General features: G+C 33.2%; 14 protein-coding genes, 3 non-coding genes and 1 pseudogene across 30 annotated transcripts; 13 read left to right on the top strand and 5 right to left on the bottom strand.

The window, feature by feature from the left end:
- The first annotated feature begins 2,267 nt into the window (after window positions 1-2,267).
- Window positions 2,268-6,304, top strand: LOC107913781 (uncharacterized). Of its 4 annotated transcripts, none has more exons than XM_041102832.1 (4): window positions 3,324-4,565; window positions 4,663-4,749; window positions 4,881-5,381; window positions 5,491-6,304. In XM_041102832.1, the coding sequence occupies exons 2-4, from the start codon at window positions 4,740-4,742 to the stop codon at window positions 6,081-6,083; spliced, it is 1,104 nt and encodes a 367-aa protein (XP_040958766.1). In that variant the 5' UTR covers window positions 3,324-4,565; window positions 4,663-4,739; the 3' UTR covers window positions 6,084-6,304. The 4 variants fall into 4 exon arrangements, with proteins under 4 accessions (XP_016697900.1, XP_016697901.1, XP_040958766.1 ...); XM_041102833.1 differs by having other exon boundaries at window positions 3,324-4,576; XM_016842411.2 differs by lacking the exons at window positions 3,324-4,565; window positions 4,663-4,749 and adding an exon at window positions 2,268-2,634.
- Window positions 6,305-8,425: 2,121 nt separating this feature from the next.
- On the top strand, window positions 8,426-12,836 carry LOC107913804 (la-related protein 6A-like; annotated as a pseudogene).
- A 1,785-nt stretch (window positions 12,837-14,621) lies between these two features.
- Window positions 14,622-18,004, top strand: LOC107914875 (phospho-N-acetylmuramoyl-pentapeptide-transferase homolog). Of its 3 annotated transcripts, XM_041102830.1 has the most exons (8): window positions 14,622-14,694; window positions 14,821-15,050; window positions 15,120-15,313; window positions 15,634-16,084; window positions 16,199-16,263; window positions 16,656-16,849; window positions 17,213-17,421; window positions 17,639-18,004. In XM_041102830.1, exons 2-8 carry the CDS (start codon window positions 14,823-14,825, stop codon window positions 17,819-17,821), a joined length of 1,524 nt encoding a protein of 507 aa, XP_040958764.1. In that variant the 5' UTR covers window positions 14,622-14,694; window positions 14,821-14,822; the 3' UTR covers window positions 17,822-18,004. The 3 variants fall into 3 exon arrangements, with proteins under 3 accessions (XP_040958764.1, XP_016699412.1, XP_040958765.1); XM_016843923.2 differs by having other exon boundaries at window positions 14,654-15,050; XM_041102831.1 differs by lacking the exon at window positions 14,622-14,694 and having other exon boundaries at window positions 14,739-15,050; window positions 17,234-17,421.
- A 697-nt stretch (window positions 18,005-18,701) lies between these two features.
- LOC107913780 (60S ribosomal protein L18a-2) lies at window positions 18,702-20,580 on the top strand. Of its 2 annotated transcripts, none has more exons than XM_016842410.2 (4): window positions 18,702-18,852; window positions 19,173-19,288; window positions 19,388-19,451; window positions 20,069-20,580. In XM_016842410.2, exons 1-4 carry the CDS (start codon window positions 18,838-18,840, stop codon window positions 20,408-20,410), a joined length of 537 nt encoding a protein of 178 aa, XP_016697899.1. In that variant the 5' UTR covers window positions 18,702-18,837; the 3' UTR covers window positions 20,411-20,580. The 2 variants fall into 2 exon arrangements, with proteins under 2 accessions (XP_016697899.1, XP_040958763.1); XM_041102829.1 differs by lacking the exon at window positions 18,702-18,852 and adding an exon at window positions 18,864-18,943.
- A 2,204-nt stretch (window positions 20,581-22,784) lies between these two features.
- On the top strand, window positions 22,785-24,698 carry LOC107913779 (60S ribosomal protein L18a). Its single transcript, XM_016842409.2, has 4 exons — window positions 22,785-22,926; window positions 23,200-23,315; window positions 23,425-23,488; window positions 24,120-24,698. The coding sequence occupies exons 1-4, from the start codon at window positions 22,912-22,914 to the stop codon at window positions 24,459-24,461; spliced, it is 537 nt and encodes a 178-aa protein (XP_016697898.1). The 5' UTR covers window positions 22,785-22,911; the 3' UTR covers window positions 24,462-24,698.
- A 2,499-nt stretch (window positions 24,699-27,197) lies between these two features.
- On the top strand, window positions 27,198-29,251 carry LOC107913778 (cytochrome b561 domain-containing protein At4g18260). 2 transcript variants are annotated; one of them, XM_016842408.2, is made up of 4 exons: window positions 27,198-27,637; window positions 27,745-27,906; window positions 28,295-28,443; window positions 28,526-29,251. In XM_016842408.2, exons 1-4 carry the CDS (start codon window positions 27,494-27,496, stop codon window positions 28,890-28,892), a joined length of 822 nt encoding a protein of 273 aa, XP_016697897.1. In that variant the 5' UTR covers window positions 27,198-27,493; the 3' UTR covers window positions 28,893-29,251. The 2 variants fall into 2 exon arrangements, with proteins under 2 accessions (XP_016697897.1, XP_016697896.1); XM_016842407.2 differs by having other exon boundaries at window positions 27,742-27,906.
- Window positions 29,252-30,035: 784 nt separating this feature from the next.
- Window positions 30,036-32,430, top strand: LOC107913777 (urease accessory protein G). The gene is made up of 7 exons (XM_016842406.2): window positions 30,036-30,363; window positions 30,457-30,645; window positions 31,066-31,126; window positions 31,302-31,503; window positions 31,584-31,705; window positions 31,783-31,887; window positions 32,066-32,430. The coding sequence occupies exons 1-7, from the start codon at window positions 30,284-30,286 to the stop codon at window positions 32,147-32,149; spliced, it is 843 nt and encodes a 280-aa protein (XP_016697895.1). The 5' UTR covers window positions 30,036-30,283; the 3' UTR covers window positions 32,150-32,430.
- A 296-nt stretch (window positions 32,431-32,726) lies between these two features.
- On the bottom strand, window positions 32,727-32,799 carry TRNAR-ACG (transfer RNA arginine (anticodon ACG)). The gene has a single exon. It is a non-coding gene; the product is annotated as a tRNA-Arg (tRNA).
- Window positions 32,800-34,036: 1,237 nt separating this feature from the next.
- On the bottom strand, window positions 34,037-38,838 carry LOC107913776 (DNA replication licensing factor MCM3). The gene is made up of 16 exons (XM_016842405.2): window positions 38,603-38,838; window positions 38,422-38,519; window positions 38,122-38,330; window positions 37,738-37,868; window positions 37,418-37,656; window positions 37,092-37,328; window positions 36,832-36,986; window positions 36,538-36,746; window positions 36,283-36,448; window positions 36,006-36,208; window positions 35,709-35,768; window positions 35,542-35,631; window positions 35,176-35,312; window positions 34,902-34,976; window positions 34,631-34,772; window positions 34,037-34,423 (listed from the first exon to the last, which is right to left on the bottom strand). Exons 1-16 carry the CDS (start codon window positions 38,666-38,668, stop codon window positions 34,364-34,366), a joined length of 2,277 nt encoding a protein of 758 aa, XP_016697894.1. The 5' UTR covers window positions 38,669-38,838; the 3' UTR covers window positions 34,037-34,363.
- Window positions 38,839-40,826: 1,988 nt separating this feature from the next.
- Window positions 40,827-40,899, top strand: TRNAK-UUU (transfer RNA lysine (anticodon UUU)). The gene has a single exon. It is a non-coding gene; the product is annotated as a tRNA-Lys (tRNA).
- A 256-nt stretch (window positions 40,900-41,155) lies between these two features.
- TRNAR-ACG (transfer RNA arginine (anticodon ACG)) lies at window positions 41,156-41,228 on the top strand. Its single transcript has one exon. It is a non-coding gene; the product is annotated as a tRNA-Arg (tRNA).
- A 3,234-nt stretch (window positions 41,229-44,462) lies between these two features.
- On the top strand, window positions 44,463-46,765 carry LOC107913775 (high mobility group B protein 14). Its single transcript, XM_016842403.2, has 6 exons — window positions 44,463-44,897; window positions 45,029-45,208; window positions 45,605-45,662; window positions 45,760-45,804; window positions 46,352-46,432; window positions 46,532-46,765. Exons 1-6 carry the CDS (start codon window positions 44,809-44,811, stop codon window positions 46,580-46,582), a joined length of 504 nt encoding a protein of 167 aa, XP_016697892.1. The 5' UTR covers window positions 44,463-44,808; the 3' UTR covers window positions 46,583-46,765.
- A 20,189-nt stretch (window positions 46,766-66,954) lies between these two features.
- Window positions 66,955-74,039, top strand: LOC107913774 (tobamovirus multiplication protein 1). Its single transcript, XM_016842402.2, has 13 exons — window positions 66,955-67,366; window positions 68,764-68,814; window positions 69,735-69,768; window positions 69,871-69,957; window positions 70,050-70,101; window positions 70,503-70,680; window positions 70,809-70,904; window positions 71,146-71,206; window positions 71,728-71,792; window positions 71,976-72,050; window positions 72,132-72,207; window positions 72,564-72,730; window positions 73,588-74,039. The coding sequence occupies exons 1-13, from the start codon at window positions 67,259-67,261 to the stop codon at window positions 73,609-73,611; spliced, it is 1,074 nt and encodes a 357-aa protein (XP_016697891.1). The 5' UTR covers window positions 66,955-67,258; the 3' UTR covers window positions 73,612-74,039.
- Window positions 74,040-75,291: 1,252 nt separating this feature from the next.
- On the bottom strand, window positions 75,292-78,437 carry LOC107913773 (transcription factor bHLH144). Of its 2 annotated transcripts, XM_016842401.2 has the most exons (5): window positions 78,167-78,338; window positions 77,584-77,700; window positions 77,207-77,410; window positions 76,181-76,651; window positions 75,292-76,051 (listed from the first exon to the last, which is right to left on the bottom strand). In XM_016842401.2, exons 4-5 carry the CDS (start codon window positions 76,346-76,348, stop codon window positions 75,617-75,619), a joined length of 603 nt encoding a protein of 200 aa, XP_016697890.1. In that variant the 5' UTR covers window positions 76,349-76,651; window positions 77,207-77,410; window positions 77,584-77,700; window positions 78,167-78,338; the 3' UTR covers window positions 75,292-75,616. The 2 variants fall into 2 exon arrangements, with proteins under 2 accessions (XP_016697890.1, XP_016697889.1); XM_016842400.2 differs by having other exon boundaries at window positions 75,292-76,651; window positions 78,167-78,437.
- A 5,260-nt stretch (window positions 78,438-83,697) lies between these two features.
- On the bottom strand, window positions 83,698-88,195 carry LOC107913772 (UDP-N-acetylglucosamine transferase subunit ALG14 homolog). Of its 6 annotated transcripts, none has more exons than XR_005919552.1 (7): window positions 87,706-88,190; window positions 87,473-87,612; window positions 86,754-86,894; window positions 86,579-86,638; window positions 86,227-86,426; window positions 84,849-84,956; window positions 83,698-84,678 (listed from the first exon to the last, which is right to left on the bottom strand). XR_005919552.1 is itself a non-coding variant. In XM_041102828.1 (6 exons), the coding sequence occupies exons 1-5, from the start codon at window positions 87,884-87,886 to the stop codon at window positions 86,250-86,252; spliced, it is 699 nt and encodes a 232-aa protein (XP_040958762.1). In that variant the 5' UTR covers window positions 87,887-88,190; the 3' UTR covers window positions 83,698-84,956; window positions 86,227-86,249. The 6 variants fall into 6 exon arrangements, 2 of the variants coding, with proteins under 2 accessions (XP_040958762.1, XP_016697887.1); XR_005919553.1 differs by having other exon boundaries at window positions 83,698-84,675; XR_005919555.1 differs by having other exon boundaries at window positions 84,849-86,426; window positions 87,706-88,195.
- A 1,843-nt stretch (window positions 88,196-90,038) lies between these two features.
- On the top strand, window positions 90,039-102,887 carry LOC107913770 (probable starch synthase 4, chloroplastic/amyloplastic). Its single transcript, XM_016842394.2, has 16 exons — window positions 90,039-90,447; window positions 90,759-91,056; window positions 91,527-91,599; window positions 91,714-92,785; window positions 92,858-92,909; window positions 94,369-94,491; window positions 94,571-94,646; window positions 94,724-94,908; window positions 94,990-95,184; window positions 95,268-95,339; window positions 95,433-95,642; window positions 95,843-95,968; window positions 96,177-96,326; window positions 101,347-101,408; window positions 101,516-101,591; window positions 101,696-102,887. Exons 1-16 carry the CDS (start codon window positions 90,278-90,280, stop codon window positions 101,873-101,875), a joined length of 3,120 nt encoding a protein of 1,039 aa, XP_016697883.2. The 5' UTR covers window positions 90,039-90,277; the 3' UTR covers window positions 101,876-102,887.
- LOC107913771 (chlorophyll a-b binding protein of LHCII type 1-like) lies at window positions 102,314-103,248 on the bottom strand. Its single transcript, NM_001327090.2, has one exon. It carries the CDS (start codon window positions 103,215-103,217, stop codon window positions 102,423-102,425), a length of 795 nt encoding a protein of 264 aa, NP_001314019.2. The 5' UTR covers window positions 103,218-103,248; the 3' UTR covers window positions 102,314-102,422.
- A 4,800-nt stretch (window positions 103,249-108,048) lies between these two features.
- Window positions 108,049-108,889, top strand: LOC107915857 (major pollen allergen Ole e 10). Its single transcript, XM_016845057.2, has 4 exons — window positions 108,049-108,186; window positions 108,266-108,294; window positions 108,363-108,615; window positions 108,706-108,889. The coding sequence occupies exons 1-4, from the start codon at window positions 108,123-108,125 to the stop codon at window positions 108,729-108,731; spliced, it is 372 nt and encodes a 123-aa protein (XP_016700546.1). The 5' UTR covers window positions 108,049-108,122; the 3' UTR covers window positions 108,732-108,889.
- The last annotated feature ends 16,657 nt before the right edge of the window (window positions 108,890-125,546 follow it).

Here is a 125,546-nt window from a genome sequence, read left to right as displayed (position 1 = left end):
TAATTTTTCTCAACGGACAATTTAAATTCAATTACAACTAAACTCAATGATATAAAAAACGTTTATTAAAATTAGTTTTATGATAAATAGTAAAATTTGAATGGAACTCAACAGCTACAGATGTTGAGCTCCCTTGAACACATTTATTAAAGTTGAATTTAGGAAATAGTTAAAAGTTGGTTGAGTTCTTTTACTTGACTGGTATGGGCATTGTTATCAATGCAGGAAGACGTGGGTTCGAGTGCGCTAAAACGAATTATCCTCCTATTTATGAGTTGAGAATGAGCTATGAATAATTTTAAGTATTGTGTAAAAAAACAGATATGATAGTTTTCTTAAATAATCGTTTATGTTTTTTGTGAAGTAATAAATGATATTATATAAAAATATTTGTCTTGAAAAAGATATTAAAAGATATAAACACCGCCATAATAATATTTTTCTAGAGTCGGTTTTTCAATATTTTTCTAGTTGAGTAGCGTGTGGCGCGAAATTTAGTTTTATAATTGTACTAATTCTTAATATCATATGTGTAGCACTATGTGATTATTTTTTAATTTATTAATTACATGTTAAGTAAAATTATTCTAATTATTTAACTTAATTAAAATATAAAAGCATTTTGATAATTAAAATATTACAACAATAATACTGAAAATAATACCGAAATTCTAACATATTTAGAGATTTTTAGCATGCATTGGTAAGTCTCATTTTATATTATTTAATTTAAAAGTAAATATATTTTTGTATATAATCACATATGTTTGTATTTATTTATGATTTAAGTCAAATTTTGTTTAAATTTAGGCGATATTTAAATGAAACCCTTCTAATAATTATGACTCTGTAATTTAAATTTAGTTCCAATATAATTTTTTTTGCAGGTGAAAATTTGAATAATTTTAATTCAAAGTGAAAGTCTAACTTAATGTGGATACACATTATGATAAAATATTTTTTAATATTCAAAATCTATTAATAAAATGGTATCCAAATGTCAATGTAACAATATAACTAATTATTGGAACTTTGACAATTTTTGGTTCAGTCCTTACATGACTTGTTGGAACATCATTTAGGACAACAATTTAGGATAGTTAAAGTACAATGAATTTTGTTGGCATTTTTCACTTGGATAATTTTAGTTGACTTTTATTAACAAATGAACTCTGATTTTTACTTGAATTCGAACTTTTAGATATTATTTAAAGAGTAAATCTTGTTGTAAGTGAAATTATTCGGAGTGAGTGATTATAATATTAAAAGTAGAATTTTATTTTAGTTTATTTATATTTTTTTATATTTATAAATACAGATTTCGGTAAAGCAACGTGGACATTATTTTCTTATTATTTATTTTAAAATAATTATTAAAATTTATGCCAACATTAGATGGGCTAAAATTGAAAGCCAATGAAATGAAGTCCAAAACTTGTGCAAGCGGATACAATATTACTACTGTTGTGGATATTTATCAAATTGTCCCCCCAATGGTGATTGGTTTGAACACTGTCAACATACGGCCATACGACAGTGGACCGACACGCCGAAAGACCACGCTTCTCAAAACACGGAATTAATCTCTACTATTTACTATTAGTGGCAAAAAAACACACATTATTATTAGTGGTGGGCAAGTGGGAAAATCTATTTGAATCCAAAGCATAACGTTTTTTTTACTGGATTACAGAAAAGAAAAAGAAAACGTTTTTTTAAAATATAAGATAATAAAAAAGCACGATTTTTCAAATTGAAAATATTTTATTTATAATTAATTTTAATTTTATAAAATAAAATATTTTTTATATCATTTTATATCATTTATCAATTATTTAATATTATTTCGATATTTTTATCCATGTCATTCACACATCATTTTTGTAACTTTTTTAACTTGAATCCTAAACAATAAAATTTGGACCCTAGACCCTAAATTATAGACTCAAGATTCAAGGACTGTAATTTAATATTTTAAGTTTAGGGTTTAAAATTTACTATTTAAATTTTAAGGTCTTGAATTTAAGGTCTAAAATTTAAGTTAAAATATTAAAATAATATGTTAATCACGTAGGAAAAAAAATACTAAAACGTGATTAAAGATATACAATCTTTCACGATTGATAAGTTATCATTGGACAAATAATTATTTTAGATATATTTGTGAAAAAAAGTTAAAAATTTACATGAAAAACTATAACTAATTTTATCCCCAAAAAAGTACAAATAAAAGCAACAGATTTAGTATTAACAGCTAAAAAAATCTTATAAAAATCAAACCCTAAAACAACGTGCATCTTTGTCTTTTATTCTCCGAATAGAAAAGGATGGAGAAAATGAAATACCTTTTTTTTTTCCCTGTCAAATTAATCATGCCCAAAAGTAAATAAAATACAACTCTGCTTATCTCGATAAGCTAAATTGTAAAAGACCATATAGCACTTCAATTTTTGGATAAAAAGACCACTGCCCTCATCGTCACCATTACAGAGAGCGTGAGTGAGTGAGAGACACTGCAAGCCTTTACTTTACCAAACACCATGGATGCTGCTGAGAGCTGGTCGAGAACCAAATGGGTCTTCCATTTTATGCTTATATTCGCACATTTCTCTCTTCTATCACTAGCTGAAGATGGTATGTACTATCTCTTCACCTTATTCTTTTTGAAATACCCCTTTAGAGTTCTAATTGCATTACTGGGTTTTTTTTTCCCCTTATGTTCGAGATCTGTTAATGCTTTAGCTACAGTTGCTTTTGTAAATCTGTTCAAATGAGTTTAAGCTGTTAAATTATTTGCCATTTCTTTAAAGAACAGTTAATAAACGCAGGGATTTTTAATGCCCCCATATATTTCAGTGACGACGCCTTTCCATTCAGTATTTCCTGCAATTCCCAGACTTTTTCTTTAACATTAAACTCGATAACCCCATTGGTTTTCTTTCATAAAACACACCGCCATTTTTGCTTGAATTTGTTTACCACTGAGCTTAGGTTATATGCTTAAATACAGTCAGTACTGAGATTTTTCGGTGCTTCGAAAGTCTTGGCAGTGGGGGCTTAAATAGGGGACGTTGATCCTTTTTGTTTCTTTTATCTTTTCTAAATTCAAAGAGTTTAATCATACAGTTTAATGACTGTTCATAATTTGAAAATAGGCTTTAAATAGAGTCATCCATTCTTTGGATTGCCTGTCCCACCATAATTGAGTGTTTCTTGCGGATCCGTTCTCACTTTTTAAGTATGCAAGCTACAAGCCCTGTTATTTGCTCTAAATATTTCATCGATTAGTTAGTATACGCAATAATTCGATGCATTAGTTGAATTCATTTTTAGGTCATTGTCACCTACACTATTTGACTTTTATTTTATAATTGGAATTTTGATGTAAAAATTTTAAAATTATTCGATTTTAATCGATTAAATTTGTTTATCATTCACAATTTAGCCCTAATGATCCACAAGTATGTTTGATTACCCCTAGGTGTAACTATAAAATTAAATGCTTTAAACTTTGGAGTGTGAAATGTTGACAAACTAGGTGAAGTGCCATTAAAAAAAATAAAGAACATGAAAAACAGACCAATGAAAGTTGGGTTTTTTTTGGATGAAAAATAAATATTAAAAGTTCACTCTTTGTTTAGACTGGATTAGACTCCATAGTCAATTCTATAATTAGGGTTTAATTTGATTATAAAACACAAAAAAAAGGTAAGGGAGGTAGAATAATAATATCTATATATATTTGATATAATGTTTATTATTATTTTTAGTGACTCTTCAATTTTTAAATAGTAAGATAATGGTCTTTAGCACGCTTAAATTCACGTCAATAATGTTGATGCTAGTCGAGCTCAGACTTAATTAGTTAAAATAATAATAGTTTTAAGTTGTGTTTTAAATTTAATTTTTATAATTATAAAAGTAAATTTAGAGATCGGTGTGGCTCGTTCTTATATTTAATCAAATTTTAATGTGAATTATGCAATTAGGGAAAAATATATTGAAAAAGAAAGGTATAAAAATTCTGAGAAATGGGTCCTTCATGTTTTTCCTTTTCCCCTCATTCTAAGGTGAGTGAAATGACGAAAGAGGGATATATTCCCGCCAAATAACACCCCTCTCTCCTCCCTAATTTTAACAAACGACAAGGGTTATTTTCGCGAATCCACGTCTTTTTAGGAATCATCCCCAATAGTAGCTCAGTTTTGTCCCATAAAAGTTTCACACACTTGGTAATAAGCACCAAAAATAATGAAAAAAATAAACAAAGCACGCATTTCAATTCTCCCCCCTTTTCTTTTGTTTAGTCAAATTAGGGAGTAGAAAAAAAAATGGGGGTGGAGTAGGACCCACACGGTTTTAACAAGGTTCAAGCTGGGTGGGACCAGTCTCACTGCCTTAGTGTGTGCTTTCACATCAAACACCGTAACTTATTTGTCCCTATGTGATTTAATAAGGAATTTAGGATTGATCATCCTCTGTTCATTCGTTTTGGATGAAGTTTCCTAATTGGATCTATTACGGCATGAAACCTCGTTCACATTGAGGCTAGTAACTTAGATAAGGTCATCCACAAGTAATTGTTTTCTTCCTTGTAGCTTTTGGTTGCCATCAAATTTATGTAAATATAATTATGTGGGCATAATTTTCAATCTTTTTCAGTTTGCTAGCAGATAATGGCAATACTAGATATGGGAAATTTTCTTGACAGTGAAACATAGGCTCTTGATGTCAACCATATGCGCACGTGTACGGATAGACAAGCTTCCTTTTGGGATATTTCATTTTGTGTATTAAATACGAATTTACGGAACATTAATTGAAAAAATGGTAAATTTTTATGTGATTTCCTGATGTTAAATGGTAATTTACTTTTGTAGGTCTGGTGGCCAATGGGGATTTCGAGACGCCACCGTCCGGCGGCTTCCCAAGCGAGGCAATATCCGATGGAGCCCCCGAGATCCCCAGCTGGAGCACGAACGGTACGGTGAAGCTTGTGTCCGCCGGTGAAAAAGTGAGCGGCGGGATGCTACTCATCGTACCCCGAGGCAGGCACGCCGTCAGATTGGGCAACGACGCGGAGATCAGTCAGGAAGTGACGGTTGAGAAAGGATCGGCGTACGCGGTTACGTTCAGTGCGGCACGCACTTGCGCGCAGATGGAGTCACTGAACGTGTCCGTACCACCTGCATCGCAAACGGTGGACCTGCAGACATTGTACAACGTGCAAGGGTGGGACCCTTACACGATTTCTTTTGAGGCGGAGGAGGATAAAGCCCGGTTGATTTTTAGGAATCCGGGCATGGAAGATGACCCGGAATGTGGACCCATCATCGATGACATAGCCATCAAGAAACTTATCACCCCTGATAAACCCAAAGGTAAGAATTTATTTTTTAATTTATATATTTTATTAATTTATTTAATTAAATCAAATAAATCGATGGGTCCGATGGGATCGATTGAACTGAAGTTGGAATGTTTTTACAGACAATGCAGTAGTTAACAGTGGCTTCGAGTTCGGTCCATGGATGTTCCAAAACGTATCTCTTGGTGTCCTCCTCCCAACCAACCTCGACGAAGAGACATCGCCATTACCTGGATGGATGGTCGAATCGAACCGAGCGGTTCGATACATTGATTCCAATCACTATGCAGTCCCAGAAGGCAAACGTGCCGTGGAGTTAGTCTCGGGCAAGGAAGGCATCATTTCACAAATGGTCGAAACCACACCAAACAAGCTATACAGCTTGACCTTTTCATTGGGCCACGCTAGGGACAAATGCAAGGAACCACTAGCTGTCATGGCCTTTGCTGGAGACCAAGCACAAAATTTTCACTACACTCCGGACTCCAACTCTACCTTCCAAGTCGCTAGTGTCAACTTCACGGCCAAAGCGGAGAGAACACGAATCGCATTCTACAGCGTGTATTACAATACCCGAACCGACGACATGAGCTCATTATGCGGTCCGGTGGTGGATGATGTTCGTGTTTGGTTTTCGGGGTCCAGTAGAACTAAGGTTCAAACATTGTTAGGGATTGGACTTGCCTTTTCGGCTTACCTTTTGGTTTTGGTTTAGAGTTTGATAACTTAGGTAAAAAGGGTATAGTTATGCATTTTGGCTTAAATTTCAAGGCATTGTATTGTATTGTAATTGCCAGCAAAGGCAAAGTATGTATCGCCAAGTTTCTAATGTATCCTACCTTGTATTTGGAGCTTTGCTTTGAGCAAAGGAAATGGCCTAAGTTGAATATTTCATATTTTCTTAGCATTAAAGTAAAGATAGCCCAAGATTTCCTAGATTCCGATGCTATTCCGCTAGAAACATAAAAAGTAGTAGCATAGTTCATGATCCTCCTAAGAGGTAAAGTGTTGATATTTAGGGTAATTTCCATTATTGGCCACTAAACTAAGAGTAAGTTTTTATTTTGATCACTTAATTAAAAAAATTATAATTTTGATACTGAACTATTTAAAATTTTTCATTTAATTCACTGATCGTTAAAATCTATGCTATATGATTTTTTAAGCTCTTTTCCCCTTTCTCTATAGTTCAATTTTTTTCATAAAAGGTTACAAATCTACGAACCAAAATTCAAACAATTTTTTCTTTGATCTTTGACACTGACTACCAGATCGAATTGGATCTAAGGTATATTTTTCTACTCGTTGATGGGTACTGATTTACAGTACCAATTGTCAAATCGTCACTTGAAATTTGTTGGTGAAACTTTTTTTTTATAAAAAACGAAAAATTTTAATCCAGTAATTTAAATAAAAATATTTGAATAATTCATTATCTTAAATAAAAACTTTATTGTAATTTTTTTAAGATAACTTTACAAAATAGATTTGGTTGAGATTTGAGAATCTTCTTTGTGCTTGAAAGCTAGTGAGGGATTATGACATCTCAATTTTCTTAACGATTCCATGTCAATCAAGTGAATGTCACAACACACAAGTGCCGGATCTTACCTTTGATATCGGTAGACAAATTTTAAGCATAAAATATTATTTTGCTTTTAAATTATGCCCACTCTTTCTAAAAAATTCTAATTTATAATGACTGATGAAGCTAAAAATTTATATTTGTAGGTCAAAATTAAATTATAGAATTATAAAAAAAGTTAAAATATAATTTTGTTTTTATTATTTTAAAATTTTAAAGTTCATCCTTGAAAGATTAAAATATATTTTTACCATTAAATTAACTTATAATTTTAAAAACTTTAAAAAACTAAAATAAATATTTACCATTTTTGAGAGATATGGTAATATCTGTATTTATAAAGGTATTTAAAATACATTCGATTAATCAATTTAATCCAATAATATTAAATGTAAAGTTGACAGGTATAATCTATTAAATGTATGACATGACATTTACAATTAATTAAACTATGAATTGTCGCGATACATGTGTTTTGAATTAAATATATTTATATAAATTCTCTAAAATTCTAAAATAAAATCAAAATAAATATTCATTAGAAATTTTAAATATAGGATATGGTGTTAGTTAAAGATTTGATTTCAAGGTAAGTCCTTTATCAATCCACTATTGGCTTAGTTAAAACTCAGAAAAAATTTAAGTTAGTACAAATGATAAAAATAATATATAAGAGTGACACAAATGTATATTTTAAATTTTGTACTATTAAAGTATGGATTGTTTTAGGTTAAAATGTATTATAGGTTTCTGTTTACAAATTTGAAATTTGAAATTTAATATTTATAATTTTATTTTTAAAAATTTAGTCTATTTATTTTTTTCACTTTTATAATTCAAGTATAATTGTTAACACGGTTAACAATTAAACCTAAATTTATAAATATAAAAAATAGAGAGACAAAATTTTTAAAAATAAAAATATAGACTAAATTCTATATTTGTGAAGAGTACAAGTCCTACGACACATTTTAACTAGTTTTTTATTTGTCAAAAAAAATTATGGCATAATGACTTTACAAGAAAAAGTCATTTTAACTCCCTATTTAAATTTTCAGCTCTTTTAACTCTTAAACTTCGTTGTTTGTCAAATCACCTCTAAAATTAATGCCATGTGGATGCCACGTTAGCAAATTATTAGTTATCTTTAAATGTAAAAATATAAAAAATATTTTTCAATACTTTTAATTTTTTTTAAATTAATTCAATGCTAAATGATATACACATAAACTTTCATGTGAATATTACGTTAACAAAATTAACAAAAGTTAATTTTTCTATCAATTTTGAGTGATTTAACAAATATTACAAGTTCAAAAATTAAAAGAGACGAATAATTAAATAAATAACTAAAATAAATTTTTTTATAAAGTTTCGGAGTAAAATAAATATTTTGCCAAAACTTATTATTCAATAGTTATGATCCAATATTCATCCGAAATGACAAAAGCAGAATAGCACAAAGTTCATCCGAAATGACAGAAAACCCCTGTTGGCTTAAATGGAAAGTTCGGTTTCACTATAAAAGGGTCCCGCAGAGATCAAACAAAGATTTTCCAGAGAGTGGAGGAGAAAGGAAATAAAGAGAAAGGGCGGGGGTTTTTTGAATTAGTTGCCTCCGTTTAATAATTAACTTTTTCCTTGCCTCCCTACTCTCTCTCCAAGATGGACAGCCACGTGGAGCCTACCATCGCCACCGCTGGTCCTACCGCGCTCTCTCCGCCGCGCGATTCTCTTGATCTCATTCCCGTCGGATCCGTCGAGGCAGAGGAGGAGATTGAGACTTTATCTCCTCCGTCCGAGGAGGATCACGACCACGCTAACGGTCAAAATCGGGATCAAAAGCAGAATCAGGAGAACTCGTCGGCGACTGCTGTCCTTACTGATGATCTCAAAAATAAGATCATTAAGCAGGCAAGGGCACGAATTCCTCCTCACTCGCGTTCTTGAAATGATGATCCTACAATTTTTCATTCCCGTTTAATCTTTTATGTTTTCATTTGTGTTGTTGTTTACATGAAGTCTTTAATTCTCTATTCATATGTCTGCATTTGTCCGTATTTCGTAGGTGGAATATTATTTCAGCGATGAAAATTTGCCGACGGATAAGTACATGATGAGTCTGATTAAGAAGAACAAAGAAGGTTTTGGTAAGTGACTAATATTCGCTGCCAAGCATTAAGAATACAGCGTGATTATACCATATGCACAATGCGTTGAAGGCTGATTTCACGTTTGGATAATGATATTATGTTTCTACTTGTAGCCATGATTAGTTTTGCTGTGTGGAAATGACCAGTGATCACTCTGATCACCAACAAGTTAATGTGCAATATCGTAAAAGGGATTAAGCAGATTCCCAATATGCATGGATTTCAATTTTTGGTTGCCTTCACTGTATGGGAAGTTTAAGAATGTGGAGTTGAATTTGGTTTTGAAGTAACTTATGGATAATGATGTATAAAAATTTGTTTGTGGTGATGAAATTGAGAAATAGCAAGTACGTATGTCAAACCCATGAATTTTGCGGTTTTGAGTGAAACCATGAGAAAGTTATCTTTTGAATTTTCCTTAAGCAGTGAAAAGAGTAGTTGATCATAGAATTCCCCTACAAGTGAGATGGGAAGGGCTTGGTAACTGTGTCCAAACTTCTCTCCTTAATAACTGAATGGGCAACGTACTGCTTATATATTATGTATCCTTGTAAGCAGCTTCAACAGTTAACGGTTGCCAAGATTGATCACATAAACCTACTAATTTGAGCTTATATATTTTCTATTCCTCCTGTGTTTTTAGTTCTGGTAATCAGGTTAGCAACACTTTAATTCGTCAATTTGGAACAAAATGGATATACACGTGTCCCTTTTTCGCATGCCTTCATGTCACTTTACCTGGAAAGTGACAGATGCATCCACTTTCAATTCTACTGTCTGTGCATATTCATCTATGTTTGTTTCGTGGACAATTCCAGTGATCAGTTGAAAACCGTTGAAGGTGGAGATAGAGTAGCCTCTTTAGTTTTCTAGCATTGTTGTATGACTAAGTTATTATTTACTTTATTGTTGTTGCAAGGTGAAGCCTTCCTTATGTCAGATTGAAATACCTATTCTTATTATCATGGTATCTTGTTATTTACATGCATATGTTTTATTTTTCTGTTCATTGCAGTTGCTATATCAGTAATTGCGTCTTTTAGGAGAATGAAAAGACTCAGCAGAAGTTATCCATCAATAGTCGCTGTGCTTAAAGAGTCTTCCCTACTTGTATGTTTCTAGACTCTCACTCCTTGTAAAGATAGCCATTTTTCTTATGCAATAACTGCAATATGGCCCTGACTTGCTGATGTAATACGGATTCAAAGGCTACAATTTCAATTCAAGAAGATTTAGAATTTTTTTTCAATTTCAATTTAAAAAGATTCAGAATTTGTTCTTTCTCTCAGCCATTAATTTTTAATTTCATTGAAATGTCCTAGGTTGTTAGTTCTGATGGGAAGATGGTGAAGCGTCGCAATTCTCTTCCATCTATTGAGGTCAGGGACCCTAAGGTATTTCTTTTATGGGAACTTAATGGTTTCATTCTCATATTTGTATCTTTAATTGACATCTAATTTGTGGACCCTAGTTATTCACTGTTTTGGTAGAAAATCTTCCAGAGGATCATTCAGTGGAGAACATTAGGAGGATATTTGGTGAAGTCGGAAAGTACGATTTTTCCCTTATAAAGGAAATGTGCTCATTCCTTCTTGCCGTTAAGTATGATGTTTGTGCTTCCTTGTTTAAATGATTGTAGATTTCCTTTTGAATTTTCAGCATCAAGAATATATCCCTCCGCGATCCACATGCTGTGGAAGAGTCAAAGAAGAGTGTTAGGGTAGATCTTTTGGTCAGCAGCAAGGTATGGAATTGGTTTCTAACTAGTCGGATTATTTTTTGTCTAACTAGTCAATCTTTTGTCCTTTACCCTTCTTTTTCTCTTCTCAATCCTTGTTCTAATAACCTAACCAGTTGTTGCATTTAGATCAGACATGCTTTCTTGAAAATATCATACAAAGTTTTGAACTGAATAATTACTGAAGAGCATTTTTGTGTTATTTGTGGTTTGTAATGAATTGGTTGGCATATTAGCATGCATTGTTATTGTGGTATTTAATTAAGTTTGTACGTAAAATTTATGATGTTTGGTGTCTGTGACCATCTTTGAGTTTGGCATAGATTTGTAAGCATGACAGGTTTTCTTTATAAGAGCTATCTAGAACAGGTTTCTTCCTATATTGTCGTTTAGTTTGAAAACCCCTTGGTTTTGTAACATCCAGTGTCAATGCAATTATGACCCTTTTTGAAATGGATTAGAGAGAAAGATTCCTGATTCTAGTTACAGTTCGTTCTGAAATAGATCCAGTGTTGTTTTGCTAGTTTTCCAAACTTTCAGGTTGGCTATTTTACTTGCTCACTGTTTGTAGCTATACTTTCTTTACATGTATATAGCCTTATTTATGATCTGCTTAATTTCCTGGTTTTGGGTGTAGTTACATGCCCTAGTGGAGTATGAGACAGTGGAGGCTGCTGAAAAAGCTGTAAGTGTCGACAAAGTATTTTAATCAACTGTATTTTTCCTTTTGGGATATTGTAATCATGATTAATTGATTTTGAGCTCCTCTGGTTATGGGACCAGGTGGCTACCTTGAATGATGAACGTGACTGGAGAAATGGCATGCATGTTAAGCTTCTTAAGTGAATAATGGTAATATTCCTGTTTCTTTTACATCTCAAACTTTGGGAATAAATTGGTATTAATGTTCTTCACCTTGTTATAGGGCAAACATGCTCAGCGAAGGCCAGCTTGGAGAGGACCTGACCCTGCTGAAAAGAACAGCAATGCTCGAGCATCTGATCAAACGGGAGATGATGAGAATAACGCCTCAAATCAGCATCATGAAGGTTTACCAGATGATGAGGTAGGCTCTAAATTCCACTAAAAAATGGCAACACTTCCTCTATAAGTGCAAGAATATGTGGTGAATTAGAAGGGCAGGCATACAACACTGTTTATTTTATTTTGGAAGAAACGGATGAAATAAATTAAATGGATGTTGAATGGCTTGTTTCTTTTTATTTTTCTTGAATTTGGCATAGTGGAGTTTCCATATTTTACTCTGCAGACTTAGTTAGAACTAGGCATGCATTGGGAACCATTCTCGTAGGTAAGTAAAAGATTGTAGATAAGTAAAAGATTGTCTGGGTTTTTAAATATTTATATTGTCTGGGTTTTTAAATATTTATTTGCTTTCTAATCTTAGGATGGCGAGAATTTGTCCAAGGAGAAAAATGGGCATCGACCTAGAAACAGAGGACGAGCAAGGAAACCGAGAACTCGGGGTACAAATGGACTTGGTATCAGAATATCCCACAGTTCTAAGCTCTTTGTTTTCCCTTCATTCCCATATGATAATAATTTGCTTGATAATATATTATGTTATACAGGCCATGGAACGACATCCTCATCTCATGCCATTGAACCATCAAAGCCACCCCCAGGCCCTAGAATGCCTGATGGAACGAGGGGATTCACAATGGGACGCGGACGACCACTGGTTTCTAGGCAAGGCTAGTGAGCTGTGATTTTGCGTCTGGTATAATCTTGCCTAACGTGTTGGTTATTGTGATTGTGGAATTGTACAGATGTGGAAAGCTGGAAGCGGGTTTTCTATTATATTGTTTCGAAGGCTAAGTTTTGAAACCCAAATATGGATTATTTACTTAGTGATGCTGTTAGCTTATATTTAAGAACTGGCATCGTGATAAAATTACCACCTACATGGTTCTTGTTTTTGGATTATGTTCATATCAATTAAATTTTTAGCGAAAATAATTTGGTTCTTTATCATTGGATGCACAATATAATTGATTGTTCACTTCCAAGCAGTGAGGATCAATTTTCTTGTTCATATATTAATAAAATATTAAAAATATATTTTATATAAATATTTATACATTTTTATAACTCAATTTGAATTGAAACGTATCTTATATTATTTAAATCAAACTTGGTTTGAGTCCGACTGTTTGTGATGAAAACTTTTCATGCCCAAATTCGGCTCACCAATGACAGGTTTACTTTCATCCAGGAGTTGTGGGAACTAGGAAAGGGTTTTATTGATCTTTCGTCCTGGCATGCCATGTATGCCTTGATTTTGTTACATTATTTTGGGGTTTGTTCAATAGCAGACGGTTTTGTACTAATAACTCTTAAAACTATGGGAAATGTTTTATCATAGTGAAGGATGATATATATATATATAGATTGAGATGGTGGTATAAATTAATTAGGTTTTAATTTAATTGAAAAATGATAAATTTTTTATAAGGTAATAAATAGGGATAAATATTAAAATTATACATGAATTTTGCTTCAATGTGCAATTTAATATATGAACTTTAATTTGGTATAATTATACACATAAAATTAACTAAATAGATTTGTCTAGTTATGGTTCAATTTTTATTTGTTTTTACTTTGATTTTATGCTTGTAATTATACTCTATTTATAATTGTAATTTTTTTTTTAAAAAAATACATAGATTTCAACTAGATCTTATTATGGGTCGGGTCATCTGTTCAAGTCTGAATACCCGTTCGAAAAATTGAAGGATTTGGGCAAAAATATAAATCTAAAAAATGGGCTTGGTTAAAAAATAAGACTCGTTTTCTAAACAGGTCAAGCATCAGATAGAATTTTTTACTTGAGCTTGGCCCGAATCACATGTGTATATTTTTTTGTATTTTCAATTTGTTAAGAAATATTTATTTTAATATTTTTAGTGTATTTAATATCTTATACTTTTTAAATTAATTTTTATATATAAAATAATCTAAAAAAATAAAATTATCAGACTTAAATTTAATATTTTTAATATGGATTAAGCTTTAGTAAAATTTTAAATAATTTTTTAAGTCTGGCATGATGTTGTTAGGATTTCATATGGTCCTTTATGCCCTTGGCCTGTAAATGGACCTTTATGAGCCTCTAAAATATCTTTTAGGTTATGCCCAATGCCCCTGTTGGTCTTATACATGTGACCCGCTATTAGGAAAAGAATTGAATAGCTAAATGATGGTGTGCAATATCAGTCAACCATAGACCCCCAGTCACTGGATCTAATCCTCCACGAAAAGTAAGAAATTCCGCATATTTTGACCACTTCAAGGTAAAAAATGGGGTTGCTCCCTCGGTAAAACTGGGATAAAGTTGAGCCAAAAGATCACGATTCAAGATAAATTCATGGGGAAGCGGGATCTCTTTAGGGTCTACTCCAGCATTTAGAAATTGGTTTATCGGTAAAGATACATGTACTTGATGCCCCGCCCAAGAAAGGGACCCAAGCCCCAGTAACCCTGCTAAATGGTGATTCAACATAGATTCTACATATTGGAACCAAGCTAATTTTGGGGCCACTTTGTGATAATGGAACCAACCGGCAAAAAGCATTAAGGCCGCAAAGACCAATGCACCGATTGCGATACAATAGAGTTGTAATTCACTAGTTATTCCAGGCCTAAAAAAATGAAAATAGAATTATGTATCAATCGGGACCAACCTAGTATCAGGGTGGATTATAATATTGGGGCCCAAACGTAAGCAACCCATAGATAATCAAATGTCCATAGATTCAAATGTCCCCACGCGAAGGGCGCGTCACGCTTTGAAACCCACAGTCTCCACGTTACCGGTGTTTACGAGGTATTTTTCCTTTTTAAACATGATCAGTTATTTTCTGTTGGTCTTTTTTTTTTTTTTTTGCATCCACCATTTTTCAGTTAATTCTGTCGAATGGCCTCTAATCTCTCCTTCAAATGAAAACTTCAGTCATGCGATCTCATTCATCATCTTTAACTCTACACCATTTCTCTTATTCGGGACTCACTCCACCCCCAAAACGACGCACCTCCCTCCCCGTTTCATCTCCTCGGTTCTGCGTTCCCGTTACGTCGAGTTTCTACTCTCCTCTCAAGTTACAGATCAAGCGATCCAAAAATGTACAGGACCGAAGGCGGCGATCCGGAAACGATGTTGTTAGAGTCAACGCCACCGATGATGTAAGCAATGACACTTTTTTCAATTGGTTTCTGAAATGATTTTTATTATTATTTTGGTTATTGTTTTAGGACTCCGTGGGAATTTCTTCGTTTGATGACTGGACCATTGAAGAGGATTCGGTGGCAGCTTATGTGCATTCGTCAGATAGCGATGGGGATTTGGTATTAAATTCTTTGTCTGATGAGGATTTGCCACTCGAAGAAGCTCTAGCCAAGGCTTCCCGTCGGATTGCTTTGCGTGGAAAAGGCCTAAAAAGACACAAGCAAGCTCCTTTTTTTTTATGAGTTTTCTGATACATAAACGGTCTAATTTTCCCCCCAGTTCCTTGTATTCTTCTGACTTTTGAATTTTAGTCCTACTGCTTTTAATTTCATGAATTTACTCCTTCTACTTCCCTGGTTTAAAAATTAAAGTGTTATTGAATTGATTATGTGTTAATAGTGTTATGATTTGGACTTTAATTTTAAAACAGGACTAAATTTCAAAAGTTTGAAGACTGCAGGGACTGAAAACATAATTAAACTTACATGAATTTATACCCTTTTCAAGGCTTTTGTTGACGGATTGCTAAATTAATTGCAGGATATACCCTGGGATGATAATGAACTTGGCTCTTATAATCTTCCTGACAATGGTTCTTTTACTTGTGGATTGGTGTGGATGGAAAATTGTTAGGCTACCTTTAGCGCCATTCTACTTGACTTCCCCGTTTTTGATATCTTTGATCTTAGCTTTGTGTGCTGGTTATGTTGGTATCCCATTGCTTAGAATTTTTAAGTTTTACCAAATAGTTAAGAAAATAGGGCCAGAAAAATATTTGACAAAGAAGAGGACCCCAACGATGGGTGGACTTTTTTTTATACCGGTTGGTATAGCTGTTGCGAGATTTGCAACTGGTTTTTCTTCTGCTGAAGTTGGTGCTACTGCAGCAGCAACCTTGGCATTTGCTACAATTGGACTTCTTGATGACGCCTTAGGTTCCACCAAGCAAAAGAGCAATGGTATAGATCCATTGTTAAGGCTACTTTTGGAGGTAGCTACATTTTTCCTTTGCCTCTTTCTTTAATCATATAAGTTCCATCCTTGTCACTTTAGGCGTTGGTTTTAACCTTTTTTGGCTCTGATCTTGAACTGCTTGTCATTACAGGCAGCTGTTGGGATTTGGTTTTCATTTTGGTTGGATTCTACACGTTTATCGTCACCCTATGGCATGTATATCTTCTTGTACCTAATTTGAATCAGATTTATCTGATGGTAACTCACATATCTAATCTTGTGCCAGAAAATTTATGACAAAATAACAAGTTTCCTTAACTTTTCTTTTGGGAAAAAAGAAAGAAAATAATTTGGTTAAACTTAGTGAAGGAGAGTTATCATACAAGAGCTGTTAGGGGGAATTGTAGCAGTTATATGAATATAAGAAAAGAGGTCTTTAATGGATGATTGCTCGAGTAAATAAACTACCATTTGGTCTTTCACATTTCTTCTCCCATTGCTTCAGTTTATGTGTTAGACTGTTGGTTGAAGACTATATTTCATGTTGTGTTTAATGCTCAAATGATGCATTTGGTTTTCTCTTAAACCATTTTTAACTTTTATTGCAGGAAAATGCTGGTTCCTCTACCTGCACCGTTGGGCCTGCTGTGCTTGGGAAAATTTTACCTATTGTTGACTCCACTTTGTTTTGTTTCCATGGGAAAGGGGGTTAACATAACAGATGGTCTTGATGGTCTTGCTGCTGGGACTGCTTCATTAGCTTTTATTGGAATGTCAATTGCGGTGCTTCCAATATGCCCAGGTTAGTATAGATTCCTTTGAACAAGCAAATATCGTTAGTTTGAGATGTCGCATGCATTTATCGTCTTTCACAGCTTATTCATTGGCTATTGCTGCAATAACATTTTTAAAGACACATGATTCCACTTTTGAGTTGCATCATCCAGATGACGTGCAAAACAATATTTTAAAGCCTACTCCTTGATTTGTTGAAGTTTTCTGACTTCTTCCATTGTTTTTCATCTTATCATATTTATTAATATTTTATTATTGCATCCAGCTTAGTGAAACACTAAAATATGATTGTAAATTTTAAGCTTCTCTTATGCTCTTTACAAGTATTTACCTTCTTCAAAACGAAATGTTATTTCTCCATCCCCATCAGAACTTAGTGTATTTGGGACAGCCATGGCTGGGGCCTGCATTGGTTTTCTTTTCCACAACCAGTACAAAGCAGGTGTAATTATGGGTGATACTGGATCATCGGCCCTCGGTGGCGCATTAGCTGCAATGGCCGCTTGTACTGGAATGTTCTTTCCCTTATTCATTGCATCTGGTTTGTTTGTTTTGGAAGCATCATCAGTTGTTATGCAGGTATGCTATTCAAGTTAAATGTCTGGATCTTGTGCTATTTTCCATTGCCTCTAATTATTAGTGCATGAATCAGTATTTGTTCTAAACATGTACTATGTAGTTGCTCTGAGTTACCCTCATTGATTGTGTTATCGGTTCAACTTTCCGACATTGCATAATACATCATTGCTGCAACTATGGATGAATGTCGATGATAATCGACTCTGTATTTTGTCAGGTGGTATACTTTAAAGCAACTAAACAGTATCATGGAAGCGGGAGTCGGTTGTTTAAAATGGCACCTTTGCATCATCATCTAGAACTATGTGGACTCCAAGAGCCAATGATTGTTGCTGGTGCATATGCTGTTTCCTCTGTGTTGGCTTTATGTGCTGCTTACATAGGCCTTAAATCTGCATAATATCTTTACATCATTTTCACCCCATCTTCAAATTTTGTTCCCCTTAGTTATATTAGTCATAAAAAGGTGTTCTTTTCTTCCTCTCAATATTTCTGAATCTTTTATTCAAAATTTCCAATTTTATGTTAACCCTAAATACAAAAGGCTAAATCAGTCCCTTATAAAGAGGTTTGAATTAGAAAAGGGAATAAATCTACCCATTGTTTCTATTTTATAATAAGTAACAGTGGATATCTGGATTTTTTTTAAGTCATAAATTAACTAAAATAAGATGTTATGTTTAACCGACCACAACATGTTGCTTTACCATAAATGCCCTTTTCTATAAAAGTAACACTTTTCTTCTTAATTTTTCGATACTTAATAGTCATATTAGATCTCAATTAAATTTGAAACCGAATAGAGTTGAATATTTAAATAGAACTAAAATTCTCCCAACATTATTTTTTTTCATCCATGTGGTTAAAATCTCCTTTTTTTATACAATCTTAGAACTACCTATAATCTCGTCCCAATCCTTAAATATAAGAATAATGCATTTCAGCGCACTCGAACCCTCGTCTTCCTGCACTAGTAATAATAACGATACCAATCGAACTAAGATTCAATCAATAAAATAAAATAATTTTAAATATCTCAGCTTTACCATTTCAACCAAAATATATTTAATTATCATATTAATTTTTAAAGTTTTATTACATATATTTATTTTAGTCAAGTCTACCATAATCTAATTTTATTTAAGAGATGACTCAAAATATTGTATTAATTTTGGGCCGAATAAGAATAATTCAAGATTCATATTGGGCTTATACTAATATAAGATCTTTAATTTATAGCCATTTGGGTTGATGTTTAGAAATTTGTTAAACCCATTTAATAACAGGAACTCGTCTAAAAACACTATGCCCAATCCAATTTCTAAAAGCTAAGTAGTATATAAACGTTTTTGATAATGACAAAACCCTAATTGAGAGAGGGCCGTGACTTCTTCAGATACTATCTTTCCCTCAAAAATGGTTACTTTCAGGGTAAGTGGGCAACGCCTTCTCTTTTCTCAGATCAACGCCGCTACTCCCTCTATTTCCCTCTTTTAGCTTCACAAATTTGATAGCGATTTTAGTATGTGATGTTATGCTTGGTTTCGATCCGTTCGAAATTTTCTTTATTGCATTTTGGCTAGAAAGTTGTTAGTAAATATGGGATTAAAAACACTTGTTTTTTACTGGTTTAATGGGTTTGTCTCAGCCATTAAAGGGAGGAGTGTTGCTTTAAGCTGTATTTGAATTAATATGAGAAATGAGAGAAAAAAAGAAGAAAAGTTTGATTTTGGTTTTGGTTTTGGTTGCAGTTTCACCAGTACCAAGTTGTTGGAAGGGCTCACCCAACAGAGAGCGATGAGCATCCCAAGATCTATAGGATGATGCTCTGGGCCACCAATGAGGTTCGGGCCAAATCCAAGTTCTGGTTAGTGATTATTTTCATGGATTTTTTGGTTTACTTTATTTCCCATTTGCTTTATGTTGACGGGTTTCTGATTTTTGTGTCTCCTTTGATGTTCATTAGGTACTTCTTGAGGAAGCTGAAGAAGGTTAAGAAGAGCAATGGTCAAGTCCTTGCCATCAATGAGGTATATTCTCAGTGTTATTCCTTTGATAATCCACTCTGTATCAAGTGATTTATTGTGGGATAATGTGTGGAAATTTGAATAAGAAACGCATCCTTTGCATTATTTTTTATAGCTAGTGTGTGGGATTGCCAATGTTTAGCTCATTACTCTTCAATTTACACTGGAGATTGTGTTCTTAAGCTCTTTAAATTTGTTTTGAGAGCAGCAGGGAGCATAGATATCCAAGAAATATCTGATTTTAAGGCTTTCTTACTGACTTCGTTTTAGAAAATTGTACTTTGTAGCTTATTCATCTTTGTTTTGCTGATTGTGATTGCATTAAATGATTTATTTGGTCACATAACTTTTTGGGGTTTCATATGTAAGACTGAATTCGAAAAGCAATTCCTGGAATTAAAATTGGATGATTTAGGTTTTCTTTTTTTATCCCTATCTCTTTTCTTTTCTTGCTGACCAGAATTCATTTACTGGCCATGTGGTGGAATCCTTATCCAGGAAAAAATTGCTGTAGTTAGTGATTGTATATTGATCATCTGTGCACCCAAGGCAACACAATTTCTGATGCATTCTTTGATATTTTTTCTAATGCCTGGTATCTAAATCAAATTTCTCTGCAGATATTTGAGAAGAACCCTACCAAGATCAAGAATTATGGTATATGGCTCCGCTACCAAAGCCGTACCGGTTATCATAACATGTACAAGGAATACCGTGACACTACTCTAAACGGAGCTGTTGAACAAATGTACACTGAGATGGCTTCTCGCCACAGAGTCCGGTTCCCATGTATCCAGATTATCAAGACTGCAACTATCCCAGCCAAGCTATGCAAGAGAGATAGCACCAAGCAGTTCCACAACTCCAAAATCAAGTTCCCATTGGTGTTCAAGAAGGTAAGGCCGCCTACCAGGAAGCTGAAGACCACTTACAAGGCATCAAAGCCTAACTTGTTTATGTAAGTTCTCTCATTGCAATGAAAAGAGAGTTGATGTGGTTTATAGTTCTAAAATTTTTGGTAGTGAACGTCTGTCAGTTTGTTGATTGGATATTGTTTTTCATTTGAGAAGCCTAGGCCACATCTGACTGGTTGAAGTTGAATTTTCTTTAATTTACTATCACATTTTGTTTACTTCGATGAGCTGGTTTGCAATGTTTGAACTTTATTGGCCAGGGTTTTTGTTTCTCGAAGGCAATTAGGATGCTTTAGTAAAAGAAATTGCTGGCTTTATTTCGCAAGTTTTCTAATAAATTTGATGGTGAATCATTTTTTGGGGACTTGAATTTGGTAAGTTAGGCAATTGTTCTTACATTTGGGTTTGAACCTAAGCAATTATTTTTGTTTTAAGGCTTGAATTTTTGTTTTGTCCAAGTTAAATCCCAAAACATGGGAATGGTTCCTATATAAAGGTTTAAAATTCTTTTGTCCAACTTTATAAGAGTAAGTATAAGAACTTGGCAACTTGTACATGCTTGATATTAATTGGTACTTGATTAACTTTGTTAATTTTTTAAAATTTTAACCTATCATCTTGTGCCATGTGTTTAAAAATTTAATTTAATTTAATTTTTTATACTTGTGAAATTAATTTTTTTTCATTTGAACTTTTAATTTTCATTTCAATAAATTCATTTTATATTTTTAGGTTTCTAAGAGGCGGCTTCAATTTTTTTTCCTGTTCATTTTTCTTTTTTCTCTCAACTCTCTGTTCTTTTCCTTCATTGACCGTTGTTGTGAGCCACTGTGCGTTGCTCCTCTCCGCTATCGTTCTCGACAAAAAAGACCGTCAGCGGGCTCCTTTCCCTTTCCCCTTTTCTAGCTTAGTGACTGACTTTCCCTAAAATCACATGCAATCTTATAATATTAAATCCAATTTTTTTTTAAAGATTTCTTCTATACATAATTTCTTTATTATATGTTAATCTGGATATTCTGCGTTATCAACTTTAGTTTTTGGTTGAAAATTGGAGAAGATATAATAGAAAAGAACATTGATTTTTTACATACACGTGGCTTATTCTAGTTGGTTGTTTTAGTAGATCTGATGAGATAATTTTTATATAAAAGTTTTACCTAATTGGCCCACTTTAGCTTATTTAATGAACATATAAATTACTTAAGTTAATATTAAATATTTGAAAATAATTATAAAATCTAATAAATATAGAAATTACATAATTTAAAACAGTGCGTTTTCTAAAAATGTTGTAATTGTTTTTTTGAATTATGTTAAAATCAAAATTTCAAATAGAAAAAATAATAAAACAAATATTTAAGTTAAATCAAATGAATAAATTATCTAATTATTATTTTTATTTAATTAATTATTCATCAAAATTTTAAAAATTAAGATTATTAATTAAATATTTAAGATAGTATAAATATATAATAATAATTATTTTAAATAAAGAAAAATCTAATGAATAGATGAATTATGTAATTTAAAAATACTTCTTTTGAAATGTGTTTTGTAGTAGCTGCAACATTTTGAAGGATCGAAAATATGAAAGCAAATTTGATTCAAGTCTGGTCAACCAATCTTTATGCTAGATTCAAGGAATAACACAGTTTTTTTGAGTTTACAAGGCCAGAAGAGTTAATGATATTGAAGTGTCACTAGCGTTGTTTATTGAAGTGAATGATGATAGAATTTTTGGCATCCGCTGGGCCCGACTTAAAAGGGAGTATAAAATTTTGTCCAAGATTCAAATAAAAATTCTAAAATTTGAGTTAGGTCTAGCATGCTCATATTAATTTTTTTATATTATTATTTTGATATAAAAATAAATTTTAAGAAATATAGATCAAATACACTAAAAATATTAAAATAAATGTTTCTCAATAAATTAGAAATAAATTAAAAAAATACTTATACCTAATAATATTAAATAGATTTAACTTAGCAAATAAATACATTTAAAAAATAATAAAATTAACAATAAAATAATAATTATTTAATATCTAAACATTAACAGCACCAAAACAGTTACAAAACAGCAATAAAAAGCAGTAGTTTTTTTTTTTACAAAATCGGGCTGGGTTGGGCCCGGAGAAAAAAACTTACTTGAGACCCAATCTATTTAGAAAATAGTTCTCATCTTTTCACTAAAATTTATTTTTCATGCTTATATTTTTTCTAAATTCTTTTACTTTTTGGATAGACCTTCCTGCTAAACCGGATGTCCACCTAATACTAAGAAAGCTGATGAAAAGTCAGATGCTGAGACTCGTGAAACTGTTGAAAAATTGTATTCATTTTGGGCCGAAAAAATCAAGATTCATATTGGGTCAATACTAATCATAATTTGGGTCGAGATTAAGAAATATGTTAAACCCAATCTAAATACAGTATACCCGACCCAATTTCGAAAAGATAGTTGTATATATACGTTTTGATATGACAAACCCTAACTGCGAGAGGGCCGCGACTCCTTCAGATACTTACTATCTTTCCCTCAAAAAATGGTTACTTTCAGGGTAAGTGGGCAACGCCGCTACTCCCTCTGTTTCCCTCATTTAGCTTCATAAATTTTATGGTGATTTTATTATGTTAAGTTATGCTTGGTTTCGGTCCATTCGAAATTTTCTTTATTTCATGTTGGCTAGAAAGTTGTCAGTAAATATGCTGGTTTATGGATCTTTTAAGTAATTAAAGGGAGGAGTGTTGCTTTAAGCTGTATTTGAATTAATATGAGAAATGGGGGAGTGGTAGACAGAAAAGTTTGATTATGGTTTTGGTAATGGTTGCAGTTTCATCAGTACCAAGTTGTTGGAAGGGCTCACCCAACAGAGAGCGATGAGCATCCCAAGATCTATAGGATGAAGCTCTGGGCCACCAATGAGGTTCGGGCAAAATCCAAGTTCTGGTTAGTTATTTTTTTCATGCCCTTCTATATCTTTTTTGGTTAACTTTAAATTCCCATTTGCTTGTTGTTGATGGGTTATGATTTTTGTGTCTCCTTTGATATTCATTAGGTACTTCTTGAGGAAGCTGAAGAAGGTTAAGAAGAGCAATGGTCAAGTCCTTGCCATCAATGAGGTTTATACTCAGTGTTTTCCGTTTGATAATTCACTCTGTACGAAGTGATTTATTGTGGGATGATGTGTGGAAATTTGAATAAGAAAAGCATCCTTTCCATTCAATTTTTATAGCTAGGGTTATGTTGATTAATGTCTGAAACTATTGTGTTAATTGCCAATGTTTTGCTTGTGTCTGTCCAATATACACTGGAACTCATGCTCATAAGCGAGCAGGGAACTTAGGTAGCTAAGAAATATCTGATTTTAGGCTTTCCAGCCAACTTTATTAACACTTTAAGAAGTTCATGCATATTGATCATTTAGCTTATTCATTCTTTGCTTTGCTGATTGTGATTGCAATGAATGATTTGTTTGGTCAAATTACTTTTTGATACTTTGTATGTAAGACGTTGAATTTGAAAAGTTTCTTGAAATTGAATGATTTAGGCTTTTTTTAATCCCCTAGCTCTTTCCTTGCTTGTTGACCAGAATTCATTTACTCTCTATATTGTGGAATCTTTATCAGAAAAAGGAAAAGCCGTAGTTAGTGCGGTGCATCTTGGTTTCCAATGCACCGAAGGGAACATGATTCGGGATACAACTTTGTTTTTCTTTTCAATGCCCTATATCTAACTGAAATCTCTCTGCAGATTTTTGAGAAGAACCCTACCAAGATTAAGAATTACGGTATCTGGCTCCGGTACCAAAGCCGAACTGGTTACCACAACATGTACAAAGAGTACCGTGACACTACTTTGAACGGAGCTGTTGAACAGATGTACACTGAGATGGCTTCTCGCCACAGAGTCCGTTTCCCTTGCATCCAGATTATCAAAACTGCAACGATCCCAGCCAAGCTATGCAAGAGAGATAGCACCAAGCAGTTCCACAACTCCAAAATCAAGTTCCCATTGGTGTTCAAGAAGGTAAGGCCACCTACCAGGAAGCTGAAGACAACCTACAAGGCATCAAAGCCTAACTTGTTTATGTAAGTTCTCTCATTTGATGAAATGAAAGAGAGTTAAAAGTGGTTGTAGTTCTACAATTTTTGTTAGTGAACATCTACAAGTTTGTTGATTGGATATTGATTTCATTTGAGAAGCCTAGGCCACATCAGAGAGGTTGAAGTTGAATTTTCTTTATTTTAATATCTCATTTTGTTTACTTGGAACTGGTTTGTTATGTTATTGTCATTGTCTTTAATATTAAGTATCATCCAATGTTTTGAACTCTTTTCGCCGTGGTTTTTGTTTTTCAAAGCCAACTAGGATGCTTTAGTAAAAGAAATTACTGGCTTTATTTCACAAGTTTTGTAGTAAATTTGAGGGTTAATCCTTTTTTAGGCCTATCTTAGTTTGGCAATTTTTCTTGTATTATGGCTTGAACTAGGCAATTGGTTTGTATTAGGACTTAATTTTTTTTTTAACTTATTTTAAGGAAATATTTGAGACTAACTTGAACAAAAAGTGTTTTTGGTCCAACATTTTTTCAAGGAAATGAGGGGTTATTGATTGAGGTGTTTATTAGTTGGATCGGATTTAGGGTTGATATTAATATTTTTTATGCTTGCTCATGCTTAGTTAGCTTGGCTTGAAATGGACTTAAAAATTTGCTCAAATTTGCATATATTTGTAAATAGTTAATTTGTATTTTTTAAAATTAAAACTAAAATCTATTTATTTTTATTTTTAATTTCATATTTAATAATTATATATATTTTTATTGAAATTTTGTATATAGGTTTTTTAACATTTTTTAATGTTTACATTATTTTAGTATAAATCATTACAAGCTTAAAAAATGAGTTGGATTTGGGTCTTGAATATTCAAACTCGAGCTTAGCTTATATTTTAAATGGTTTTTTTATTAAATTCCTTTTTTGGGTTTGATATTTTTGTTCAAATTTTCTCAAAATTTTGTGGGCTTTTTTACTTTAGTAGATGGCCCAATTCATGAATAAGTTTACGAGATTAATATAAAAAAGTCAATCGCCAATTTAGAAACAATTGTCAAGTTTAAAAATAAATTTGGACAAAAAAGTCCGAACCCTAATGTTGGAGTAATCATCAAGTTTAAAAATTAATTTGGACAAAAAAATTTAGACTCTTAACATGAGAGTAGAAGTGGTCATGTGTCGGGTTTGGGCTTAGTTCGAAAAATAGGCTTAAAAATTTACCTAAATTCGGTCCGGATAAAAATATCAAAACTCGAACTTGGCCTGGTCTGACTGTATTAAATTTTTTATATATTAATATTTTTTTATAAAAAATTAAAAAGCATAAGACAAAACAACAAAAATAGTGAAAACAATAGTAAAAAGCAGTGGGAATCCTTTTTGTAAATTCGGGTCAGGTTTGGGTAAAAAAATTTTACTCGAGGTTCTATATGATTTTTAAACGAGTTTTAATTTTTATCTAAACTTATTTGTCGGATTTATATTTTTACTTAAATTTTTTTTATTTTTCGAATGAGTCCTCATGACGGGTTAAACTAACCCATGATCAGCCACTTGTGAAATTCAACTCTCAAAGAATGTAGTAAGCAAAGAACGTTGGTTATGAGTCTTAGCCTTTATGGTTGTTCATGTATTAAATTGTAGAATTCGAATAGATGAGTCGAAATATATATAACTTTTCCCTTTTGAATCAAACCGATCAATTTGCAACTAATTTTAATTAATAGCTAATGACAATGCATCACCGACAAAAAAAAAACATAATCATATAAGCCAACAACGGCCACTGAAACCTTTCCAACCGATAATCATAGTTGGTAAAAAAAATGTAATGGAAATTTAATACCACCTTTCTCATAAAAATCCCTTGACAAATAATGTTATTTCGTTGTGTTGTGGTACGAGAAAAGCAGCTATGGAAAAAATGGGTTTCGGGTGAAAATTTACCATAGATGGAGCAAAGGATAATGAAGATGACGTGATGCTGATTGCCCAAACAAATATGTAATTATCTTTGATGATTACTATGCCTTTGCAAAAGATTTAAATCTCATTATGTAGTCGAGAATTGGCGAAAAGATGTTTTACTACATAGCTTTTCTTATACGACGACAGTCTCAAGCCAGCACTCATTTTCTTAACAAAAAGATTGGTTTATATGTACAATTTACCCTCAAATTATATGAAAAAATTAAAAATTCTGATTTCAGGTTATTCATATTGATAATGCAAAATAAATAATCCCATATCGATTAAGGAAAAACTTTTAAAAGAGTTTAAATATAATATTGCTTTTTAATTTTATTGAGTAATTAGAGATTAAAAGCTTAATACAAATTTTGTTCCTTTTATCATAACTCTTTTTTTTTAAGAATATTTTTAAAATTTAAATTAAATTTTGACAATAATTTTGTTGTATTTTTAATGTTCAACGACCAATTATTATGTTGAAAATGAAAGCAAACACTTATACCTGTTATAAAAAAAGTGGCTATAATTCTAGACATACACATTTCTGCATTAAAGAATATTAATCCATTAATTACACAACCACCATATCAAATGAATTATATAAATAATTGAGTAATGAATATCTAGTATTACATAAGCTTTGTTTATCAACTGTGTAATCCACTCACACACACACCGCCCTTCTCCATCTTCCCATCCATTAAAATCTTGGCCATCATGTGGCCTTTGACCCCTCATTGTTATATATATATATATATATAACAAGAATTTCCATATGCTTATCCGAATTCCAAATCTTTTATCCCATACTGAATGGTAGGTTTGCACCACCCCTTGTTTTGTCTTTCAGCAGTAATCATAGCACATTAGCTTCTTTATACTAAAAGATTTATAAAGTTAAGCAGTTTCTTAGCTTGAAGAACTGACACATTCACGCTGCTTTTTCTCTCTTCTTCAGTCCTCTCTATAGTGCTTTAACGGCCACTCAAATTAACTCTAGTCAAATTTAGACCTTTTGAGAGGAAACAAAAAGGAAAGAAGGGTTGTCTTTTAACCACTGCTTCTTTTCTTTCCATTGCTTTGAATATACTGATAGAGATGCAAGTTTCTCACATACTAAGCTCCTTCATCACCATTCTTGTACTACACTGTCTTCTTCTTTCAACATTTGTTTCTTGCTCATCCCATGGGGAGATTACTGCATCCACCAATCACAAAAACATGAAAGGAAATGCACATAAGGTATGCCAAAATTTCTCGTCCAAAGCCTTGTTTTAATTATAAAAAAAAACATTGTTGAATGTTAATATATCTGAATATGTTCATGCATTTGTGTATACCTATAGCAGCTTAGTTCTCAAATGATATCTTATGTGGCTGTTCATGGCCTTCTGCTATGGGGTTCCATGGGATTCTTATTGCCTGTAGGCATACTTACTGTTAGAATGGCCAACAAAGAAGAAGCTGGGAGAAGGGTTAAAGTTTTGTTCTATCTCCATGCCATATTGCAGGTACTATTCTCTTATTGTTTCCTTTTCTGCAAATTATTTATATCTATATATAATCTACATACATACATACATATATGAATATGTTTATGTGTATATTTATCTAGATCATGAACCTTAACTTGGGTGCTAAATGAGATCACAAAGAGCTGGTTGTATGCTTTATTTTTCATAAAATATTATAATCCCACTTTCACTTTAATGATGCTGTCCACAGTTTTTAATTTCTTGAAACAGCCCCATTAACTGATCTAAACCAACTTAAATCATATTGATCATGAAGACTTCAATAACAAGAAAAGGGAGACCATGCACCATAATTTGTCCATATAATCATATCACCATGTGTCCTTTCTTATTATTATTACTAATTTATGTTCCCAAACGGCAGATACTTGCAGTGCTTCTTGCAACAGTTGGAGCTGTCATGTCCATTAAAAACTTCGAGAATTCATTCAGTAACCATCACCAAAGATTAGGTTTAGCCCTTTATGCTGCCATTTGGATGCAAACCTTCATTGGGTTTTTCAGGCCCCCAAGGTTAATAATATTAATCATCATTAAACTCAAGATTCCACCATTTTTCCTTACATTAATTAACTCCATCTTCTTTTTTTCACAGAGGAACTAAAAGAAGAAACACATGGTACTTAACACACTGGATTATTGGAACAGTAACATCAATGATGGGGATTATTAACATCTACACTGGTTTAAAAGCTTACCATAAGAAAACATCAAGAAATACTGGTATTTGGACTATACTTTTCACTGCTGAAATCATTTTCATTGCGTTTTTTTACCTCTTCCAAGACAAATGGGAATATATACAAAAACAAGGGCTGATATTAGGCAATGATAATAATAATCCCCAGCAGCAGCCAGCTCCAGCTTCAGATCAAGACCAAGAGATCAATGTAAGCACCCAAAGGGACAACCAAAAGGCATGTACTGCCAAGCGTAATGCACTTAGGAATTTGTTTGACTAACTTTGGATTCTTTTTTTTTTATTTTTATTGATTTGTTTACTTGTTTGATATAATTTCATGATTTTTATTAAGTAGTGAAAAAGGTTTCATACTCTACTTTTTTATGCTTTTCATGCTGATATAGATAGAAATATCATAAAACTCCTTCAAGTATGCTAATTTTGATGGAGTATTGAAAAGTGGAGTATGATCCATAACTTATCTCTTCCTTTTTTTTGGATAAAAATTTGGGTTTTTAGGTAATTGTTTTGAAGGATATTATTGAGATACTGGCCTGTAAAGATTGTGATTATGTTTGAAGAGATGTAATAAAAGCTTGTAAACTTGTTTTATGGTTTATATTGAAAAGTTGTTTTAGGAGACAAGATAACGGTCAAATTGTTGTCTTGGTCCTTCTACTATTTTAAAAAATTTAAAATTTAATTTCTATACTTATACTTTAATACTGTATAATTCAATCTTTCTATTTTTATAATATTATTAATTAATCTTAATTGATTTTTTTAAGATAGTTAGTCTTAAATGTTAATACGTTGTTAACATCAATTTTTTACAATAACATCTTGAAGCATTGGTATATATTTTTATGGAATCAAGGAAACTCTTTTCAAAATTTTCTAATCAATAATCATCTGTAAGACTGCACCAGGTTGATCTTTTTGACCTAAACTACCAAACATATCAGTAACACTTTTGATTAATTTGTGCAAAAAAAAGAAGGTTAACTCAACCCAGCCCAGCCCAATCTCTCTTTCCAGATCATAATCTCCATCTATCACTACAATTACGATTGGTAAAAGTTTAAGAAAGGTCCTTGTACTATTCACTTTTATCCTATTTAGTCCATCTAGTATATTTTGTTTATTTTTAATCTTTCACTTTTCAAAATGTGTTTTTAATGTTAAGGCACAATTTTTTTTCTCAATTCTGTAAAATAATTTTTTGAGAGTTTTAAATATACGATGTTGTGGCATATATATATATTGATATTTTTTACAATTAAATAAATATTATATATTTTAAAATGTACAAAAATTTGTCCAACCGTACAAAAATATCTAAGTATATATGTCAAGTCATCACAGACAAGAAAAACAAAAATATCTAAGTATATATGTCAAGTCATCACATACAAGAAAAAAAGCTGGTCATAAAACTAAAAATACACATTTAAAAAAAAATACATGATTGGCAATGACCCAATTACAGTGCAAGGATTAAATCCAACAAAAACGTATAGTACAGGGACTTGATATAAAATTTGACCTTTGAGATTACATCCTAATCCAATCCAACCACCATAGCCCTCGCTCCTCTCATCCAGTTCCCTTTGAACACAAACAACCCAAAGACTCTCTCCCACGGTAAAACCCTTTTCAGACAATAGTCAAATGGCTTCCAATGATCACCATGGCCATCACCATGACCATGGCCATGACCATCACCACCACCACCACCATCATGACCATGAGTAAGTGTATTCTCATTTAAGTTTTGCAGTTTTAATGGATTGTGACTTTTTGCTGATTTGGTTTTTTAATTATATGTTTTTGGCATGCAACAGTAAATCAACAAAATCATCATGGGTGGGAGCTGATGGGAAGGTTTACCATAGCCATGATGGCCTAGCGCCTCACTCACATGAACCCATTTACTCACCTGGATACTTCAGCAGAAGAGCCCCACCGCTTGTTAACAGGGATTTCAATGAGAGGGCTTTCACTGTTGGAATTGGTGGCCCTGTTGGTACTGGGTATTTCCTTTTTATTTTCCTTCCATTTATTTTTCCTCTCAGTATCTAGTATCAACAATTAACTTGGTTTTTCACTTGCTCTGCATCTTCTATAATACAGTCAGTTCTTTCTTTGCTTATAAAAGATTAAAAATGGTAAATTTTATACGAATTTTCAACAAAGATGATGCTTTATTGTACCTGAATTAGTGGAGTGTAGAATCCAGTAACCACATTACACTGATAATTGAGTAGTTTACTCTCCAAGCCCTTGGATTTTTATTTTTTATGTTTTAATTTTTTGTATTTCCTTTACAAGGTTTTTGTGTTCTATCATTGTTTTTCCCTACTTTATTTGTATGACTAAAATGCAATTCTTGGTGATATCGTAAAACATCCTAAGAAATGGTATCTGATTTAATGTTGCTTTCTGCCATACAGGAAAACAGCTTTAATGCTGGCACTGTGCACGTTCCTGCGGGATAAGTACAGTCTTGCCGCTGTAAGTATCATGCATCTTCTATTCAAGCTATCAGCCTGCCATTTGAGTGTTTACCTTCAAACTTTTATGAATGTTATGTAGACTGTGAGAATAATAGATTCAGCTGTGCCACCATGGTCAGTCTTTTATGAAGTTGTGGTTGATTGGCTAAACCAAACTCAAATGATGCATTTAGGTGACAAATGACATATTCACGAAAGAGGATGGTGAGTTCTTGGTGAAACACCAGGCACTTCCTGCGGAAAGGATACGTGCTGTAGAAACGGGAGGCTGCCCACACGCCGCTATTCGTGAAGACATCAGTATCAATCTCGGCCCTCTCGAGGAGCTTTCTAACTTGTACAAAACAGATATACTTCTTTGCGAATCCGGGGGAGGTATGTACAATGTTCTCTTGAACTGATTTGGCACGAGAATATTACTTACCGATTATTTATGTGAACTTCTATGGATGCAGATAATTTAGCTGCCAACTTCAGCAGAGAACTCGCTGATTATATCATCTATATAATAGATGTATCTGGTGGTGATAAGATCCCTAGGAAAGGTGGCCCTGGCATAACCCAAGCTGATCTCCTGGTATTTGATTTTTGTTTATCGTGCCATTCCGTTGCTTTGAATGTACTTGATTTTTGTAACATCGGGAATTCTAACAGGTGATAAACAAGACGGACCTTGCACCTGCGGTTGGAGCTGACTTGGGAGTCATGGAACGCGATGCACTTCGTATGCGTGATGGAGGGCCCTTCGTATTTGCTCAGGTTGGTTGAGTAGTTGACTGCATCCTTCACCATATACTGAAATAAAACCATTGGTATTATCCTCATTTGTTGCATCAATTAGTGCACATATCAACACAATTTTTATGATATTTAATATTTTGAAACTTATATCATCGCTTCAAACCCTTCTTTGATTGTGTAAATTATTCATTCACAGGTGAAGCACGGGAAAGGCGTGGAGGAAATAGTAAACCTTGTATTACAAGCATGGGAAGCCGCGACTGGGAAGAAGCGGAAATGAACTTCTCATTTGAAGAACCTGTGGAATTCCTTCATAGATTGTATTTCAAGTTATATTCTATGGTTCGACTATCAATAAATTCCCTTTTGTATCTCTGAACTTTCCCAGTCCCTAGTCCTCTGAACTGAAAACACTGAAATAAGTATCTCTGAACTTTGAAGTAGTTAAACTCATATTATGCCTGTTAAGAACATATGTTAGAAATTCTGAGTTTTACCCTGTTGAGGACATATGTTTAGGCAAGGGTTAATATAACATTTGGTATCTGAGTTTGATTTCAATGTTCAATTTGGTTTTTGAAATTTTTTTGTCTCAATTCGACAACTCCATTTGATTTTAATGTTCAATTTAATACTCAAACCAAATTTTATTGTGGCCCGAATGAATGTTTGACATGTGTGTCCTAACAAAAAAAACATATGACATATGTGTCCTAGTAAAAGAAAAAACATAAGTATTTAACTGGAGAAAAAAGAGTTCAAGTACCAACTTGAACATTGAAGCCAAATTCAGCTACTATATACCATAATTACCTTTTAGGCAGTCAACACGGTGCAAAAATTTAAATTAGAAGACACGACTCCGCTGGGGATCGAACCCAGAATCTCTGGTTCCGTAGACCAGCGCCTTATCCATTGGGCCACGGAGTCACTCTTTGTTGCCATCTTCTGATAAAAAGATCTAAATTAGTGTCTACATTATGCAACACATACATCCAAAAAATGGAAATTGAATATAACGGAAGAAAACAATGACAGCTAATGCTACTAACAGCAAGAAAATTACAATGAAAATGCTAACTAAACCCATAGCCAACTTAATTATTTTAAATAACGACATATTTTATACGTTTAGTCTACTAACCACGTTACTTTTATGTTAATTTATTCCTTAAAGTTCCTATACAAATGTGTACTTATAATTGTAAAGAATCTTCAAGGTGATTCTCTAACATGATGTTTCATTTTTTATACTGAATTAAAGTTTTTTGACATTCATTAAGGGAGATTAATAGCTATTGGAAGACTACAAAGATATAATATAATAGTCACAACATATCAAGATAAAGTTTCCATCAATTATTCCACCAAAACCCAATTATTTTATGTTGAAAATAACATATGATTGTAAACAATGTATAATTAATCTAGCTTTATAGTTTATATAGTCAGTCCAGGCTGGTGTAGAGTTTACAAGAGAGTGAGAGGCAAAAAACAATTAGCAGACAACACACAAATGCCTTAAAATGATTTGGTTAGTGGTTAAAACCAACAAAAAGCTGGCAAATACATGATTAGTAGCATAATCCTTCCCTTATAAAAACATTTGAAATCTCTACAATCCAAAGTCAAGCTCAAAAGCACACAACTTCAATAGCATCTCTCACTTTGATATCTTTAAAGGGTGGTTTGCTCAGTTGAGTTGCTTAGAACAATGGAGGGTAGCAAAATGGCCATGATTTTGATTGCCTACGTTACGGTTCTTGCCGTTTTCACCAATGGAGCCACAGCTTTGAGGGAAGATCAAGGGGCCGTCGCACCATCTCCGATGGAAAGTGCAGGAGCGGCTTTGGGTGTTCCAGCTGCAGTAGCTGCCTTAGCTTCTATGGCTGCATGGTTCTTTTGAATTTCATTCCTTGTTATTTATCTTTTCATTCCTTGGTGAATATGGTCTAAACCCTTTTTAATTTCTCTTTCTCAATATTTGTCCTGTTGGTTTATTTGAGTTTATTATTATTCCAAGCAACTGGTATTGTGGATGGAGACCGAAATTTTTATTCTTCTTTTCAAGTAATTATAATGTTAATAAAATCTTGATTTGTAGTGTATCTTTTGGTGTTTGCTTACCTTGTATAATACTACAAAAACAAGGAATTCAGGGTGCAGATGCTTAGAATTAGATCCACAGTATATTAACCATTGAAAACATAAAGTCCAAAAAAAACAATACCTTCCAAGTAAATAATTAAAGCATTAGTGAATTATCATATGTCATCCAAATTTTTGCATCTTCACTTGCAGAGCAAGAGGGGATCCATCCCCAGTTCACCTTTCATCTGCTACAGAGTACAGCCAACAGTCACTTTTAAGACAATTTTAGGATAAATCATGGAGCTGTACAAACCAAGAATTTCATGCCAATAGATCCATCCCCAATCCCACAATGCTGTAAAGTGATTGCATGAAAGAAGCCATCCAGGTCTTTCCTTACATCTCATACTATCATATGCACTGTTTCACCAGCTATCATCAATATATTATCATCTTGCAGCTTCTGACAATTGTGAAAGTAGTGACTGTTAGTACATAGCATTCTTAAATTTAGTAAGTTGGAACTGAAAAATATGTAAGTTTGTCATGTTAACCACAAGTGGATATGAGATTCAAAATGTTATACCAAAATGGAGGAAAAACAGGGACATTCATCTTTTAAGAATATGAAAACTTTATTCCTATCCAACAATCCATATACCAACATTACCTCTAATATAGCAAAGATCTCTGCCCTTGAGTAATGGCCATCAGCTCCGGCATTGACAACATTCTCTACTTCAGAAATAGATATGGTATCCTTATGGTTCACACGCATATGCTGACCAAATATAGCTTTAAATGCTTCAATCCTGAAATTCATCAACAAATAGGTAGAAAAAATATTTTAAAGTGAACTTGTGCAACAATAGATTATAGCTATTGTTGAAGGAAAAAGGCATGTCTAAACTTGTAACTGAAGTGTTTGTTAGGACTCAGACCTTTCAAGAGAGCCAATGGCAGTAGGCTGCTGGGCCCTTGGAGGATCATCTACTTCCATAGCAGTGGTCGTTGGCCTAGTTAAAGCAAAAGAGAAGGTCAACAACATTAGAATAAATTTGATCATTTAGTAATTTTCTGATAAAGTTTATATAAAAAGATAAGCATCTATATTATAAAGATAAATCAATTGTTTATAAGCAATATTTATTTTTAAATTATAAGCAATAGGCACTTAAAATCCGCAAGTTGTTTAAAGGCATATCCCATGCTCACCCTTGACGATCCGCTCTGTGTGTCCTTGCTTCTTCTCTTTGCCGTTCTTGTTCACGATCCTCCATCTCTGTCAATTCTTTATGATAAATAGCAAAATTTAGAACTTTCAGAGCAGCTTCAACATCAACTTTTGTAACCTGCCATGATAAATCATCATGCAACAGAAGTATGAATAAAATGCATGAAAAAGGAAATATAATGAAGCAGTTACAAGCAAGGACCAAACATGCAATTTTAAGACATAAACATGAAATCTCTGTAACAATTTTGGTCACAATTGATCCCAAAGAATTAGATTATATTCAAAGAGTAATATAAGGTTTAGGGAAAAAAATCTACTGGGAACATGTCAGGAATCCCAAATACCTTTCTGCTTAACTTCAACTTTGCATGAGCAGTTGATAGACGAATTATGGTTTCCAAGGTTCTAGCTGTGATTGGAAGGGTTCCGCCAGTCTACAAAACCAATGACAGTATTAGCATAACTGAGGTAAGTATATCAAGGTATTTCTTTGCTGATTACAAAAGCAAACCTTTGCATTTGAACTGGCATTTCTGAGCTCTGCGTAAGCTGTAGCAATGTGTTCTGAAGCCTGCAGATGAGATACTTTAGAGTAAGCCCTGGATAAGTTAGTTGATGATCTTTGGGGAGAAAAGTTAGAGAGGTCATCAAGGTTTCTTCTAGAGAAGATATTGCAGCATAACCATGCAGAAATTTTGAATTGATTAAAACAGAGTAAAGGGGAAGAAGAAAGCATTGATTTAAACAGTGGGACGATATTAATAGATTACTGGATAAATAAATATAAAGGAAAAGGAATGGTCACAACCTCATCAGTCAGCTCAGGCTGAATCCTGTGTTTTGCATAATGGATATACTTTTTCAGAAACTTTATCGTAAGAGTATCACGCTTCCGACCTCTTTCTGTTTTTCTCCCATGTAACATACGGTTATACTTGACAAAAACAGATGAGTCAGCATCAGCTTCATCTTCTCTTCCATATCTTGAACTTCCATCAAGAGCTGCCTCGCCTACATTATTAATTACCTTAATAGGTATATGTCCAACCAGTCTATAAGCACCATAAGGAAACACTTTGCCTTACCTCCATCAATAGGAGAGCGAAACCGGTGCATTCTCAAGACATGCTCAGAGATATGACGATCAATATCAGCATCCATTTGGTCCAATACAATAAAGAGTAAATCAAAACGAGAAAGCAAAGAGTCTGGAAGTCCAATATTTTTTGTTGGAGTCAATGAACGATCATACTGCATTTTGACCAATAATTAGTATAAACTCAAAATTCACCACCTTGCTAGTGGAGTGAATCTGCATCTTAATAACCAATTGAACTTACAGTTCCATATATGGGATTGGCAGCAGCCACTACGCTGCACCGAGCGTTCAATGATGCATGGATACCAGCTTTGGCAATAGTTACAGTCTGCTGCTCCATGACTTCATGTATTGCAACACGATCTTGATCATTCATCTTGTCAAACTCATCAATGCAAACAACACCTCTATCACCAAGGACCATTGCACCTGCTTCCAGTCTTCTTTCTCCTGATCGCAGAGATATTTAATTTAGTCAAAATCAACAAAAACAAGACTTTAAACCAAAATGACAGAATCAATTGAAGTGCTTTACCTGTTTCTTGATCAGATGTGACAGCAGCAGTCAAACCAACACCAGAAGAACCTCGACCAGTGGTTGAAATGGCCAAGGGAGCAATGTTTATGATTGCTCTTAAAAGTTGGGATTTTGCAACAGATGGATCTCCAACCATCATCATGTTAATGTCCCTAAAAGATAGCAAGGATTTGGCTTATTTTAGGATCTAAATTATAGCAAATCTAACAAAGGCTGTATATAACAACAAAGACGCAGACAGTTGAAGTAGAACTAACCCTCGTAAATGAGTGCCGTTCTTCAAATTCTTTTCCACACCACCAAGCATCAGTAAAACCACAGCTTTCTTTATCCACGAATGCCCATATATGGAAGGTGCAAGGGAATTACCAAGCAGGTCAAATGTGTCATCTCTTTCTGCTATCTTCTTAATATTCTTAAGGTCCTCGGGACTATAGATTGGTGCATTGGCCTCTTTGTTGAGCAGAGAGACATTATTAGCTATGAGTACAGTCCTACAACAGAAAATTACTCATCCAACTGTAGACAGAAAAAAGACCAAAGAACAAAAGAAGATTTAAAAAATGCACTGCATAAGAGATACCTGAATACACCATTCACACTGCCCTTGCTTTTTCCTGGAAGAGCTTTATATAGCCCTACGGTAGCCACACGATCTCCAGGCTTGCATGAATCAACCAGGTCATCCTCAACTATGACATCCACAGTTCGAGGAAGCTGACCAGGTGCAGCATTCTCCGGAACTTCTTGAATTGACAAGGTCTGGTGATCTTTGTATTGGCACAACCCATATTCAGTCACCAATAAGTTGCCATTTTCATCCTGAAAATAATATTACTCATGAGACAATGATTAATCCAACAGCCATACTAATACTAGGAGATCCGATCAGTGGAAAGTTACCCTAGTAGGATACACAGATCCAGTTGGCAAACCATTATTGGAGGTGATGTCTCGATATTCCCGAACGGTGAAGTTCTCAGTGGCAGGGCAAAAATGAACACTTTTAACAACCTTTGGTCTTACCAGAGAACCTAAATGGAGGTTAAGTTCATGTTAGATACGTAAAGAGAAGACCACAACACAGAAAAAACACTGATAAACACTTTATGCAGTATGAACAAGTGCCCAAAAGCGTTAGGGATTTTTCAAAGCTCAAAGCAAGTACCCACTTTTTTACAAAAACCTAAATTCAATTTTTACCATATTATATGAACAAACAGATACCCATTTATTATACTTCAAATTATAAACAAAAAAAAAAGAGAGAGGGGGGGGGGAACTTACATTTGGTGACAATACCCACGACGCATACCATGGAGCCAATGAATTCAGAGAGAAGATCTCTGGGAGTAACGCGACGAGAAACAAAAGGGCCTTCAAATCCCACATGAAGCGTTTCTCCTTCTTTCAAGTACTTTGGGTCGATACCTTTAGCAGCTTCCGTCACCGCATCGCAAAATGGTTGCATAAATTCACTCGGGTTCTTCAGAATCCTAAAACCCAGAACAATAAACAGAAACCCAAATGAGCCTTAATTCAATCAACGCTCAAAATAGAGGGAAAAAATAAGAAATTAGAGAGAACCTAGGAGCCAAGTTGTTGAAAGAGTGGAGATCGGAAATGTTGATGATGAGACGGCGGCGCTTGTGATTTATCATAGCCTTGATTTCATCTTGATAAATCTGATCAATCAATTACAAAAAAAAAAGGTAAATTAACATTAACACATAGGAATATATATCATAGAATGGATGGATTAACAGACATCCTGAGACAAGAATTGGCTGATATCTTTCTTCCTATCAGCATAATCTTGAGCCCCCAACTCCATTTTTCTTTTCTCTTACAGCCAGAACTCTACACTGTAAGTTTTGGAAGAAAACACCAAACGCTATTGTAAATGAAGGCCTCTTTTTCGTCTTGTTTTAATTCTCTTCTATTCTACTAGAAAGTGAGAATGGTTTTGGCGGGAAAAGGAGAGAAGATGACTGCTTTGGCGGGAATTAAGCATGGATAGATAGTCCTTTTATAATGAGTGTATGGCCCAATTTGTAAGGCTCTGGTAAACGGAAACTGATCCAGTTTCAGTCGGGCTTTTTTTCCTTTTTATCACAAATATCTATATTTTGGTCGAATTATATTTTGATCCTTATACTGTATTAATTTTTATGATTTAATTTATATCCTTTAATTTAGTAAAATTTAGGTCTCGTATTTTTATAATTTTGTTAATTAGTCCAAATTGTTACACTATTAATTACTATTAATTGTTTATGTGAATTCTTTAAAATAATTACATGTAAACCAAATTCTAATGGTGTTGTTTTGAGAAAAAAAAAGTCAATCAAATAACTTAAACCAAGTCCCTGTAATATAGGTATTAGATCAAATTAGTCCTATTATTAAATGGGTAAATTTTATTCTTGTACTATTAAAAAGAATTAAATTAGTCCCTCTATTATTAAATGTCAAGAGATTCTTTGTCCACTTATGTCATGTCATCGACATTCTCAGGCTGATGGTAAACGTGTGCTTAATATGATGACAAGTTGGTTATACATTAATTGTCGTCAAGTGTGGTACTTTCTCTAATATTTCTATTGTTGAGATAGTATGAGATTGTCATACTCAGTGGTCCCTCTTAAAGATAAGTTTGTTAAAAGCAAGTGGTCTATCTTGATGGTGATCCACCCAGTCACCAGCCAAACAGTAAGAGGTGGAAAACCATATGTGAGTACTTCTCAAGTAGTTTTTCATGATGCCATGTGTTAACAAACACCTAATCTCCCAAGTTATACAAAGATCAATATTTTACAGATTCCTTTGTATTCATTCTAGTGTTTGAAAATGAATTCGAACACCTTCCTTAATTTTTCCAAGCAACCCAGATTCGTTTCTCCACTGACCTTAAAAAAACCTGTTGGTTCTTTCATTCCAAACCCAATATAAACGGGCATTCCATGCCAAATTAAGAATGATCATAAATAGAGTTTTACCTTTCAGCTTTGTAATTAGCCAACGCTGCTCCTGTTCCCAGATTTCAGGTTCCCTTTGAAGGCCACATAACTGTAGGACACACTTTCCAAACTCTCTTTGCATAAAAGCACTCCACGAATAAATGATCTTCAGTTTCCTACCCAATCTGGCATAACACGCAGCCAGCATAGCAATTCAATCCCCAGGCTCATAATTTGTCTTTAGCACCCAATCGATCATTCGTATCCAACCAAGTAATAAATGAATGTTTTAGGGTACAAACAGTGTAGTCGGTAATTCTACTCCTTGGTTCCAAACTTTACTGATATGATATATTGTGCCTTGCCCCATCCGATTTGCTCATCGAAAGATATGAAGAGCCTCACTTCGTATTCCTACTGGCTTCATCCAACTCCAACTACAACTACCATTGGCAGCTAGTTGATCCTGCAGAAAATTTCGACCCTTTAAAATACAAGTGTTTATCTAAGCTATCCACAGAGAACCAACTTGAAACAATACCGACCAAATTTGTTGTATGACACAAGCCTTGTTCCAACTTTGCATGTCCGAGACCCCCTTTGCTCTTTGGTTTACAAACCTACCTTAGCACCTTGAACTTTTTCAGCATCGCCTTTCCACAAAAATTTCATACAGATTGGACTAACTCTTACAATCACAACGTTTGGCAGAATAAAATGCCTAGCCTAATAATTTCGTCTATGCAAGAGCATTGCTTGTACCAACTAGACTCAACCAGCATAAGAAAGCATTCTTGCAATTCGCCCATTCACTCTCCCCACAATCTTTTCAATCATGCGGGCACAATCTCTAATAGATAATTTCCTTGCAATCAAAGACATCCCTAAGTATTTGATAGGTAATTTTCCCACGATAATCATGAATTTCTTGCAACTTAAATTGCAAGATGTATACTTGCACATAAAATTTCACTTTTACCGAAATTAAGCTTCAATACTCAGAAAGCGTACTCAAGAAACGATTAAAACGTAGCCATCTTAGCTCAGCTGGTAGAGCGCGTGGCTTTTAACCACGTGGTCGTGGGTTCGGTTCCCACAGACGGCGACAAGTTAGGATTTTTCTGTTACTTAAAATTGACTTTCATTTCCATTTTCATCTTTTAGGTTATTTCTTAGATTCCCTTCCTTTCACTTTGAAAAGAAGACCAAAGCCATGGCAATGATGCCGTCTTCCCCACCCCACCCCCCCTTTTTCCTTCATATCTACTAAGAGCGTGGTAATTGCGAGAACCAGGATGGGAGAGGAAGATGATGGAAATTATATATCAACAAATAACTTGAATATGAAAACCTGATCGCATGACTCCATGGCCCAATGGATAAGGCGCTGGTCTACGGAACCAGAGATTCTGGGTTCGATCCCCAGTGGAGTCGAACTTCTATTTTGCCATTTTTTAAGTTGTGGTGGTCCTGAACCCTGAGGATTAGTTAACAAGTACAACCTGATTTATATGCCAACATATTTTATTTATGTACACTATTATTTAATTTTTTGATTGGATTGGATCATTAATCAATGTGAGTTGAATTGAAATTTTACTAAAACTTATTATTTATAGAAAATAATATTTAATTTTAATGTTTTTTTTCTTTTTATATTTTATATAAATTTAGAATATATATACTAGATTTCAACCCCAACACATCATAGTTTTACCTTTTTTAAATATTACCATTTCTGTCAAATCTATTTTTAAAGTTATGGTTTTTTTGTTAAATTATTGCACTTTTCAGCAACTCTCTAAGGTGTTGAAAGGTGAACCTTTTATAATAACATTTTAGCTATAATTTTACGTCTTCTTCTTCTTCTTCTTCTTCTTTTTTAATTATAAGTATCTTCATCCGTTTTATGGTTGAAATATAGTTTTATTCATGTCAATATGATATTTAGATTCGACCTTGATCTAGATACTTGAAAAAAAATCTACTCCCACTTCTTCTAACCACTTATTTATTTGATTAATTACATGATTTAATTCAATCACAATTTACTTTCATTTTGCAATGAATTGGTATCCACTACCATATATATAAAATTAATAGGTGTAAGAGTTAGATATAACCGTTAATATTTATTTAGTAAAATCTAGAAACAACACTAAATATTATATTTTCAAGTGTAACTTCATCTAGTGTATTTGTGTCTAATGTGCAATTACGCCAACAACCTTTTTGCCCAGTGACAAGAGCATTATATGTTGTAAACATGAAAGTTTAAATTCAATCTCAAGCAATCTTATTTCTATTCCCCAATTATTAAGAAAATAAAATAAAAACTAGAGAAAAAAACTTGGAAGCAAGTGAGATGGAGAAAGGATTGTACATGTTGTACCTCGGCATACTATGTTATTCCAATTTTTCATTCTCTCAAAATATATGCATCTTATACATTCCAACATGAAAAATTCGTAGTGGAAACATCCTTATATTTGACTCTTATCACCGAGTTCGAGTCACGTTCAAGGAGATGACTTTCTTAGAGTACATATTGTACAAGTTGTACCATACCCTATAGCTCTAGGGTTATGGAAAAGACTTTTACAGTGTTTAAATTTCAACAAGTCTTTAATTTCAAAAGAAATAATGGTTAATAGGAATCGATTCTGAAGTAATGTTCAACAATGTACTTGATGAAAGCCAGTAGCTATGGTACTTTGTATAGACAAAAAGAACAAAAGCAAATTCTGTATTGTGTGTGATTATGGTAGCTAAGAGAGGGCTCTGTCCAGATCGATTGTTTTCATTAGTATTATGTAATTAGTCGGTTTATCAATTTAGATGAACCTATTTCATATTTTGAAATCATCGATTTTGAGTAAAACAGTGATTTTACTATCCGGATAACACCTAAAAATCACCAACTCGGTCACGATGCACGTGAAATGAAGAAACTCCCACATCGGTATAATAAATAAAATGACAAGTATTTAAATGCCAAGTTAAGATGCTGGTAGTTCGCCGAGTTGGGTAACGCTAGCTTGTGACCCTCGTGGGGGCATTAAGGTGGTTGGACTATGGGCCTACTCATTGAGTTGGAGCTGTAGTGACTGTATTCTGGCACGCCCATTCCAAGCAAGGAGTTGGGCTACGAGTCTTGAGCGAAAGCTTTGGGTCTCGTTGCTCCTAGAGTGGAAGGCAAAGCGTGAGGCTGGTTTCACAGAGCAGCGAAAACTTCCCTCTCTTTGCGGTGGAAGGATAACGGGCCGGTGTCACTTGGATCCTTCATGGCTCCTTGAGTCTTCTCTAAACGGACAACCACTTTTTTATTTTGTAAATTTAAACTAAAAGTTATTTTATCTGACATATTGTCACGTGTTTTTTTTTTTTAATATTTTGGTGTAGGACAATTTTCAATTCCTATATTGTTTATAAAGTCTAAAAATTTCATTGACCATATACTAAATATTTTCGTTAAAATATATTATTTGTGAAGTCTAAAAATTTCATTAACAATATACCAAATATTTTTCTTTAAAAGTGATAATTTTTATAATAAAAATAGTTTCTTAAAGGTTAGTATTTGGTACATTAGCAATTTTTTATTCTACAAGTAGTCTTAAAAATTTGTTATCTTTTTTTAAAATATTTTATTGTACCCCATAGGACACTTGTTACCCCATTAACCTTACTTATGGAGTCTAAAATCTCCATTAACAGTGTATCAAATATTATTCTTATTTTAAAATATATTTAAAAAACAAAAAGTGTTGTATTATTATTTATTAAATTTTAATTTATTTATTTATCACCTGCACCAATTAAATTACTTAAACATTATATTCATCACTCAACCAAAACTTCATGTTAATGTATTTTATATATTTTTGTTTTAATCTACACAAATTATTATTTACGTTAGTTGTATAATTAGTTTCAAACCATATGTTTCATTATTTATTACTTTTAAACAAACGTTTTTTATTTTAAATCTATGGTTTCCACATACATACATAAGTGATAGAAATTTTAATATTAATAATATTGTTCATTAAGTTGGTGTTACAAGTCAGCTCGACACTAACTCATAATTGATGACAAAATCATGTTAAATAACTGTAACTCATTTAGTATTGTTTATATGATGTATTTATGTGTTTAAATTTTGTTTTACTCATAATTTAATCTAAATTTTTATTTTAATATCATACATATTTCATGTATTATTAGGATCAATTAGATTCAAACTATATATTTCATTGTATACTGTATGTTACTTTTAAATAGGCCTTCGTATTTTAAATCTATAAATTTTCATACGTATACATATGTGATGAGATTTCTAGTATATATTAAAAAAACTTCATAAGTGTATAAAGAAATAACTCGATAAAACTATATGTTTTATTACTTTTGTCAATATTATAATTTAAGAAAATCATATGTTATTTTATTTCATAAAAAATCTTAAAATTTGAACTTAAAAGGATTATTTATTTTAATTATTATGATTATTCATATGATGTGGATATAATGAATATTTTAAATTTTAAAGTGCATTAAATTTATATTGATCTCAATAAATATCTATTTAATAATAAAATTAAATTTTATAAATCAACACATTAAATTAAAATTTATATATAATTTTGAGATTTATGGTTGTCATGAGGTTGGATCATTGTATGAGTTCTTCTTTTATCCTTGTATTTGTAGAATTTGAAGTAAGCAATGGGCTAATATAGTTATTGCATTGAGGTTGGGCTAGTCGTAGGGCTACCAAAAACCCAAGTAATTACCACTACTACAAGCCTTAATCTCTGAGAGCAATACATTAGCAATTTGGCACTGACCCTCACCCGTGGAAGTCCAAATCCCAGCTCCTTCCCACCGGAAACATTCGAGTTGTGGTGGCAACTGCTTCACTGGTGAAAGCCAGCCAACACTAAGCAAAGCTCAAGCTGTGGGTCTTTGTCTCCATCTCCTACCCGTCTTATAAATAGAAAGGAGAAAAAAAATGGCGAAGAAAGCTTCAAAGTCGAAAAATGATCGTTCGTCTTCAACCTCCGTTACTTCCGCTAAGAACCCATCAACAGTCTCCAATCAGTATTTCTCTCTTACCCCTTTGTTTTATAGTATTTTTTGCAGAATAAATTATGGCTTTCTTAGTTTGTTTTGCTTGTAAGGAATTTTTGGGGTTAACAATAGACACTTTTGCTTGGAAAAAAAATTGTTAGTCAAATGGCGTTAAGGGTAAAATCAAGTGAGAAAATGAAGAAGACAGCTGAAGAGAGTGTTGTTAGCGAGAGAGAAAAGAGACCCAAGTCGAAGTCAAGACCCAAATCGAAGCTGAAGAAGAAAACAAAAATCGATGCTAAAATGCCTAAGAAACCCCCCACTGCTTTCTTTTACTTCTTGTGAGTATTGCTTACGAATCATTTTTTGTTCATAGTATTGGTTAACATTTTGTTGATTATAACATTCTCCTGCCTGGAAATTTCATGCTTTTATTCTTGTGCCCTTGTCGTGTAAGAGCTAAAATCTATCTGCTTATTTCTTGACTGTCTTTTTTATGCAAAATTTTGAGTTGGTTTTTTAGGCTTGCAAATGGATTGTGTTTCCTTGCCTGTAATGGAGCAAATGTCTATGCAATATATATACATATATATATGTATGTGTCTGTGTCTGTGTGTTCTGGAAAGTGAGCTTTGGTTCTTATATCAAAGGATTTTGCCTGCTAGTTTTGTTGCAGAAATTGAATGTCCTGTGAGAGACATTAAACTAACAGATTTTTTCATTTTCTTATACTCAAGGGAGGATTTTCGTAAGGATTTTCAAGAGCAGAATCCGGATATCAAGTCAATGCGCGATGTATGTTATGGTTTAAAAACACAAAATCTTATTTTAGAAAACGAATCTCTGTGTATTTAACGTATATGTTAACGAATCCTCCCTGATATTGTTTCAGATTGGGAAGGCATGTGGTGAGAAGTGGAAGACAATGACATACGAGGTTTGTGCCAATTCCGTGTTTCTTACGAATTCATATAATTAGCATATGCTATTGTTATGATAACTTGATTATATGCTTGTAAGATTTAGTTGGTCAAGACATGTTTATTTGAATCCGAGAGCCAAGGAATATCCATAATGATGTTTAGCCTCTTGTTAGCTAAAATCCTTGGCCGTGGTCATGGGTGACATTGGTTCATCAAAGCTTACTTAAAGTTCTCTTTAAATACAAGGTGCACGTACATCATCTGTTCATGGATTTGCATAAGGATGAAGAAAATAGTTTTGATATCGAATATTATTATCATTTGGTGATAAAATTGTTCCAATTCTTGTTATTGGCTTATTAACTAGGGGTGCAGAAGTGGCATGTATAGAAATAATACGGCAATCAATATTAGTGCATGCCGAGGAAGCCGAATGTCTCAAGGGTTGATTCATCATATTCCCCCATTTGGACTTGAAGCCTATATATGATGCACATATAAATAGAAACTAAAGGACTTCATAAGTTGTCTGACATACTAATTTCAACTTGTCTTCAACAGGAGAAAGTTAAATATTACGATATCGCAACCGGGAAACGAGCAGAGTTTGACAGAGCCATGGCGGAATACATTAAAAGAAAGGTAAACTTGCTTGAAGTTTTTCTACTAAAATTTATCTCAGAAGGAAGTCTTCAATAGTGAAACAGCTGCAAATACATTAAAAGTTTTTCGATTTTGCAGGAAAGTGGCGAAGATGAAGAAACCGAAGATGATTCGGAGTTTGATGAATAAATATATATAAACCTTAGGCGTTGTTGTACCAGGAAATGCATAGATGTAGTGGTTTAATTATGACTTATATGAGTAGCATGTTAATGTAGGCAAATATGTTCATCCCTGTATCATTTTTGTGTAAATCACTGCTTGGAGATTGTTCTTACATATATATTATTGTCAAGCAGGCTTGAATGTTAATCTGACTATTTATCAAGTAAATATTCATGAAATTTGATGCCTTTTTTTCTGTTTTTGTTTTCTTTATAGAATAAAAGTCAGATTGGCTCATTTTCTTTAATTTTAATACAGAAGACAAATGGCAAAATGCTATTTGGAAATTGGAAGGTTGCTAGCAGGCCAATTAAAACAAACCCTAAGTTCAAATCATAGTACGGTGATTGATGGCTACTTCAGGGCCAAGGCAAAAAGGGTTGTAAAATATCCCACTCTTTGCTGGCTTTTTTTTAAAGATACTTTGTTATTTTGAAAAACTAAAAATAAATAAATATTGAAAATTTTATTATTTCATTTTTAGTATTGAATTTATATTATAAAAATGTTTATAATATTAGTTTTTTTAAGTAAATGTTTATAATTGTAGTAAATCTTCGTTTTCATATTTTTCGATAAAAATTAAATATAATAATTTGAATAATTTATTTTTTAATAGAAATGAAGTGATAATTTATTTAGAATATTTAAATAATAATAATATTAACATTATCATTAAATGATAAGTGTTGTATGATGTAAAAATTATGAAGAGAAACATTTACAAAAATAAATATTAAATTTATACTATATTTAAATTTTTTTATTAAATAATTTAAAACGCATTGTTTTTACAAAGAAAATTACTATATTATTATGTAGGTGTTTCCGTCTTTTCATTTTTATATAGAATCAATGTTGTAGCTCTAAATATATTGTTAGTCTCTATACTTGTATAGATTTTAAGATTTAATCCCTTTACTTTAAACGTTGAAAATTATATCCTTCTACTTTATTGATTTAAAAATATCAGTCCATTCATTAAAATCGTAAGTATTTTTTGTAAAAATTTGTCAAAATGGAATTTCGGTTAGAACTATTATCATATGACGTGACAGGAAATAAACATGTTTAGTAGACAAATTTTGATAGAAACTAACAACAACCACAGATTTTTAAAGTAGAAAAAAAAATTTAACTTTTAAAGTATAAAGACTAACAACATATTTTAACCTATAATTTCTACACCTTTTTAACTGTAAAATTCCAACTAAAATTTCATGTGGATTTTATATAAAATTTTAATAAATATATACATTTTAAAAAAAATTCACCTATATGTCATAATCAGTTTGAATAAAACTTTTCAATGTTTTATCAAGATGAAACTCATCCTCATATTATGTTTATCTACAATTTTCCTTAAAAAGATTTTTTTTAAAAAAGGAAGAAATAATGGTGTAAATACAAGGGAAAATTGTTTTGAAACATTGAAAAAAATATATAAAATGCAGTATATCTTAAATTATCAGTACAGTGGGAGAAATTATTGGCTAAATAAGTTAAATATGTCGAATATTTTCTCGATATTTAAAAATATAGGTTAATTTCGAAGAATGTATAAAAACACGTTTAACTAAACAAACTTTCATCAATTAACACGCTTTCTCACTTTCTTTCTAAAATCAACACGTTTAACTAATTAAAAAAATATCAACATATATTTAGCCGAAATTATTAGTAAACATTCACTCTATTTATCCATTGCAGATGAAAATTTCTTGCATCATTGAACCCGAAAAAAGAAAAAAAAAATCAAAGAAAATTTATTGTCTCTGTTGCCGTCTTAACTCTTAACATTACAGCTAACTCTGACTTGTCATATTAACTTGCTGAAACTGGTTATATAGAGAGAGAGACAGAGGGTACTTTATCAAATTACTAAATTATTAATAAATTTATGTTTTGGATACTAAATTTTTAAGAATTACAAAATAGTCATAAAATTATTCGAAAATTTATGTTTAAGTTATTGGACTATTAAAATTATTGTTGTATGGCATTCTCTATTCACGAAAGCTTACTTTCCCATTCTCTTCTACAATTTAAATTTTTTTTATAAAATAATTTTAAACATCACGAATTTACTAACTAAAATCGTCATTAATGGGCATTGATCCATCGTACCAATCGTCAAATTGTCGCTTGGAGCTCACTAATCAAATTTTTAAACAAAAATTAACAATCCTGTGACTTAAATAAAAAGTTTCAAGTAGTTTAATGACAAAATGAAAACTTTATTTTATAATTTTTTAAAGTTAAATGACTAAAATGTGAACTTACTAATAGTTTAGTGACTTTGAGTGAAATTTACCCATATATATTCGTTTAGTAATTGAAAATAAAAAGAAAATATAATCACGACACACTAACTCCAAAAATCCAAATCAATACACTTCCTTCATCATCTTCACACGTTACCTCGGAAGTCCCCCAAATCTTTCCTGAAAAATATAAAAGCTGCGACTGAATATCATAATTGGCTTTTGCTTTGCTTTCAATCACTGACTATTGGTCTTTTAACACGTAAAGCCTTACCTGCTCATATCCCTCAAAAGCAGAACTAGCTGTTTTTGGCTATCATCATCAAGCTCAAAACAGTGGAAAGAACAAAAACAAAAACAAAAGGCCACTTAATAGCAGCAGAGCAAAACAGTGTTCATTAATGATGTCTGTCATGTCGTATATTCAGTGGGGAAAATATTACCATCTGTGAAAGTGTTTAACCTTTGGGGCTGGCCTAAGAAGAGACTCAAAGCCACTTCATAGCACGTGCAAGAAGGCTTATTTATTTCCTGTTGCTGTTTCTATCTATATATCGAGCAAAAGTAGTTATATAGCTATACCAATTCCGTTCCTAGCCTTGCCTTGCCTTTGCCTTGTACCATTTCTTTTGTCTTAATTTGGTTGGTATTGCCATTGATAACAACTAAGGATCTTTTGCTCTAACGCAGTCTGATATTTACTACATATATTTGAACTCCAGTCCTTTAACAAACACAAGAAATTTTGTTTAAGAATGTCCTACTCGATTCAACAACACACAATCATGTTTGGGTGCCAAAGAGGAGAACCAAACTCATCAAACTTTAAACAACAAAATGAAGGGGAAAATGTAAACAAGAGAGCATATATGTTCAAATTAAAGCTAAGTTCAATTTTACTACCAACTTTATACATCAAGAAACTAAAGTTTGCCCTGTTTCTTCCCTACATTTTTACCACCCTTCAACAAAGTCCTGGAATTCAAAGCTTTTTCTTTTCACCATGAAAAACACTTTCCCTTCTCAGAAACCCATGTTAGAACTCAGAATCCAGAATGTTTCTTACTACAACCCCAAAAGGAAAAATAAATAAATACATAGTACATACATAGATGTGGGGTTTGTCAAAAATGACAGCCGCAACAAAGATAGAAGAAACAGAGAGTGGAGACCAAGAAAATAGCCTCTAAAACAGAGGCAATCTTGAAAAGCACATCATCAATGAAAGAAAGGTGAATGTTTAGGGATGGCATCTTCTTCCACTTGAAAGCAGACCCCAAAAACTTCCATCTCCATAACTCTTTCTTCATCAGCCTCTTGAATAACATCCATCTCTTGGTTCTCGTAGTACCCATCAATTTTGCTTCTTCTTTATAGGTATTTCTTTTGTTTTGGTTGGTCGGAGATGAAAGGGAGTAGAGAGGCAGTTATATATATATATATAAATGAAGAGGGAGGAGAAAGTGTAGTTGTTTAAACGGATAAAGGGAAACGAGGGGAGAGAGGGGATTCTAGCAGTTGGAGAGGGCTAACTTTGGCAATCTATTCACTGTTTATGACCAACTTCCCCGCGTTTTCCTCACTAAAAGTGAGATTCATATACTCTATACTATAATACATTCACAAAATTACAAGTAATTAGATTAAGTGATTTTTGGTAATTTTACGATTAGGTTAATATTTAATTGATCGGTGATACCAATTTAGTCTAACACATTATTAATGGTATAAAAATGATGTCTTGATTGAAATGGTAAATTTGAATATATTTTTTTGGTGAATAAAAAGTATTAATACAAAAAAAATTTAGAAAAATACTAGAGGAGAATCTACATATAACTATACACCTTCCTCTCTATCAAAAGCCAACTTAGTAATTTGATCAGCTTCCATGTTATATTCTCTAGGAACATAATCAATAGGCTATTTTGCCTCCTTTCTTAAGAGTTGAATAATGCGCCTTATCAAAGCAAAATTGGACCCCTTCAAAAAGGATTGTTTAATATCCCTAATGACTTCCATATTGACGGTCTGTATCAAATTAAATGTTTGATATTCATAGTGTAATTGGTTCAAATCTTATAATATGTAAATTTTTATTGATTTATAAAAATATAAAAAAGATAAAAATATCTTCATAAAAATATAACTTACTTTGTACAGATATAAGTTTTTAGTAATTTCTCAAAATTAAAATTCGATTAATGGGTGACACTAACTCAGTCAGAGACTTTATTATAATAAATAGATAGATAGATACACCAAGTGTGAGTTTTTTTTTTTTAGGATTTATTTTCGATTTAATTTTTTTATAGAGTTTATATAAATAACATAAAAAAGACAATAGCATTTTTATAGTGAGATCAAAATTACTTTTCAAGGAGTAATAGAGAAAACTTTACCTTTGGAGTCAAAAGAATTGTTAAAAATGTTTTTCCACTAAATATAAATATAAAAGTTAGGATTTAGATGATTAATATATCTTTAAAAGGTAATTAAAATTTTAAATTAGTTATATTTAATGCATCTTTATATTAAATTATTTAAATATGAATAAACTATGATAAAATGTGATTAATTTTTATATTGGTTTTATATACAATTAACATTATTACTGACATGCCGATTAAGTTTTAGCTCGGTTGGTATCGGCATTGTTATCAGTGTAGGAGGACATAGATTCAAGCGCATTTATCTTCCTATTTAAAACATTGCATCAAAAGACATTATTGTTGACATGATATCATTTTTACAGTCCTCTCAAAATAAAGATAACTGAATTTATTTAATGAATTTAATATATATTTGATTGAATTAAAATCAAAATTTTATTCGTAGAATTAAATAAAAATTTATGTATAAACTTAAAACCAAATTAAAATGATCTTTAATCTTATCATGTGCATGTATTTCTTTTTATTTTTCGTTCGTTGTAGTACTTGTATTCACCATGTCCGGTTTAGGCATGTATTGATACTAATCTATTTAATTACAAAAATTATATAAATGTTAATTTAAATATGTGTGAATTTAAATCTTACTCTATTATGTATTCGATTCAGTACTTCTTTGGATGAGCGGTGTGGTGCGTTTAACTTATTTTTTGTCCCAGACTACAGTATCGTCCTCACCATCATCGCTATTTTTACACTAACTATAAGTAAACACATCGACGCACTGCCTATTCAAACGCATTAAAATTTAAAACCTAAGTAACCTAATAAATTGACGTGATGGCACCGAAAGGGGAAAACAAAGGAACAAACTAGGGAGACATTAAAGAATCTATTCTTTTCATTTTTTTTTTGCCTGTTTTGAGTTTCTTTTGATGAATCAAATTAATTTCTGGAAGTTTCAATTTTTTTCCTTAGGGGGGAAAAGTAACACAGTAATGAACATATTAAAAGGAAAAAGTAAAATTTGAATATGCCAATTGACAAGCACAAATTGTGTTACACCTATAGGTTGAAAAAAGAAGGGAGCAAATATTATTTATGGAGATTGAGATCTTACCGAAAGGAAAAAGGCAACAATGAGATTCAAAACTTTGAAATCAACTTCTTATTATTCTATTCAATTTGGTGGCATTAATGTATTTTGATGTCTTGGATATGACGAGATTTGAACTTAAATTTTAAATTTTGTAATTAGGTCAAGATCTTATTAATAATTCGATAATTATATTTTACCAAGTTTATATCATGATTATATGATACATGTCGCATTTTTATTGAATGTGAGTAATTTTTTAAATAAAATGAAATGAAAAATGATAGTTTAGATATTAAATTAAAACAAAATAAATAAATCGTGATTTAAATCTTTATTTAAATATATTTGGACTCAAATACTCAAATAATTCCATCCTATCCAACTTAATTTGAGTAAGGATTTGTTGTTTTTAAAAAAGAAAATATAAAACCGAATCGATTGAAGAATGGCCTAAGTTGCAAGGTTAGGATGGTGCATGATTTTGCTGAAATTAGAGGTAAAAGAAGAGTTGTGAACTAAAAGAGTGCAACTTTGAATCGAATCCTCCTCTCTAGCTAGGATTCTTTATGTCCATTAGTTGATGTTAATTGGTATTGTTATGGTGTTTGTCGTTATCGACTCGTTACTCAACTAGGACCGATCCAATCCTTTTTGTTTCAATAGTGACTGTCTGTACATTTCACTTATATGAGTTCGCATATGATGGGTTTGCATAATCATACAAGCAAACACATACTTAGAGGGCACGTGTTGGCATGTATGAAGCTTATGTAATGCATCGCATCCGAAAACCGTGTCATATAAATAAAAAAATTTACCTCCATAAGAGATAGATTCACAAAAATACTCAACGGGTATTAATAAACTCAATTATCTCCTTAACAAAACCAGTTAACTACTTAATGTTTTGTGATTGGACCATAAAGCCTTTTAATCCTTGTATAAAGGTTAATTATATCCTATTTTTATGCAATATAAATTATTGGACGATTAAATATAAATATTTAAACATCTCATATTAATATAAAATTTTAAAAAATAAAAACAAATATATATTTCTGTGATGTACGAAATTCAATCTTAGTTTGCAGATTCGATGCTTGGTCGGTTTAAACATATATCAATCCTTTGAAAAGTGCAGTTTTGAAGATTAATTGGGAATAACCTTTTTGTTTGCTTTTTTCTATAATCAGATCTTTCCCCTAAGATCCTCGGCTATTTGATAGTGATATTAATTCTCATTAAATTTAGGGTTAGTCGAATTAAAACTCTAAATGGGAGCCAAGTTTTTTCGGACATTAATTTTTTTTCCTTTCATAAAATTCATACCTAAAATGTTAAATCTACTTCATATAATATTATATTTTAAAAAAAATTATTTTATGGATCTTTCCCGCCATATTATTTATGACCTCTTTCTAATTATTTAGTGACGCTTAAACAATATTTTTCATGTCATTAATATATAGTTTTAGTAATTTTCCCAAACCTTAAATCAAACCCTAAACCCAAAACTCCGAGTTTAGATTTGAGGTTCGATAATTTAGGGTTTGAGTCTAGGGTTCAGGGTTTAGATCTTGAGTTCGAGGTTGATGGTTCAAGATTCGAGATTTTAGATTTAGAGTTCAAGGTTCGAGATAAAAAAGTTACCAAAATTATCTGTTAATGATATAAAAAAATTACTGAAATGCCATTAAATTATTAGGAGATACCATAAATAATATGGTAAGATCTCCCATGGATTTCAAAAACTATATCTTTTATTGGAAAAAGAAAACCCAGCTAATTCAGGAATAATGTAGCTGGATTGAAGCCTGAAAAGAATACATAAAAATGGACACCAAGCAATAAGTTTCGGTCATAGATTTATTGTATCTGGCAAAAGAAATTCAAAGACTTGGAGAAGTGCCCACAATTTTGTAAGAGTTGACATATGTTCCTTTTACATAAATAACTCAAAAAAATATCCCACCCACGTACATGTTAAAAGAGATTTTTATTGTTTGGTAAAATTTTAATTAAAATGTCTATAAAATTTATATAAATTAATGTGTAATAGTAACATTCGTGAAATTAATATATAAAACAAATTAAATTACATTAACAATCGATATATAATTATATGTAAGATATCGTAACCATTTTTAAAATAATTAAAATATCTGGATGGAAACTTTAAAAGAGATAATGAAAGTTGCCACCAACAGTGATGGAGCCAGAAAATTTTGTTGGGGGTTAGAATTAAATTGTATATTTTTACGATAATAAAAATGAAGTTTTTACTATTTTTGAGAGGACAAAGTGTAATTTTACCATTATTAATTTAAAATATTATAAATTATAAAGGGCTTAAATAGAAAATTTTCCATTTTAAGGGGGTCGAGGCCCTGCCTCCCCTTGCTCCGCCACTACCCAGTACCCACCAATATTTTTTATTTAAGTGTGATTGATCACCCAAAAATGTTTGTCATTTTAACGAAACTTTAAAATAAATTAAAATAGGTTAAAATAACATTTTTTGGTTTATGAAATTAAAATTAAAATTTGGAACAACAGTTATCACGATGCTTGTTAGTAAAAACAATACCTTTTTAATTAAGTGTTATTGTTGATTTGAAATAAGGGATAAATATCAAGTTTATATGTGAACTTTGATCTAATGTGTAATTTGATACATGAATTTTGATTTGGTGTAATTATATATATGAAATTTGAGTTGTGGTTCATATGTATAGATGAAATTTTAATTTTGATTCAATTGTACACATTTAAATAAATGAATACATATATTTATTTTCATATCGAAACAATATAATTGCTTGTGTATGCAATTTATTAATATAAAATGATATTGTTTCGAAATTAAATTATATTGTTTCGATATGAAAATAAATCAAATCGAAATTTCATGTATAAAAACGTAAAAAATCTAAATTCATGTATATCATTGCATATGGAACTAAAGTTCATGTGTAGTTTTGATATTTATCCATTTGAAATAATGAATTAAAAGAATTTCTGTATAGGGTGATGCTATTTTGTTTATGAAAGGAGAATCTCAATGGAAATTTGATAGTAATTCTATAATCATAAAAAATGCATTATAAAAAATTAAGTTTTTAACATTTATATTTTTTTTTGTCAATTTGATATCTATTTATTTTAATTAAATTTGGCCCCTCAACCTTTTTTGTTTTTGCAATCAAGTGTATGTATAACCTTTTTTGCGGTCAAGTGACAAATGAAAATATTCAACAAAAACTCACAATAATCACATTAACAACAACAATTAAAAAAATATTAAAATTTTAATCAATATTCAAGAAATTTAAGAATATAAAAACAATAGATCTTAATTTCTTTAAGAATTTGTATTAATCAATCTCTAACAATTATTACCAACCCGAACGTTAGCAATCTTATATAAAATTAACATCTTAAAATCATTCAATCAAAAAAACTTAAAATCTTGCATAAAAATCTTATTCTATCATAAGCAAAGGCACGATATTAATTTTTTTGGAGATTAATCAATGATGAGTGTCAGAGTCACAAAAAATAATATTCTTCTACTTAAACGGTAAATAAATAGCAGTATGGGAAATATGGTTGATCCTATAGAGGCTGAGTTATCTAAAATTATCATTTCGATTTAATCAAGTTGCACATCTAGGCAGCTAATGTGCCAACGACATGTGACGGTCTGTGCAAAAATAAAAAGGGGATTTAAATCTAATAAAAGGATAAGTAATTGAAATAAAAATAAAAGTGGAAATAGGCATAAATGAAATTAAATAAAATAAAACAATTTGATGAAATTCCAATTTCAAGCTTAATTTTGCTCTCGTTTCGAACCGGTCCTTGATAACAAATTTTTTCCTTCAATCGATAAGTTAGTTATAGTGGTCGAGGATATTTCAAATCACCAACTCTTCTATGTATAGATTAATTTCAGGAATGCCCAGCAACTAACCCTTATCGAAAGAACAATCACGAAATAAGCATTCATGATTTATCTCTACAGTGGTCTTGTGAACTATAAGGGCTCCATTCGAACCAACAGTCTCAATCGCGTGGATTGTTTAGATCAGATTGCTATTTCCCTTGATGGATCCGGCCAACTACTTAATCGGACACGTCAATGTATTATTCGGTAGACCGAATATGATAAATGGTTGATTCGGTACTTCCAACTGTATGTCTATCAACACCAAACCAACAAGCTCTTTTGACTTAGTGTCAATACAATTTTGTGAGACGATGATGTTTATCTCCTAAAACGGAGAAACAACAAATACTGTAATGAAAGTTTTCAAGTGAGAGTTTGACCGAATTATTTATCGACCTAAAATTAGATTGAAATTTATCTACTAATGAAAATAAGCCTATTCAATGAAGATTTTAACAAATATTAATTAAAATAAAAAAAAATTGAAAGGAAAATGCGCAATGATGCACAGGCCAAAGAAAACCAAAAACAGAACGAAGAAATTGAATTCAAGGTACGGGGCTCCCCCTTCTCCTTCTGCCCCTCCACAGCGCGCGCGCGCGCGCACACTCATTAATCTAAGAGGAGTTATTTAAAAATAAAATAAAATAAAAAATAAACTACTAGAATTAAAAGTATTATCCTAAAATAAAATAATAGGTAATTAAAATATTATTTTAATAAAAAAAATAAAAATGTTACTTTTACATATAAATCCCAAAAATAGATAATTATTTATCAACTTTATTTTTTGGCCCAAAACTTTTACAATAGCCCATATCTTCGACTCTTTTTAATTTTTTGGATTTTACTTTTGCACCGAATCAAAAATCAAATAATAAATTCAAAATTAATCACATCTTATTTAATAATTTATCAAAATTAAACCCAATAAACACAGGAAGAAAAGAAGAGATGCTATCAAGAAAAGCCTACATGAAAGATTAATCATCCATCTTAATTGCATTAAACATATTTAAACTATCCCTCTTTAATATAAGGTTAAAAAGGAATATTATTTTAGCCTTTTCAATTTTTTGGGATAAAGGTGTTGTTGATGGATATAAATTAACTAACAAAACCTTCATCCCCAAACATCCTAAAAGACTAATATATATTTATGGTTAATTGCATTAAATGTATTTAAATTATCCTTCTTTAAAATATTTTAATTAAGTTTGGTATGTATATTTCGTTAGTTTAGCAGTCAATTTAGTCGTTAAATATTAAGTCGAATATGATGTCGAGTATATTTAAAACACGGGAATCAAATTTTAAACATGTGTGTACATATTTATCTCATAAGCAAATTGAATCTGATATGTTAGAAAAACAAACAGGGAAAATAGAATTTAGAAGTGACTATTCTTTTTTCTAAATAACTTAGATTCAAGTTGTTCATACAATACACACGTATTTATAAATATGCTCAACTATAGATTTGAGCTAACATTTAATTTGACAACCAAACTAATGGCTAGGTTGACAGAAAAACTTGATTGGTTCGATAATGATATTTTAAAAACTCAATTAAAACAGATAAATTAATCTCTAAAATCATGCTCCAAAACATTTATTAAAAAATTATGCCTTGACTACCCTCCTAATTGAGCTTATTGGCCTTGGTTATGTGTCACCAATAACACACTATTCCACATTGAATTAACACCCAAGGTTTTTAATTTATTCTAATCGAGTTTTCAAAATATAAGTATTACATCAATCTGATTTTTACATTAATTTAATTATTAATTTAGGTATTAAATGTTGATTTAAATACGAGGCAAAGGCAATTATATTCAAAACAGGTCAAGCTCCTCTCCATTATTTTTTATCCATTACTATTTAATACAAGTTTAATTATCATTCGTAAATCTGATTTACATATTTTATTTGTGAGCCCTACACACATGATTGGTGATGATTAGTATATTGAAAAGTAATTGATAAAAAAATAATGGATTTTATTTTAATAATTTAAAACTCAATTTAGTACTTTTTCATCCAATAAATTTTCAATACATTGATTATCACCATTCAAATGTGAAGTATCCATTATTGAATTGTGAATGTTATACTGATTAATAGTGGTTAAACTTATATTGCTTAATAACGGACACAAAAATAATGAACAGGAGCTAAACTCGAATCTCAATCTATTTAAAATACAAGGATCAAATTGTAAACATGTATGTAGCTATTGTATGGACAACTTGAACTTGATGTGTTAAAAAAAGTGACAATTAGAATGGTTATTTCTTTTAAACACCTTAGATTCAAGTTGTCAACCCAATAAGTACACATGTGCCTATAATTTGATTATGGTGTTTTTTAAATATTCTACACATCTGATTAGAGTTTGCATTTGACTTAACAATCAAGCTAATGGGCGGGTTGATGGAGTATATTTAAAACATGATGATCAAATTGTAAACATACATGTAGTTACTGCATGAACAACTTAGAATTGACATGTTAAGAAAAAATAGTGACAATAAAATTTGGTTAAATCATTTTTTGAGGCCTGAATTTGATAACTTTTCTTATATTGGAGTTTGAACTTTTTTTTAGTTCAAGTTATGCCCTGAACTTGGCAATTATCCCAACATTGGGACTTAAGCTTTTTTTTATTATCCAAATTAGTCTTTGAAAACCTTAAAGTTTAAGGCCCAATGTGGGAACAATTGACAAGTTCAGAACCTAACTTGGACAAAAAAAATTCAAACCCTAATATGAGAAAAGTTGTCAAGTTCAAGCCCCAAATAATAATTTAACCTTAATAAAATTTAGGAAGGCTTATCTTTTCTAACTCGTTGTTGATTCAATAGTTACGCTCATATTCATGATTTGACTATCATGTCTTGCATATACTCTACGTCATATTTGAGTGGTATTTAATTAATAACCAAGCTAATAGCTAAGTTAACAAAAAAAAAAGAAGTCTATTGATTTGATACTGATACTTTAATAACTTAATAGAACATCATGTCCTAGAGAACACACTTTGGGTTCAGTTTGTACTTAGATTTTCTAACCACAAACCCATCCAACTAAATGTGTTTTATTGTTTAAAAAATAATAAAAATATTTTTATATTAATATATTTTATAATTAAATTTAAATAAAAAAGTATTTTTTTTATTTTTCAAACAGTAAAAATAGTTATTTGAGTGGATTAATGAAAACTAAGTTCGAGCCTGAAATTTTTTTTAAATCAAATCCTAGTCCAATTTGATTTATTAACACCTTTAAATATTTTAAAAAAAAAACATAAAAATTCATTAGTTTGTGCATTTAATTTCTTGATGAAATTTAAAAGCTAATGAACTTAGCCCTTTATGTTGTCTCCTTCCTGCCGTTGGCTCTCTTAGAGTACGTATACACATAGAACTCTAGTAATTAAATGCACAAACCAATGAAATTTGCCCTTCATGTCGGTCTCCTTTTATCTCTTTGCCACTGTTAGCTTAAGTATGAAGCACAAATGCCTCATCGACGCTACAAAATTCTCACTTTAGTATGTTTTAACGCGAAAAAAAGATAATAATAATAATAATAAAACCTTTATAATTAATGGTTAGTTTATTACCTGGTTTCATGGGGTTTATGCTTCATGGGGAGCTATTCTTGATCTTTACACCACCGCTGATTTTGCTGAAGCTGTATTTGTTGCATGTTCATTTTATGTAATGGCAAAATGGAACCCAACTTGGCTGCTCTAATTATTGCAGGTTTGGCGGTGCTCTTAAACCCTGGCAATGCCATCTTCTTATATATGGAACAGTGGTGCATTGCATTTGCAGGGACAGGGAAGATTTGGTCCTATGATAATCGTCTTACTAGGAAATGTAGTTATCACCTTCCCATATAATTTGGTTTCCTTCTAAATTCAGAATTTCGGAGATGACCATACGTCCATTAGAAACTTGGTACAAAAGATTATACCTTCATAAGGTGCTTATTTCCATATATAGAAAACTCTCCAACTTTTGTTCTTTTGTTGACGGTTTAATTTTGAATTGGTTAAAATATGATGTAGGTACATGTATCCTTCATATATTTAGAATTTAGTCCCCCTGTTTCAAGGAATTTAGCCCCTCTATTTTTTGGATTTAAAAAATCAAGTTTAATTGTTAATATTGTTTAAACCATTATGTTAAATTTAGGTTCATTACATCATTGTTTTTTATTGTAACATTACCAAGTGAGTATTTGTTTAGTTCAAAATGTCAAACCTTTGAATTTAACAAAAAAAAATTAATGGCGATAATTATTGGACTTGAATTTTGAAATCGAAAAAGTAGATGGATTAAATTCCCGGAAATAAAATTAGAGGGTACAAAGAGTAGAAGGACTTGGAGTATATTTTAACCTTTTGAATTTTATCTCTTTATTTTGCGAAAATTGAGATGTTAGTCCATCTACTTCAATTTAACCAAATTTTGGTCTTCATGCTTTACAAAAACTGAGAAGTTAGTCCAATAGTTGGTAAATGCATGGAATGATTTGTTAATTTGACTAATTTATTGTATATAAATTGTTTAATTGTTTTTTTAGCTTATTATTTGCACATAATTCCTCAACGACTGATTTTTAGGTTTGAAATATAAGTACATGGTTTAACAATGTTACACCTTGAATTAACTTTTCTATTTTTGTAAAGTACAAAAACCCAATTATAATAAATTAAAGTAGAAAAATTAACTTTCCAATTTTCATAAAGTAAAAAATTGAAATTTAGAATTACATTTAATCTTAACACGTAATAATCAGAGTTTGGAGAAGTTGACAAAAGGTCTAGTTCCAATTAAAACACATACATTTATCTATATCGTAAATTTATTGATTTTGCCTGTTGGATATTCGTTTAGTTGTAAATGGATGAATTTACTATTACTTACAAAATAGAGATGGACAATATAAAATTGTTTATGCAATTCGCGAACTTTGTACGTTTCTAGAGTCGCGTTCAAAGAGTAATCCGCTATAAATTAACAAATACAAAAGATGATTTAAGTTTAACCCACTCACCAAATTGCGACCTCACTCGTATACTTCAAAGTTCAAACTAGGTTACTCCCCCACAAAGTTTTATTCCCTAAAAGCTTAGTTGTAAACGGATGAACAATCAAGTTTACTTAAACAAATTATGCACTAAAAAGAGTTCCTTAACGAACAAATTGAAGTTATCTCTTTCATGTACATAATAACCTAAATAAGCCAACCATAAATAAGTACAATGTGTATTGTTAAATTACAATCAATATGAATTTCTACTCCCACAAAATTAGTCACTAAATAAGTCTTCAATAATAAGTATATTAGCAGGGATCTTCTTGTCATCAAATTCCTTAAAGATCAAATATATTGAAAGTCTTGATGCATTCCTTACTTGACTTAATTCTTGTTTGAATTATCTTCGGTAATGATCTACTAAAAACCCTCAAAGATCATCAATTAAAAGTTTAAATAATTCTCATGAAAACATGTCAATCGAATAAGACAAGTTACAATAACTTGCGAGATACTCCTTAAGTTACAACCGGCGTTACATCTAATAGTTACAACTGACACTAATAATCCTTCCTTTTGGCATTTTTGAACAAAAACATCAAACAAGGTAACTTAACTCGACACTTCTCCTTAACCCAACTATTCAACTACGAATTTTAACTATAAAATCAACTATTAATGTGGGATGAAAAAATACCATAACCGGCAACCAAGTATAACCCCTATCTCCCTCTTTTTGGCTAAAAAATGCAAGGGCTTCACGGCCATAAAACAAATAAATCTTGTAATGTTGAGCACGAGTCATTTGTCGTTAGAAAAGTTTTAGTTGGAACTCATGGTACTGAATATTCTCTCATTAAGGGAGGCTATTTGTTCATCCAAATTTTATATCAGTCTAGCTTGTGAAGTGCTCAAAATTCTAGCAGATGTTGAGCTAGTTGCAACTAAAGCAACAACCGGTGCTGCCTCATCATCATCTTTAGTATCATTAGCAAGAACATCCATATCAGTATCAACTGCAACATGCTTTTCCTTCTTCCATTCCGAGGAGTATTTCAACTCAGGTAACATTGGCTCATAGACCTCATCCTTTTCAACAATGTCTGACTTTTGCTTCATGAGGGATGAAAAAGGCAACGCTACCATTGTATTCTTGGTCTCTGCATGCCTAGTTATTTGATTAAAAATCATTTGGCCAAGATCAAAGGGAATGGATGATACAACCTTGTGTAGTAAAGCAAACATCTTTTTTGTTACCACATTTTCTTCAGGAAGGAGTTCATTGACTTGACACTCCTTACTTGAGTCTTACTCTTGAACTTGAAGGTGACCCACTCATCAATGGCGCCAACTATCATACCGATTGCCCCCTTGACATGCCTTTTTTCTTGTTATTTTATCCCGTCTTTTCCGACATAATGGTATTGTTTCATTTTGTCCCGTTGGTGAGCAGATTGTCTCACAAATTGCTTGAGCTATCATCATTTGACAACTTCTTCGATGGCATCCTTAGGATAAACACAAGCCTCGTCCTGTGTCACCATGAAATTGGCATATTGTTTAAGATTATAATACGTGGACTCAAGGATCCCTCTCTTGCAACCTCTCTCCAGTTGTATGCTCATGAAGTGTTCAAAGAGTGTAATTGTCAAACATGTTGTATGGATCTCCCTCTCGCCTTTTTCAGTATACTATATTTGATCGAGCCCTGTTGTTTTTATCCCTACACGATTCGAGAGAATATAGAGAAAATTTTTTAATTAAAAAATAAAAATAAAAAAATAAATAAACCATGATGAAATTAAAAAGAAACAATAATCCTATAGTCTCTCATGAATTAATTTAGATATTTTTTCTATCAACAAATAGCCCATTAAAAAGTAGAAACAGAAGATCATTTCCTTTCATAAAATGCTTATTTCCATATTCATAAACTATGAACAAAATCAAGTTGTCTGAAAAGAGAAAACTCCAAACTTTTTTATTCATTAGCTGGTAACATTGACACATAGTAATTAGAGTTTGGTGAAGCTGGCATGAGGCTTTAGTTCCAAATAGAAACACATACAGGTTCTGTAAGAAGACAAAGCCTTTGTCTTAACTCTTAATTTGTAGAATACCAATATTAACAACTCGGAGCCTGCAATGCCTATGTTAGAAATAGTTAATCACAAATTTACGAGGCCAAATGTTTTTATTTTTTATTTTCTTATATATACATATAATCACAAAACATGTTTGTTTTTTTCCAATTACAGTATAGATGAGGGAATAACAATACCAAAGGTTGAATTTTGATTTTTGGACTGCCAACAAAATAGCCTTTAAAATATATATTAAAAAAGCTTATGAAGTAAACCAAGAATAAACAAAGAGAAAGGGGATTAAGATAATATTTTAAAAAATTAAGTAAAATAAAATATCTTAATAAACAAAGAGATCAATACGTTGGATATTTATAATTTTTTTATAATTTTGTCAAAATTCACTAAAAGTCTATTTACTAAGGGCTTCTTCATTGCTTTTGAAAAGTGTTTTTGAAAATTACTATGGAAAAGTACTTTTGAGAAGTACTTTTGAAAAATTTGATTTAAAATTTAGATGTTTAGCATTGCTGTCAAAAAGTACTTTTGAGAAATAAAATATTTATTTTAGACATGTTATTATCAAGTAACAAATATGTATTTAAATAATATTTAAATTAGTTAATATTATTATATTTTAGTAATAATATAAAAAAATTATTATAACTTGTTGTTAATATTTTAATATATGAAATATAAATTGTAAATATTTTTAAGTAATAAATATTAATTATTTATAAATTTTAATTAGAATATATAAACTATATTTTAAATAGTTAAATATAATCATTAAATATTTGTAATTAGTATTTTAAAAAATATTTTTTTATTTTTAATTAATGATTTTAACACAATTGTAATTAAGCACCAAGAAAAAAAAATACTATGTTATTGAAGGGGTGAAAAAGTAATTAAGCACCAAAAGTGTTTTTGGAAGAGGAAAATCTAAAATTTTTAGCTTCTCCTTTTCAACTTCTTTTCAAAAGTGCTTTTCAAAAGAACTTTTGAAAAGCTAAAAATTTCAATCAAAAGCAGCTTGTTATTCACAGCTTTTCTTTCAAAATGCTTTTGGAGTCAGAAATGTTTTTTTTAAGCAATGATAAACTGGCCTTAAGTAAAGAAAAAATTAAATAAGAATTTAAAAAGATAATGCAGATGATGGATTTTAATATTTAAATTCGTTATTTGCAAATGTAAAATATATTCTAATAATGGATATCTAGAAGTTAATATTCATATCCACTTTAAATATTCCATGGCGAATAGTAATTAAAATATTTAAATTTTAATATTATTTAAATCTATAATATTTAAAATAAAAAAATAAATCAAATATCTAAATCCATCTCTATTGTCCATACATATTGCTTGGCAAACTAAGAAAAAGAAAATTCCCAATTGGCTTCAACTCTTTGGAGATTAGTTTTAATGTAGTATTACGATTATTAATTTTTGTTTTTTTATGCAATCTTTAGAAATATTTATAGTCTCTCTCTAACGGTTATAATGCGCTTCAGCTTTGAGCCCACAATCTCTTGTAATAATAATAATATCAATACTAAATAAACTAATTCTCAACGGATTAGTTTTTTTATTAATTAATTTTGCATCTGCATGTCTTACAGTGCAGCACATGGACATACTGTTTTTTTTCGCATGTGATTTGTTCCTTAAGATAATGAAGGTTCTCTTTTAATTCCAAAAATGGAACCATTCTAGTTCTAGGTGTATTCAATAAATAGTGGTCAATAATTTCACATTAATCCGTTTGCCACAGTTCTTGGCACACATTAATTAATTAATTATTAGCATAAGAAAGAGACAAATATACTATATTTAATAATTATAAAATTGTTACATGAATAAAATAAATATTTGTGGGTATGATTATTGAATAAATTTATACTAATATCATCTAAATTACATACAAAATCTGCTACCGAGGTAGCATTAAGAGTGAAATAACACCTAATCAATAAATTATGAAAGGGTTTTTAAAAAATACCCACAAAACTCTAAAAGAAAAGATAAATATTTCATAATCATAAACTGTTACAAGAATAAAATTAATATTTGTGTGTTATAATTATTGAATAAATTTATATTAATATAATCTTAATAAAAAATAAATATCTAACAGTGAAATAACACCTACTCAATTTCTAACAAAAAGAAAACACCTACTCAAGAAATATTAAAAGAATTAAGATCAATTTTTGTATAAGGTCTTTGTACAATGTATTTTTATCAATTGAGTCTATCTACTATAATTTGATTATTTTTAGTCTCTTTACCAATGTTGTTGGAATCAAATCGAACTTATCGGTTGGGCTGAGAATCGGTCGATATATATCGTCCGAACAGAAATGTTAAACTAGCTTTCTGAGCAAATAACTCAGAATCGATAAAAAATCGAAAATCGAAATAAAGAAAACCAATGATTGAACTAGTTTATTACTTTTTTTAATAATTATTATGAATTTTTAATCGTTTATTTAATTATTATTAGACCGATGATTAAATGGATGGTTTGACCAATTTAATCAAACCACTGATCAAATTTTTAAAACATTACTCTTTATTTTTTAGGGTAAACTATCAAAATAGTTGTTTTTTTGCCTTAAATTACATTTTAGTCACTTATGTTTGAAATGTTACATTTTAGTCACTTATGTTATCGTTTTGTTACAAAGTGGCCACTTTGCCATTAATTTTCGTTATCTCTCTAACGAGAATCCTACGTGGCAATCCAAATGGGTTTTAAATGTCAACTTGAACTGGAAAATTTTAAATTAATTATACCCTGAACTGGAAAAAAAACCGTTCGTCTCCTTTTTCTTTTAGTTTTATTTTCCATTTTGTTTGAAAAAACTATTCTCATCCCGTTGGACATCCAAGTTGGCATTTAAAACTCATTTAGACTACCACGTAGGATTGCCGCTAGGGAGGTAACAGGGCTTAACGACAGAGCGACCACTCTGTAACACAATGATAACGTAAGTGACTAAAATATAATATTTCAAACATAAGTGACTAAAATGTAATCTGAAGCAAACAAAAGTGACTATTTTTGAAGTTTATCCTATGTTTTATAAAAGGTTTCAATATGTATATATCACGTCTTTACATATTTAAAAAAAATCATTAATAAAACTAGTTAAAAAATGATATTAAAAGAATTTTAAAAAAACCAAATTGTAATAAAACAATTAAATTAAAAAATATTTCATGTATTAATTTTTTTTGGAATCCCACAAAACTCTTTGTTATTTTAATATAAAATAAGGAAAAGAAGAAGAAGAAGAAAGGGAAAGTACATTAAAAATGTCATCTTAGGGGACTAAGAAAGGTCAAAACTTTTTAGGTCAAAAAGGGTTCACTAACGCACTCTCGCATTCTAATTAGGGATTTGATTATTAGTATTTTCTCAACGCCTTGAAAGCCACCCGCGTGTTTGCTCTCTGACAAAACACCGTATCTTTTTTTCCACAATTTTCAATCCAAATTCTCCAATTTACCCTCCCACGATAATACATAATAATAAATACTAAAATTAATAAATTTTGTTGATTGGGTTTTTATTTTCCTGAAAAAAGAAAAGAAAAACACCCACAAGAGATCTTACATGAAAGCTACTCTGAAAGATTGAGTTTTTCATGCCATATACTTTTTGGGTTCAAAAGGGTAGATTGTGTTTTAGGGTATTTTCAATCTTTCTCTTAGAAAAAAATAATAGAGAAAGAGAGAAAATAGAGTGAATAAATAATAAGATTAAAAAAAAAGTTATAGAGAGGCACAAATGTTTGAAGAAAAAGGGTGGTCTTGTAGTTTTCCAGAAGAATTAGTTGGGTTAAACTTGGTTTTTGCTTGCTTTGATGTGCTTATTGCTATTCTTGCTTTTACTCAGGTTTGTTCCTTTTTTGTTTAAAAATTTGATTTTTTTTTATGTTTTTAGCGAGTTTTTAATTGATGGTGGATGGTTTTATAATATGGGAGAAATGTGGGTAACAATGTGTTTTTTTTTTGGATTGTTTTGATCTGGGTTTTGCATTACAACTTAGTCTATTTTTTTTGTTCATTTGATTGTTATAGAAATTTGGTAACTTGATAGACGAGGGTAATGGTGTATTTAATTGTTAAATAACTTCCATTTTTAGCTAATACAATTGCGTTTAGTATTGGGAAAGTAATTCAAGGTGTTGAATTTGATTGTTGGCATGACTGGTTGAACATTGTTTTTTTTCAAGTAACAGATTGAGTTTTTAATTTTATAATTTTAAAGACATGAATTAAGACCCTTTTTGTTACTTATTTTGTTGTCTAACTGGTATTGTGTTAGCTTTTTCCTTGAAACCAACACAGAACTACAAATTTGATGCAAAAGTTTGCTTGTTTATCATTATACTGAAAATGAGAGGTGGATAGGGATAGCTTGCACTCGAGAAAGTTACATTTCTCTAGACTCAAAATGCACATGGTCTTAGGAATTCTTGAGTAATATGTCCTATGAATGGTTGATCCTTATCAAATAGAGAGGATCAACCTTAAAGTTTTCCTCGGGTTCAGTATGCTAAATTTGAATCTGAAAATTGCTGGTTGAGTGAGCTGTACTTAGATGACTCGGGTTCTTTTTACCATGAGCTGAGTTTGAAAGAACGGTGTAAACTATAAAGAGATTGAATTGACCTCATTCTGAGGTTTTCAGTTTTCCCTAACTTTGTTGCCTGTCATCTATCTTGATGTTTTTTGCAACCTTATTTCTATTTCCATCGATATCTTAGCTGCAATTCTCCCTCTTATGTTTTTTTGGCTCCACCTTTTTGCTTGCAACTATATTTGTTTCAGAAGAACACTGCTGGTTTGAGCTGCCGTAATTTTGACATCCTTCAAGATTACATAGCATTCTAGTTTTACCCTTCCGACATGTTCTATCTGCTATTTTTGCTTTGAATCATATTCATGTAGCCTCTTATCTATATTTAGACTGTTTTGTTGCTATGAAAAACAAATAATCATTCTGCACTTAGCTGTTTTGGATCACAATAATGATTTTTTGTTGTATCAAAGCAGTGAATTTGACATCCATACACATCATGCTTAGGTGTATTGGTGTCAATGTTGGACTGCGATAAGAATATGTGCTGATAGATATGTCTTTTACATAGACAGTATCACAGAAGATAATATTGTACATCAGAATGTTGTTAGTCTGATGTTATCAATTATTACGGGGAGATTATTTCAATTCATTCTTTCTGGTTTGTTGTTTGTAACAATTGTTTACTCTCACCACTTCTTGGTCAGCTAGCACGGATCCGCTCAAGGAATAAACAGTTAGGATGGACTCGCCAAAAAGTAAGTGTTATGTTGCTTTCTATGACATTTTAGTTAAAATATCATTCTATTTGAATGCAAACTAATTCATAGGCTAGCTAGTTTAACACGAATGTCATCAGACCAGCTAGTTGAGTGGGGACTAGCACCTCGATTTGATCTGTGAGTCACCTGACCCCTTAAGGCAGAGCTTGGTGAATTGTCCGAACAAAGGAATGTTGGTGACTCTTCTGACACTTATTGAACTTGGAGAAACTGGTAGGTTAAAATTAAGTTGCAGTTGCAGCATGCATTAGCTCAAAAACTGGGGGCCTAGAGTTGACAGCATGCCTTGCATTAGAAATTTATTTGACCAACATTCCCTAGAATTAAACTTTTTCACAATTGTCTTGGTTGCTTTTGTAATTTCTACACTTTCTTCAAATACCAGAAGAATGGTTGTATATGCCTCAATCACTGGCAGAAAACCCACGGTTGGACTCCTGTACTTCATTTTAATCTTGTATCTTTTTATCCTCCAAGGAATGTGTGATAAAACATTAAATAATTACTAATAATTTGCTGTAAGCTGTTTAGTGACCAAGTTTGAAAACTATTATCTGGGGATTTTATGGGACAATCAGCAAACGTGCTGTACCATTTGGGGATTTTTTGGAATGGAGAAAAGAAATAATCAAACTTACATATAGTCCAGTTGAAGCAGAAGATAAACTCGGGGTTGAGCTCAAGACGATGTTTATTAAGGTCCATGCTTTCATGTGCATATATGTAAAGCAAAAGATATATATATATGACTAATGTGTTAATGCTTTTTCCCCCTTTCCTCCTTTTCTTTCCTACTTGTTTTTCTTCTCTAATTCGTGTTACATAAAAGTTATTTCGTTGATTTCTTTTTCTACGTGTACTGGTTTGTTCTTGACCCAAATGAATGTCTATAACAGGTGTTTCATATACTGATTGGAACTACTAATACTGGTAAGAATTTATATTTTACACTCATGTTATCTTTTTGACCTTGCATGCATAGCATGATTTAAATCATCCAAACTGAACTGCCAAATGATCACCTACACGCAGGTTACTTCATTTATTTTGTCTTGAGTCTTGTTGCTGCATGCCGAGGGTGGCTATGCTGGTCTTACTCTTGTGGTTTTGTAGCCATGGGTATGTGTAGATGCTTGTAATAAGATCCCACACTTATTTCTTTCACTGGAGCTGATTAGTTTAAGCACTAACCGATGCAAATATTGTTGCAGCCTTCCCCAGAATTCTATTATTTGCAACATTTCTTCTACTTTTGTCATTCTGGTATGTCTTCTCTTTATCTAACTTATTTGCATTTCTTTGGATGAAATATGGTCATGTATCTTAGATTACTTTTTCAGATATAAGGAAAATGTGATCGCTAAAATCAGAGATATTTGCAAGAATCTAGATATGTTCTTTTGTTAGTGGAAAAAAAGAAAAGGGAGATCGATTTTAGTGGCTTCATGTCTTGACCAATTAATATAATGGACAGCTTTTTCTTTTTCTTTTTCTTTTTTACTTTTCCCTGGGTCATCCATTGCAGTGGTACTGAAGCTTAGTGTTTTCATAAGTCAGGATAATATCCTTTGATAGTTTTAGTTACTATCATATTTTCTTTCAGAGTGAAAATTAGTGTTTCTTCATCAGCTATACCCCATGTCTCTCTGGCGGATTTTTTATAGGGTCGACCTCTGCCACCAGGCAGATGATGAAGAGGAAGAGGATGATGAACAGGGCTTTCTAGAAGCTTTAATACAAAATTCTTTAAATAGACCAAGGTCTTCGCCTGCAGATAGTCGCAGATCATGTTATCCTTTCCGTTTAATTCATGTTGGAAGCCGTCAAAAGATAGTGATTCTGGTATAGTGATATATTTTCTTCTTTTGTTTCTTGTTACAGTCTTCATGCGAAATTATTTTGAATGTTTCTATTATTCTCGCTGTTACCTAATGTTTTTGGTCTCATTTATTCTGTTTTTCTCTGACCAGGTTACTGTTCTTGTATTTCTTCTTATGATGACATTTGCCGTGCTAATCTGGATTGGAATGGAAGAAAATCCTATTGATTCATCAACCGTGTCCCGGGTATGAACGTCTAAGAAGCTATTTTCTTTTGAACTATTTTTGTTTTCTTAGAGTACCATCAATAAGTCTGATTGTCAGAGAGAAGGTTTTGGTGGAGAAAGTATTTGCAATTCTTTTTCCTTTTAGTTTATTGCTTAGAAAATAAAAAGAGACAATGAAAACTTGTACTTATGGAATTTCTTTCTGATCTTTATTTCTTTTATTACTAGCGAAGCCATGAAGTACTATCTATCTCCTGCAGGTTTATGTAGATCTTTTTGCTACAGCAATACTATTGCTAGGTGCAGCATTAGCATGTTATGGTAAGCAATTAGCATTTATATATACTTTTCTTTTTCTTCATAATTTTCTAATTTTCTTTTTATATTATATGAAATTTTTTCCCCTATCGGGATAACTTTGTGATTGCAAAAATGCCTAACATCAGGCTAACCAGACTTTATTGTTCCTCGTATTTGAACCAAATACTAGAAGTCATATGTGTCAGCTCCCCCATCCATAGTATCTAACTGCATTCTAGTTTGCTGATTATGCTCTAGTGCAGTTGGCACCATTGCCATTGTAGCAATTAGGAGGATGTGGGGTCAAGTATGCTTAAGGTATTATGGGTAGAAGTAGGCATTGTATCAAAAACAGCATTCTAGTTTGATGGGTAACATGACTTATGGCTGGCCTAAATGTCTGAAAACTTTATTGGTTAGTCTTTGTAATCAATTGACTAGTTTGTACTTCTTAAATGTCACCAGAATATATGAGTCCTTTTATCTTACATATTTTCTTCTCTCTTAAATAGAGTCACGTTTTTATTCTTTCTTATGCTCAGGGCTCCTATTATGTCGGAAAATGAGGAATGTTAGATCTGAAAGAGCTTCATCTGAGATCTGGAAGGTATTGTCATACTAACCTTCATGTTTTCAACTTTTCGTGCCATTTTCTTTGTTCTTCTCATTTTGCTCTCAAGTTAGAATATTTACCATTCCTTGGCGTTTATGCTTACCTTTGATGCATATATCCGGTGGCTTTATAGTTATCTTATTTCTTTGCCTTAAATATTTCATGTGGTTTACGTAGGTTGCAGGTTTGGCCATTGTATCTGTTCTAAGTTTTACATCAAGTGCTTTAGTGGCTCTTTTTACTGATATTCCGGTACACATCTCTCTACTGTTTGTTTTTACCATGTTTTATTTTCTAGCTTATTGAACTTAAATCGTGTTTTTGTGATTGCAGGTGCTGTATCACTGGCATGAACTGCACATAGATGGTGTTTATACTTCTCTTTTACTTATTTTATATTATTTTATAGGTATTTCCTTCAACTCTCCCTTAAGTTTCAAAGGTTGCTCCTAATTAAACTAACAGCTTCCAATTGTCGTTTATGGAAATCAGCTTTTGGAGCATGGAATATCCTAAACATTTTATACTATTTGATCCATATCTAGCATCAAATCGTTATTAGAAATATTTTTTCTGCATTTTCATGTTTCTGAATATTCCGCCTCATCTAGCAATAGCCATGATTATGCTTTCTTGACAACAGTATTTGAAACAGTGAAACATAAAAGCTCTACTGTCCTATCTTTTCATGCTCTTGGCTGCCTTATGGAAAAAAGTATGTAACGATGTTGAGTTTATAACGTGATCTTCATTTTGCTTTTATAGGTTCATCGGTGCCCTCAGCTTTTGTATTATGGGTCATGAGAGAATTACCGCCCATGACAATAGCTAACACGCAAGAAGAATCAACGACAGTAACTTTCATTACTGATAGTTCAGCTCAAATCCGCCGTCCTCAGAACTGGACTACCTCTGCAAGCTCACAGAATCAGGTTCATGTCTTATTTGTTTATACATTAGGATTACGCAGAATTTGCTTATTCATGCATATTTTTGTTCTTGATGTCAGCCTGATTGTTCAACTTTCACTTGTATTTAGATGAGAGATGCGGTCTTGCTATTGCTACCTACCAGTAGCAGGAATTTCTTAGCATAATATTATCTTTATATCAGATATACCTCATAGAGTGGTTCTGATATATGATATGATCAGGGACTGGTTTGTACAAAATACTACCCAAATGCTAATCGAGTCAATGGTAGCTGAGTATTAAAACCAATAGCTTGTGCTGATGTATATTTTGAAAGGGATAAAGCAACATTTAGTCCATGAACTTAGCAACTTTTCCAACTTGGTCTCTGAACTTTTTTTTTGTCCACGTTATTCTTGGAGCTTGCAACTTTTTCCGATTTTGGTCCCTGTATGACGTATTCTGAGATTACGTCACGTCATCACCTAAATTTTTTATAAAAAATTATAATTTTTTATAGAAGTTGCTAGGTTCCAAGACCAACGAAGACCAAAAAAGGTTCAAGGACTAAGATGGGAAAAGTTACCAAGTTCAGGACTAAATGTTGCTTTACCCCATTTAGAAATGTAAAGATTGGATGATGTCAAGTTCGTTCAGTTTCGAGAAACAATAGGTACATATTCAATAGTCACCAAATCTTACATCAGTTAGGTATATTTTACATAAGTTTGTTTAAAACGATACATGGAGCGATGCTCTTTCGCCTCTATGATGTGTTTCCATAGTGACTTGCACGTGGTTGATATTATTGCATGAACTGCAACATCTTTTATGCTGCGCCCCACTGCTAGGTGACTTGAACTTCTCCGTGAGTGCAGGTATCAAGAGGTAGTCCTATATAATTGATCTTTTCATACAAAAATACATGCGGTTATCTTCTTAAGCGGGCAATGTGAGCTCGGAATCAGAACAACCGGATCAAATAAAGAGTTCAGATTGCCAAAATGAGCAGGGTGATCAAAAGGGTACAGTTGCTGACTTTACAAGGCAGTCGGAATACCATCCGAAAGGTTGCCATTGCCATGTTTTGACATTTTAGAGAATGTAAATAGCAACGGAATGCTAGATGATTTTCTTCCCATAGTTGGTCCAATTGTAAAGACAATTTGATTTGCCACTTTAGCATTCACCACACACACTCTGTAGGGTACCATTAGCAGCTTCCTTTTTATTCATCCTCCTCTCATGTCTTGCCTCAACCCCATATATGTACACCTTTTTATATTTATGTTGGCATATATAATGATTATGGTGTTGATTCTAGGCGTCACTTGCTGCAAAATAAGCCAGCCTGTTTCACTAAAAGTAGCCTCACAATCACCGAGAGTCAACTGTGTCCACCCTTGCATCGTTGGAACCCTATTGGCTGATCTACGGCATGGGTCTTGTGGGTGGCCAATTTAATGAAGGACATGCTTAGCACCTTTCGTGGGCCTCCTTTTTTATTTAGTAGCCATTACTTTTGGTCATACTCAAGTCAGAGGAAAGAGTTAGTTCCCTCCAGTTTCCACTTGATTTATTCCACTAGTTTCCACCACTTCCCATATAACATAATATAAAGCTGAGGAAACCAATTGAATGTTGAAAACTAATTAGTTACAAATGATGAGTGATGCCAAAGGAAATCCAACTACACCATACATGCTCATATTCATGACAAATTACGTTTTTCAACATGCTCATACACTTAACAATTTACGTTTTACAATCCATGTTCGGTATTCGGCTGTCTTTTTCAATAATAAGTTTGAATTTATGTTTTCCCTTTAAAATCCTTTAAAAATGCAATGCATCTCTCACTACATCTAACATTTTTTGATTTATAATATGGAATAAAGAGTTAAATAAATAATTCAAATTTTTATTCAATTCAATCATATTCATTAATAAGTTTGTTTAAAAATTATTTATTGTTTGATTATTATATAATTAATAATATTATTACTTATGTGCTTATTTTACTTATACATAATATAATTATTAAAATTTATACTTAATTATTTTTACCTCTAAATATATATAAATTTTGGTAAAAATTTAAATATAGATGTTTAATTATTATTTATTATTATTCATGAACATGTTCAATTATATGTTCATGTTTACAAATATATACGTTTAATGTTTTGTAAATATGTCCGTTTAACGTGCACAAATAAACTCACGAACATGTGTACTTTTAAATAAACAACTACAAAAACAATTTTGAAATCCTTAACAAGCATAAACCGAACACAAGCTAACTTAAAAATAAACAAACATAAATATATGTTCATTTATAAGTCTAACTCAATACATGCCAGGAACTAGAGAACAGGTAAAAAGGTCGGGCGTTGCGCCACTAAAAACCACTGCGTACCTACTACCGGTCACCAGGATTGTGGGGGAGAGAGAAAAATGTAGTCTGCAATTGCATGCATCACAATGAACACTCATGTCCCCCAATAACATCTCATCACAATGCAAAGACTGACAAACCGGATCATGCACTACATAAATATGATTGATTCTCTCACGAGGGATTTAACAAGAAGTACTCTTGTAACATTTATTCATAACTGAGAATAAACATAAAGTACGTAAAATACAGAAATAAGACAGAGTTGAAAGTAGAAACTACTAGTACAATAACATTCAAAGCAACTACTTGTGCCATAATGATATTAAAGGCAGCTAGAAACTTGGTACTTGGTGGTACTCATATTACACAACCAGAGTTCATGCATACAACAACACAAATATTGATTCTAATACCTGTCTTCTTTATTTCTAGACTGCAAACCATTAGAGAGAGGCCAGTTATGGAGAGGTATACAAAGGTGAGAACTTCATTACCATGATTTGGGTTCAATCTTCATATTTGAAATTCCCAACTCCGAGCTTCTGTACTTCAACCTTGAGAGACTTGAGGTACCTAACAGCTCCATCGAGAACAGCAACAGTATCCATCTCATCAGCACCCGGAACGATTCCCCTTAAAACCTTCACCATTTCCTTCATTTTCAGTCGCTTAATTTCAGGGTCACAACAACTGCTATTACCAGAAGACTTCAGAGTATAAGAGGAAGACTTGTTCTTTTTTGGTTTCGAGCCATGAGCAGAGCGAGAATCAGCAGTGTCGAATTCATAATTTCCAAAGGTCCGGGCTGTGCTAACCTCTTCCTCATCGTACTCAACTTGTTCTTCCTCTTCCGAGCTGAGCAGTGCATCAATATCATCCGAATCCTCTTTCAGAAAAGAGGATGTTTCTTCTCCCACATCATAAACATCTTTCCTCTCATACTTGCCATCATTGTAATTTGCAAAAACATTTAATTCATTACCATGAAACTTGTTTGTGATAGTCGGGTTGAACAAGACTTGGTTCCTATTATCAGTCTGATTGAAAATAACAAAGTTCTTGGGACAAACCTCAGAGGGTTGAAACTCAATGCCATGGAGGGGCGGCAAGTGTTTTGCACATGGAGGAAAAACTGGTCCAAAAGCAGATGCAACTGGGATATGCATGTAATTATTGGCCACTTGATCTGCAAGTGTGGGCACTGCTTTTTGGGGGTAAAATTGTTGGTCACTCTGCATCTTATTTTCTACTTAACGAGAAGTTTAAACTTGGTTTTGAACTTAAAATTATTTATTTTTAAGTTGGAAGGAGGTTTATAGCTATAATTACGGAAAGACTACAGACTAAAACTAGTGGATCGCCATCAAAACAAGACAAGAGCTGCCTATCCCCAATTTCCCATCAACAATATCAGATATTTCATTCTTTGAAAGCCTACGTATAAAACAACCAAATGGAAGACTCCCCCAGATCCCAATTTCCAAGAGTTGCTAACTACTAGACTACGTAACTGGTTTTAGCAACTGACGGAAATACTCGGCCTGTGATAGCAAAATAAAAAATCATTAGAACTATAACAAAATGCACACAGAGATTATGTCCAGAGAACAACAAAAATATTCTTTTGTCCGCAAATCTATCTGATATTACTTGATTAAATGAACAGATCCATAGGAAGCTCGTTAAAATGGTTAAAAGTTTACAAGTTTTCTCCGTGTCCAGATTCACTGTGCTCACAATTGCTCAGATTTACATGAAAAGGTCAATGAAAAAGCATTGCTCAGATTTATAAAATAACTTATTTTTCTTCACTATGATACCTGTATATGTATGCATAACTGTTCACAAATGTGCTTGGTCCGTGCACATTGTTATAGTGCATTAATTATATCTTGGGTGAATTAAGAAGACATACTTTCCTAATCAGTCAATTGAAAAACTAAAAACCAAGAGGCATATCAACTTAATAAAATCATGTGACCGCAAAATTAGTAATAAAACCACAGTTGACATGGCACACATGGATATATTTAAGACAGTTTTTTTTATGCATTTCCAAGGACACACTGCAACAGCGGTAAGAAAAACAAATTTACCTGACAAACTTGAACTAATTGATAGTATGCAATAACACCAACGCTCATTTTAATCTTCCCGACTTCCTTAACTGCACGATATCTCTTTGTGGTTGCTGCAATGTACATTCTCAAACCTCTCCAACCAAAATTTTATCAATATCCAACGACGCTAAATTGAATGAATTGAATCCCCTTCCAATTCCAAATTCAATTGAAATTCACCTACAACAATATAATAATTCCTTATTAAATATGACATACAAACACAATGCACATTAGGATTTAAACTACATTTTATTCAGCAAAATTATAACATAAGCAATTAATCGTCACCCCAACCGAATTATAACAAGGGGAATTAAAATTCATAGAAGTTCTAGATTCACAAAACTTACCCAAAATAAATTACAGTATGATAAGAAAGAAAACAACCATTCGAACACGATAAACCAAAGACCACGGCATTTTGTTTATCTTCAGTTCAACCCCCAAAGTGATTAATAAATTCTAGCCTGCAACCAAAAGAAAAAAAGAATTAGCACTAATTTAAAAATATTGAAATAGCAGTTAAACCAAGGGATCTTCAATAAAAATAAATCAACTAAACAAAGGGCTCAATAATAATTCAAGCCCAGTGGATCTAAGAATCATAAAGGAAAAAGACAATGAATGAAGTTCTATTTAGTAGCTGATACAAATCTAAGAGAAATCAAAAAGAAAAATGAACATTAAAAATAGCTGAACTTAAAAAGAAAAAAGAAACTCACTTTCCATCAAAAGAAAACATTATTTTTAAAAAAAAATAGTAAATTTCTCAGTAAAACTAAAAAATAAATTGCAAAGGAAAGGGAAGAAAGAACACGGAGAGAAGCATACATACTAGCCAAAAAAAAACCTATATTACTTAAGCCACAATATTATGATAGCTCAAAATAAGGAAAAAAAATCTGGCAAAAAGAATAAGATTAAAATCCTTACAAAATAAATCGAGAGATTGGAGTGGAAGCAGCCAAAAAAGAAGTCGGGATAGGGGAAAATGGTGCTATAAGAAAAAAAAATCCCTAGATTTGCGCTGAATGAAGTTGCAGAGGTAATTAAGAGAGTGAAGTTGGGTGTGTGAGCAATTAATTTTTCCTCTTTTTTATTTGTATATAAAAAAAATAGTTGGGATTTGTTATAGGGATAAGTGAAGTTAGGGGGAGTGAAAGGAGGAGAGATATGAACCGTTGGATTAAGGGCATTTCCGTATAATGCGGAAGGGAAAGTGACGGTTGGATGCACGCGTGATTGGGAAGAAGAAGCTGTGTGGGGCCGGCTTCACCTGGTTTTTGACGATTTTTGTGTATCGTGGAATCGACGCTTCTTCTTTTTTCTTTTTTTTTTGGTAGCTTTTATATTTTCCTTTTTCTTTTTAGTTTTATATTATTATTTGCCTAATTAAGTTAAAATTTATCGTAATTAATATTATTGTTTTTTATTATATATTAACTTTGTTGATTTTTTTTTATAATGGATCTAAATTAATTGAGCTTGAAAATTTAAGATTTTTATAAAATGAATGCGGGTTAAAAAAGTCAGAATTTGTCATTCTTATAATCTTAGTTCTATGTGATTAGTGTAAAAATAATCATGATAGTAAAATTAGATATTGTAACGATATTGTAATATGAAATAAAAAAATTAAATGCAATAAACATCTATTCAAATGGACCCTAAATGGTAATTTCTTAATACATAATTTTTTAAGTATGAATATTTAAAAAATTGTATACAAATACAGATATTAAAAATATTTATGAAAAATGAAAGAAATTTGAAAACAGAACAGGGAGGCCCGTGAAAAAGTGTTGAATTGAGAAATGGGCTAATTTACTTGGATCATCTGAGACCAAATAAAGGGTTCGCCATGGCTAGTTGGCTACGATGCATGGTTGATGACGGCAGCAGTTAAGTGGAATTATACCTGACAATGAGCCCGGTCTTGAAGGTCTGTCAAAAAGTAAGAAGTTTATGACAAAAATATACGCCTAATAAATAAATTTAGACAAAAAAATATGACACGTTTTTAAATAGGTTACACTTCAAGTAAGATTTTTTGACTTAGTTTAGCTTGGCTCAAATTTATCTAGATTTTTCTTATTGCTGTTTTACTATCATTTTGATGTTATTTTGTTGTAATTTTTTAAATATTGTATAATTCTTATTTTATTATTAATTTTTGCTATTATTTTAGAGGTATTTACCTGCTAAGTTGTAACTATTTTAGTGTTATTTAAGTATAAATATTTTTTAATGTATTTTTAATTTTGTTGGGAAATATTTTTAGTGTATTTTATGTATTGTATTTTTTAAAATTTATTTTTATATAAAAAATTAATATGAGTAGGCTGAACTGAGCTTAAGTTTAATATTTTTTTATCTGAGTCAAACTTAAATAAAATTTTAAACATGTTTTTTTTAGATTGAACTGATCCAAACTTAAAACTTTATACTAATTCAATGGTCAGGTTTAGGTAGAATATCAACCCACCAAAAATGAGTCCACCCTGCTGGTAGCAGGTAAACTTGATGGTCTGTTGGCACCGGCTGATAGTTTGTATCCAGGCTTTTTTCCACGCACCCCATAATCATTAGATGCCAACTTTAATGATTTAAACACATTGTAGCCTAAACATGTCTATTTTGCTTTTACAGCTACTAGTTTTAATTTACCATTGCTACTTCACATCATCATGTTATAATAGAAGTGAAGGACTTTTGACCTACATCACACTTTATCGCCCTATCCCTATGTTATATGTAATGCCATTTTAGCATTTTAAACTGTTTTAGAAGGGTCATAAATAAATAAATAAAATTTAAAAGGTTAAAAATATAATTTTATCATGATATTAATTTATAATTTTTTTAAAATTAAAAATTTTAATGAAAATTTTTCATTTTGGGCTAATATGTATAGAGAGAATTTGGTGTTAGGGAGGCCAAAATAAAACTAAAAAAACTTGGGGTAAAAGCATAAAGTTTACATTAAAACACTTAAATTAAATTATATTTTTTAAGAAGGATTAACATAGTAATTTAACCATTTAAACCAAGGGGTCCACTTTCTAAATCAATGCCAATTAGTTTTAGTTAAATTCTAATAAAAATTTTGTTACATTTTAATTATTTCAATATATTTCGTTCCATTTTGATTAATATTGGTCTATATAGATATATACATACTCGTACTTATTGGTACAAAATATTTTAAATCAAATTTTAATATGTATTATCTAAATTATTTTTATTTTATAACTACATTTAAAAGTAAATTAATTTAAATTAAATTATTGAATTTATTTCATAAATTTAAAATTTATATTTCCACATGAATATATTTACATGTATGTAATTGATGTATACTCACATTTATATATAATATATGGTATTAAGAAACTAAAAATTAAGCGACATTTATATAAATGAAATGAGATATCAAAATACTGATACTGTCAATACCAAAACAAAATTATTACATCTATATAAGTGTGATACTGATAACTTTACTTAATTCTCTTAAATGTACTAATCGAATTGACCCGGACCGAACCGCCCATAAACATATTTAATATTAACATGACGATATGAAAATTGGTGTTTTAAAGAAAATTTTATATTAAATAATTAATATTATTAACTATTTTCATTTTTTATATATTTATATAAAATCTCTAATATAACACTTTAAAACCAAAATTAACCCACAACCATTTTTTTACATAAATTTTTTATATAATAATTAAGTTTTAGTTCAATTGGCATAGATATTATTGCCAATGCAGAAGGACGTGAGTTCAAGTACGTTGAAATGTATTATCTTTATATTTATAGACTATGGATTGATTTTAACATTATATAAAAAAATTGATTATTTAGTTAAACGCTAAAACAAAATTTTATTGCAAGTTTTGGATTTGAATTTTTATTTCTAATATATTTTTTAATTTACCCTTAATTAGTGATGGCAACAGAGTGGGGCGGTTTGAATTTTTACTTGTTCGACCCTAATCTGATACTTTATTGTCATGCCCCAATTTCGACCTGATTTTGATCTTAAAATTTTTAACTCATTCCAAACCTAAAAATTAATTGTATACCCAAACTAGACCTGTCCGCCCGGCCCGACGGCCCGCCCGAAATATGGGAGGGTTCGGGTAAAAATATAGGCCCGAAATATAGGCTTTGGCAAAAAAATGAGGCCCGTATAAAAAATAGGCCGGGCTCAGGCTCAACTTTTTTGACCCGAGCCCGGCCCGGCCCGAATATAATAAATATATATTTTTTATTTTTATTTTTTAATTTTTAAATACTTTAAAAATATTTTTATTTTTTATTTTTAAAATATTTTTTTGTGTTTATTAAAAATCGGGCCGGGCTCGGGCTTATTATTTTTCCCGGGTCGGACCTGGGCAAAATTTTAGGCCCATATTTCAGGCTGGGCCCGAGCCTAAGATTCGGGCCAAAATTTTTTCCGGGCCCGACCCATGAACAGGTCTAACCCAAACCCCATCTAATTCCACCCAAGCTTAAACTAAAATAAAATATTTAAGAAGAAATTGGCACAACTTCCCATTGGATTTGTTTTATCATTCTTTTAGTAGGGATTTGACTCAGTAAAAAATATACATTACATCACAAAAGAAAAAATAATGAATGAAAATGAAAGAGAAACTGGAGAAAATAAATTAAAAAGAGAGGAGGAGAATAACTGATATAAAATGGGAGTAAATGTGATAAAATGATGCTAATAGTAATAAATTTTAAGAATTTTTTAACCTAAATAATATTAAATATATAGAAGAATAATTTCGTAAATATTTTAAGTTGAGCGAAGTGATTTCACGCTAAAATTAACTTGACCTGGTCGAAATTTTAAAACAAAAAACTCGACCATATCAAGTCAAATCAACTCTAAACTCTTCAATTTTAAGTTTATTTTTGTCATCTTTATCCTAAACCTAAAACCTCTAATTAATTATGAGAATACAATATGTATTTAAGTTAATGTTCCTTGATGCGGACTAAACTCAATTCCTTTTCAAATTTGAAACTTTTAAATAAGTTCTAACCTCTAAAATCATTCGAGCATCTCCTTATCATTAAAACAATGCATAAATCAACTTTCTTTGGGGGTCCTATTGTGTTGATTTTATGTTAAAAAGAAAAAGGGGAAAAAAAACCTTATATATAATCTTGTCTGTTTGCCCTTTCCTTTCCACATAATTTAGATCTTGCTTGGAGGAACTTTCTTCGTCTTTTAACATGGGAGAAGCTAAGCCACTGCCACTGCCAATCACAGGTTGGTTAAATACACATACATAGCTACTATGTTACTCATTGTATGAGCATTAGATATGGAGATTTTAAATTTTTTAAAAGTAAATTTTATATATTTGAAGGATAGTTGAAAAGTCATATCCTGTATTTGTGTTTCAACATATATTAAATATAGGTTTTGTACATAAACATTTAAAAGAAAAGTTGGGAGTAGCATGTAGGCCAAGTACATCATTCGTTAAATTTACTTCATTTGAATTTGTGTTAGCAATTGCAATTCACAACTTCATTTTAACAGTGTTATTAATTAAAAATTTAAATTATATAAGAAAATATATTTCTTGAATTAAAATTAAAAAAAAAGGTTAAATTTTAAAAATTCAATCAATATAAAGATTGGAGAAAAATTAAACCTTTTATAAAGTTAATCAAAAACACGATAAAATTATAATAGAGGTCATTGTATTAGGAGTCAAATTATATTTTTTTTCCTCTACTCAAAAAGTAGATAAATTAATTCTCATAGTTATATCAAAGAGCAATTTGGTCTTTTCTATAAAAAAATTCACTCATTTATGCAGTTCAAATCTGATAAGGTTGATAGAATATCCAGACAATGCCACGAGGCTTGTCACATGTATCTCATGTTGATAGAGTTGAGCAAACAAAACCGACCAAACTGGGAAATCGAGTCGAATCAACAATTCGGTTTAATTCGATTTTGGTTAAATGATGTCATTAAACCACATCAATTTGGTTCAATTTTGATTTATTCCATTGGACATCGAAAAGTTTAAAAAGAACCATTTAAAAATTCAAGCGTCAATATCTCATTAATTCATTGCTTATTTATTATTGTTGTTAAAACTTCCAAGAATTCAAGTCCTCGTCATTTTTTTACTTATTATGTTATTTTTTCTATCATTATTGTTGTTTTTTTGCTGTCATTACACATTAAAAGTTATAAAATACAAATAATTTAACATTTGATCATGTTTAGTAAAAATTGAGAGTGATTACACCAAGGTTTAATTAGATTTTTAATAAACATTTATAATTATAGATTTTACAAATTATTTTTGAGATAAATATATTGATTGAGACTTTTTGTATAATAAAAAAATTAAATTGTCAAATAGTGTCTAAGAAACATAAAACAAAGATAATTTTATTTAATTAAAATTGAAAAGTTCAAATCTAAAGACAATTTTGTTTTAATAAAGTCCAAAAGCTTAAAGCCCAAAAACAATAGAGAAACCAAAATCTGAACCGATTTAGTACAGTTCAGTAATAATTAATTTCTTATATTAAAAATTGGATATGATGTTGACGTACCGGGACCAATTTTTAACAAAGAAAATAAATGAATTTTTTACCAGAACCAATTTACTCTTTAATCTAATATACAATACTTTATTTACTCATTTTTTTGAATAGGAGCAAAATAGAATCCACCTCTTAACATAGGAACCTCCACAATACTTCTACCTCAAAAACACCGATGTAGGCATCATAAGTGAATTCCTTTGTGCGATTTTCTTACCAGTTCAGGAGAATGAAGAACGGACTCGAAGGAACAAACTATGGTTTCAACAAACCCATCATCAATAGCGCCCAAAAACTATAAACATTGGGTACGGATAGGTTTGTATGTACTCTTCGTGCTTTCTGGCCAGTCAATCGCTATGTTGTAGGGAAGACTGTACTATGAGAAAGGTGGAAAGAGCCAATGGTTAGCAACACTTATGCAACTCGCAGGCTTTCCCTATTCTCATTCTTACTATTGCTTCTTGTCTCTCAAAAACTCCGACTGCAACCAATTCTGGCACAGTTCCCCCACCATCCGCCCTGGTTCTCGCGTCGATTTATATCTCCATTGGCCTACTTGTAGCAACATACTGCTTTCTTTACTTGATGGGGTTGTGATACCTTCCCGTGTCTAAATATTCACTCATCTATGCATCACAGTTAGCTTTCAATGTTTTCTTCTCTTATTTTCTCAATTCACAAAAGTTCACCCCTTCCGTAATCAATTCTCTAATCCTTCTCGTGTCTCATGAAGACTCGTCAACTCCAAATGGAGTTTCAAGAGGGAAGAGCGTGATCAGGTTCATATGCACCATTGTTGCATCAGCAGGAAACGGGTTGTACCTTTCTCTGACGCATTTCTGCTTTCAGAAGGTCATAAAAAGGGAATCGTTTTATCAGTCACTAGTCGCATCAAGTGCAATCATGCTGGGACTTTTTGTTACCGGAGAATGGAAAAGTCTAAAGGGAGAAATGGAAGAACATGAACTAGGAAAGACATCATATATCATGGTTTTAGTATGGATGTGCATACTATGGCAGGGTTTCACCATTGGAAGCACAGCACTGCTATCTTGATGTTATTCCGATCCTAGCTGTTATCTTTCACATGTCTACCAGCATTATCTTGATGACCGAGAGTCTAAGAGTGAACACACCAAACAATAAACGTCAATAATGAAGCTTAAAAAGCTTCCTCTTCTTAAAGCAATGAGTGAAAGATAATGATGCTAGAGTTTAATTACTGCCAATAAAGATGTACCAAAGAAAATAAATGGTCAAATCAATTCACTAACTGCATGAAGCTTATGAGTTTATCTGTTGTCATGAAGCAGTAAATATTGCAAACAATGACTGTATTTTTTTTCTTGTTATGACAATAAAATATTTAAAAGTTAAAACTAGTTCAATATTGAATCAGTCAAGCAAAATCATATAATTTATCTTTCCATTATCATCAATCAAAACAAAACGTTTTAATTTGCATATCTTCAAAATAATATTAAGCAACCAAATTAGAACCTAAAAGAATTTGCACTTCCTCAATATTAATTAATCTTCACGATTAAAAACTTCTTCTACCACCTCCAAATCCATCTCACAAGCAATCAAGGAAGAAAGCTCACCTCAGCATCTGAATAGCAAGAAACTGGTGAGCCCTTAACCCAGAAACTATAAGTGGATCTCATCATCATGTATGCACTTTCGGTGATCTTTGACCAGTCAGCATCCACACTCTTGAGATGACTATACTACGATAAAGGTGGGAAAAGCATATGGGTAACTACCTCTCACCACCTAGGCACCCAAAAGTTGCTTGCACTGTCAAAGAGCAAGCAGCATAGCTTTGGTGCATTCTATTGGACTCTTGCACCTTCCACTATCAACTTTTCCCTTCACAAAAGTTTACTCCTTTTATAATCAAATCACTAGTTCTACTAACTATGTCCTGATATTTCGGAACTGGTCCAGCAAGCCACACTGAAGTCTCCAAAGGAAATATGCATTTGGATTATGCACTGCTTGCAATGGCTTGATCAAAAGCTTCTAAATGGAGAAACACATGCAGAGGTTTTTGAAATGTTGAACTAGAAACTTATGCCTCAGAAGTTATTTGCCAACAAATATAAGGACTTAATATTCAGGCAGTGAAATGATACGCTAGAATTATTAAATAACATGCTTTTGTTAATGTGCAACTGTAGCAAATAGAGTCAAATTTTCAAAAGAATCGTGTTGCATTCTATCACTTAATGTGCAACTGTAGCAAATAGAGTCAAATTTTCAAAAGAATCGTGTTGCATTCTATCACTTTTTCTTTTTGGCCAAATATCATGATCTACTTCAGACCATGTTGCTGAATACACTATTTAAGTAAAAAAAAAAAACCTTAGAAGTTAAAGTAAGAGTACCCATCAGCAGCAGACTTAATTCACTACATCAGGCAACCAACATAATGAGCTCGAGGGTATTTTCTCTGCAGTTGTGGCCATTGCACAAAGAACTGATCTGCAATCTGTAACTTGTAAAGCAACAGACCACTTAAAGAGAGCCTTTTTACTCTTGCAATGCTCTCAACATAAAATATGGATGACCATCTAATCCCAACAACCTGCAAGCAAAATTTACAAGAAAAATGGCTAACTCCAATTTTCCTAGACGTAGAAATGTTTATGCATTTAACTTTTGGAAAAATTCCATCAGTAATATCAAAGAGAGAAAGGCAATACAAAATAATATGGCTTCCAGGGAAAACAGACAAACCTTGAAAATGAAAGCAATTACACATAGAGGAATACAAGTACCAGGGCCATTGCAAAGAACCTGCAATTAAAGTCAAGTTTATAACAAGAAATTTGATTCTGGAATTTTTCTTTAGTAAAAGTAACAAGATTGGAAGGGGAAAAAATGGTTGGACATAACAGAAACAGAAAAATACCACTTGAGGTCTGATTTTAATCATTAGCCACAATGCATGAGCCGTAGCAACTAAAGTTGTCCAGACAGAAGTTACATATGATTGACCAACTTCCCTGCTTCTATAGATTTGCATAAACTCTGCAGAGATTCCCTTGACACCCTATTGTTGAAATAAGTTTAAGAAGTAAACCTCTTATTTGACCAGCAAAAAAGCAAAATGATTATGAAACATAGTTCTACTTCTTAACGATAAGCACAGCTATGGAACCATCCTCCATTCAATGTCAAAACTCATTTAAAACTTTAAATTTTACAAACGAATAGAAATGTTTGCAAAAAGTAATTACCAACACACGAAATCGGGCAATGAAAAAAACTGTTAGTCTAGACTGTCCAGTGGATCATACTTGAGGGTCTGCAATTAGGATATCATTTAGAACGAATGATGCACATTCAATTGTGAGGCCATCAAACATTCCAATAAAAAGGAGCTACATTTACCTTAAAAATAACATCGAAAATTAACAACATTGACACATAAAGGGGAAAAGTGCTAAAAAGAATATCAAAATCATTAAATAATAATTCAAAGGATTTTCATTAAATAAAAATATATAAAACGTACACTCAAGAACAAAAATCCACATTAAACAAATTGAAATCCAATGAAAGAAAGTACTAAAAAGAATCCTAGTAGCAATTAATAACATAATGAAAATTTGAAGTAGCCAATTTTACCGAATCAGCCAAAGAATTCTCAAACATACGAGCTTTCTGAAGACTCATATTATCAGTAGCGGCGGCGATATAAAACCTCGGCGTAAATCGATCCTTTTGTAAAACTAATAAGAGATTAATCATCTCCGCTGTGTGTCCTCCTATACCGATAAATCAATATCCAAAGATCATAATTAAACATCGTGAAGTTTAAAGGCAAATAAGGAAACAGATAAACGAAATTTGAAGCGTACCTGAACCTAAAACAATGAGAGTGCTGAGAGTCTGCTGCGGTGTTCTTTTGTTTAGCGGCTTGCCGGTTCGGTAAATAACGTAAAGAAATCGAACCAATATGATGGTAATGAAGGCGACGAAACAAGTGATTACAAGATTTGGAGATGAATTGGAGAAAAAACAGCTAGTGTTTTTCTCCATTTCTTGATCTAAGTGATATATAAGAAGAAAACAATTCAGAGTAGAGGCTTTGATTTAAATGTTGATTGTTGAAACAGATAATTAACAAGGATTAAGAGAGGAAATTTAAATTGTGTGATTCGAAATCCAGGGATCAATAAATTTGGAATTAAGAAGAAGATTTTTTTGAGGAAATTGAAAATATTAGTGCATTAAGAAGAAGAATTTCTGATTTTGGCGGAAATAAAAATAAAAATATAAAAAAGTAAACGGATTTTACAAAGAATAAGATTTCAACATTTTTTTTTTTTGCGTTTCCTCCAAATCCACAGTTTGCGGGATAGTTTGAAGGCCTAAATAGAAAAGTAGCCCTTAAACCATGGTAATTTTTTCATTTAGGTAACTAAACATTTTTAAAGGGGATAATTCCACCTTTGGTTCCTGTACTTTTATAAAATATCAAATGTGGTACATGCACTTTGTAGTACTTGAACTATCAATATGGATTTTATTATGATATCTGATGTTAACGTCTTTAGTGAATTGCTAAATCCGCTAATAAAATTTGACATGTAAATTTTTTTTCTAAGTCATCAAGTTCACATGAATTATATAAAAAATTAAATAAACAACAAAAATTAAATTAAATTAAAGAAGTAAATAATAAATTTACATAAGCAAAAACATATTCTCTATTTATAATCTATAATTTAAATAAAAGCGTGTTGGAGAAACTTTTGAAAATTTTTATTGTTAATTATATTATTAATTTGATATTAAAATAATAATTTATCATTATTTAAATGCTAAAAAAATAAGTGTTAAAAAATTAAATATTGAAAATTTAACTAATGAATTCATTATATAAAATTCAATTAATATTACTTTTAATATTATCACATAATGATAAATTATTATTTTAATATCAAATTAATAATATAATTAATAATAAAGGATATTTTTGTTAATTCAAAATTTTCTTGAAATTATGTTTTTATATAGATTATAGATGAGTCACTACTACGAGCTATAAACACATTAATTTGGTAAAAAAATTTATTATCAAATGTAAATTAATTTAAAATTTTAAAACATGTTTACATATTTTTACTTTTTAGGGTCTGTTTGATTGAAGGAATTGATTTTCCGGAAAATCATTTCCAACTTTTCCAGCGTTTGATTGGCGGAAAACATTTTCCATTTGGAAAATGAACTCCAAAACAAGGGAAAATGGGTTATATTTTAGGGAAAATGTCTTACCCTTTCAATTTCCGTAAGACATTTTCCGTGCTCTCCTCTCTTTCGCCTCCTTCATTCCTTCCTTCATTTCCGGTAGAAAATTGCTTCTATTTATCGATTTTCCAGTAACTTATTTTTTTAATTATTCAATACTTTTTTTAGCACAATTACAAATAATTTATTTGATATTACTTTTTTTCAATTTATAACGATTAATATTGTGGCTTAATAATTGAGTATTATTATAAATAAATCATTGCAATATATGTAAAAATAATTTAAAATAAAAAAAATTATTAATATATATCAATATATGTAAAAACAATTTTTTCGAAAAATATTTCCAGGAAATCTGCCAAACAGCCGAAAATATTTTACACAGATTCAATCAAACACCAGAAAATATTTTCCAGTAAATCATTTTACAGAAAAGTAAAACATTTTCCAGAAATCATTTTACGGAAAATATTTTACTGGCAATCAAACAGACCCTTAATATTAAAATTAAGGATTTTTAATGAGTAAACATGAGTTAAGAGTTTATTTAACTAGGATTTATTTAAACAAAATATAATAGTTTAAAAGCTTTTTTAGTATATTGGACATTAAATATTAATATCTAATATTTTATTGGTGTTATTGTATTTTTAAAACGGATTAAATCAATTTAAAATTTATCTTAAATTATCATCACAAATTTAATTATATAATAAAAATATACTTATATCAATTATATTTTTATTTAAAAAATATGATATTTTAAATTTTTTAAAATTCTAAAAAATTAATTCTAATATTACACCAAAGATAATCTAAAATATACTTTCAAAATCCTCTACTGAACAAAGGAAAATATTTAAATATATTATGTTGGATTTAGATAAGGTTGTAACCGAAAATAGTCATACCTTAACAATAAAACAAAGGAGTCATCAATCAAAAGGAGTTTCATTCCCTCCACTGAGATATTATCAGCATTTTAAGATATTTATTAATTAGTATCTTCATTTTTTTTATACTAAGCTTTCCCTCTCAGGCAGGAAGCTATCGTTATGCCAAAGAAAGCGGTTATTCTTACCCTCCCATTTATCTTTTAAATTCGTTGGTATAGAAATAGGGAAAACAAGCTTTTCTCAGTCATTTGAAAGAAAAAAGAATCATCATAATAAAGAAATGTCTGCAAAGTTATCGGCTTGCTTTTTCAGTCATGGCTTTAGTTGTTTGAGTAACAGTAGTTATAAAAACACTGTTGATAAGCATAAGAATGTATATATGAGGGTGCTGTTTTTGCCTTCGCGTCAATTCCTCCCAGCTTATTGTAAAATGCGGCAACGTAATCTCAGGTATTTTTTGAAAGATCGATTTTGTTTTTATCCTTGATCGAGTTTGAGAAATTTTTTACTGAATAGAACTTCGTTTGGCCTAGATATAGTAAATGCTAGACATTATTTGCTAGACTTTTGATTTCTTAGTGCAGATTAATGGCAGGAATTAGTAACTAATGACATATGGTTCTATGTTTGAATGCGAATTATACCTAATGATTAGGGTAGTCAATGAGTTTGACTGATTATGATCAATCCAAATCATAGAATATATTAATCAACAACTTATAATCCACTTTTTTTTTATGTTCTTATTGATATTTATGTAGTTCAAATCATAAAAGGCAACGAATGAGTAAACCTCCTGAGCGGATTCCAACGAGTGCAGAGTTGCTGCCGATTAGGGATGAGGAATCTGAACCTGAAAATTCTTTTCCAAATGGTGTAGATGTGGAGCCTTTTGCAAATCACGAAACTAGTGGAAAAGATGATGTTAACACTGTGATAGATGTAGAGAATATTGCCGAACAGAATTCGGGCACTCTATCTGTCTCTGCCGGAGACGTGGAGCGTACCAGTGAACAGATTATAAACGGCCTCGTGCTGCCTTCTGTAACAAAAGCTTTGGTACTTTCATTTACAGAATAAGTCTGTAGTGAATCTAGACTAAGGTTGTGTTGCTTGGTGCTACATTTTTATTGTCTGTTTGGATATTTTAGTTTGATTTGTTTATCTTTTTTAACTTTTACAGAATGATGGTGAAGTGGAAGAATAATTGAACTCCTTTACCATTGCTTAATTGTTGTGTCCAGCAATTATAGTAATTATGAGTTCTCCCTAATAATTAAGATTTCCATTCAGCAGTGATCTGATTTTTTTATTGATGCTTTATCTGGTACAATATACTGCAGAGTTTTGATAAAAATGATTTCTTTTTAGGTTAGAGTTACGAACTTATTAGGTCTCGGGAGAAACAGTTAGTTATGGAACTATAAGAGATACATAGTCATATACTTATTATGTTATGTTTTCTTAGGAAGAACTATATAAATTAAAGGTTTAAACTTAAAATATTATAGCTATTTTCTTTTTTGCAGGCCATAAATGGAGAGCAGCTCTCAAGTATGCAACTAGAGGACCTGGTAGGCATGATAAAAAATGCAGAGAGAAGTAAGATAACTTGCTGTTAAGAAACTGTTGAATTTATATCTATGTAGATCTTATTTGTGTATGCAACTCGAGATATATACATATCATCACATTCATTTGTTTCTAAATATGTAGATATCCTTGTTCTCAATCAAGCACGGGTTCATGCGCTAGAAGATATTCATAAAGTTCTTGATGAGAAGGAGACTTTGCAAGGAGAAATTAACATTTTGGAAATGAGATTGGCAGAGGCTGATGCACGGATTAAAGTTGCTTCTCAAGGAAAGATACATGTCGAGTTCCTAGAAAGTCAATTAGAGATGTTGCGAAATGAGTTAACTGACAGGGGTGAGCTTGAACTATATGAGAATCAAAAGAAATTTTCGAATGAGGAATTGCTTTCAACACATGATGATCATTCTCCTAACAAGGAGGTTGATTCATTAAGGACAGAGAATCTAGCCCTAAAAAATGATATCCAAGCACTTAAGTCTATGATTAGCAATGTCAAGAACACTGATGAACGCATGGCAACATTGGAAAATGAATGCTCTTTTCTAGGGTCCTCTGTGAAGGAGTTGGAGTCTAAACTATTGGTTTCTCAGGAAGACTCTCCAAAAATTTCTACTCTAAAGGTTGAATACCAGGAGCTATGGGAAAAGGTAGAAAATTTGCAACAGTTGTTCGATACGGCAACTAAACAGGCTGATCAAGCCACTTTAGTGTTACAGCAAAACCAGGATCTTCGAAAGAAGGTTGATAAACTGGAAAAATCTCTTGAAGAGGTTAATGTCCTTAAGGTATCATCTGACAAAATGCAACAATCAAATGAACTCATACAGAAAAAGATAAAACTACTAGAGGAGCGTCTTCAAAAGTCTGATCAAGAGATATATTCTTTTGTCCAATTATATCAAGAATCTCTGGAGGCATTTCAGGATACTCTTAATAGTTTGAAAGAAGAAAGCAAGAAAAGGACATCAGATGCACTAGTTGATGATATGCCTCGAGAATTTTGGAGCCGCTTATTGCTTACTATTGATGGTTGGGTGCTTGAGAAGAAAATATCAAACAGTGATGCAAAGCTTTTGAGAGAACTGGTGTGGAAGAAGGATCGATGCATTCGTGATGCACATATTGCATGCAAAGAAAAGAATGAGCGTGAAGTCATATCTACATTTCTCCGGCTTGCATCCTCACAAGCTAGGTGCTTACCTTTAACTAATCAATTTTAATGCATTACTGCTTTTTTTTAACTTGTCCATCTTTTTGTCTTTAGTCCAGGGTTGTACATCGTTCATATTGCCGCTGAGATGGCACCAGTTGCTAAGGTAAGACTTAGCCCCTCATATTTGTTGCTTTCTTGGCTAATCTTAATGAACATACATTGTAAGAGGTCTTATCCTTTCTAGTCTTTTTTCACCTTCAAACCCTTAACCCATGTCCATATCTAATGTTGTATTCTCATAGATTTGCTGACTCTTATTTGATTAACTGTGTCAAAATGAACAATGTATTTATTAGATTGTTAATTTCTTTCTAGGTGTTGCTGATATTTTCCTGGTTCCAATGCCTTGCATAGTTTGCATTTTTTATAATAAAAAGCTGTAAGATAGAGGAGCATCTTAACATATTGCGTTTTACTTTTTCTTTAATCTTGTGGCCTTAATATACTTGCTTGCAACTGTTCTTTTCCACATCCTCTGTGGTTTTCCATGTTCACCAATGGATTCTCCTATGATTATACTACAACAGTTATGATTGTTTATGCATTCCCAGTTACACTTTGAGTTGTTTCTCAGTAAATCATAATGGAAGACACTGCATTGTTTTCACTAAATATTTCGTGTTTATTAGCTAATGCTGACAGATGTACAGAGTCTACTGTTCTTTCCTTCTGGAGTTCAATTACTAAGCAGTACAGCGATGTCTAGGTTAATCTAAAGCTGTACTTTATGGCTTGGATTCTTTTGTTAAAGGTCGAAAACAAATTCTTCCTTTTAAAATTTCATTGAAGTAGACATCGTCATTTTACTTGTTAATCCACATGCTTTTTATATGAAGTACAACTTTACAACTTTACTTACCAATGGACAGACCTTTTAGCAGTTTTCTTGGATCTCCTTTGCCTATTGCTTACCTTGATCAAACAAGCTTAAAGTTTTCATTTTATTTTCCATATTTTGCTGGGAAATTCATCCTCATCTATTTCAAACACCCCTAGTGTAGCTTTCACTTTTTGCTCTTAAATTCCAAGGAACGAAGCTCCTTGGGAAGTCTTAACTGGAATTATGCATAAAGACTATGCATGGTTTCAATCTGCTTGAAAGAAGTTGATAGTGTATAATCACCAATGCCTGTGTACCTTTGTGCCGCTGGAAATCACTGCCTGGGTGCTTGCAAGTGTATATTTGTGATCTTGTGTTTGAACCTGGATGGCTGGGTAGCTGGCTGTTTTATGTGACCAGGAATGTCTCAATGGTGACATGATTTTGTTTCTGCATTCTCTTTTCTCCATTTGTTAGCAACTAGCCTACTACCCTTTGGGTCTTTTAATAATTACTAAATATATCTCTACATGTCAATTTCTTTGCTAGAATTGTTATTTTATCTGTTTATAAAATTGATCTCCAAATTCCTAATACTGAGAAATGAATGTTCAATAATTGTTTTCTGACTTTTGCTTCTAGCTAGCTTGTACAATATTTTTCCACTTGCATATTCTTACATACTAGTTTGGAGGATTTCTTTCTGTTGCTCTGTTCTCTTAATTCAATAATTTTTAATCAGGTTGGTGGTTTGGGAGATGTTGTGACTGGTCTTGGTAAAACACTGCAGAAGAAAGGACACCTTGTAGAGATTATTCTTCCAAAATATGATTGTATGCAATATGACGGCATTTATGACTTAAGGGTATGTTAGCATATTTGAGATGCACTAAGATCATAGGCCAATATATGCTTGTGATGATTTTATTTTATTTTTTTGACAGGCCTTAGATGTGACTGTAGAGTCATATTTTGATGGCAAACTATTTCAAAATAAAATTTGGGTTGGTACTGTTGAAGGTGAGAATCTCTTCTTTCCTTTCTAGTTGCATGTTATCTATTAGCTTTGCTTTCTGAATGTGCTATTAAATTCACAGGCCTTCCTGTTTATTTTATTGAGCCTCATCATCCCAACAAGTTCTTCTGGAGAGGTCAATATTATGGAGAGCATGATGATTTCAAGCGTTTTTCATTTTTCAGTCGCGCGGCACTCGAGTTTCTTCTTCAAGCTGGCAAGAAACCAGATATAATTCACTGCCATGATTGGCAGACAGCTTTTGTTGTAAGACATTTTGGCCTCATGTTTCTTTCGGTATTCAATTTAATGTTCTGTTGACTGGTGTGTTTCTGACTACATTTTCAGGCACCACTTTATTGGGACTTGTATGCTCCAAAAGGTTTAAATTCAGCTCGAATATGTTTTACATGCCATAACTTTGAGTACCAAGGGACTGCATCTGCTTCAGAATTGGCATCATGTGGTCTGGATGCCCAGGAGTTAAATAGACCTGATAGGATGCAGGATAACACAGCACATGACAGTGTCAATCCTGTTAAGGTGCTGTAATCACTGGTTTGGCTATAAGCCTATAACAAATAGAGTTTCTTTCTGTTCTTTTTTCTAAGTTTCCTTCTTTTCAGGGTGCAATTGTGTTCTCTAACATAGTGACGACAGTATCACCCACTTATGCACAAGAAGTCCGAACTGCTGAGGTAAGAATATTTTGTAGTTTTTCTTTCAAGAACATGGTCTTCCTTTTATAATTTTAAGGTTGAACTACAAAATCATGTCCCTAACTTTTACAGGGAGGAAAAGGCCTCCATTCAACACTGAATTCTCACTCAAGAAAGTTCATGGGAATCTTAAATGGGATCGATACTGATGCATGGAATCCTGCCACCGATAATTTTCTCAAAGTGCAGTATAGTGCTAATGATATGCAAGGGAAAGCAGAAAATAAAGCTGCAATGAGAAGGAATCTAGGGCTTTCATCTGCTGATGATCAACGGCCATTGGTAATTTTATTTCTGAAGTCTTTATTTGTTATATCAACATTGCTAAGATGTATTATATATTCTCTATGAAAGCTTTTGAGTTACAATGTAAGTTTAAGGTCACCTTTAGGTTCCAATAACACAGCATTATAGGAGGTTCTTATTATTTCTTAGCTGAATACTGCCTAGATTCTTACTCAAAGTCTTTTACTATTGAATAGGTAGGCTGCATAACAAGATTGGTGCCACAGAAAGGTGTTCATCTGATTAAACATGCCATATATCGAACATTGGAGATGGGCGGTCAGTTTGTACTTCTTGGTTCAAGTCCAGTTCTCCACATTCAGGTGAATCTCTACTGCTGTTTTCTCTATGTGAACAACGGATTTCTTTCTGCTTGCATGAATGAAAGCTATAAAAACAATAAAAACTCCATTCAGGCATATCGGGCCATGCGGAGTTATTTGTTTTATTTTAAGTTGATCCTTTTCCTGTTCCATACTTAGTACACTGAGATTTTCCTTTACATTTTCTTGTTCTTTTATTTGTTTTCAGAGGGAATTTGAGGGTATAGCAAACCAATTCCAAAACCACGAACACATTCGGCTAATACTAAAATATGACGAGTCTCTTTCTCATGCCATTTACGCAGCATCTGACATGTTCATCATCCCATCTATTTTTGAACCTTGTGGCCTTACACAGGTATGCTCCAAACTCCAAACTTCAGCTAGAGCAATCTTGTTGAATAATAAATAACTACTAGGAGTGTGTTGAAACATTGGCAGCAAACAAAAGGCAAAGTAGCAAAACAAAAACAGGAGAATCGAAGCAAAAACAGAATGAAAACCTTGCAAAAATGATAACTGAAAATTCACCACTTAATTTTTCATTCAAAATTTGAATAATATGAGTTACAAGGTAATGGGCAGTTACCTAATGACTTAACTGCTCTTACTAATACAAGACTAACATTTGCTTGAATTACACATAAAAGGTAGCTATTACATCAATTCAAATCATGAACTAATCTTACTAACTTTGTGAACAAATTACAAATGAATTAGACAAAGTTACATAGGAAAAAAATGATCAAAACATATTGCTGCATTCGGTTTAGCTCCATTTCTGCACTTCAAGCAGTGTTGCTGCTAGTGTTGTGCTGAGCAGCTACTGGTCTCCTGTTGCAATGTAGGCCAAAGCTTAACACTCCTCCTTGGACTGTATGCAACAAACACCAATTTTCTTTCTCAAAGTTTCAAATCTGGTAGCTCCTAATGGCTTGGTCAGTATATCAGCCAATTGAGTTCTGGCTCGGTTATTGATAGAGTGAATAGATCTGCCATTTCTTAAAATCTCTGTTCTGATTCAAAATCGTGGTGTAACGTGTATCCCCTCCTGTTCTGGTCCATGGAATAGATGAAATAAATCAAAAAATGGATTTTTGTTCAAGAATGAAATCTTATTGGAATTTTCCAATTTATCCTTCGGAACCATATCACATCCCGGATCTGATGAAATAGGATGAATTGAGACGGTATTTTGTAAATACGTAATCATCTTGAATATATCAGAGCTATAATGAACAAGACTAACTTCTTTTGATTGCTCAGCCTCTCGAACAAAATGAAATTTGATCTTGAAATGTTTAGTCTTACCATGAAAGACTGGATTTTTGGTTATGGCAATTGTTGACTGGTTATCAACTTTGATTTTAGTTGGTTCAGCCTGTTCTTTATTTAGATCATACACGAGCTTCCTAAGCCAAATGGCTTAATTAACAGCTGCAGCAGCTGCAATGTATTCTGCCTCAGCTGTGGACTGAGCAACAGTTTGTTGCTTCTTTGAGCTTTAACAGAAAACTCCTGATCCAAGTATGAAGAATTAACCAGAGGTGCTCTTCATGTCATCGACAGAGCCAGCCCAATCACTATCAGAATATCCTGCTAGCTTAAGCTCATTTTCCTTCTCAAACTTAACTCCATGGCTTAAGGTTCCTTTGACATATTTGAGGATCCTCCTAGCTGCTTTGAAATGAACCACATCACAGCAGTGCATAAATCTTTACAAAAGATAACACCAAACATAATATCAACCCTCTCTTGATTCCCACTGCTACTCAGTTTCTCCTCTTGAGCCACAGGTGTGCTGATTGTTTTGCAATTTAGCATGCAAAATTTATTGAGAATCTTCAAAGCAAAGGCATGTTGGCTAATGAAAATGCCTTGATAAGATTGATTCACTTCCATACCAAGGAAGTATGTCATGACTCCCAAGTCTGTCATTTCAAACACCTCTTGCATTTGCACTTTAAATTCGCTAATCAGTTCTTCTTTGCTTCCAGTCACAAGTAAGGGTAGGTTTGGATGGACGATTGGGTGCGGTGTGGTGCGTTTAGCTTACTTTTTGTCTCACACTACAGTATCACTACAGTATCTAATCTCACCGCTACCGCTGTTTTTACACTAACCGCAGGTAAACGCACCGCCCATCCAAACTCACCCTAAGTCATCCACATAGAGAGAAACAATCAGCAATGTCTCATTTTCTGACCTCTTCACATGAAGTGTAGCTTCACTAACACTTTTCTCAAACCCAAGCCTAGACAGGTATATGTCAACCCTGTCATACCAGGCTCTTGGTGCCTGCTTTAGGCCATACAGAGCCTTTTTCTACTTATAGACCTTGTCCTCTTCTCCTAGGACCTTAAACCCATCTGGTTGCTCAATAAAAATCTCCTCCTTAAGAAAACCATTCAGAAATGCTGACTTAACATCTAACTGGTGAACTTTCCATTGTTTGTGAGCGGCCAAGGCAAACAGAAACACTTTCAAGTGTGAAACGATTGACTTAAGTCCATGCCAAGCTTCAAAAGGAGTCTTGTCCTTGACATTATGAGTTGGCAGCTTATTGAGTAGGTAAACTGAGGTATTGACTACCTCAGCCCAAAATTTGCTTGGCAGCTTGCTCTGAAATAACAGACATCTGGCCATATCAAGCACAGTTCTATTCTTCCTCTCACATACTCCATTCTGTTGAGGAGTATAAACTGTTGTTAGTTGATGATGAATCCCAGCTTGCTCACACAGTTTCTGAAATCTATTAGATAGATACTCAGTGCCATTATCAGTTCTCAAAGTTTTGATCTTATAATCAGTCTGGTTTTCAATTAAGGCTTTGAATTTGCTGAATGCTTCAAACACTTCAGATTTCTGCCTCAAGAAAAAAACCCAACAAAACCTAGTTAAGTCATCTATAAATAGAACAAAATACTTACTGTCATTCAATGAAGAAGTCTTCATTGGCCCACAAACATCAGAATGAACCAATTCAAGCCTTTCTCGAGCTCTTTATGCACTGTTAGCTGGAAAAGGCAATCTAGCCTGCTTTCCAAGCTGGCAGACTTCACAAACAATGTCTCTTGGTTCAACTTTTGACATGTCTTCTACCAAATTCAGCTTATGCAACAGATCAAGTGATCTAAAATTGACATGGCCTAGTCTCCTATGTCAAAGACCAGTGTTATCAGCAAGGCTGATGTAAGCCTTCTTCTCGAGTTGATTTACATCGAGCATAAAACACCTATCTATCATTGCTACTGTGACTAACTCCTGACCAAGTGACTCCTTAACAATACAAGAGCCATCTTTAAAGATCAAAGAATACCCTTTTTCCACTAACTGACCAACACTAAGCAGATTCTGATTTATGTCAGGCACAAAAAACACATCAGAAATGATTTTGTTATCTGAACAAGTGTTGATCACAACATCTCCTCTTCCTTGAACTTCAATCAAATTGTCATTACCAATTCTAATTTTTGCAGCAAAACTTCTATCAAGGTCTTTGAACAGCTTCTTATCAGCTACCATGTGGTGTGAGCAGCCACTGTCCACTAACCAGTCACATCTGACTTTGCTTGAGTTTGCAAAGCAAGAAGCTGTGAAAACATGCTCCTCCTGAGCTTGAAAATCCTTAGCAGCTCGTGCTTGCTGCTAAGCTGGTTCCTTCCCTTTGCTTCTGCACATTTTCTCAACACGGCCAAACTGTTTGCAGCTTCTGCACTGAATGTTTGGCCTGTACCAACAGTACCTCTCCAAATGTGTGGTCTTCTTGCAGTGAATGCATGGTGGGAACACTTTCTTGCCTGCATCTCTCCTTGTTTTCCCTTTTATCGAGCCAAGGCTTCTTCCCTTTCAGATTTGAACCTGAGCCTACTTTGACCTTTGCCTAGAAAGCTCCTTCAGGATACTCTTCCTGCCTATTGACCCTCCTTTGCTCAAGTGCATACAAAGAATTTATCAGCTCAGACAATGAGATAGCTGACAATTTTTTCGAGTCCTCAAGTGATGAAATCTTTGACTCAAACTTCTCCGGGAGAGTGGTGATAACCTTTTCAACAACTCTGTTCTCACTTTCTTACCTGTATCTCTCCTTGTTTTCCCTTTTATCGAGCCAAGGCTTCTTCCCTTTCAGATTTGAACCTGAGCCTACTTTGACCTTTGCCTAGAAAGCTCCTTCAGGATACTCTTCCTGCCTATTGACCCTCCTTTGCTCAAGTGCATACAGAGAGTTTATCAGCTCAGACAATGAGATAGCTGACAAGTCTTTCGAGTCCTCAAGTGATGAAATCTTTGACTCAAACTTCTCAGGGAGAGTGGTGATGACCTTTTCAACAACTCTGCTCTCACTAAAGTCTTCTCCAAGGAGCCTAATGTTGTTGACAGTGGCCATTATTCTGTCTAAGTACTGCTTGATAGTCTCCGACTCTTTCATCTTCAAATTCTCAAAATCTCTCTTGAGATTAATCACTTGTTGCTACCTGGTTTTGTCTAACCTCATGAACTCCTCCTTCAGTTTCTCCCATGCCTGCTTAGGTGAGTCACAAGCCATTATCCTAGTGAAGATCACATCTGATACTCTATTCTACAAGCAAGCCATTGCTTTATGCTTCTTGGAGCACTCTTCACTGTGTTGCCTCATCTGAACAATGGTGGGATTGAACCTCAATGGAGGTGGATCAACATCATTCTCGATCACATTCCACAAATCGTGTGCCTGAAGGTATGTCCTCATCTTAACTACCCAAATGTGGTAGTTCTCTCCAGTAAACACAGGTGGTGGAGGTGGTGTAAAACTCATTCTGCTGAAACAAACTCAACAGCTTCGATTTCTCCCTTCTCAATTTTGTTTTGACAGAAAACAACCAATAACAGAGACCTTCAAAGATGACAGGCTCTGATTACCATTTGTTGAAACATTGGCAGCAAACAAAAGGCAAAGTAGCAAAACAAAAATAGGAGAATCAAAGCAAAAACAGAATGAAAACCTTGCAAAAATGATAACTGAAAATTCACCACTTAATTTTTCATTCAAAATTTGAATAATATATGAGTTACAAAGTAATGGGCAATTACCTAATGAGTTAACTGCTCCCACTAATAGAAGACTAACATTTGCTTGAATTACACACAAAAGGTAGCTGGCATATCAACTATTACATCAACTCAAATCATGAACTAATCTTACTAACTTTGTGAACAAATTACAAATGAATTAGACAAAATTACATCGGAACAAAATGATCAAAGCATATTGCTGCATTCGGTTCAGCTCCATTTCTGCACTTCAAGCAGTGTTGCTGCTGGTGTTGTGCTGAGAAGCTACTGGTCTCCTGTTGCAATGTAGGCCAAAGCTTAACAGTGTGTTTTCTTTTTTCACCCAGATGATAGCAATGAGATATGGTTCAGTACCCATTGCAAGAAAAACTGGCGGTCTAAATGACAGGTAAACTACTTTACTCGAATTATATGCATGTAAGTAAATCCACTAATATGAAGTTACTTGACCGTAAAATCATAAATCTCAATTCTTTTCTAATCTTTCTTCTATAGCGTTTTCGATGTCAATGAGGAGACAATACCTAATCAAATTCGAAACGGATTTACATTTACAACTCCTGATGAACAGGTAACTCTAGGAATTCTTGAAACATGATTTGCCGACATTCCAACTTAATTGCTTTGGTTCTCTATCATATGCTTAAACCTTGGATGACGTTAAAAACCTGACAGGGAATAAACGGTGCCTTGGAGCGTGCATTTAATTTCTACAAGAACAATAAAGAGAGTTGGAAACAACTCGTTCAAAAGAACATGAATATAGATTTCAGCTGGGATTCTTCAGCTTCACGATACGAAGAACTTTATGCCAAGTCTATTTCGAGAGCAAGGGCCCAAGCGAGTAACAATTAAGTTATATTTAAGTGGACAAGTAGAAAAGAACAATCGAAAGCAGCCCTGATTTGTCGACATTGGTTATAAGTGAAGGTCAGTAACATTAAACCTGCATTGGTGAGTTCGGTATTCATTGCACCTTTATCCAGTTCATAGTTACATTTAGTAACACCATTCATATCATTGATAAAGCTTTATGTATATATATATATATACACACACATTGTCTTCTGTCTCATCAGAGTAACTTTAAATACCTATATGTAAGTGGTCTCTGCAACATTGTCTAGTTCTCAAAATGATAAATAGAAGGCTGAGAAGTTTATTCGGGAATTTATTTATATTTCATTTGTCGAAATTTACAGTTTTATTTTTCGTTTTGTCTATAGCATCATGTGCTTCACCTGTTTTTACCATTTCATTTTTAAAACAAATGGACTTGGAACAGTCAAAAACTTTGAGCACACAAAATTCACATTCTGCTTTCATTGATTGTGCAACAAATTTACATTCACACCAACAAATAAAAACATGAACAAGACAAATCCCTTTTCACTCTCTAAGTTCACTTTCCGGGGACAAAGTTGGTGGCATAGGCCCAAGCATTGTTGTTGACTGGGTCAGCAAGGTGGTCAGCCAAGTTCTCCAATGGTCCCTTTCCGGTCACGATGGCCTGAACGAAGAACCCGAACATTGAGAACATAGCCAACCTACCGTTCTTGATCTCTTTCACCTTGAGCTCAGCGAATGCCTCTGGGTCATCAGCAAGACCCAATGGGTCAAAGCTACCACCTGGGTACAATGGGTCAGTCACTTCACCGAGTGGTCCACCGGCAATACGGTAACCCTCGACGGCTCCCATCAAGATAACTTGGCAAGCCCAGATGGCCAAAATGCTTTGAGCATGGATCAAGCTTGGGTTACCCAAGTAGTCAAGTCCACCCTCACTGAAGATTTGAGACCCGGCCTTGAACCATACAGCTTCACCGAACTTGACACCGTTCCTAGCCAACAGCTCAGGGAAAACACACCCAAGAGCTCCCAACATGGCCCATCTGCAGTGAATGACTTCGAGCTCACGGTTCCTAGCAAAGGTCTCGGGATCAGCTGAGAGTCCAGCAGTGTCCCAACCATAGTCACCAGGGAACTCACCGGTCAAGTAAGATGGTGGCTCACCGGAAAGTGGACCCAAGTACAAAACTCGGTCAGGACCGTACCATGGGCTACCAGAAGGAACAGGCTTGGTGGTTTTCCTCATGGAAACACGGCCAGTTCCCCGGATTTCAGGGGTGGAAGGGGAGAACTTCACTGCCTTACCGGCGAATGATGGGGAAGAAAGAGCCATGGTTGTAGAGGCCATTGTGAAGCAACTGATTTTGTTGGTGATGGGTGAGTGATTGAATGAGGGGCAATCCGTGGGTTTATTATATAGGAAGGTGAGAGTAAGGTTCCTTATCTACGTAATATCTCTATCTTTCATTTCATTGGAGTTTCAAGATTGTGATGTTGACCATGCATGTCCACTTGGCAATCTTTAATCCACAAAATTTCACTTAACAGGCTACCACTATTACACGTCTGAGATTTTTTAAGGATCATAGGCTTGGCCACCATAATGACGGAAATTCGACTGTTGAAAAATTTCGAAACCTTTTTGTTTGCTTTGTTTAGAGCAATGGAGCACTGCTACAACAGGTAAATGGATTATTTTGTATGAAAAAAATTCAAAAATAAAGCTTAAAATTGTTGTCAATTATAAATTAAATATAAATTCTTCACTTGTGATTCAATCAATAATTTTCGTGATTATAATTAATAGCCACAAATATTACTTGATAAATTAAACAACTCCCCTGATGTTGATTTTCTCTCTCCCTCCCTTTTCATTTTCATGGAAAAATAGATGGAGTTTTCATAGAAAGAAGTTTCTTTGAGCCATATGAAATAGATTTTCCTTTCTTTTGGTGAAGTTTATTGATGCTGAAATAATGGCAGCATAAAAATACAAATTACAGGATGAGTGGTTGATAATACATAAATGTAAAACATCTTACGAAGAAAAATCTAGCTTAATTTGTTTTGCAGCATTATCAAACTACTTTAAATTGATGTCAACTAGTCGGTGGTGTTGGTCTAGTTTATACCAAGTCTCGTCCTTTTAACCCTTATAAAAAAAACTTGAAATTTATTTTAAAAAACCCAAAATTTTAATTATGTAATTCACTTAATAGTTTCTAAAAAGACCCACGAGTAGTCTAATTATCAGTGTCGAAAACTATATGATTCATTAGGCTTCATCAAGAAACAAGATGAAACATAAACATAAACATAATCATTTCCATTAACATTATTTATTACACAGCTTTTTCTCGTAACAAGAATTTCAGACCCATGCAATGAAATGCAAAGCCAAAGTGGTCCTGAATTTGAAACAGGTAGTTGTCTGTTCCAAGTAGATATGATAGGGGTTATCCGGTGGGATTCACGAGTGGCACAATCTCATTGGTTCAGCAAACAGCACTGGAGATTGTTTTTTAATACAAAATTCACCTTTCAACCCCCAAAATTATCCAACACTGATACGTGGTGTTGCAGGTGCCAAGTAGACGTTAGAAATCAAAGTTCCATAATGTTTTGAACCAATAGAAATTCAGATATAGATAGCCTCAGATAACTATAATGATTTCAAGGTTTGAATTGATGGAATGACCCCATCGAGTCATGGTAAGGGTCACAGGCAATTTCTGACCAGTCACAGTTATGGTTCGACACCCTCGAATCCTAAAATTGGGAATCAATCAAAGTATTGATTTAGAGAATGATATTCCATCAGTTGAATTATGAATTGATTGGTTATTTTATTTTTAATTTTTTATGAATTTATTTATTAAACTAATCAAACCAGTAAATTAATGATCTGACAGATTTAACTATTGGTCTAATTCTAAAAATATTTCAATAAAAAAAGTATTACTTAAAATAATTTGATAAAAAGAACTTTGATATGGATAATAAAAATAAAGCTCATTTTATATATGAACTATATTTAATATATTTTAATTATGTCAGAGTAATGGTGAACGTCGTCTGTTAACACCTCAATGACCATTAAAGATGTGCATCCGATTAGTTTAGTCGATTAAATTTTTATATAATGAATAATCTACTAAACCAAATAAGTCACTAGAATTAAATAAACTGAAATGAATTTGTTGCCAAAATGAACTAACCGAACCTAAATGAATTTTAGTTTTTATATTTTTTTAAATCTTAAAGTTTGTTCTGAATTAAACGATAGCAGTGTTTTTAAAATTTTTAAATTTCAATTTTGACACATAATAATTATTAAATTTATTAATTGATTTTTTGTGAGTAATATGTAGAAATAACAAACTGCTATGACATTTCACATGTGATAATATGTTTACACTTAATAAATCTAACAACTACTATTTGGTTTGGTCGGTAAGGACTATAAAAATAACAAAATCAAAGTGCAAAGACTAAATCTACAACTTACACATAATATAAAGATCGGTAGCAAAATTTAACCTAATTTAAAAGAACCATGACCCACATTTTGGAGTAGATATGTTCAAGTATTGAACTATCCACCCAACTCCAACCTTGAAATTTTGCGAGAGTTTGTGTAAGAAAATTAAGTTTGTTTATAATACGAGTTGGGATCGGATTTCAATATTCAAAACCCGAGCTACCCATTTTCAATACGTAATTTATATCCTATGAGATTAAATATACTATGTACTATACAATAATCTAAATATTTAAAAATATGTTAAGTAATTTATGTCGAAAATTTTAATAAAAGAAAATATTTAATGGTAGTAAAAAGTAAATAATTACTATATATTAAATAAAAATAATTATATTTTAAATGAATAAAAATAAAAATAAAAATATGAGAAAACCTAAATAAACTTAGGATTAATCATTTACAAATATGAATAGCCTTAAACAAAATTTTCAAATCAAAATAACCACACATCCAACTCAACCAAGTTTATGAAATCTCTCTATTATTTTTTTTGAATAATCTCATTATAGGTTTGATCATATCTGTTATTTTTTACGCAATACCTAGAACTACAGATAGCTTCTCTCTAACCCATAAATAGAAAGATAACGCACTTCAACGCACTCAAACTCACGGCCTACTACATTAATAACAATATTCATATTAATTGAACTAATACTCAATCGACAAAATCTCTCTATTTTTAGAGCAGTAAGCATTAAGCTTCATTTACTGGTGAAGTAAGAAACATGAAGTTTTCAGGTGGAAATACAAGGCAGGACATAGTTTTGTTGGTGGTCGGTGGTATTTTATGCCACCAATAATAGTTGATGTCTTGTTCAGAACAGCTTGCTTCAATAAAGAAGATGGAATATGGTATGCTTAAAGCAATGTTAAAATTTACTTGTAATGGTATAGTTGCAAGGTGTATATCTCAACAGAACCTGTCTATATCAATGTATCCCATCTGCTTTTATCTCAACTGGGATGTTATCCCTCACTTTAAACTTTCTTATTGTGTACAGTGGGGATGGATAGGTGTATAGGGTTTTTTTGGGCTTTAATGGAATTTCAAAATAACTATTTTTTTTATCTATATATAAAATATATATTCTAAAATCATAGACACATTAATATATTATATATTTATATTACATATATGCAAGAAATGAAAGAAAGTTGGACCAAATAATCTTTATCTCGTCTCGTTCTATTGTAATTCCTATTTATTAGCGTTACTTAACATTTTGTAAATCCATAATTCATGTTTTCATTATTTATATGTGACGAGTAAGATTTGGGCATCCCTTGTATCATTACATTTCGTGTATATTTACATTTTTATTTTTGCTTTCACGAGTACCAATTGAATTAAATTATTAAAGAAGTCTATAATATTTAAATAAGATCACCGTGCAACTTATTCAACGCCTAGACTATTCATTCAAATCTGAAAGTCTACTAAAAATATAAGAGGTTTAGGCAAAAGTACGAGATCTCAAAAATGAAATTGGGCTAAAAATTGTGCACATTTAAAATATGGGTCAACTTTGTGACAACATTCAACCTAAACTCAGTTTGTACTTTTGAAATATATTGTTTTATTTTTATAAATTATGTATATAATATTATATATATTATTATAGTATAAACACTATAAATATATAAAAATAATTAAATATTAAATTAAAAATAATATAATTTATTTTCTAAAAAACATGAGTAAATTTAAAATAGATTTCATTTACAAATATTGATAAACATAAATAAATTTCATATTTTGAATTTATCCAAACTGAAACATATAGATATATATACATATATAAATTTAATCTCACCCGACGCTTACAAAGAGACGTCCTCATGCATTATAACTCCGTTCTGGTACTTCCTTAATCATCAACCAAGAAATTAAATGGAAAATATACAAAATATGACCAAAAAAACCTTTTCCTTAACCATTAATAAAAAAAAAAAAGGAGCAAAGTCCTGTCTGGCAGTTATAGCATAATCAAACAAAAAAAGTTTCCAAAACTTGAATATTTCAACTTAACCATGATCATATTGTTGATTTAAAGACAACCAAGTGAAAAACATTGACATGTCACAGTTTTTGTTCCTCCGAAAAACTACTCTAGTCTTTGGTATTAAAACACTAATCCACAAATTTTACTTAATTCTGATTTTGTTCTAAATTTTATCCTTTAGTCTAAATATTTAACGTGTTCAATTAGATGGAATATGGCAGAGACAATATTTGATTCAGACATTTTACTCCCTTATCATTTCACCATGTCCTAAACCTGTTCAGCTCCTGGGTTTTTATGTTTCTGGATTAAAGATGATTAATATATCATACCTCTGAAATTAATTTTGGGGTTTGAAACTTACATTTTGTGATTAATATATCATTAATTTTGGGGTTTGAAACTTGCATTTTCAATAATCATTACTTAAAAACAACCTTTTTATGACAAATTCACAGTCATTTACTAAAAAACCCATGCTGTTTCATCTTTTGGCCTTACAACTTCTCTGTTAAACTGTCCCATTTAAGACATTTACAAACCTTTGCTAGTGCTAGGAATGTTTTAGCCTTTCACATCGTGGAAGCAGCAAATTATAGTCCGGAATTAGCATTATCCACCCTTATATATTTGAACATTCATCTTCGTTTCTTTTTGTCCAAGTTATCTTTTTAATTTATTTTTACTTCCAACACAAACAGCAATGGCTAAATCACCTGTCTCACTTCCCCTTCTCTATTTTCTCCTCCTTTTGTCATTTAACTCTGGTATGTATCTTTTTCCCCATTTTCTCACTGTTTCTAATGGCTTCCCCATTAATCATAATTTACAACCATTTTCATGCAGGGATCTTGCTGAAGTTGGCCAATGGACAGGTAAATTAATCAATTCTTTTTTCAATAAAAAAAATACGCACAGTTGTAATGAAATTGTTATGTAACAGGTCAAAAAATGGTGTGTTGCAAAGCCTTCCACTGATGATAAAGCACTGGTTTCCAACATAAACTATGCCTGTGAACAACTTGGAATCCTTGGATTCAACTGCAGCCAGATACAACCAGGTGGAGCATGCTATGATCCCAACACTTACATCAACCATGCATCGTCTGTCATGAATTCTTATTACCAGGCCAATGGTCGTCAAGAACATAACTGTAACTTCCAGGGTTCTGGTCTCATCACTATATCCGATCCAAGTAAAAAACTTTTCTTGAACCTAATTTTGTTTTGATACTCCATTTATCATTTGATATTGTTTGTAATTGTTTTTTCTTTTTCTTTTTCAGGCTATGGAAACTGCCAGTATCCATGAAGGGTCTAAAATGGAAGAGAAGTTCTGCATGTGTGAAGGTTTCTGGGTTTAGTGTGTAATAAATGTGTCAACATTTTATTTACATTTAGGAGATTGATTTCTGTAGTAGGTGCTTTGTGTGCTTATATATGATGAATATTTACAGTTATGTTTTTATCATATATGATATTTATATGATAGAATAAAATATAATTTTTACTAATTTTTGCTTTATAGTGCTTGTTTGTGGATTGAGAAAAAAAATTAATTAAATCATAAAAAACTGAAACATGTTTTATCTAGTTTGGTGTTTTGATGCAACAATGTTGTCAAATTATATAAAAATTATTAAAATAGTGTACAATATTATTTAAATTTATTAAGAAAAATTGTCAAAATTTCCATTAAGAGATAAAATTACTAATGGAAGTTTTGATCGAGATGATAAAGTTGGGGTACTTGAAAAAAAGATAATATAATTTACATTTTCACACGCATATTATTAAATTATTGTAAAAGTTATGCTCACGGATTTGTCTTACCTTTAGAGAATAAGGTGAACACCTTTAATAAATAGGCCTAATGCTAAGATTCGAGGTCTTGAAACTTTAAGCACATATGTTCAAGTCTCACCTATGTAAATTATGTATGAGCAATTTAATTAGTTTGAGTTGAATTAATTATTACAAACAACATTAAAAATTATTTTAAAAGTTATCAAAACTAGTAAATATCATCAAAATTATCTCAAAATGTATCAAAATTTATCACAATCACGTTTAAGATTACCTGTATCAAATAGATAAAAAAAAAAGAAAAAAGAAAGCTTACCAACATGTGAGGTTGAAAATTGGAAACGGTTTACATGATGTGTTTCTGGAAAAATGAGGAAGTTTAGAAGAGAAAAAGAAGGTTTGGAATAGTATCGGTGTATAAAATAGGGTCTTGGAGTATTCTTGGTGATATAAGTGGAAGTTTATATAGATGAGATGTGAGGCTCCCCCTACTACATTACTGGCCTCCACCATCAACCATGCCTGTGATCGCGTTAGAACCTTGGGATTCAACTGCAACCATCTATTATATGAAGCATGATACTCTCATCAACCATGAATCACATGTCATTATTATGCTCTCGTCTGTCCCTTCCTTGGGAGCAATCCTTCCATATTTATAAGGTACGATTTTTTGATGTGATGTGCTAGGCAATAACTAGGTACCGTGCATAGCAACACGTTACCCCCTTAAGCTCGAAATGTATCTTTAGAGTTATTTCTATTAAGATCCCGCGAGCTAGCAGAGGTGGTGAGCTAGCGTGTGGCGAGCTAGCATTCCAGATTTCGGGTGTAGCGACGTAAAAATTTTGGTTCGGGGTCGCTAATTGTGGTGATCTAGTGAAAAAGTTTGGAAACTGAAGTTCGATTTTAAAATAAACAGGGAGTCGCCACCGATCTTTTTTTAGGTGTGATCGGACACCAAATAAAATCTTTTTTAGAAATTTTTTTTAAACTTTTCTAAAAAGAGGCAATTTTAGGTCCACGTCAAAATCCAGAGAAAATTAGGGTCCGGGAGTCGGTTACGCGCGAGGAAGGTATTAGCACCCTCGCGACGCCCAAAATTGGTATCTCATAAACACATGTTGTCTTAATTTTCAAAAATGCGAATTCAATGTAAAGTTTAGTTATGATCCGAAAAAAACGAGAAATTTTAGTTTATTCCGGTTTTTGAAAAGGGTATGCCGTTTTAACATGAATCAATTGACGTTCACCCAACATAGCGATGAACTCGATGACTTAATGTTAAATCGGTACATCTCCTTGTTTATTGAAATTAATTAGCAAAACAAGTATATGATTTTCGAAATAATGCAAAGTAAAATAATATGAAATAAAAATCAATAAATGAAAGAGCTAGGAATATATTGAAACAAATAATCGAGGTGACAATAATATTAGAAAATAATAACCGTGCATGCAAGATCAAATGCAATGTTAGCATTGAATACGAGAACGTAATAAGAATACAATGAATACACATATGAAGATAATTAAGAGTATATACGTAAAATATTTATATAAATAGTAGTAGTGTTAGAAATATACTATACGTATAGTGTTTGAAGTACACATGAGATAGTAAAAAAAGGTACATAACTAGCAACAATAAAATAAAATATATACATATATGTGTAAAAAATAATATTATAAAAAGGGTACGTATACATGTATAAAAAAATAAATGTATTAACAATGAATATAATAGGGGTAAGAAAACAAGTATATACACAATATATATGTAACGTGGTACTAAGGATATATATATACAATACAGTATTTAAAATAATATTTACGTAATACAAAATATAATATTAAAAGGTATATGTACATACGTAATATATAAATACATATATAATATAATGTTAAAATATTTACATAATATATATCATAATAATGTGGAAAACGAATATTAATAATGAATATAATAATAATAGTAAATACATATATATGTAATAGTAAAAATGTGACATTTTAAAGTAATTATACACATATATGTAACTAAATATCATATAATAATAATAACAAAATATTGATGATGTTAATAAAATATAGTAATAGATATAATACAAATAATATCTAAAATACAGTAAAACGACGAAGGTAATATAAAACAACTTAAATTTTTCAAAAAGGACTAAATTCGAATTAAAAATGAAATTTGGGGCGAATTCGGAATGAAAAATAGAAGAAAGGGACTAATTCGAACGCGCGCTAAACATTGAGGGGCCAAGAGCGTGATATCCCCGTTTATTAAAACACTGCGTAGCAAAGGGGGGACCAAATTGATGAACGGGCAAAACTCTGGGGCCAAATTCAAATATTAAAAACCTGATTGTAAAATAGCAAAAATGCGGAAGGGCCGATCGCGCAATTAGCCCTTCCGCTTCAAAAAACACGCGGACCCTGGCCGGATGGGTCGGGTCGACCCGACCCGAAGCCCTACACGGCGTCGTTTAGCTTCAAAGGGGGGGTCCAAAACGATGCGTTTTGGACCCCTATATAAACCAAGTTTTTTTGTTTCTTTTCATTTAAAACAGGAGAAAGAGAAAAAAAAAAGAAGAGGAGGGAGAGAAAAGAGAAAGAGGGGAAAGAAGAGAGGGGAGGGGGGAGCTCCGGCCGCGGTGGCCGGAAAAGGTAAAAAATTTTATTTTTTTTATTTTTTATTTCTTGTATTTTTTATATCATACTTTCATACATTTAACGTATTTAATGTATGTATTTGTGAGAAAATAAACAAAAATGAAAATAAATCTAGAACCACCTCTTGTTTTCGATTTGCAATCTTGGTGTTTTGTGCGCCGATTTGGTGGTTGTTTTTTTTTGTGTTGTTATCTATTTCGGACTGGTATTCTTGCTAGATCTACTGACTTTTTTTTGAAATGTATGTGTATTCAAAAGATCTCAAAATCAGCCCCCCTTTTTACAGAAAGCCAAATAGGCTTTTATAGCCTTTACAAAATTGTATTTAATGTTTATTGTCTTGTCTTCTTTCTGGTCCTGTAGGGAATGGGTGAAGGTGACAGAGGCATGGTGGTACAGAGGAGCAGGTGGCCGACATGGTGGCATGGTGAGCTGGGGTGCCAGGGTATGGGGCTGATGGCTGGTGTCAGAACAAGTGGAATTAGGGTTTCCTCTCTGCTGATTTGTTTTGGGCTGCTGGGCTAGGTTAATTTAGGGTATTGGGCTAGTAGTACTTGGGTTAGGCTAATTGGGCTAAGGTTGTAAATGGGGTTTGAATTTTGGGTTGGTTGATGTATTAGGTAGGCTTAATGGGTATTGAGCTTTGGGGGTGGCCCAAAATTGGCCTGTACAGCTGCCCCTCTTTGCTCATTGTCGTGTAACGGGAATGGAGCAAAGACATAATGAAAGGCCAATTTTGCCTGGTCTTGCTGGGTCTTGATTTCATTGGTGCTCTTCTAGTTCAGATAATCTTCTTCCAGTCCACTGCATCTTGCAGCTTTAGATTCAATCCACTACATCTTCTGACATATGCCTTGTAACTTCGATCTACTCCAATGTAACTTCAAGGATATGAGATTTGTGGCTTTGATCTGCTTCCATGTAGCTTCATAAAGATAAGATCTACAGCTTCAATCTGCTCTTTTATCACTTCAGTGAGATGAGATTCGTGATCTTCTCTTCTGTAACTCTAGCGAGACAAGATTTGATATCCTCGATCAGTTCCACTGCGACCTCAGGGAGACAAGACTTGCAACTTTTGACTGGTTCCACTATAGCTTCAGGGAGACCAAGTCTGGTGTCTTTCATCAACTTCAATCTTTATTCTTACTCGGCATGTGATCTTGAGCCCAACTCATTTCTCGCAATATGAATTGACTCTTTAAAAAAAGACATTAAAAACAAAAACTAAAGATATCTCAACATGTGAACTGAGGCTCAACTCACTTTTCGCAATATGAGTTGATTTTTTTTTACAACAGAAATTGAAATTACCTCAGCGTGTCCTGAGGCTCAACTCATTTCTCGCAATATGAGTTGAATTTTGAAAAGCAGAAATTGAAAATACCTCAACGTGTCTTGAGGCTCAACTCATTTCTCGCAATATGAGTTGAATTTTGAAAACAGAAATTGAAATTACCTCGATGTGTCTTGAGGCTCAACTCATTTCTCGCAATATGAGTTGATTCTTTCAAAAATATAATAATGAAAACAGAAATGGAAAATACCTCGGTGTGACCTGAGGCTCAACTCACCTCTCGCAATATGAGTTGATTTTTTTTTTGAAAAACAGAAATCAAAAGGCTTAATACCTCGGCGTGTGTCCTGAGGCTCAACTCACCTCTCGCAATATGAGTTGATTTTTGAAAACAAAAATTTAAAAGAAATACCTCGGCATGTGATCCAAGGCTCAACTCACCTCTCACAATATGAGTTGATTTTTGAAAACAGAAATTTAAAAGAAATACCTCGGCATGACCCGAGGCTCAACTCACCTCTGTATTATGAGTTGATTTTTGAAAAACGAAAATTTGAAAGAAATACCTCGGCATGACTCGAGGCTCAACTCACCTCTGTATTATGAGTCGATTTTTTGAAAAACAGAAAATTAAAAGAAATACCTCGGCATGACTCGAGGCTCAACTCACCTCTGTATTATGAGTTGATTTTTGAAAAATGGAAATTTAAAAGAAATACCTCGGCATGACCCGAGGCTCAACTCACCTCTGTATTATGAGTTGATTTTAAAAAACATAAATTTAAAAATACCTCAGCGTGACCCGAGGCTCAACTCACCTCTGTATTATGAGTTGATTTTTTGAAATCATAAATTAAAAATACCTCAGCGTGACCCGAGGCTCAACTCACCTCTCGCAATATAAGTTGAATTTTGAAAACAGGCTCAACTCATTTTTCACAATATAAATTGAATTTTGAAAACAGAAATTAAAAGGTTCAACCCACCTCTCGCAATATGAGTTGATTTTTGAACACAGAATTTGCCAAACAGATTTTGAAAACACCTCGGCATGTGACCCGAGGCTCAACTCACCTCTCGCAATATGAGTTGAAATTAAAACACACAAAAATTAAAAATACCTTAGCGTGCCCGAGGCTCAACTCACCTCTAGCAATATGAGCTGATTTGAAAAGTAGAAATTAAAAGGTTCAACCCACCTCTCGCAATATGAGTTGATTTTTTTGAAAGTAGAATTTGAAAATACCTCGGCGTGCCCCGAGGCTCAACTCACCTCTCGCAATGTGAGTTGATTTTTGAAAAACAGAAATTGAAATTACCTCAGCGTGTCCTGAGGCTCAACTCACCTCTCGCAATATGAGTTGATTTTTGAAAAACATAAATTGAACAGGAATTGAAAATACCTCAACGTGTCTTGAGGCTCAACTCACCTCTCGCAATATGAGTTGATTTTTCTTGAAAAGCAGAAATTGAAAATACCTCAGCGTGTCCTGAGGCTCAACTCACCTCTAGCAATATGAGTTGATTTTGAAAAAATTAAAAGGCTTAACTCACCTCTCGCAATATGAGTCAATTTAAAACATAAACTAAAAATACCTCGGCGTGCCCCGATGCTCAACTCACTTCTCGCAATATGAGTTGATTTTAAAAAAATTTAAAAATACCTCAACGTGTCTTGAGGCTCAACTCATCTCTCGCAATATGAGTTGATTTTCCTTGGAAAGCATGAATATTAAACATCAAAATACCAAAACCAGTCCTTTGGTAGAACTCGGGTATCTTTTCCTTTGATTCAGTGCGACTCTCATTCAAGATTCCTTACTCTGTTGGAGTACCTGTATATGCCATGCATGATGTCATCATGATATGCACATGTTTGTCTTAAATGCCTTTATGCCTACATGATTATGCAGTGCTCCTTAAGCATATTGGTCGTATGTCATTTTCGCCATGATTGTTGAGGATCTGCGTTCATTGCTTTGATTCTCGACCTTCTCTTTAGGCCTCATACCTGTCTTCGAGCTTTACGAGTAATCGACGTTTCTCAGATATCACCCTTTTGCCCTTGGTTAAACTTTGTTCTTGCTTTGAAGATCTTGCACTTATCAAATTCTTATCCGGGTAATGCTTGACATTTCTTTTGTTTAGAGTATGTCATTTCACTATTTATCCTTAAATAAACACATAATGAGATGCACGAAAATGGTCAGGTAGGGACAAAAAGGATATCTCATATTCCTTTATTTCAAATGCGACAAACAAAGAAACTTAACCAATGAGAGTAAAAATGTCAAAAAGAAAGAAAAGGTCGTATTCAACGGATACAAATGCTCTAGATATTCAACACATGAACTCTTCCACGTTCCTCAATCAATAATCTTTTCGAGCATGGCTTCTTGCGTAGGAAATTTCGAGCTTTTAGAAGTGCTTCAAATACTGTAGTCTCACTACTTGACCTATCGTTCGACCGCCAGGTTTGTTTCATTAGGACGCCCTCTCGGGTTTTCATCCTAATCTTTTTGTACTAATCAAGATGCCCTTTTCGGGTTTTCGCCCTGATCCTTTTTTTTTGTTCTTTTTTTTTAAGATGCCCTTTTCGGGTTTTCATCTTAAACATAATATTTCTTCACCGCATCTGAATTCACCGGATTCGGTAACTCCTTCCCATCCATCTCGGTAAGGATTAAAGCTCCTCATGAGAATGCCTTTTTTACAACGTATGGTCCTTCCCAATTTGGTGCCCATTTTCCTCGCAGGTCTTTTTGTATTGGGAGAATCTTTCTCAGAACGAGTTCTCCTTCATGGAACTCTCTTGGTCGTACCTTCTTGTCATGGGCTGCGATCATTCTCTTTTGGTACATTTGCCCATGACAAATTGCCCTTAGACGTTTTTCTTCAATGAGGTTCAACTGATCATATCGAGTTCGAACCCATTCTGCTTCTTCTAACTTTGATTCCATCAATACTCGCAGAGAGGGGATCTCAACCTCGATAGGTAGCACAGCTTCCATTCCATAGACTAGAGAGAAAGGAGTTGCTCCCGTAGATGTTCGCACAGATGTGCGATATGCAAACAAAGCAAATGGAAGTTTCTCGTGCCAATCTTTATATGTCTCAGTCATTTTCCCAATGATCCTCTTAATGTTCTTGTTAGCTGCTTCAACAGCCCCGTTCATCTTTGGGCGATAGGGCGAGGAATTATGATGCTTTATTTGGAACTGCTCGCACACTTCTTTCATCATCTTATTGTTCAGATTCGTGGCATTATCTGAGATGATTCTTTCAGGCAAACCATATCGGCAAATGATTTCCTTTTTCAAAAACTTGCACACTGCAGTCTTCGTCACGTTGGCAAACGAAGCGGCTTCAATCCATTTTGTGAAGTAATCGATAACCACAAAAATGAATCGATGTCCATTTGAAGCTTTTGGAGAAATTGGCCCTATGACATCCATGCCCCACATAGAAAAAGGCCACGGAGAAGTCATGACATGAAGGGGTGAAGGGGCTACATGAATTTTATCACCGTAGATTTGACATTTGTGGCATTTTCTGGCAAAATTGATGCAGTCACTTTCCATTGTCAGCCAATAATAACCGAGTCTCATGATCTTTCTGGCCATATTGAAACCATTGGCATGCGTTCCGCAAATTCCCTCATGGACCTCTTCAAGTATTTTTCTGGCTTCAACATCATCCACACATCTCAAAAGCATCTGATCCTTTCCTCTTTTATACAGGATATCCCCATCAAGAACAAATCCCGCTGCCATTCTTCTAATTGTTCTTTTATCGTTCTCATTCGCTTGTTCGGGATACCTTTGATTCTTGATATATTCTAAGATATCATGGAACCAAGGCCGTCCGTCTACTTCTTTCTCAATGCTACAGCAGTGTGCAGGGACCTCGTATATGCTCATTTTGAGGGGCATTATTTCTGCTTCTCTACTTGCTTTGAACATTGAAGCCAAAGTGGCTAGGGCATCAGCCAGTTGGTTCTCTTCTCGTGGGAAGTAATGAAAAGTTATTTCTTTGAATTCCTTGATCAATCCAGCCACTAAATCGCTGTACTTAATCAATTTTGAGTCCCTCACTTCCCATTCTCCACGGATTTGGTAAATCACTAGGGCTGAGTCCCCGTACACCTCCAAGATCTCGATGTTTCGTTCGATAGCTGCACGAAGTCCCATGATACAGGCCTCATATTCTGCGATATTATTGGTACAGAAGAAGTTCAGTCTTGCAGTGAACGGATAATGATTCCCGTCTGGTGATACCAGGATTGCTCCAATTCCATGCCCTAAAGTATTTGACGCACCATCAAAGCACATCTTCCATGACTTCTCTTTTGATGACTCGGATTCTATTTTTGTGATGCACATTAAGTCTTCGTCTGGAAAATCGAATCTTAAAGGCTCATATTCCTCTGTCGTTTAAGTTGCTAAGAAGTCAGCTATTGCGCTCCCTTTTATCGACTTCTGACTTACATAGGCAATGTCATATTCCGAAAGGAGGATCTGCCATCGTGCCATTCTTCCTGATAGTGCCGGTGATTCCATCATGTATTTTATTAGGACCAGCTTTGAAATTAGCCATGTCGTGTGATACAACATATATTGTCTGAGTCTCCGAGCTACCCAAACCAGAGCGCAACAATATTTCTCAATGGACGAATATTTTGCCTCATATTCAGTGAACTTTTTGCTGAGGTAGCAGATCGCCTTTTCTTTTCTCCCTAACTCATCATGTTGTCCCAGTACGCAACCCATTAAGTTTTCAAACACGGTCAGGTACAAAATTAAGGGTTTTCTAGGGGTCGGTGGTACTAGCACAGGAGGATTAGACAGATACCGTTTTATCTTATCGAAGGCTACTTGGCACTCCTCGTTCCATTCTCCCGGGTTATGTTTTCGAAGGAGTCGAAAAATTGGGTCGCATTGGTTGGTAAGTTGAGCGATAAATCGGGCGATGTAATTTAATCTCCCTAAAAATCCTCTAACTTCCTTTTGCGTGCGCGGAGGTGGTAATTCTTGGATGGCTTTTATTTTATCTGGATCAACTTTGATACCTCTTTCACTGACAATGAAGCCTAGCAACTTTCCCGAGGTAGCCCCGAATGTACATTTGGCGGGATTAAGCTTTAGCTGAAACTTTCTCAGCCTTTCGAACAACTTCTTGAGGTTCATTACATGCTCTTCTTCTCCTCGAGATTTAGCAATCATATCATCGACGTAGACCTCTATTTCCTTATGCATCATGTCATGGAATAATGTCACCATAGCCTCTGATATGTTGCCCCAGCATTCTTTAACCCGAATGGCATCACCTTGTAGCAGAACGTTCCCCACATTGTTATGAAGGTAGTTTTCTCCATATCCTCAGGGGCCATCTTGATCTGATTATACCCCGAGAATCCATCCATGAAAGAAAACAATGAATGTTTTGCTGTGTTGTCCACCAACGTGTCAATATGTGGCAAGGGAAAATTATCTTTTGGGCTTGCTCAATTCAGGTCACGGTAATCCACGCACATTCGTACTTTTCCATCTTTCTTTGGTACCGGGACTATGTTAGCCACCCATTCTGGATATTTGGAGGCTTGTAGGAAGCCAGCGTCAAATTGCTTCTTGACTTCCTCTTTTATTTTCAACAGCATTTCGAGCCTCATCCGTCTTAATTTTTGCTGGATGGGCTTGCATTCTGGCTTTAATGGGAGCTTATGGACCACTAAATCTTCATCTAGCCCTGGCATGTCCTGGTATGACCACGCGAAAATATCTTTGTATTCGCGGAGTAAAGTGATCAAACTATGCCTGGTACTTTCTGAAATAGAAGTCCCAATCTTCACTTCTTGTTTCCTCTCTTCAGTGCCCAAATTTATTGTTTCCACAGATTCTTCATGAGGTAGAACCTGTTTATCCTCTTGTTCCACCATCCTTAACAATTCAGGAGACGAGACATAATCTTCAGCATTTTCTTCGGCTTCAAATTCTCCTAAGGAAACAGCCTTCTCAAAATCAATTTCAAGATTCGTAACGAGCTTATTCATGTCGTCAATATCTGAGCACCTGAAAGTTGAATGGAAAAGGAAGCTATAGGGGGACATCCAAGTATTGGAAACAACAAACAAATGTTATGTCATGGTAATGAGGCAAATGTAAGGGTGAGAAAATGATTATGAAATTAGTGATAATGCGAAAAATCGTGACAAAATGCATCTTCATTGATATTCATTTAAACGATAAAGAGCGAATGCAAACTCTTACAAAAGAATTCTATTATATCTAAGGACACAATAGAAGGTTGATGTTTAGCATTACTCTGAAGGCTTATAAACTACAATAAGCTCCTCAGCAATCCAATTGTTCAACATGAAACCAGGAGGGCAAGGGCGTATCCTCGAGACATCTTTACTTGCACCAGCTTCTTTGTCAATGACATTTATACTGACATTCTGAAAATCCCTTTCAATTAATCCCAGCATGTTTCGTGGATCATCTTGTCCAGGGTACATCATTCCCGCAGATGTAAATGTTTTTGACAAAGGAGGGTACTCTATTGGTTCCCATTCTGGTTCTCGGCCCAAAGTTCTTGCAATTCTTCTCTCTTGATCCTTTTTCCACTGTCTTCTTCTTTGGCGCATGTCAGGCTGGAACCCTAAACCGTATCGGGCCTTGTGCTGCACTGGCTTTAAAGCCCTCACTATTCCTTGCAGATGTCTCCCTAAACCTCTTCTCGCACGAGCTCCCTTCCTACGGTCAACTTGACACCCATTCTGGTATTTCTCGACAGTTTTGGCATCGGAATTCTATTTCCCTCAGCGACGAAAGTGGCATTGATGAATTCAAGGGATCGAAAGGAACATTCCACTGCGTCCTTGCTTACTTCCAGGTATGGCGCATCAGCAGAGATAGATACGACGATGTCTTCTTCGCCCTCGACTGTGACCAAACAGCCATCCATGATGAATTTCACCTTTTGATGGAGGGATGATGGGACTGCTCCAGCAGAATGAATCCAAGGTCTTCCCAAAAGGCAGTTATAAGAGGGTGTAATGTCCATGACTTGGAATTCGACCTCATAGATGTAGGGACCCACTTCCAAAGGGATTTCGATCTTTCCCATGACTTCGCGCCTCGTCCCGTCGAATGCCCTTACCGTGGAATGACAGGGCTTTAAGTAGGACAAATCCATCGGTATTCTGGAAAGCGTAGCCAATGGCATAACATTTATCGCTGACCCATTATCGATGAGTACGTTCGGTATTATGTAGCCCTTGCAGCGGGTCGTGATATGCAGCGCTTTCACCGAGCCTCTACCATTTGGCGGTATCTCATCATCACTAAAAGAGATGAAGTTGTCCGCATTCAGATTGTTTACCCACCTATCAAGCTTTTCGACAGATATGTTGTTGGCCACGTAAGCTTGATTTAACACCTTCAATAAAGCGTTCCGGTGTGGCTCTGAATTTAACAGTAGAGATAGAACTGAGATTCGTGCTGACTGCTTGCTCAATTGTTCCACCACACTATATTCGCTGTGCTTAATAAATTTCAAGAATTATTGAGCTTCTTCCTCATTCACAGGCTTTTTAGTTTCTTGCACGGGTGGAATTTCTTGCTCGACTTCGACCTCGTACATCACTGCTTTCCCTTTTTGCTTCGAGTCGCTACTTTTCTTTACCGGTTCAACTTCTTTAGAATAGCATCGTCCACTTCGAGTAAAATGACCTACCTCCCCAACATCTTCAATTATGGCTTTGGACTTTTCAACTTCCGGTGTAACGATATTAACATCATATCTCCACGGTACTGTTTTGTTGTCCTTATACGGGAAAAGAGATGGTACTTCAATTACCATCTGTGGTTTCAATGGCTCTCTCATCGCGTCGTAATAAATTACCAACGGTTGATCAGCACTATAAGGGGGCCTGATGATTGGCTATCAGAGACGCATACTTCTCTTTCGTTGGCATCTTCACTCTTGTTAAGGACCTTGATCTCCTTATTATTCATCCGGTCTTGAAGTAACCTTTTAAAGTCCTCGCACGACTGAATGTCATGTCCAACAATCCCATGAAAATTGCAAAAACTTTGACCTTCTTCTCCAAAAATTCTATCAGAGTGACAGAGCAATCCTTTCTTAACCAATACCTCCCAGATTTTCTGTAGAGGCGTCCTTATTTCTGATACACATCTTCTGACCTTCCATTCATCCTCTTTCCCCACTGTGCTCACATTCCTTTCGGTATGGTTAGGGAACGGGTTCCCCGTGGCGTTACTAGCACTATCAAATCGTAGGATACCCGCGTCAATGAGTCCTTGAACTCTCCTTTTGAAAGCGAGACAGTTCTCAGTAGAGTGCCCTTGGTTCCCTGCGTGGTATGCACAACTAGCGTTTGGATCGTACCACTTTGGGTATGGAGGTTTAAGGGGTGCCATGTAATGGGGAGAAATTAGCTGTTTTTCTAAAAGTTTTGGGTACAATTCCCCATACGACACAGGGATGGGGGTAAATTGCGGTCTCTCAGGATTATGCCTTGATTGGCTTTGGGCGGGTACCGTGTTTTGTGGGAAAGTGGTGACGGGTCTTTGGTTGTTTGTGGCGTATACGGGGCAGGACGGATGTGGTGCTTGGTAGTAAAGGGTTTGAGGGGGATAATAGGAATTCGGGGGTGGATAATTTCGAGGTCGGGGTTGGTTAGGATACGAATTGGCAATGTAACGACTCCCAGTTCCCACCATGTGGGCTTCTGGCTCTTTCTTCCTTAAGCGTGCTGCTTTTCTTGAGCCTTCTGATCCTTCCATTCTACCGCTCTTGACGGCATTCTCTATGAGTTCACCAGATATTACAATATCCGCAAAATCTTTCGTGGCACTTCCCACTAATTTGTCATAAAACGGTGCCTTTAAAGTATTGATAAAGAGAACAGTTATATCCGTTTTTATTAGTGGGGGTTCCACTTGAGCTGAGACGTCTCTCCATCTCTGCGCATACTGTCTAAAGGTCTCTGATGGCTTTTTCTCTATCATTTGCAAGGTCATACGGTCTGGCACCATATCCGATACATGCTTGTACTGTTCGCAAAATGCTGACGCCAAGTCCTTCCAGGATCGAATCTTTTCTCTACTAAGTTGATTGTACCACCGAAGAGCTGACCCTGTTAGACTATCTTGAAAGCAATGTATGAGTAGTTTATCCTCGTTCACATAACCGGTCATTTTTCGACAGAACATAATGAGATGTGCTTTTGGGCACCTTGTCCCATCATACTTCTCAAAATCAGGCACTTTGAACTTCGGGGCAAAATTAGATCAAGTACCAAACTGAGTTCCTTGGCACCTAGTGCGGAGAAGACTTCAGTGCCTTCTATTGCTTTGAGTCTTTCCTCTAGACGCCTATATTTTACGTCATGGTTATCCAATTTCAACTTGGCTACCTCTGCTAGGTCATCCAGATCTGGAACTAGTGGATTAGCAGAACTAGCCCCTGGGTTCGACGCTAACATTCCTTGCCCCAAATTAGTGGGTGGAGCAAGTGGCATAGGTCGATGTTCCAAGCCAGTGGGTTCCTCTTGAGTATACCCTCTTTGTATTGTATATGCGGGCGGTAGAGTGAATCCCGGGGGATAGAGTGGATCCTGATCATGGTGAATTCTTAACCGAGGTTCCATAACATCGGGGTTCTGCATTTTTCCTTTGACCAAAGTTGTCATCATCTCTATCATTTTAGCCATCTGATCTCTTTTCTCGAGAGATTCCTCTCGAGATCTCACCATTAGGTCTCTCGTCTCTTGTTGCGATTTGGCCAGTTGCTCTTGTAATTCCTTTTGAGCCCTTTCCATCCTTTCAATTCTCTCATTGAATTCATTCTCCATTACTCTAGCTTGTCGGCGCATTTTATACGGATGACGTGGTTCCAGTCTTGAAGTCTGGCAACTGCGAATTGTACGTTTTAACCTCAGTGAACGAGTATGGGATATGCAATGAATGAACTGATGCATGAATGAATGCATGAATGTCAAATGAATGTCAGTTATGAATGAAATGCAAGAAATTGGTGTTGATTTCAAGATAGCCCCATATTTAGGCATTTCATTTATCAACATAGTCTATTACACAAAGTTCTCATTTTTCCAACAGTTACACAAATTTCTAGCCACATTGCCTTGTTTCTTCACTTGCTCTAAAAACTCTGATATGCTCGATCTTTGGCTCGGAGGGAATTGGCAACTGAAAACTTCGGCTTCATCTGATAATTGAACAACTTGCATAGCCGCTTTACGAATTTCATTGATCAAGAAGTCAAGTTGCATTTCTTTTTCTTTGAGGTTCCTTCATACGCGTGAATGTCCCTATCGTACTGCTCACTCTTTTCTTCTAGAACCTTCAAGAGGTTATCTAATTGTTGTTGACGAGATTGCAGCATATTTTCTAGATCTCGTGTTTTCCTTTTTAATTCTTGATGTTCAGACTGACTATTCGCCAATTTTGCAGCCACTATTTCATACTCGGCGTTCTTCCTTCTTAACTCTATCACAGCGCGCGCAGCCTTTTCCTCCTCTTTCTTTGCTTTTCCCTTCCAAAACTCCATTCCTCCCTTGATATTGCTAATTTCTTCCTTCCATTCTGCTGTCGACTTGCCCAACCCGCTATTCTTTATAGTGTTTCTTAATTTCTTGTTTTCCAAATGAAGGTCCCTTAAGTCGTTTCTCACAATCTCGGCTTCTTTTTGTACTTTTTCAGTCCTGGACCTTTCAACCTGAATTTCAATCTTCAGTTGATAGTTTTCTTCTTGAAGGGCACTAAGGTCCCGAGACATCTTGGCCTTTTCTCGTTCGAATTCTTGCCTTGCCATTTCTAGCTCAGACGGCGTTTCCTCCGATAAAAGATTCTAGATGGTGTAGTTTGTTGATGAGATTTGCTGACTATTTACCCGTTGCTTCCTCCATATGTCGTAATCTTGGGTAAGGGTATCAGCATACAAAGCTTATTCTATGAAATGAATTTCCTTCCAATACTTTGCAGTGTCTCGGACTCTCTTCATATATCCTTCACCCGCGAAAGCAAACTCGAACTGTGCTAATTCTCCAGTTGCGGGGAGGAATTGTCGCGAAGAAAACTGCCTTTGGACTAATAGCGGGGCATATCCAACTCCTCCCCATAACCCGAGTAGAGGTACCCAATCCTGGCTTCCACATTTGTATAGCAGAACTGAAGGACGGATCCAGGGTGTTCTCCATGTTATATTCTCGGCGCGAAGATTCTGAAAAACTGATACCCAATGTTGCTCGGTGACTTCCTTCGGCCATTCTTTCTTGAGGTAAGCTTTTAGCGGGGAGAATGTTTTAGAAATCATGTGGAACGGAGTGCGCTCTACCTTCCAGAAGTGACTCAAAATCCAAACATTGAGCAACTGCGCGCATCCGATAAATCGTCCCTCCCCTTTTCTTCGACAACTACTCAGGGACCTGAAGGTCTCGGCTAGGATGGTCGGGACAGGGTTGATTCCTTGTCTTAACCTTTCGAAGAAATCAACTACTGCAACTTCGAGATGTCCGAGAACTTTTGGGAAAATGACCAAACCGTAAATGGCCAAAGCGAATAGATTTACCCTTTTCAGCATGTTGGGATGGTTCAGAGCCAAATCTCGTAGGGAGGACCATGGAATGCAAATGGTTTTATTCTTCTTCTTTATCTGTTTTTCGGCCCATGCATCAGTCATGTCTGTCAGTCTCACTAACTTTTTCTTGAAGGTCATCGGCTTAGGCTCCTTCACATATATTTTGCCGAATTGTACATTGTCGATGCGGAGTAAAGCAGCATACTCTTCTATGGTTGGAGTCATGTCTTCTTGATTGAAGGTGAAACACTGATAAGCTGGGTCCCAGAATCGAACCATGGCTTGAATCAACTGTTCGTCTATACGGATGGTGATCAGGTGAGCTATATCTCCATACCTCTCAGTGAAAATGTCTCTAGTGTCTGAATCCCACTGATTCCAAATTCGAACCAAATCCTCAAGGTTATTTTGGCGAACATTTACAGTTATATGTTCGGGCAAATTGGCGACACACCCTTCCACCAGACTATCCCCTTTCTTTCTGAATTTTTAGAGACCAGTCCCGAACCACGGCACTCTTCTCGGTTATTTGTGTAATTGACTCCTCCATCAGAAACCCGTTTTTTGCAACCAACTTTTAATCAACACCTTCCTAATATGATGCCTATGATGCATGATGAAAATAGAAGTAAAAACAAACAAACTTGGTTAGTAAACACAACAAATATAATTTGAAAAACAAATTAAACTACCCAATCCAATTATTTTGCATAAACAGTG

Source organism: Gossypium hirsutum, chromosome D10 (assembly GCF_007990345.1).
Source record: "Gossypium hirsutum isolate 1008001.06 chromosome D10, Gossypium_hirsutum_v2.1, whole genome shotgun sequence".
Taxonomy (NCBI): domain Eukaryota; kingdom Viridiplantae; phylum Streptophyta; class Magnoliopsida; order Malvales; family Malvaceae; genus Gossypium; species Gossypium hirsutum.
Note: the sequence above shows the minus strand (reverse complement) of the source record. Positions and strands in the feature narration are given on the sequence as shown.

What these genes read in the sequence shown, in the direction of transcription:
- LOC107913773 (XM_016842400.2), bottom strand. Translation starts at nt 76,348, where the DNA reads ATGCAGAGTGACCAACAATTTTACCCCCAAAAAGCAGTGCCCACACTT.
- LOC107913774 (XM_016842402.2), top strand. Translation starts at nt 67,259, where the DNA reads ATGTTTGAAGAAAAAGGGTGGTCTTGTAGTTTTCCAGAAGAATTAGTT. An exon ending in TAGGATGGACTCGCCAAAAA is followed by an intron (nt 68,815 to 69,734) that starts GTAAGTGTTATG and finishes TGTCTATAACAG; the next exon opens with GTGTTTCATATACTGATTGG. An exon ending in GATTGGAACTACTAATACTG is followed by an intron (nt 69,769 to 69,870) that starts GTAAGAATTTAT and finishes ACCTACACGCAG; the next exon opens with GTTACTTCATTTATTTTGTC.
- LOC107913776 (XM_016842405.2), bottom strand. Translation starts at nt 38,668, where the DNA reads ATGGAGTTGGGGGCTCAAGATTATGCTGATAGGAAGAAAGATATCAGC. An exon ending in AGCCTGAGCTGACTGATGAG is followed by an intron (nt 35,769 to 36,005) that starts GTTGTGACCATT and finishes TCTCATCTGCAG; the next exon opens with GCTTCAGAACACATTGCTAC. An exon ending in AGATCTTTGCTATATTAGAG is followed by an intron (nt 34,424 to 34,630) that starts GTAATGTTGGTA and finishes CACAATTGTCAG; the next exon opens with AAGCTGCAAGATGATAATAT.
- LOC107913770 (XM_016842394.2), top strand. Translation starts at nt 90,278, where the DNA reads ATGTCTGCAAAGTTATCGGCTTGCTTTTTCAGTCATGGCTTTAGTTGT. An exon ending in AGATGGCACCAGTTGCTAAG is followed by an intron (nt 92,910 to 94,368) that starts GTAAGACTTAGC and finishes ATTTTTAATCAG; the next exon opens with GTTGGTGGTTTGGGAGATGT. An exon ending in ACGGCATTTATGACTTAAGG is followed by an intron (nt 94,492 to 94,570) that starts GTATGTTAGCAT and finishes TTTTTTTGACAG; the next exon opens with GCCTTAGATGTGACTGTAGA.
- LOC107913772 (XM_016842398.2), bottom strand. Translation starts at nt 87,886, where the DNA reads ATGGAGAAAAACACTAGCTGTTTTTTCTCCAATTCATCTCCAAATCTT. An exon ending in AGAATTCTTTGGCTGATTCG is followed by an intron (nt 86,895 to 87,472) that starts GTAAAATTGGCT and finishes TTTCAACAATAG; the next exon opens with GGTGTCAAGGGAATCTCTGC. An exon ending in TAATTGCTTTCATTTTCAAG is followed by an intron (nt 86,427 to 86,578) that starts GTTTGTCTGTTT and finishes TTTTGCTTGCAG; the next exon opens with GTTGTTGGGATTAGATGGTC.
- LOC107913780 (XM_016842410.2), top strand. An exon ending in CGGGCCAAATCCAAGTTCTG is followed by an intron (nt 19,289 to 19,387) that starts GTTAGTGATTAT and finishes GATGTTCATTAG; the next exon opens with GTACTTCTTGAGGAAGCTGA. An exon ending in AAGTCCTTGCCATCAATGAG is followed by an intron (nt 19,452 to 20,068) that starts GTATATTCTCAG and finishes ATTTCTCTGCAG; the next exon opens with ATATTTGAGAAGAACCCTAC.
- LOC107913778 (XM_016842407.2), top strand. Translation starts at nt 27,494, where the DNA reads ATGCAAGTTTCTCACATACTAAGCTCCTTCATCACCATTCTTGTACTA. An exon ending in ATCTCCATGCCATATTGCAG is followed by an intron (nt 27,907 to 28,294) that starts GTACTATTCTCT and finishes CCCAAACGGCAG; the next exon opens with ATACTTGCAGTGCTTCTTGC. An exon ending in GGGTTTTTCAGGCCCCCAAG is followed by an intron (nt 28,444 to 28,525) that starts GTTAATAATATT and finishes TTTTTTTCACAG; the next exon opens with AGGAACTAAAAGAAGAAACA.
- LOC107915857 (XM_016845057.2), top strand. Translation starts at nt 108,123, where the DNA reads ATGGCTAAATCACCTGTCTCACTTCCCCTTCTCTATTTTCTCCTCCTT. An exon ending in CCTTTTGTCATTTAACTCTG is followed by an intron (nt 108,187 to 108,265) that starts GTATGTATCTTT and finishes ATTTTCATGCAG; the next exon opens with GGATCTTGCTGAAGTTGGCC. An exon ending in TGAAGTTGGCCAATGGACAG is followed by an intron (nt 108,295 to 108,362) that starts GTAAATTAATCA and finishes GTTATGTAACAG; the next exon opens with GTCAAAAAATGGTGTGTTGC.
- LOC107913779 (XM_016842409.2), top strand. An exon ending in CGGGCAAAATCCAAGTTCTG is followed by an intron (nt 23,316 to 23,424) that starts GTTAGTTATTTT and finishes GATATTCATTAG; the next exon opens with GTACTTCTTGAGGAAGCTGA. An exon ending in AAGTCCTTGCCATCAATGAG is followed by an intron (nt 23,489 to 24,119) that starts GTTTATACTCAG and finishes ATCTCTCTGCAG; the next exon opens with ATTTTTGAGAAGAACCCTAC.
- LOC107913777 (XM_016842406.2), top strand. Translation starts at nt 30,284, where the DNA reads ATGGCTTCCAATGATCACCATGGCCATCACCATGACCATGGCCATGAC. An exon ending in CACCACCATCATGACCATGA is followed by an intron (nt 30,364 to 30,456) that starts GTAAGTGTATTC and finishes GGCATGCAACAG; the next exon opens with TAAATCAACAAAATCATCAT. An exon ending in TCTTTGCGAATCCGGGGGAG is followed by an intron (nt 31,504 to 31,583) that starts GTATGTACAATG and finishes CTATGGATGCAG; the next exon opens with ATAATTTAGCTGCCAACTTC.
- LOC107913781 (XM_016842411.2), top strand. Translation starts at nt 2,541, where the DNA reads ATGGATGCTGCTGAGAGCTGGTCGAGAACCAAATGGGTCTTCCATTTT. An exon ending in TCTATCACTAGCTGAAGATG is followed by an intron (nt 2,635 to 4,880) that starts GTATGTACTATC and finishes TTACTTTTGTAG; the next exon opens with GTCTGGTGGCCAATGGGGAT. An exon ending in CACCCCTGATAAACCCAAAG is followed by an intron (nt 5,382 to 5,490) that starts GTAAGAATTTAT and finishes ATGTTTTTACAG; the next exon opens with ACAATGCAGTAGTTAACAGT.
- LOC107913775 (XM_016842403.2), top strand. Translation starts at nt 44,809, where the DNA reads ATGGCGAAGAAAGCTTCAAAGTCGAAAAATGATCGTTCGTCTTCAACC. An exon ending in GGAAGACAATGACATACGAG is followed by an intron (nt 45,805 to 46,351) that starts GTTTGTGCCAAT and finishes TGTCTTCAACAG; the next exon opens with GAGAAAGTTAAATATTACGA. An exon ending in CGGAATACATTAAAAGAAAG is followed by an intron (nt 46,433 to 46,531) that starts GTAAACTTGCTT and finishes TCGATTTTGCAG; the next exon opens with GAAAGTGGCGAAGATGAAGA.
- LOC107914875 (XM_016843923.2), top strand. Translation starts at nt 14,808, where the DNA reads ATGAAAACTTCAGTCATGCGATCTCATTCATCATCTTTAACTCTACAC. An exon ending in TTATCGTCACCCTATGGCAT is followed by an intron (nt 16,264 to 16,655) that starts GTATATCTTCTT and finishes CTTTTATTGCAG; the next exon opens with GAAAATGCTGGTTCCTCTAC. An exon ending in CATCATCAGTTGTTATGCAG is followed by an intron (nt 17,422 to 17,638) that starts GTATGCTATTCA and finishes GTATTTTGTCAG; the next exon opens with GTGGTATACTTTAAAGCAAC.
- LOC107913771 (NM_001327090.2), bottom strand. Translation starts at nt 103,217, where the DNA reads ATGGCCTCTACAACCATGGCTCTTTCTTCCCCATCATTCGCCGGTAAG.